Raw genomic sequence first — 135,890 nt, 5'->3', positions numbered from 1 at the left:
TACAGAAAAATCTGTGCCGCAGGGAACGTGTTAACGGTTTTAAGGACATATTTATGGGCTTTTTTTCCTATCACGCGGGCTTGTGACCGCGTGTGGATTTTGGATTTGGATTTTGTACCACTGGTATCCTATCGTTTCATAGATACTATTTCTGTCATGGGTACATGCATGCTGGTCACGAAGAGATTCCAATGTATTATTTCACGCATGCGGTTTAGACACGCATTCAGACATAAGCCCGCGTGACAAGAAAAAGCCCTAATATACTTACAAATACAATAAAAGCTACTCCTTATTGCTTGTACACAACAAGTTGGATACAATAAGTAAAATAAAACCGAGAAATGAGGCAAATAAATGGCAGCCTTACCGTTTAACTGATTTCTTCTATATCTTTCTTTAGCTCTAAGGAGTGACAATAAAATTTGTTTAATTTAATTGTACGCATAAGTAAATTTTGTAAATATTTTTTTTAATAGGTTAATACATAATGTTATTACATAATGTTATTAAATTCAGTTGTGATATTAGCAAATGTTTCGTGTTAATAAATAAGTATTATGTATTTTATTCTTATCATAACTGTAATGTAATGTAATTTTAGATATACTGTTGAATCTCTTGAAATATGTGATCTATAAATTGTGTATCGTTGAAAGTTATTTACAGTAATAAATGTAAGCAAGTCTAAGGCATTTCATTTACTTAATTATAAAGAAGGTACTAATGAACAAAAATGTAAGTAATAATAATGTTATTTTCTTTTTAAAAAAGGTTTTATTACAAAAATTATATTAGTTGTTAATCGGTTTTTCCAAATCCTCTTTACTGGAAGCTTACATCCAGTAAATTTCTTTGGCCCTTTATACACATAGAAAATAATAATAAATATACATATACATATACATATAATAATAAATATAGGTTTCTACACTCACAGACCCACACTAGGATTCCCTGTGTCGTGGGTGCCATGGATACACACTAAGGCGAATGCACAAACACCTAGACTCAGAAAAGATTTTTAAATGCATCATTCAGATATCTGTCTGACCGGGGATGGAACTCGGAACCCCCTTGCACGTCAGTCTGGTACGGTGACCGCTCCACAACGCAGGTCGTCATTAAGGCAATTATCTATATAAAATTCTAGTATCAAAACTATAGCAGCAGTTAAGGTCTAAAGCCTATATGATCACGTCGATTCTTGTCACCCGTCATCTCCGATAAAAAATCCCTACAGAAATCGTGAAATGGAAACAGACTTGCATCATGCATAAATCGGCATATTTATTTCCACATATATTACTTACCTTCTTTGTTTGGACTGCAGCAACAGTTTATGATCACATAAGTTGCAACAATGGAGATAATAACCAAAATATCGAAGAAAATAACCCACACTAAAATCCTACAGGACTCAAGTGGAACTTTGGAGACTTCGTTTTTTGAGTTGGTCTATAGATTAACTTATGTAGTAGGTAGGTAATAGATTAAATAAGTATTACGTTTGTATGTACATTCATAAAATTGAATAATATTCATGAAAATATGTCACTATATGGTTGAGAACTCACGGAGCTTTTTTTTCTGTCCACGCGCGTGGCCGCGTAATAACTGTATTTTATTTTGAATTTTATCTAAATTTTCATATTCTACTTGTGTACTTTTGCAAAACAAAAAGAAAACAGTTATTTGTATAAGAGCTTAAAGTATACCTTTAAGCTCTACGTATATTTACAATAAACGGGCAAAGTTAACAGATTTATTATAAAAGCACGTACGAGGAAGATAATTCTTGTATGTATAAAAGTCGTACTTATTAAAATAAAGGGTAATAAACGCCATTTAATAAACAACGTAATAAATACACCATTTTGATACATTGACAGTAAAACGACGGAAATTAGTGGAGTTGTGGCACAAAATGTGGAATGAGGAATGAGAGATTTATGGACCTATTACTCAGTTTGGCCACTTGCACTTAAAGGTCTGGTCGCGAATTTATGTCGTGACATTAACTTTGACCTTTGACTTGCTATATTTAATTGAATTTAACCAAATGGACCACTATTATTCTACAGATTTTATTTTATAAAATGGTAAAAAAACTGTATTTTAGCTAACCAACTTCGAAATAGATAACTATGATCAACTGATTTTGTGACGGTTTTTAAGCCTTCCTTTAATTGTTCTGTAATTATCTGTATAAAAATGTAAATTATCTGACTATGTAACTTCATGTTTTTGTATCATAACTGCATGAAAATAGAGCAGTAGTTTTACCGCGGACGAGTGCTATTAGCGTACCCGTGGTTCCTACAAAGGGCGTACAGAGGAACACCGTGGGGGTTTAAGCCGGTAGTACTCTGGCATATTCTCTCCTTTTTTGCGAGGCACCCATGAAGGGCCCCCCACGAAAAAAAGACAAACACAATTAAAAATAATAAATAAAACCTATATTTATTCTAAGTAGTAACGGACTCAACTACGCGTGGACGCGGAACGAAAGCCTTAAAAAGCCGCTGAAAACCGCGTTACTTCTTAACGCTATTGTTTTCGTGAACTTTTTATACGTAATTTACAAAGTGACAGAAAATCCGATTTATAAAATGGAACTGTAGTCAAACCTCTAAAGGTTTTAGGCAATTCAATGAAATTATGACAAAGGTATTACAGCGTCTTTTAATAAATAAATAAAGGTTCAGAAGATAGAAATAATTTTATTTGAACAAAGGAAACAATTTTCAATCAAAGACAATAGATATCCCCTATCCAACATCGGGTCCCCGCTTCGATTAGGTGGTACGTAGGTCGGATTTTAATAAAATCGATTATTTGGACTAAGAACATCGACTGTCAATTTATACTAATGAAGGCATCGATTCAGCGAATGGATCTCAAATGCTACAAATCGTTATTCGATTTTTTTGGCTAGAATTATATTAAAAATACTTTCTACACTGTGCCACATGAATAAATAAAATTTACTTACTTTAGTAAATAAAATATACTTAAAATAAAATTTGAGTAAATAAAATTTACTTACTTCAGTAAGTTTTATTTACTCATGTGACTGTGCGCTGTATTTGGACCAGTCCTGTATTGTATCTGTTTTGACCTAATATCAGAGTGATAAGAAAACGCCTGAGTGACCATTTTTTCACGGATGTTTTCCCAAAGCAGTAAATAAAATAAATCGCATATAATTATTTGAGAAATACATATGTTATACATATTTGTCGATATTATTGTGAATCGTTTATTCAGACTCCGATTCGAATCGATTCAAAAATCCTATTTGGAAAGAGTCACCATCCCTAGACCTGACTGCCGTACTTGTGTAACTTAATTAGAATATTTCAATATTCTATACATATTAGGAGTCTGTTCAATTCGAAACACGAATATCTATAGAAACATTAATGAAGGGTACATTTTAATTAAACGTGAATTCCTGTAGCCTAGAAATCTGTGCTAGTAATACATTTTCGACGAGGTCTGAGATTTTAGTCACAGAGGACCTATGATTTTTCAAAATATGTTCGTGTTGTTTTAACGACGGAAGATAATATGCGGAAATCTACTTACATGAGCTTCTCCCATAGGTAATGCTCAGTTTGTTCCTGTAGTCCCGGGACCAGAATAGGGCTACGGTGTCCCCTGACTGTCGTAAGAGGCGACTAAAAGAGGCTCCCGGGGTTGCGAACGGCAAGAGCTCAAACCGTCTAACAAGCGACCCCGGGAAGGACATCGGTTTGTGTGGTCGCATACCGTCGTGAAGACCAGATTGTGTGATGATATCTATTTCTGCGTCTGGGTGTTTGTGTATTTGTCTATGTATGTGTCAATGGCCCCCACGACACTTGGGTTGAAGGTTGTTTGTGTAGAAAACGTGTTTTTTTTCTGAAAAGAGACCCAAGCTCACGGATAGAACCGTAACAAGTTGCAGACTGGTGATAAAACAATGTAATTTTGTTTGGCTATTTTGGATAGTTAATTTGGGTAAAAAATCTTTTATAATTTGAGCACCGCTGTTCTCAATCCGCTGTATCCATGATCGCCAAATCAGCAAGGAGCTTTAAATATTTTATAGGTATATCGTAAGAAAGATATCAGGTTTGATTCCCAACTGTAACAAAAGACTTGAAGGTCCAATAGGCTAACAATTTTCTCTTTTTGATAACTTAATTGTTTTCTTCAAAACTCAAAAATTCTCGCTGTACCAGTAGCAGTAAAGAAAACAAAACACTGAGCTCAAATGCTTGATAAAATAATTGCAATAAATAACAATTAATCTTAAATGAACGCCAGTTTCTGACGGATTAATAGATAGTGGGTTTTAATTATTCTTAGAACAAAAACTACTTCTAAAAACAAACTGTCGTAAGCCCGATCTCAGCTGAGTCAACAAAGTTTTCAATGAGCTTAAACCAACTTCAGCTATTCGGAGCTTGGGCGTACAGGCGGATATTTTCTTATTTTTAGGGTTCCGTATCCAAAGGGTAAAAGCAAAACCCTACTAAGTCTCCGCTTTCTGTCCTTCTGTTCGCCTGTCACAACGCTTTATTGCCTGAACCGTAATAGATAAACGCTTGAATTCTTTACACAGTATGTATAGCGGTGGCTGCTATAACAACAAATACTAAAAATAAAAAAGTTTAAACTTTTAATATTAAATAATTTAAATAATAAAATAAATGGCGATCGCCATATAAGAAACCTCTATTTGCCGACTTTTTTCGCTTTATATGTTAAACGGTAATAGATAGTTCAAACTTTCACAGTGCACTTACTTCAATGGCAGCTATAATAACAAATACTAAAAATATAAAATATGAAAATGTTGGTGGTACGGAACCCTCCGTGTGCGAGTTCGACTTGCACTTGGCCGATTATTTTTAGCAACACAAAGCAGCTGAGACTCATTAAGTAGGCAGCTGCCGTTGCGATGCGTTTTTGTTTTGCTTGTAAGTTACACTGGTAATATACAATGTTACAATTTCGAGCACGGTACGAAACAATGAGTGAGTAACTAATTAACATTACTCATCGTCAATTATTGACCCATAGCTCAGCACGAGTCTCCTCTTAGCCCAGTACTATCGATCTGTGAACGTGTCTCCTCTCAGAGGAATTTTCACTATAGTTCACTATACTAAACTAAAACATGATATACGGGATATTATGTTTTAGCCTATGTAGTCTCTTCTGCTATTTTTTGAAGAAATTATAATAGAAAATAATAGAAAGAACATCACTATGTTTCCCCCCGTCAGATGGTAAAATAGGGGCTTAATGTTTATATACCCTTAGTTTTAAAATTACAAATGTAGTTTTTTAGAAAATATATTAAAGGCTGTGATAACAAAATAAAAAAATAAATGATTTCAACCTAATTGGATAAAATAGTCGTTGAAATTTTAAATTATTTTGTGTTATACGTATACGAAGTCGTAGGCAAAAGCAAAAATAAATTGGCTACTTACTAATGTAATATTCGACTGCCTGTTGATGCACGTTATATCAAAATTAATACTTCAAACAGACTTTTAATTTAGGGTAGATACTATGCAAACATTGTAAGAGACTACAAGATTAATAAAGCTACAGTACATAGATATAGTAACCCAAATCATTACTGTTATACATTAGGGATCCGCCCGAGGCAAGTTCGTAATACGTATGCCTTACGTGAAAGACAAAAGATTTCTGCGAAACTTACTCATACAATAATCATAATAAAAAGAAATAGAAGCTTCGCTTTTTGTGGGTAACGCACTGATGTGTTACGCTAATTATTTTTTTAGAATATAATTGTAATATCAGTCAGCCCGGGATCTCCAATTTTTAGGCGGGGCAAAAACTGAAACATGCCGCCCCCGATTATTGATATGTATTTAGTAGCTGACTCGGCAAACGTTGTGTTGCCATATAAATAAAAAAATGTTAAGGGTGAACAACCCATATCACTTAGGGGTATGAAAAATAGATAGTAGCCGATTCTCAGACCTACTGAATATGCATATAAAATTCGGTGAACATTGGTAAAGCCGTTTCGGAGGAGTACGGTAACTAACATTGTGACACGAGAATTTTATATATAAGATTTTTACCGAACTATGCCTTCGCCTCGCGAATAATAATGTCAAAGTTAAGTAAATTATGAGTAACTCCTATTGTCCATTCGGTTGTAAAGGTGAATTTGGCCGCCCTCTGAATTTGCCTGATATCAGTTGGTTTAGTTGTATAGCTCTACTCTATGATTCTATCCTGGGTGACATGGACACACACTAAGATAAATACACAAACACCTAGATCCAGAATAGAAATCTAACTTCGTCATCATCGTAGCTAGGATGCTTTGGATAAGTCATCCCCATCATCAACCCATTATTGCCCCACTGTTGGGTAAGGGTCTCCTCTCAGAATGAGAAGGATTAGGCCATAGTCCACCGCGCTGGCCAAGTGCGTATTGGTAGACTTCACATGAGTTCACATACCTTTGAGTTTTTTTATATAAATCTCTTAGGTAGGTATTCAGGTTTCCTCATGATGTTTTCCTTCACCGTTTTAAGCAAGTGATAATTAATTTCTAATACGCCCATAACTTTGAAAATTCAGAGGTGCCTAGGATTTGAACCTCGGACCCCTCGTACCCCCCCTAACCATTAGGCTATCACTGCTTTGTGACATGGGCACACACTAAGATAAATACACAAACACCCAGATCCAGACTAGAAATATAACTTCGTCATCTAGATATCTAACTGGCCAGAGATCGAACCCGGAGCCCACTATGACAGGCAGCTATTAGTACATTTTATCGTATCACAAAGTAAAGCAGGGTAGTATAAGAAGACTCAGTTGATAAGTAGATATAGATTTATAATTATAGAATCACAATTCACAATATAACAGTTATAAATATTTTAGGAACAGACTATGAGTTTAGAGAATAACAATTATAGCCACGTTAATCGTCAGCACTCGATGAAGTCCACGACCAGAATGCTCCTCCCTGTTCACTCGAGCGCCGCCATGATGTCATCCCCACTTTACGTACCCTCTCTCATTGCAGATCAAATTAAAGACTTATTATTTTAATGTTTTATAATAAAATGTGAACTATTGACGACAACAGTAGTATATCGTATTCTATCATATCTATAAATCGATATCATTTAAATACGAGTACTATTATCATAACGTAACCCTCCGACGTAACCGTTACAAAAACGTTTCACCAGTACTTTTTCCCTCTCATGGCGCGCCTATTAACTGTACCTACCTTTTACTTTTTCTTTTTGTTATCGAGGGGGAAACTTTCAAAAGGTACCCGACAACGTGGGAGCGACGCCGGGTTAGGTGAGCTTGACGCTTGGCAGGGGATACCGTAGCCCTATTCTGGTCCCGGAACTACAGGGACAAAAAAATGTTGTCAAGATTGTGCCCTTAACCATTTATGTGTTCCATCCTTGTCAAGGGGAGTGCTAACCGTCTCTCTTTAAATAGACACAAGTGTACCTAATTAACTTCAAAAATACTTTGTGAAACCTATTTACCTCCTTTACATTGTTATTAAAGGTATTTGGAGTACATTTTCCCAAAATTAGGCGTCTTGCTGACTTTGGTCTCAACCCGTGTCAGTCTGATGCAGATCCATGCATGTCAGAGAAACTATTTAGCTGTTTCTTTTTTTAAACAAATGAATGTTTCCTTTCAGTAAATTTTGCTATCTCCCGTATTAAGAGTACTTTCCGTCCGGGTTCCACCCTGTATATGCTCGAATAACATTACCCTCCGCTGTCATATAAAAATTCTAACAAAGAAAATTTGTAAGGTAAGTCTAATAATTTTGCGATTACTTCTCGAAAATAAATTTGTTAGTATAATTATGTACTTGAAACTAATTTATTACTAATGAAGTAAGGAATTAGCAATTAAATTGATGCTAAAACGCCTAACATCCCACCTAATGTCAACAATAACATATTCCACATTGCTTCATCTCTACCTACATAAGCTGTAAAAGTTCGTCGAAAATCTTAGGCTGCGACTTCGTTGAATTTAGAATATTATACTTATGTTTCAATTTAAATAAAGCTTACGAACCACACCGGTAAACAGAATTCCGCATTCCGTCAGGCAATTCTGACTAAAATGTAATAATTTTTAACAGAGCCGATCAATTCAACTAAACCCAACATAAAATTGAATTCAACTTTGTCATATTGGTTTGATGCCATTTCGGACACAGACAAACAGACCGACATTTTTTAACGAAATTGCTATTATAACTTGTTCTCAGTTCAAATATATTTCACGTACAGACACGCGATTATTATATGTATAAATATAGATGTGATGAAATCGAAATGCAGGTCATTACACTGCAAAAGGTAATAGGTAATTACAGTTTATTGCCTCGTTTATCTCATTAAGTACCTACAATTGTGGAAAGGTATGACTCGGGTTCCCTTTAAATGGCTCTAATTCACTTTTTCTACTGACATTCTACTATATATAGGTATAAGGTTAAGTGTTAATGGAGCAACATAAATTTTGATTTTATTTACGTTCAGATAGGACACGAGTCTATTATGTGAATTTCCTTTTTTATAGGGTTCCGTACCTAAGGGTGAAAACGGTATCCTTGTACTACGCTTTGCTTTATCCTTATTATTCTGTGGCTACGATCACAACTTCAATCAACCTTCAACTCTAATAGCAATTTATATTTTACACATTGTGTAGTACAACTGCAACACTAAAAAACTAAAAAAATTGGTGGCATGGTACCCTGTGTTTGAAGTCAACTCGCACTTGACCAACCACATGAACAACTGAAACAAAAACATTAATGCCGCTAATACTGTTGAAATATATTTCACTTTGACTTACTACCTAAGGAGTAATAAGTCGTTGATAAAACTTACTTCTCGTGTCCGATTTACTGCTACTAAAAAGTTGATTGTATTTGGCTTAAAATCAGCATTAAAGCTTCATTGTATAGGATAATGAAGGCCTCAGCTCTCTGTCAACAGTAAACCCGAATTTTACGTATCTTTATTGAGGTCTTAATAAGACTATTGTTCGCCCGCTACGAAATTGAGGTATAAAATGTTGTTATTATGCCTCCTGGATCTACATATTATAAAACAAGTTAAATAATTTTGCGCAGAATGTTTTCATAATATTTGGAGGCGAATTAAAACAGGATTTTGTGTTGATTGTTTAGATTTCTGAATATTTTAACGTTTGTAAATATTGCACGTATTTTAAAATGTAAATACGTTTCTATTTTAGAGAAAATACGCCTTACTTTTTCGCAGTCAAAACACTATCTTAATATATATTAAGTGAAGTAAAACAAGGATAAAAATGATTATACTCTATATTTCATGAATATATTTATATAGTTTTAAACCAGAAAGCAAAACAATTTTCATCGAGTTTGCTATTATAAAACTGACGGACTTTCATGCAAACGTTCAAACCCTATTTAACCCTCTTAACGGTGGAATATAAAAAAAACCGTTCTTAGTGCGCGTCTACGTCATAAAATGAACCTATTTTTTAAATTTCATGATTATAGCTTCAGTAGTTTAGGCTCCGCGATGATTAATCAATACGTGAGTATCATTTCGCTTGTATACCGGGTGTCCCGTAAGTACCACGACAAACTTGGGGAGGACATAGGTTAGGGTGTGACCTCTCTGAAAATTACCTTAGTAAAAGTGTCACCGTTTTTGCTAGTGCAAAAACGGTGACCGTTTTTGCTAGTGCAAAAACGGTGACAGTATCGCATTATACATATTATTTGCATTTGCACATTTTACAAGTAGTTTTTTTTTTTTTAAATACTATAACAAAAATAAGCAGCCGAGAAATTCCACATTTCACAGTAACTTTGATAATACTAATATTATGAAAAGCTAGTAGTTTTCTCGTTTAATAACTAGTAGATAAAATTAAAGACATTTTACCACACACCCTCTTCAACCCCTCGACCCCAAAGACCCGTCTGTGACCCCTATGGCCAATTTTGCACTAAGTGAAACGTTGGGTCGCTATGAATATATGCTATAGAAGGTACCGCAGGACCACTTTTCATTTTTTTTAGTGTTTGTATATAGAAGTAGAGTAGTAAAAAAATTAAATGTCTAACTATTATTGTTGAATAGAAAAACTACGGAAATTATTATACTTAGTTTATGAGTATGGGCGTTTATTTCTTATTTTTTTTTTACTATTTCTTGTTATAACGACCTTAGTAATACGCGATGTGAAAAAAACAAAAATGTGTCTATAAGTGAGAGACCCCTGTAATAGACAGCGGAGGCTTAATTCTCATTTTTAGTCAAATGGAACCCTTAAAAGAAGGATAGAAAATATATTGATAAATTGAAACAATATTAAACTCCAAGTTACACAAGAAATGGGCAAAGATTGAAATATATAAGCATGTAAATAGTAGTTGACCTCCAAAAAGTGTTGTATCCATCGATATTCAATCACGCCCTAAGTTTGACTTTGTAGGCATACCCGTTGCTCTTAGGTACGCAAATCGATAGTTGTACACAACGAACTCCTATGACAAGGGAGACAAAGGCCGAAGTTTCCCATTCCTCACCGCATTGTGAACTTCGCCTAAGTTCGCCTGTCGTCGTACCAGCATATTAAACTTGTACGGTAGAGAAACTTACTTTACTGTTAATTTGTTATGAATAAATTAAACATTTAATCACAAGCAGCGATAGCCTAGTGGTTAAGAAACGCGGCCTCTCCATCGAGAGGTCCGAGGTTCAATTCCCAGGCACGCACCTCTGATTTTCAAAATTATCGGTATTAGAAATTAATTATCACTTGCTTAAACGGTGAAGGAAAACATCGTGAGGAAACCTGCATACCTGGGATATTTATAAAAAAAAATCTCAAAGGTATGTGAAGTCTACCAATACGCACTTGACCAGCACGGTGGACTATGGCCTAATCCTTCTCATTCTGAGAGGAGAACCGTGCCCAGCAGTGGGACAGTAATGGGTTGATGATGATGAAATTTAACATTAAAGTTTTACAGGATAATTATTATTCTCGGTGTAATTAGCTAATATCATCTTAACTTAATTGCATTATTGAAACAATTAAGTTATAAATTATATGGTTCCGGCGGTGTTGCTTGCGAGTGGGCAAAATCTTCTAATTAAATTGTTTTACGTTTACTAAATATTTCAACGATGAAATTGGTAATTTCCAAATAAGTAGGTAATATTAAATTACAGAATCTTAAAATTCGCGACTTAAATAAATACGATAATGAAAAGCAGGTTCACAATTAATTCTAAAGTGTTGATTTCAAAAATTAAAATGTACTTAAACAAATAAACGAGATATTTATCACCGGGCAGTAACTCTTTCCTAATCATCAGACTTGAACATAACAGCTAGAAACCAACCCATTAGTAATTAAATATATTTAATAGAATTTGGGGCTGCAATGCCACAAACATAAACGTTAACCATTATTATAACATTATTTGTATCTTACATTCATAAATTCAAATGCACGTCCATTCCAAAACCGCCACAATGTGTTTTCATGCATAAATTAATATGAATATCGTAGCAACTTCGACGACAAAGAAAAAGTTTTACCGTGGCATACAACATCAGTGTTTGCTGTACCCTTACCATGAGTTTTTACGTTTTGACGAATATGACTGTTTTGGTATTTGTTTACGTATTATCCATACAATTTCCGATCAGCGCCCGTAGCGGATTGTATCAGAACTATAGTGTCAGAAACGTAACATTAAATGTCTAAATTGACAAAATGGCGCTTTATGTTTTGTCTCTCTGTTTTGCAAACATGTGAGGCAGACAAAAAGATTTGAGTACTTACTTATTGTTACGTTTACTCAGTGTACTAAAGCAAACGGAACAGAATAATGGATTGAGAAAACGTAACGTAAAATTGTGGGATGTTTTGAAAACTCATGGTAAGGGTACGGGTATGAACTAGTTGCGTTCAACTTAAACACTGCCTCCGACAGAACATAGCTACACCATTTGCTTTATCGCTAATTTAATTACTAAGAAATGGTTAAGATTAACTTTATCAGTATATGAGGCGTAAACTTTGGATCCCTTCTTAGCCAACTGCAGAGGATAATGTTGTCAAGTATGTATGTATGTAAGTATGTATGTTTCACTCTTTGGCCCTGTAGACCAAACGGCTTGACGGATAGCATAGGTTAAATGCTGGAGTAACACGTATTTTAAGGTTATGAGGTATTTGTTTTTATAATAATTATTTAGTTATTACGAATAATGTGCATGGAGGAGTGGAAAATTAAGCATAATTAAAGTTCGATCCCGGGACAGATAGAATTGTTACGCACCTATATATTTTGCAACGAGGAATTTTGTCAATTTCTCAGACACATTTTCTTAACTGGTTTTTAAGTATACTTTGACATAAGAAGTACATTTTAGGTACACCAAAAACGCTTACAAGTTAGCATGCAACAGCTTAGTACAGAACACTACTTTGTACTATTCATCGCGCTCTAAAGTTCTAAGTTTAAGCGTTGTGTAATGGTCCTCTCCACGTTCGTAATTGTCGTCTACTTATATGCACATTGCACAGGCACATGTACAACTATCAACCTCACGTGTGTCATTTGGTGTATTTTGCGCTTATTGTATGCCAAGTATGGGCCAACTAAACCGAGCGTTGTGTATAATTTCTAACACTTATCATTAATAATTAATCTATCCAATGTTTTGGCTACCAAAGATCCCTCTTCGGACAATTTTTGCGTGTCAATTGATAAGTGACAAAGGAAATGCGTCTCACTGTTTCGAAAATACATCAAAAATTAAAATGTACAAGAATAGGCGCAAAAGGAAAACGCGTCTTTATCTGCTCTCCGGTAATGAAAACTCGACAAGTAAAGTTTACTAGTACAAAATAAAATACGATAACAGTACAAACTGTAACTTGAATTAGTGGCATTAAAGTTTACCCGTGGCCCGATCTTACCTAGCCATTTGCTTTAATCAAGTCTGTCTTAACTTCCCCGCTAGATTACAGTTCTGCCTCTGACACGCCGCAGCGCAGAAATTAAAGTTTGCTGTCTAGATAATAGACCAAGTTTAAAGGAAAAATACTGATTCTCTTAACTGATTATTTGTTATGCTGAAATGAGAGTTCAATTCGTCGTTTAATGTTATTAACATTCAAATACAATACAGTGACCATTACTATTCCAGATATTCCAGATATATACAGAATGAGAAGGATTAGACCATAGTCCACCGCGCTGTTCAAGTGCGTATTGGTAGGCTTACCATAATCTTACCCACATACCTATAAGATACCTTTAAGAACTTTTTACCGTTAAAGCAAATGATAATTAATCAATACAATTAACGACATACTCACATATGAGGCGATGACCATAATTCTTACCACGTATCTGTCGGCTTTAAGTAGAAGACAGTTGAATCCCTACATGGTGTTGGTTATAGACGTTTATGGGACGGTATTTACTTACCATCAGGTGGTCTGAAAAAAGTCTAAGTCTATGGCTTCTTCATCATAAAAACACGGGTTAATAAAGTCAGATGTTTGAATTATATTATTAAACAGACACAAAAAATGTGAACAAACAACATTCAAGTACCTTACTTAAGTAAGTACTTAAGTAGGTAGATTTAAATATCTTCGCAGTACAGTAGTGTTTATATACTTGGTTGTTCACTGCCGATTTACTATAGTAAAGGACTTTTAATAGATGTAATTATGCTTATCTCGTCACAAAAAAGGCAGCAGTTTCTTATAGTAATTAGAAGACGCAATTATGGAAAAGATGGTCTATAAAGATTAAACGGCGCCGTAGCCAAGAACAAAGAAACAAGTAGTTCCTTTGAAGTAACTTTGACGCAGACATATAAAGGAACGATAAAAGTTAACGAGTTTGGGTCAAGATGGAATTAAAGTAGGAACGTTTGGTAAGTGGAAACTTTAAGTAAACTTAAGTTACTTAACTGTATTATAAGATCAATTTATAGTTTGTCTTTAACTAATTATATTATTTGTGATAGCCTAATTGTTTGGTGATCTTCTAATTTTTGAAAGTACCAAAAATATAATGCAAATTATTTATATGTAAAAATCCGCACTTTGCCAACGAAAATCATTTCCCAGCAGTGGGCGAATAACGGGATGGTGAATTTAACTGTATAATGTACTGAAACTAAATGTCAGTTTTTCTAATAGTAACTGTATGTAATAAACACAAAATTGAAACAAAAATATAGCTTATAAAAATATTTTTAAAATCTATATTTATTTTAGAAAATAAACTCAACAAAGAAACATCTGACCTGTGTTGAAGTTGAAGAATGGAAACCAATTACCCGTTAAAGCTGTTGAAACCTAACACGGGGCGTCAATTTATCACTTTTGTTGGGATGAATGGCTTTCCATGCTTTGACTGACAGTTGATTAAGGTGACCTGATAGATGAGTAATCTATATCGATAAATTTTGATTAGCTGTACCCTTACCATTAGTTTTTACGTTTTGACAAATATGACTGTTTTGGTATTTGTTTACGTATTTGCCCATACAATTTCCAATCAGCGCCCTAGCGGATTGTGTCAGAACTAGGAAACGACGTAAAAACTCATGGTAAGGGCACTGTATCCAACAAAGTTTTCGTTAAGGGGAAATTATTTCAAGGCTTCTGTATGAAGAAAGAGGAAGAATGTTTGATGGATATTGAATGATATCGAATTACTTTTACCTTAAGTTATTGAAACTGAAGTTGATAATTATCCAAATATTTTTGTCATTGGTCTATTTTTTGGTTTGAAGGCTGTGCTAAGGGAGATTCATATATTAGGCCTCCTAGTTTAGTCTTCAGTAATAGCATTGCATCTGTAGCCTAGCTTATGTAGGACTTTAAAGGTGGTAGAACCCTTTGTGGTTCGACTCCGGCGGCACCACCGCCACACCCATTTCTGCGTAATAACAGCAGTGCTAGCTGCTGTGTTCCGTTTTGAACGGTTTAGTAAGGGAGACATACTTTTCCGAGGCGTTCCAGCTTAGTCCTCAGGGGTAGCGGCGCATCTGTGGCCAACCTCAGGTAGGAATATCTAATCCTGCCCGGAGTTGATTACTGATGTTCATGGGCGGCAGTAGTCACTTACCATCAGGTGGACTGCGTGCTCGTCTGCTACTCTTATATTATATAAAAAAAAAAAAAACAAAAAGCCTTGGGAGAAATACCACTTCTATTTCCACTTACAAATCTGTAGAGTTTATAACCAATGCTTCTTTTGTAATATAAACTTCTTTTAAATATAATAATTTTTCTAGCGTTCCATATATTTCATAAAATATTTAACCACTTATTCCCGATTAATTCATATTAACTTCTTATTAATATATTCAAGATTTTTAAAAGTAATTACAGTCAATAAGCAAACAATTTTGTGAAGTAATAAATCTTTGAGAGGACCACTTCTGAGTAATATGACCACAGAGATTAACTTTAATTGCTCCCTAATTACTTTAACTGGAAGCAATAATATGAAAATAATTAAACGTTTCACATTACAATTATTATAGCATGTTTTCATGATACCGTTATTTATTTAAGAGTTATATTTTGAATTATAGTTGGGTTTTACGTAAGGCGAAAGAGTTATTCATTTCATTATTTGACCAATTTTGCACATGAAAAATTGTATGACTACACCTGCTCGCAACAACTTCAGAGCGGACTAGCAGCTCGGCGCGGACTTAGCCGTCCTTAGTAGTAACCGATTGGTAATAATTACATCGTGGATGGTACTTTGCATCCCCATATACGTACCATAGCTGATTGTTTTGCATCACCATAAATTAATTGATTTTTTTTATAAAAGTGCACTAAAGTGCTTTTTCTAAAACATTTATAATTATAATAAACAACAGGGTATTTATTCATATTGTAGGACAGTATTTCTCAAAGTGGGCGATAATGCCCTGTCGTGGGCACTAGAAGCCTATAGGCTCCATAGAAAGTGGGGACATTTACTTGGTTTAGGGGCAATAATTGATTTGTTATATGTTATATAGTTATAAACTTTTGTCATTACAGGAATTTTCCTTCGCCAGTCTACTAAGGGTGCTCGACAACACTGAGTCCAGACGTAGGCAATATACGAAATGAGTTTGAGAACTCGTGTTCTAAGGCTTGCAGGTTCTCTCCCGACGTGTTCTGTTGAAATACCTACACCATTTCTCAAAAACGCAACAGTTTTCCTTTTAGTTACTATTACTTCATTTTGTTCTTAAAACGCTTATGAAAACTAAGTTCGTATTAGTATACTTAAAACATTTACCTACAATGGAAACATGCTCTGACGAAGACTGATGTCTTAACGATGTACTTAACCTTTCATTGTAAATCACAAAAGGGTCATAAGACAGTCGATGAATCAAGACAATTAGTCATCAGTTTGGTCACAAAAGATGGGGTTACTCTTGCGTATATGGAACGGGCTTACCTATACCAGAGCCATAGAAAAATCTAGTGGCAAACTCGAAGTAATGTTCTTTGAAACATTGTTTAGAGTCACTTATTTAACAGGTACCTACTATTATCGGAAATTGTGTGCGTCAGAACTCTCTGTGTGTTAGTTCCGTACCACCAATTTTTAGTACCCGTACTAAAAGGTAAAACGGAACCCTATTATCATCCTATTATCCTTCGCTGTCTGTCTGTCCGTTTGTCTGTCTGCCCTTCTGTCACAAGGCTCTATCTCCTGAACCGTAATAGATAGACACATGAAATTTCTACAGGATATGTACAACGTATGTACCTACATTGTACAGTGATTCAGACGCTGTAAAACATTATAATGTCTATTTACCACGGTGCAAGTTTCGGTTCCATTCTTTTAACACGCCCTATAGCACAACAATTATTAGCATATGAGGTGTCATGTGGGAGTGACTTATTTTTTTAACAAATACTCGAAGTATTTGTTTTTATAATAACGTTTATTCATAACTAAGGGGTTTAACGTTTATTCATAGCCCCTACTTTAAAAAGATAGTCGATACACCCAATTAAGGTTTCGTTTTTTTTGTATAGACATTAAACGTGTCAGGCACAATATTTTGATGAATCGTTTGCGCTGCTATGTTATCTATACATATAAATAAAAAAGGGGTTTATATTTCTTTGCAGGATTCTCTACATCCGATCGGAATATACCTTACTTGATATATAGTAACACCTTGAAACTTCTCATCATTCTGCTAATCTTCTCTGAATTCTGGTGTGTCCTCAGTACGGAGTGGAGTATGGATGCAATTATTGATAGCGTTAATATTATTGTCATTCAGCTAAGCGCAATTTACAAGTATAGGAATTTGGTAAGGAAACTCTGAAAGATTTTTAAATCTCGATAAATGTATTACTGTCGCTGTCGACTGTCGCTGGCGACAGGCAGCGATATAAGGTTACCGTCAAAGCATGGCTTTAAAGTAACTTTATTCTTTGAATTGTATTCAATAAATTCCCTAGTATAGTCTTCATGGTAGGGGTTAACTGTACAAGCTCTTTTCCATAATATATGGCCATCACATATATTTTTACTAGTATATCGCAATATTGACATTTAATTTTAATTTATGAAACAATGATAATTACAAATTCCAACTAAAGCAGAATACAAATATTTAGAAATAAATTCCCAATTTTATGAACGAAAGTTGCTTAAAAAGGTCAAAAATCAAACGTACTGTAAAAACGTTATATTTTATTTTATTTAAGTTTACAGGCAATATCAGATAAACACGTATCACGGCAGTATCAAATAAAGCCTATCTGAAATTGGCTCTCAATGGGCGAATTTTAATCCGGCAACATTCATCAAAATGGTCGCTATTATGGAAATTAATTGGAACGTATATTGAAACTTCCAATCAATTTTATGCTGTGAATTTTCGTATTAATATTCGACGTCGACCTATGACTACTCCACTGCTGGGCACAGGTTTTCAGAGTCACGAAGAGGAATCTAGGCTATAGTTCATCACGCACGTCAAGTGTGGATTATTAGACCTTCGAGACCTTTAGTGCTTAGGTTTAAAATGATTAGGTTTTCTCACGATATTCGATCTAAAACAAGTGATAATTAATTTTTAAAACGCAGATAATTAAATGTTAGTGGTGACACTAGTTTGCTTTGCTACTTGAAGGCAGTGATAGCCTAGTGGTTAAGAAACTCGGCCTCTCGATCGAGGGATCCGAGGTTCAAATCCCAGGCAGGCACGATGTGCGTATTAGAAATTAAATTATCAAACATCGTAAGGAAACCTGCATACCTGAGAGATTTATAAAAAAAAATAATCTCAAAGGTATGTGAAGTCTACCAATACGCACTTGACCAGCGCGGTGGACTATGGCCTAATCCTTCTCATTCTGAGAGGAGACCCGTACCTAGCATTGGGACAGTAATGGGTTGATGATGATGATGATGTTGACACTAGTATGATTCTCTCACAAACCACTAACCTAACCATTAATACATGGCTTTTATGTTTATGTTTACTCTTTAGCTTAAATACAAGAACATTTTTAAGAACTTAGCATCGTCGATGGAGTCACCATACTTCGACTTATCGACAAGTGAGAGGAAGAAAATGGTTACTGTTTGGCAAAAGCGAAATGAGGCTTATCTGTGGTTACTTCTTGGTTTGGGAAGTGGTACTTTGGTAGCTTGGTAAGTGTTTAAAAACAATACTATCATATTTGAGAGGTGGTAGAATCAGTGTCGTTTGATTGGAGAGGTACTATTGCCAGGTATTTCTAGCGTGTGTTGTTCCGTTTCGATAATGCCGGCTGATTTACATTATGAGGCGGTCGTCGTAGTCCTCAATAATTGTAACGAATATGTGATCGACTACATGTAAAACCCTGATACAGATGTCCATAGATGGTAGAACCCACTTACGATCAAATGAACTGCATGCTCATTTGCTACTTTATTCTTTTAAAAAAATCGAAGTCATAACGAATTTGATCCAATGAAGTTTTATAAAGCATTTTTTTATAATATAGGCGTAGCAAACGAGCAAGTATGGCTACTGCCACCCATGGACATCTGTAATGAACCCAGATAGGATTAGATATCCCTACCTGAGGTCGGCCACAGATGCGCCGCTACTCCTGAGGACTAAGCTGGAACGCCTCGGAAAAGTATGTCTCCCTTACCGCCTTCAAAACGGAACACAGCAGCGCCTAACACTGCTATTCTTAGGCAGAAAGAGGTGTGGCGGTGGTGCCGCCGGAATCGAACCACAAAGGGTTGCATTTAACTAAAACGGTAGTTTCTTTTTCCACAAAATATATTTCAACGCATAACACGAATAATACGAATGTTAAAGTGAAAACGTGCGAATAAAGCTACAGTAGTTTTTACTGACAAAGAAAGATATCCCTTTTCTGTCATAAATCATTTCTCGTATAACTTCGGTCATAAATCGTGTTCAAATAACCGAATTGATCGCATTGAAGAGACCAAAACGATGAATGGAAATGGAACGAGTGCTGAGGGCACAATTTGTAATCAAGTAATAACAACGTGAACTACCAAATATTTTACTGTGAAGATATATAAAAATATGGGTGACAGTTCAGCGCAGTAAATGTAGATCTTGATGTTAAAGTTTATTGAATTAAAAATTATTTGACAATATTATAAAATAACTGGTGTGTATTTAAAGTCCGTTTATATTCATATACATCGCAATACTGTTCTATTAGATACGAGTAGGTACATAAATAAAATGACAGTAACCCTGCCTTTTTTCACGCATACGTAAAAGAAACATTTCAATATATTTTTAGTTCTAATGTTGAGACATTTGTTCTTTAAAAAAAATACATACATACACATAACACATACACGAATACACAATATTCACCCTTCAAGGGGGTTAACAGTTTGAAAATCTGGTAATTTTGACGCAAGCGCCATGAAAAACAGTATTTGGCTCTCTGTACCCTTACCATGAGTTTTTACGTTTTGACAAATATTTGTCGAAACGTAAAAACTCATGGTAAGGGTACTGGTTAGAAATAGTGAAGCGCGTGTTTTAAGGAAACACCTAAACTTATTCTTAAAGGTCGCAATGGATCTGTAGCTAACCTAGGATAGGACTATAATCCTATCTAGGGCTCATTACAGATTTCTACAGGTGGCAGTAGCCACTTAAACTCACTTGCATTGCATGCTTATTTACTACTTGTTAAGCTAGAACCGTAATAAATATTGGTTTATACATCATCATCATCATCAACCCATTACTGTCCCACTGCTGGGCACGGGTCTCCTCTCAGAATGAGAAGGACTAGGCCATAGTCCACCGCGCTGGCCAAGTGCGTATTGGTAGACTTCACATACCTTTAAGATTATTTTTATAAATCTCTCAGATATGCAGGTTTCCTCACGATGTTTTCCTTCACCGTTTAAGCAAGTGATAATTAATTTCTAATACGCACATAAATTTGAAAATCAAAGGTGCGCGCCTGGGATTTGAACCTCGGACCCCTCAATCGAGAGGCCGCGTTTCTTAACCACTAGGCTATCACTGCTCGCTAGGCTATCACTGCTCATTTGGTTTATGCAACTTAGTATAATATCTGATTAACATAAATTGACCAATTCACCGGAGTTGGTTAGTGATCAAAGTTATGCAATATGCGATAGACGACTCATAGAGCGGGTTCAGATGTTAATTAATTAAACTTAGGTCGTATTAATTTGTGTTTGTGTTTCAAGTGCCCACGCCAATCAGTACCTTAATGATGTACTTTAATAGCAGAATGGAACTTTGCGCAATGGTAATTAGTCACATAAGGTGAAAGGGATGGAACTTATTGTGGTTCCATACTAAAAGCACCACCGGTATACCTATTTCTGTCTTACAAAAGCAGTGTTAAGAGATTATAGGTCCTATTTTGAAAGAATGATAAGGAAGAGTCATTTATACGAAACATTCCAATGAGTAGTGTTTGGGCGGCAATTGCCTCTTACAATCAGTTGCACTACAAACTCTTTTTCTTTGAAGGTGGTAGAACCCTTTGTAGTTCGACTCCGGCGGCACCACCGCCACACCTATTTCTACCTAATAACAGCAGTGTTAGGCGCTGCTGTGTTCCGGTTAGAAGGGTGTGGTAAGGGAGACAGACTTTTCCGAGGCGTTCCAGCTTAGTCCTTAGGGGTAGCGGCGCATCTGTGGCCGACCTCAGGTAGGAATATCTAATCCTATCTGGGGTTGATGACGATGTCCTTGGGCGGCAGTAGCCACTTACCATCAGGTGGACTGCATGCTCGTTTGCTACTTTTATATTATAAAAAAAATCTGTCTTACAAAAGTAATGTTAAGTGATTATAGGTTCTATTTTTAAAAGGTACCTATGATAAGGAAAAGGCTTTTATACGAAACATTCCAATTAGTAGTCTTCGGGCGGCAGTTGCCACTTACAATCGGTTGCACTACAAGCTTTTTTCTACACCTACCTTTAAATAATATAGTGTAGAATAGTAGTATTTACTATGACTGGAATATTTTCTACCTACCGTAGGAATGGAGCCGTTGAAGTCAACCCACTTTTGTGGGTTGTTTTTTAACTACTTATTTAAAATTAATGACAATTTAATTTCCTTTTCAGGCACACTTACCCGTTGCTAGACGACCTAGACTACAACTTAATGGTGCCTATTCGTCTCCCGTTCGACTACTACACGCCACTTCGCTACATTCCGACTTACACAGTTGTTCTGATCGTATTCTCCTATGTGGCTTACTTCGTGATGGTCAACGACCTCACTATGCAAGCCCATGTGTTACATTTGCTTTGTCAATTTTCCGTACTGGACGATTGCTTCAGGAATATATTGCGCGATTGCTGTGAACAACAAGAAGGTATGTTAAGTAATGTTTGATATAGTATTAGTAGTTTTAAGATATTTGCTAAATCATAACAACTCTTTAGGGAGATTACATACGAGCGACAGCAAGCGCCGGCAACCACCGTGGATGACCGTCGGTTGTCGATCGCTGACGATAGACAGCGACAGTCGACGGCAGTCGCTGGCTTGTATGTCGTAACACTTGGTCCACATGGCGTTAAACCACAAGGTTTAAATAGGCATCTTTTATTAGTAGTAGTGGGATCATATCTGAATGCAGGACAAATCTTATTGATTTAACGTACTCTCTATACCGGTTCATCGAAAGCTCTCTGGACTTGAAAAGCAAATCGCATAAATGACGTATTCAAATACAGTTACTTATTTTTAACCGAACAAAAAACGTGCAGTGCTATACCATGTTTACTAAGCTTGAAGTAACTCTAGAATCAGTGTATCAGTTTTGATAAAGCCCTGATTTCCATAATTTTATGATCGCTTTACGTTTCTTATAAGTAATTTTACATCAGCGTTCAAAGCAAAAAGAGTATGGTAAATATTGCTAAAATAAAGCAGGTATAATTGTTGTGGTTCCACCAAATTGATTCTTGGAATAAAAGAGCTTCTTATACTAAAACGTTTCCTCCTTAAAAACCCCACTTATAATTGAATATTAAAGTATGAATGACGCATGTCTTACTTTAAGGTCCGTGCCAGACATAGCACAAACATTTGAACACAGTGAAGCACGGGTATTTGAGTATTTGTTCAAAGTTTGCTTCAAATATTTGCAATTGCCATTTGGTGTCGGTTTTTCGAGCATACATCAAACCAATAAAACTTCAAGTATGTGCGGAGCCTGCTACACATGCGCAAAGTCCACTTGCTAGAAGACCATGACATGAGTGACAGGTTAAAAAATCAACAAAAAAATATATACGCGACGAATAGATAACCTCTCTTCTTTTGGGAAGTCGGTTAATAAGTGTTCAAATGTGTGAGCAAAGTCTTTGTTCAAATATTTATTTATGTCTGGCACGGGCCTAAACTATTGAGTATAATCAGAGCAAATCAATTAATTATTTTTATTCAAAATAGGTTCTTTACGCAGCTCTTTTTGAATGTCATTATATCTACCGCCACTTCAAAGTGTTTCGTTATGGAGAAGAAGCTGCGAGAGAAACTCCATGACACACATCTTTATAGGACATTCGTGTTGGATCTTCTAACAAAATACTTAAATAAGTTAATACGAAGTACGGGAAACCACTTCGTAAATTGATGGCCAACCCACGCCATTCTAACCTACATTCAAGTTCTGATTGTGTTATCGGGCACAAAGTACTTTGTGATGGTCAACGATCTAATTATGCCGTCCTATGTCATGCATTGCTCTGCTAATTCACTGTAGTGCTAAATGTTCGTTTACTTTGATTAAAAATAACAGGACTAAACAGCTTTATAACATTCAGTAAAAGTGTGTTGTTTACTTACTGGAAAAAAATGGTATACTACTTAGACTATTAATCAGAGTCATTAAACAAATTATTTAGTATAGGTTTTTTAAATGATAATTATGAATTTTATCAAGTTAGTAGTTCAATATATTTTGTGATATTATTGTCTGAGCCCTTCGCTTTAAAACGGTTATTTTGCACCATTTGAGTTTGAATGACATATTTGTGATAAAATAATTAAAACCACCTTCGAGATATAACGATGCGCTTTAAAATTTATTTGTGACTGTTGGCTACAGATCTAATATCAGGCTGGGCTATAGATCTAATATCATGCTAGTGAGCTTCATTCACGCTTAAAGCCCGCTCCACATTCTCGCGAGAATCTTGCGAGAATCTCGCGAGAACGCGAGAAAAACCGGTCCCGTATAGGCCACATTCTCGTTTCTCGTGATTTTCTCGCATTCTCGTGAGATTCTCGCGAGAATGTGGAGCGGGCTTAACACCTTAATGGAGACTTCTCTAGTACTGGGGTCTCCTCATGATGTTTTTAGATTGTCGTAATTTTTTGTACAAGTAATAATTTTCCAATAGAGTAAGTAATAAATTTGAAAAATCAGAGATGACCGAATTACCAGCCCAACCTCGCAATGTACCTGTATATCACTGCACTACAATTGTATATAATTTGCATTTAATAATCCATGTATATGTAATTTCAGACTTAAATCATAACATGTATTTCATGACGGATGATTTTAAACAAAAGTATGTGAAAAAATTAGATTGTCTGATAAAACAACATCAGTTAATCTTGAAGTAAGTAATTAACATACTATAGCAGAATTTTGTTATTAGTTATACTTACCTATGTAATTTTCCCTTTCCGCTTTCGAAGTATTTGAGACCAACTTTACCTACATTATATCTTATATAAAATTCTCGTGTCACAATGTTAGTTGCCGTACTCCTCCGTAACGTCTTTACCGATTTTCACCAAATTTTATATGCATATTCAGTAGGTCTGAGAATCGGTTACTATCTATGTTTCATACCCCTAAGTGATAAGGGTCGTTTACCCTTAACATTTTTTTATTTATGGCAACACAACGTTTGCCGGGTCAGCTAGTATACATACTCGTATAATAAATAAGTCTTTACGCTCGTGACACACAAAATAGTCTCGTGGTTTTTATAAATAATAGTATTATAGTAGGGATATTTTAATTGACAATAATATTTATTTTCAGCAACGTATTAACACTGAAGGCAATATTGAGCGGACCCATGTTAGGGCAGCTAGCTGTCAGCACCACCCTTATTTGCTCTATCGGTTACCAGGTGGCAACGGTAAGGTTTTATCTAGAAATAACAAAATTTACAACTGAAAATATATTTTTGAAAAACTCAAATGTTCTTTTTATTTTCAGAATACGGAAAACTATACAAAATGTCTTATGGGTATTCTATACCTTGGTTATAACATGTCTGTGCTCTACATCATTTGTAGATGGTGCGAAGAAGTGAAAATTCAAGTACGTCTTAACGTTTTTTTATATAACACTTAAGTACCTAGTCCGGCTGATGGTAACTGGCTACTGCCGTCCATGGACATCTGTAATCAGCCCCAGATAAGATTAGTTTGCAACTTGAGGTCGGCCACAGATGCGTCGGTAACCATTATTACTAAGCTGGAATGCTTTGGATAAGTATGTCTCCCTTACCACAACCCTCAAACCAGAACACAGCAGCGCTTAACACTGCTGTTAGTAGGCAGAAATACGTATAGCGGTGGTGCCGCCGAAGTCGAACCACAGAGGGCTCTACCTTTAAAACTGATTTATTATTAAGGAAACATTACATTTACATTTCAGAGTGAGAACATAGGCGAGGCGGTCTACTGCTCTGGTTGGGAGCGTGGTATATCATCAGTGCAGGGCGTAAGGAAACATTACATTTACATTTCAGAGTGAGAACATAGGCGAGGCGGTCTACTGCTCTGGTTGGGAGCGTGGCATATCATCAGTGCAGGGCGTGAGAGCCCGTCTGCTGATAGTAATGGCGCGTGCCAACAAACCACTTGTCTTAACAGCAGGCGGGATGTATGATCTCTCACTCGCTTCGTACTCTAAGGTAAGATTTTTTTTATAACATAGGAGTAGCAGACGAGCATTCAGTCCACCTGATCAATCCCAGATAGGATTAGATAGTCCTACCTGAGATCGGCCACATATGTGCCGCTACCCCTGAGGACTAATCTGGAACGCCTCGAAAAAGTATGTCTTCCTTACCACACCCTTCAAAACGGAACACAGCAGCGCCTCACACTGCTGTTATTAGGCAGAAATAGATGTGGCGATGGTGCCGCCGGAGTCGAACCACAAAGGGTTCTACCACCTTTAAATATAAGCTTTAAGATATTCTGCTCCTCAAAGGTACTCGTAATAAGGGTTCGAAGGATTTATTTTTCCTTTACCCGTTGCTTTTGACATAAACCTAATCTATCCATGCTTACGCCATTTAATTTCATTAACACAAAAGTAGATATTTATAGATATATCTTTGCTTGGTACAAAAGTCTACAGTTGTGATAACACGCAGGACTTCCTGTCCAACTGTACATATTAATTGTAACATTAAATATTTGTTTTACTAATGTATTTCTGTACTATAAGTGTTTTAATAATTCTTATAATTTGCCATTTGATTAAATAATTATCTTACGTGGCACAATCTACTAGTACATTATTCAGACATACGTTAATATTGTAATATCTTTCCCCTTTTTAGTTATTTTTATAGTCAAGTTTTTATTTCTTTACTAAAGTCCAGTAAGTCTACAGTACTATAAAAGACGCTTTCTACACTAGTACTAGGATTCCCTGTGTTCTGGGTACCATGTAGAGGTGAGGCGTATATACTGAAAAAGGTTCAGGGACTAGGTATTTTACCGGACTAGGTAGGACCTAGTCCAACTTTTAATACGTACTTAGTCCAAGAATAAGTACCTAGTCCAAGACCAGATTGTACGCGTGTCGCGTACACGAACAGGCATACCTAGTCCCAAAATTTACCTAGTACAACCCATCTCTAGTACCATGGATACATACATAGACAACACAGTGTACAACTTCCCGTCGATCTTGTAATCTAAGCAAGCCGTTTGTTCCAGCTGATAAAGACATCGTACAGCGCGCTGACAGTGCTCCTGAGGCTGCGTCATGAACATGATTAGAGCTTATCAATCCCAACAGCTGGTGCTCCTCCTACAACTACTGCACAGTCACTTATGAATAGTTATGAATAGTTTAGTAGTTCACACTCGAATATAATTGAAGTAGTATTGTAGTAGTATTTAGTAAATAAAAACATCAAAATGCATAAACTGTTTATGTAATAAACTGAACTATTATTTCCCACCGTAGATGCTGGAATTTAATTACTCGTAATTCAGTGTATTCGTGAATTTAGATTTTGATGTCACATTTGTATTGTTTATTTTTATTTTTGACATTTACACACTTAAATGTTTTAACTAAAATAAATTAAAGTAATATAAAAAAATAGTGAAATAATATAACTTTCTTTTAAATTAAATATAAAAAGCTACATCTAAATTGCTGTCCCTGGGATGAGTTCCCAGAATGCTGGCAACATTCCCTCGTTGGATAGCGAGGCTAATTCGCTGTTCGAGATGTGTGCCAGCTCTCTGGTCATTCGTTGACTCTATCAACCGCTTGGACAGATGCTTAAAAAATAATCTAGCATTGGAACCCCACGGCCCCAATGTTTCAACATTGTCACAATGTCACATTTTCAATAATTTTTGAGAACTTTAGCTTCAACTGTGCTTATTGAGTAGAGTTCATTAAAAAAGTCTATTGTCACTTTACCTGTTTAATTTTACTCTCAAATTAAAGTGTCTTCTAACTTTGGTACGTAAAAATGGAGACAAATATGAAAAAAATATTTTGTTTTTGCTTCACTTAATACGTGAAGTAAAATTATGTCACTACATAACTTATTCAAAAAACGCGATCGGTAAAAACTTACATTAATTTTATTTATTTCAAAACAGAATACAAGTTGAGAGGGCAACGTAGAATTACTTATACAGGCATGAAGCCTCCCAAATTAATCCTTAAAGGCATCAAGGCATGCTTAATCGGATTCCGGCAGGACTTCCGTCCTATTCAGTATGGGATATATGGCGGCAGTAACCAACATTAGTGAGATTGCACCCATTGGTTCCCATATTATGTACACAAAAACAGTTTCATTTGATTTTGTTTTGCTGTATTGAATATATAATAAATTTAGTAAGCCTTATAATCGACTTCAAAAAAGGAGGTTATTTATTTATGTATTTTATGTACCGCTGTATATATGTATGTCCGCGAGTATCTCAGAAACGACTGATCCAATTTGGATAGAGTTTTGGTTATTCGTAAATAATTTGGATTATACACTGTATTCAAATTTAGATATTCATTCTCAACTTTATCACTGTGTACCTTTATAATCTTTGAAAAAAGTGTTTAGACCGTAGTTCACATTTGTGGTCTCTGTAGTCTCGAGACCAGAATAAAGCTACGGTATTCCTTGTCGGTTGTTACAGCCGACTAAAAGGGGCTTCCGGATTGTCGGGCGGATAGAGTGGGAGCTCGACCCCCGAGCATGTGGCGAGCGTAAATGTTCACCTGGGTGGGGTCCGACCGGGCAACGCGCTCAGAGGACTCCGGTTGCGTTTCTTCCTCGTTAACAATAAAAGGATAGGTCAGACATGCCGAGGATTCGATCCTCGGACTCCACTCGAGAGACTGAATTTAAAAACACTTATAATTTACGTATTAATGTGTCAGTCAAACTAATATGCGCTAATATGCTTTATGTTGTTACGATATGATTAGCAGACGAGTATTACATGTTAACATAACATTATAACAGAAATGATGGACGTAGCGAATGATAAACGAAAATACAAGCACAGATTTGAGATAACGTAAGCAAAGTTGACATTCACATTGATATGTTAAACGGCCATTGTCCAAACACATTAACATTCGGACAAAATATGCTCAGTGTATATACGCATGGCTTAGAATTAGCATTGTATATGTCAATACATAAATAGCGAGAAGGACTCTCGTTTTAAACATTGCATTTAAAAGTTTTAAGAAGTGAAGATTTAAACGAAATGAATAAAGTGGGATATTTGATCGTTATACTTCATGTTGTGTTTTGTCAGGTAATATAGAAAAGAAGGAAAGATAGTTTTTATCTGTAAAATATAAGTGTAAAAATATTTGTGCTTTTGAAGTTATACTTCTTTTTGAGATTTTTTTTTATAATATAAGAGTAGTAGAGGAGCATGCAGTCCACCTGATGGTAAGTGGCTACAGCCGGCCATGGACATCTGTAATCAACCCCAGATAGGATTAGATATTCTTACCTGAGGTCGGCCACATATGCGCCGCTACCCCTGAGGACTATGCTGGAACGCCTGGGAAAAGTCTGTCTCCCTTACCACACATAATAACAGCAGCGCCTAACACTGCTGTTATTAGGCAGAAATAGGTGTGGCGGTGGTGCCGCCGGTGTCGAACCACAAAGGGTTCTATCACCTTCAGATATTTTAAACTTGGGGCAAAGTTTCGGGCGTTGTAACACATACTTTTAAGAGTGTAACGATTGTATTGATTTTCGTCTATTAGACGTATTCTTTGTTAAAATTTGTTTGAAAGAAATATTTCACTAATGCCAAAGAAGTATGCATATACGCCATAGCTCGCTTTTTTATGTTGATTTCGCATATTTATACGAACATAAGTTCATTAGCAACCGGATTCGCGACTGTTTTGTGATTTTGTCGTTCTTTCAAGGTTCGCTAGAATCTGGTATCATTAGCATACGTGTCCTATCGTAATAAGTTGTTTCTTCGCAGTATTCATGTAAGTTTATTTAGAAAGATAGCTGATGTGACGTCATAGATTGCTCTGTATCTCTGTTCTGTTGCAAATGGCTGATGTTTAAATACAAGTCTGTATAATTAGTGATATGCCTCTTATTACGAACGTTTAGAAGTCTAAGAAACTAAGAATATAAAATATGAGAATAACTTAATTATCTTGAACTTGAAACTTAAAAGTTTTTTTTTATATTAGAATTAGCAAATAATTGTAGAGACCGCTGGTAAGTGACGATTTTCACCCATGAATATCTGTAATCAAGTCCAAATGGCATTAGAATTCTACCTGAGCCCTGAAGTTGGCCACAGGTGTGTTGACACTAAGAACTAAGTTGAAACGCTTTCAAGGTTTTTGACATCTTGTAATTCAGACACACTCAACAGCTTGAAATAGAAATAGCGGTGATTCTTCCGGAATCTAAATAGGAAATCTACCTTAGATACATTATTAAAACACGTTAAATAATTTTATATGGTAATAAAAACTACAAACACTGTAATACATACAGAATGTAAGTGGTAATAGCTACAAACAATGCAATAGGTACATATTATAGTAATTGCATAAAGATAATTCTGTAAAACATTTCACATAATAATTACATACAAAGAGATAAAAGCAAACTGAAATTACGCTCTATACAATATTACAGTTTTAATAGCACTATCCTTTTCCATTAACTTGAATAACAGACTTATCGATTGGATCCGGCCTTTGTGAGGGCCACGGAAACCTTTTAACGTTTATTAATTTTCAGAGTAATCCGGAGCATATATGGCACCTTACACAGAGTTCGGGTCCCGTCCAAAAATTAGCGGATGAAATACGAAATACACCGGAATATAAACTAGATGGATTTAAAACTGATGGTTTTTACAGAATAAATGATAAAGGGATATACCTATCACAGAACCTTTTGAACTATATGCGGTATGGAAACGTTGATCCGAGGGCACAAGGTGTTATTGTTACTGCATATTTTAGTCAATATATGCCACCTTTAGCTACAAAGGACAAAACCGTCGCCTACATCATTAATAGCGATCAATTAAGCGATGGGTTTAAGAAGGGCATCGTGGAATACGTGAGGCGCATACATAGAGATAGTAGAGAAAACATTAATTAGTATCTTATTTATTACAGAGTTAAGTTATTTTCTTTGTGTAATTCAGTAACCATGTGATTGTTGTCAAATATACAGAAGTTAGATTTTAACCAAATGTATTATTTTTTTTAGTACCCAATATTTTTTAAAAATGTATATTTCACATATCTAAGGTGCCTTGTAACGGCAGTGTTTGCGCTGTAGCTACTTATAAGTTTTGAAGGTATAATAAGACCAAGATCTTCGAATGATGCTCAGGGCGGAAATTATTCCGAATTAGGGCTAACACCCATACAATCCTTCTCAATGGTCTTTTTCTTAACACTAAATTGCAGATAACGCTGAATACATCATTTTTTAAACATGATTAATGGAAAACCCTTTGATAACAAATAACACATAATGATATCACGACATGATGTCGTGTTGCAATTTTTTATAATACACGTCATAGATTTCTACGAAACGACATCATTTTTCGACATGACTACGCAACGTGTCATCATGCCCTGACTTGCCCTGAACCAAGACATTCATGATTGACGTATAGTAATATAAAATTTATCACACTAACACATTCTTATACAAAAACATCGTAATTTTATTATTTTGCTGAAACCTTCCTCATAAAAAAAGCTTTTAAATTACGAAATCACTATCCAAATTTGATTAGTAGTTTTAGAGAAAACCGCACACATACAAACATAGGTACATAGCCGAATAAAGTATCTAATTTTTGTAATCGATTAGAAATACATACATATATTATTAATTGTATAGTCCGCGTAAAACTGCTAGTCCGCTCTGAATATAGAAATGAATCGCGTTGCCATAGCTAATTGTATGACTACACCTGCTCGCAATAACTTCAGAGCGGACTAGCAGTTTGGCGCGGACTAAACGTCAATAATATTCACATCAGTGAGTATCAATATCAATCACGTAAGACTCAACCGTGATCACAAATGAACTGCTCATTAAGGTACTTGACCTCACCCTTATTACGAAACATCTCACAAATTGCTATGGTGTTATAGGCAGATCAGATCAGCAGATCAGATCACCATCAGGTCAATTAGCTCGTTACACTGATGCAAGCGGTACATCGCGTGAGCTTAATTGATAGCTTAGATTTCTACGATACTATACAAAACTATACATCATCATGAGTATGATTGACTTATAGTACCTAATAATATAAAACACAATACAAAATAATATTATATATTCTATTTAATACAAAAAATCGTAATGTACGATTACGCTGAAACCTTCCTCGTAAAATATGCTTTCAAATAACAAAAACGCCATCCAAAACGGATAAGTAGTTTTCGATAAAATCGCACACATACAAACATACATAGCAGTCGAATAAAGAACCCAATTTTTGTAATCGATTAGAAATACATACATATATTATTAATTGTATAGTCCGCGTAAAACTGCTAGTCCGCTCTGAATATAGAAATGAATCGCGTCGCCATAGCTAATTGTATGACTACACCTGCTCGCAACAGCTTCAGAGCGGACTAGCAGTTTGGCGCGGACTATACCTCAATAATATTTACATCAGTGAATATCAATCACGTAAGACTCAACCGTGATCGCAAATGAACTGCTCATTAAGGTACTTGACCTCACCCTTATTACGAAACATCTCACAAATTGCTATGGTGTTATAGGCAGACCATCAGGTCAATTAGCTCGTTACGTTGATGCAAGCGGTACATCGCGTGAGCTAATTTATAGATAGTGAATAACCGAAGTTATTCTATCACTGATTGTAATTTATCATGAATTATTCCGTCTTTATTTATCTGATTAGTTGAATGGAACGAGTTGGAATATTTTAAATGTACATGGAACACAGGTAAAGAGAAAATGAGGTATTTAATTATAGAGCCGTTCATGTGAAGTTTTAGGGTTCTGTGACCAATGGGTTAAAATAATTGATATATCGATAAACTCTTTCTTTTGGGAAGTCGGTTAAAAACGGGATCCTCTTACTAATCTTCTGATGTCTGTAATAGAACTCTATCTCTTGCACCGTGAAGCTAAAGGGGATGCACTCCACCTGATGATAAGTGGCTACTGCCATTCTATCCCATCCCGTAAACATCTGTGATGAGAACCCAGATAAGAATAGATTCTTACCCGCCGCTACCTTTGAGGGATAAGCTGGAATGCTTCGGAAAAGTATGTCTTACTGATAAGGTAATAAGGTAAATAAAGTATAACACAAGGTGGACTGCAAGCTCGTTTACTATTCCTATAGTAAAAAAAATATATAGCTCCCACGCAATACAAATGAACGTATTACAATGTAAATTACTCGTTTAAAATAATCTGTAATACGATACCCTTACATTACGTATCCAACTTCTTTATTTCTGTGGCAATGCTCTCGTTTTATCGCAACTCCTTTGAATAAAAGAATCTCAATAAAAAATCCTACATACTCATCTAGACTCGGACCATATAAAGTAAGAGTATATGACTTGGAGTAATCTGTCGATCATTGTGTACTCCGCCGGCGTCCGAGGAACTGGTTCCTAGGGTTGGGGCATAACTAAAGAGGGCTACACATTAACCGACATACCTTATTGCAGTTTAAGAATATAAATTGCTTTAGATTTTACAGTCCAATAGCCCCGATTAGATATTTTTTTTGTTCTATTTTTTTAATAATATAGGAGTAGCAGAGCATGTAGTCCATCTGATAGTAAGTGCCTACTGGCATCCATGGACATTTGTAATCAATCCCAGATAAGTTAGGTTCCCTACCTGAGGTGAGACACGGATGTGCCGCTACCCCTGAGGACTAAGTTCGAACGCCTCAGAAAAGTATGTCTCCCTAACCACACACATCAATCTAGAACACAGCAACACGTAACACTGCTGTTATTAGGCAGAAATAGGTGTTGCGGTGATGCCGCTGGAGTCGAACCACAGAGGGTTTTATAATCGTCCAGTTCTTCCTAAACTTGACAGGTTCTACCTACTAGTTATCAAATTTTCGTCTTTGCTGGCCAAAAATTCAATGGATTGCTTCAGTTACGTCACTTGTTGACATGTTTTATTGCGATTTCTAAGAACTCTACGATTGAAAAAGTATAGTGTATTAACCACTTAAGGATACTAGCTCGAACATATGTAAACATCGTCTACGGAATATCGCTCGTTTCGAATATGCCATAAATTTTAACCATTGTCTGTTTGTTCAAATATTTGTTGATATTTAAGACCGCGAGTATTATACCTTACTTTTAAATTATACCTGTATTCCCAATTTACAATACCTACTACGTATATACGGCAAACTATTCGTCTTAAGATATTAAACAAAAAATACTTATAAAAAATTAAGATACTTATTTTGCCAAAATAATTGTTAATGTCCATTTTAAAAAGGAAGTAGCAATCGCCATAAACTCTGACTTTTTATACTTATTCACTGCTATAGTTAAGATTAATTCCGAAAGACTTGTATCTTTTGTACATAGATTAGTAAAGATTACTCACTCCTAACAAGAAAATGTACCCCGTTTTGAGAATTGAAATAGTTGCGTAAAAAAGTTTTGCCACGTCTCCGTGCTAAAATGGCCCTAAAATATTTGAAATTATTATTATAAATTGTTTATTTATCATGTAAATTACGCAGTATTAGTTATTTATTCGTAAATTATCTTTAAAAATGTTTTTATTTGTCAAGAATTCAAAAAAAAGAACTTACTATAATAAGCCACTTGCGGCTTCATTCAATTTCAAGGCGGCGAAGTATCTTTACTAATCTATGCTTTTGTAAGAATACCTTTCTTACCACACTCTTCAAACCAGGGGGGTTACTACCATACCTTAAAACAATATTATTTTAATCATACTTTTACTTTTTTTTTGCAGGAAATTTAACTTTTTAAGCAAAATATGACAATTTCAGTGATTTTATACAATGGATAAGTGAAAAATTAATAAGGGTTTAAGTTTGTTCAACTGTGTATGACGGAATATTTTATTGTTTTAAGGAGGAAATAAAACTTTTCTGAACTATGATGGTTTTTAAATGATGGTGGGAGGCCCCCTGGACACAGTAGTGCTTAACACGTCATAAGTACATTTTTTTTCCGAGCAAAGTATGAAGATTAGTTTCAATAATCTGACTTCGTCATACAAACAATGCTAACCATACTCCTAGTAGTAAAGTAAGTAAAGTTATAACCTACTTTACTAAGTACCTATAATACCCTATAAAAGTATACGTAAATAAAATGCCTTAAAGTAGTTATGACATTTTAATAGCACTACCCATGTCCACATGTACAAGATCGCAGCATGGACTTACATTTCAATTAGCGATCTGTTTGCGATCGTTACAATGCTCCGGTCAGTAACCTGTTAAACACCGCGCATGCATGCGAAATGTGATATGTGATATGATATCATTTTCAGTATCATATTTGATATCATTATATCATAATATTCCTAGATTATGTTCGACGATGTTGAATATATTGTCACTATAGGCATGTTATGAGATGTAAGGGTGAACAATTCATTTCGTGTGTCGTATTTTGGATGATAAAAAATATGTATACATATAAAACGAAAGAATAAGAAACTAATATCAGACATGTTTCTTGTGCCAAGAAATACGAGAAACACATTTTTTATCGAAATGCACTTAATTAACTTACTATTTACCATGTGTAACACTTTTACCGAGGTTTAATCAAAGCTCCAATTATCGTAAAATTAATAAACGTAAAATAATTAGGTAGTACTTCATAAAGTACATACAAACATTTATTGTTTCCTGAAGAACAAATTACAAGATTTTATTGCACTTTGAAAATTCTCTGCATAACTATCATTCGATAATAAACCTCTACAACCCATGATTACATTTATTTTAAACCATTCTCCAAAATATTTAAACGAATAGCACGGCACAATATTATTTACCCAGTAAGACGCTATCAACATACACACATACCTACATGTAATTCATCATACACGTAGAATTGACCGTATGGTACATGTCATAGACTCACTCAAACACAATTACTTAAATTCATCATAAGACAATTCTGTTTTATTACTTCAAAATCGTATTTCATCTTCTACATTATTCGTCTATTCACACTAAGAAAATAATCCTAACAAAAGACGGCAGGGAAGATATGAAAAAATATTTATATTACAGCATCCAAGTGGCCATATAATTATCTTATAGACGTATTAATATCAAGGGACGGTCAGCGTCGTATTCTGAGATAATAGAATGTCACAGCTGTTCGCCCTTTATGATTACGAATTCCTGCGGGCGTCCGTTTTGGCAAAAAAATCTGCGGAAAAAATACGGTGTTGGAAGAGGATAAATATGAAAATAATTTGTTGTAATACAGATTAGTTTTAACATTTTACGTGTAAACAGATTATTATTTTATATTATATTAATTATTTATTTAAAGTAACAAAGACTTATTTTTAATAATTAAAATTACAATTTTAAGTTACATTACATTATAATATTGATAGTATTACTCAACTCTATGGAATATAATTTACTTAATTACATTTATAATATTTGTTACAGTTAATTATTTAATTTAATTAAGGAAGTTTATGACAAGGAAATCATAATAATGGAAATAATTGGAAACATTTATAATTTTATGTAAATATAATTTAAATGAGTCTCTATTTAAATTAAATGAAACAATTAATTAAAAATAGAATTCATTTTGTATTAAAATATTTTCATTTTTAAACAATAGGTTTTTACTTACTACACTTATAAGCAAGTAATTAAAATCATAGTCTTGTTAACATAATCCCAGAGACCATATTTTTTGGATCGATGTCAATGTCCTAGAGATCTAGATAGTATCATAATTTAGACGTCAGACTACTGACGTCACGAATACTTACGTAGATATATAAATTATAAAGTTCACCAGCCTGACTTTGAGCAGAATGGAAGAGCTGCCTCCAGAATGGCTCCAGATTCCAACGCCTTGCAATTTGCAACTGCAAGGCGTTAAAAATATTGCAGATTAATCTTTATTATTCATAAATCATTTATACTATACTATACATATATACGAGTACTAGAAACCCGCTAGGTTTTAAGTAATTGAAAAAGGCATGGTCCCTACCATTGTATCAAATGAAATTACTGAACGTCCTTTAAGTATCGAAGGTCTGTGATATGGTTATCGTTCCTGGCTGCATATCTTTTGATTAATCCGCAAAAGCACGGAAATATTCACGATAATATATTGCAGTCATAAGTAGCAGTCATTCGTTCATACATGCACTTTACTATACATTTTTAGGTATGCAAATTCTAAATGTTGATTTTTAAGTATTATTTTCCTAATGTATATTCATTATTACTAAAATTATACATTATATAAATGTACTATTAAGTAAGTGGCAATTTATATTAAAATTACGTCAGTAATGCAAATTAGGGAGGTTTTAAATTCATAAACACATTGTTTGTACGTACTATAACACATGTATAGCACGCGCAATGATTATAAAACAAATAGCAGGCGCTCGCCCTTTGTTTACTATGACGCATGAAGCATGGAGCTCAATGCAATCTATAAACTGCGGAGTCGTTTACCTTCCTTCCGACGAGACGCTCGCCATGTGCGTAGATGCGTAAGCGCACCGCGGCAGTGCCGGGCAGAGAGGCGGTGCCCGCGGCGGCGCGCGGACGATGGCGCGCTGGCTGTGGGCGGCAATGCTCTTCGTAGCATCCACCGGTGCTTGGAGGCCACCTTCGCGAACTGTACGGATACCTGCTTTCACACATACGCGTACCCCACGACGTGCACCCGACACCATCCGACATCTACACCTCCTGGGCTGGCACTTGGAACTCAAAGAAAACCGCGCGATCCGTTCCCCGTTCTACAACGAGTGTCAGTTTTACAAGGGGCGCGTGCTCTATGAAGAGGACTCCACGGTCACAGTGACCGAGTGTGAAGGACAATTGTATGGTTTGCTGCAAGTAGGAGGAGAGGATTTCGTTTTGCAGCCGACGCGATCGGACGGCGGCCATGTGTTGCGGCGCCGCGACGTGCTGCTGTCCGAGCAGACGGCGACGTACAATCTCACCGGGGACGAGATCCCCGACCTTGACATTGACTTCGAGGATGAGCAGCCTGCGCTGACCCCACACGTGCGCCCGCGACACAGTGATCATTCGAACGTCGATTATTTTCGAGATGTGCTTCCCGTTACTAGACCGGTTTCAGGTGTGTAAAATCGTATGTGACATTCTGTGATCGTGTTTTGAGTACGAAGAATGTGCATTATGCTGTTGTTCCAGGTGTTAACGGCTTGTGGCTCGAAGTGGCAATCGTGGCCGATCATACGATGCTCAAGTTTCACGGCCGAGAGCGAGTGAGGCACTACATTCTGGCTATAATGAACATCGTAAGTATGCCTGCGTTGCGGTGAGATTGACAGGCTGTAATTAATTGCAAGTGCATGGTCGTAACTCAGATAATTTATGTAATGTTTTAAAGGTCAGTGCCATCTTCAACGACCCCTCGCTCGATTCAAACATGACGCTTGTTATCAATAAGTTGTTCCTATTCGAAGAAAAGGATTCCGTAATTAAATTTGGGAATGTGAGGAGATCTCTTGAAGCCGTTAATAAATGGAATTATAAGCACCTTATGAAATTGCCGGCAGGTATGTAATTCTCCTTATTTTACATAATATATTACATTAAAATGTACATAATATATTGTAGGTACATAATATGTGTGACATGTTATAATGCTTGAAGCTACCAATATTTACTATATTATTAATTATATTAATAATGTATTTATTAACGTATAAATTGTAAAGTTACAAATAACGTAATAATTTCTGACAATAGTTATTTGATACTTATAACACGTGGCTATTATTCATGAGTGATATAGAAAAGGCAATTAATTAATATTACATCCGAATTTGGTCAAATTAACACATATACGTACTTATATACAATTATTATGATCATTGTTTTCCTTCACACAATTCAATGTTAATGAAATTCATATTTACGAAAGTTGCTTTATTATTATAGGATTGTAGGAACAAACGAGCATGGAGTCTAATGCTAGTGTTAGTCTAGTGCCTAATGCTGAGTGCCTGCCGTGGACATATGTACCCAATTCCATACTGAACAGGGATTCTAATCGATCACACGTACGCTGCCACTCCTTGTTTTTTTTTCGAGGAGGAAACCTTCAAAAGGTACCCGACGACGTGGGAGCGACGCCGGGTTATGTGGGATTTTTACCGCACTAAAACCCCCCCGGTGGCCGTGCTCAACGCTTGTTGGAGAACTCCGGGATCTCCGACGGAACACAACCGGAACCCTCCAAGCGCGATGCCCCGATCGGGCTCTACCCTGGAGCAGTTTTCGCTCCTCCCACACCATGTCGTGTTTAGGACGGTATGCGACCACACATACCGCCGTCCTTCGCTTGCTGTCGGTTCGGGCTCCCATTCTTGCCGCCCGCAACCCCGGAAACCCCCTTTTAGTCGCCTCTTACGACAGGCAGGGGATACCGTAGCCCTATTCTAGTCCCGGAACTACAGGGACAACACTGCCACTCCTTTAAACTAATGATCGTCTCGTACATTAGCAATAAATGTTCGAATATTTAGTACCAAGTTGGATTCAACGTACTCTCCCCTTGATAAATTCAAATCGGTTTGTTAACATTAATTTAAAAGTAATTTCGCACACGTCCGTCGATTGTACTGCGCTTGGCAAGGTGAATTTATGTTATTTTGATTGTAAGTGAATTACCTCATGTTTACTCATGATGGGGTATCTTCAAAACATCAAAACCGAATTTAGAATGTGGTAGAACCCTTTGTTGTTCGACTCCGGCGGCACCACCACCACACCAATTTCTACCTAATAACAGCAGTGTTAGGCGCTGCTCTTATTAGGTGTGGTAAGGGAGACAGACTTTTCCGAGGCGTTCCAGCTTAATCCTCAGGGGTAGCGGCGCATCTGTGCCCGACCTCAGTTAGGAATATTTAATCCTATCTGGAGTTGATTACAGATGTCCATGGACGGCAATAGCCACTTACCATCAGGTGGACTGCATGCACGTCTGCTACTCTTATATTATAAAAAAAAAATCAAAACCTCTATATACTGCACACAACTTTATTGATCTTCTGACTTAGAGAATATCAAAATCAAATAACAAGACAGTAACGACTAAGTAACTAGAAACTTCTGTATCTTTCCTTTTGTTTATTTCGTGCCCAAGCTTCCATTCATAATTTTTAAATTTCATTTTAAAGTGTCTTTCATACGGCCATCATTGAAACTCGAATGCAAGGATTTTAATCCATTTTTAAAATCAACAATATTTTATATTATACTAGCTGACCCGGCGAACGTTGTGTTGCCATATAAATAAAAAAATGTTAAGGGTGAACAACCCTTATCACTTAGGGGTATGAAAAATAGGTAGTAGCCGATTCTCAGACCTACTAAATATGCTTATAAAATTTGGAGAAAATCGGTAAAGCCGTTTCGGAGGAGTACGGTAACTAATATTGTGACATGAGAATTTTATATATAAGATTTTATAACTCAATTTAATTGTAACCTTACACTTGAAATATTGCTGCTGCCTCACTTCCAGTTATTCAAAATCTTTAGGATCTTGCATAATTTGATAAAGAAGATTGAATTACAATACGTGACCTGGATACAAAATTGTTTGCACAAACAATAAACAAATGATTCTCCGAATATTCGTAAATCCGAACCGAGGTAAATTGCACGGTATTGTAAAATATTATCGTGTTACATTGAAAACTATACTAAGGACATCTATCATTTTTGGCATAAGTTAGCATTACCGATATCGCTATTAAAAATATGTGTCAAGTTTTGGCGCCAAACATGTCTTATGTGGTTACAATCAAAAATTATTTAGTGATAAAATATCATAATATTCATAATTAATATCTTTCTGAGATATTTCAGTTCCTGACATTCGTACCCCACTAGAGATAATAAAAAATATGTTCTACAAGTTCTACAAGTACAAACATCTCAAAAAGTATGACAAAACTTTTCATTATAAAATACTAAGTATTTTATTGTATTCAACAATACTATAAATTGACACGCATTTCATCACTTACCGCGTTACATTTTTTTTTCAAAAAGGCGGAGTAATATCAAATAAAATCTCTTTATTTGTAAATATAAGTTTTACAGGTGTTCATATGGTTATATAAAGTGCGCTATATTTGACCCTCTTTGGGTATACAAATTACGTAATTTATAAGTCCTATTGCAAATCATAAAAAATAAGTGTCATTATTTACATCATCATCATCAAGATCATTATTGACATTCATAAATATTAATATTATTAAATCATTGAATTATTGATAACAATATTTGTTTAAATTTATTAAATTATAATTAAATACAATAAAAGTCATATATCGGCGTCAGTAAGAAATTTATGAATTGTGTAAAACATTTATCGGTTAACATTTTTTTATTTCTATCTTGAATTCTGTCATATTTTTTAGGTTACGAAGCACTTCCGGGACTTTATTATAGATTTTAGATGCCATACTAAAGGAATGTATGAAAGGTAACTTATAAAAATGTTATGCCCATGTTAGGTCACTCACACGTACTTATGAGTAGGTGCAAAAGAATGTAAACAGCCACATAATGATGATAACAGCAAACGTAAACATTGTTAGGCTTATCAATTACGAGAATAAGGTAAAAATAAACTTATATTATTTATTTGACGAAACATCATTGCTGTTTATTTATACAGGGTGAATTTTTCAAACAGGCCTTCAGGGCCAACTCTGAAATGATAAGGATTAGCGGAAAATGCTTAAAGGAGTTACGAGGCCGATTTTGATAAAAACTAAAGCTGCATTATTACTTTTTTAAAATATCTCTTTCACTAGCCGGGAATCGAACAAGTTCATTTTGAAAAAAAAAAAACATTATATTATTCCACTTTCTGATAATATTGCTCCCTCGATTCCCGGCTAGGGAAAAATATATTTTAAAAAACAAAAATGCAGTTTTAGTTTTTATCAAAATCGGCCTCGTCGTAACTCCTTTCAGAATTTTTCGCTAATCATTATAGTTTTGGAGTTGAAAAATTCACCCTGTCTAATGAAATATAAGGAGAGCATTATGTGGAAATTAAAGGATTAATATGTGGTAATTATGGCTTTTAAGTTAAGGATCACCCACGATATGGTAACCTCTTCTCGAGGCGAAGTGGTTACCATACTGGTCTGACACCCAGCGGGCTACGGGTTAGATCCCTAGCAACACAGTTATGAAGAAATTAAATGAAGACTTTTGATTTCTGTTTTGGGTCTGGTTATGTATTTGTTTGTGTGTGTTCGTAGCACCCATAACGTATAAATTTCCTAACGTAGGGCTATAATTGCAAAAACGATATTTATTAATAGGTTATAAAAAGTATCATGATATCACAGGAAGGCGGCACTTAATACGTTTGACAAAAAGATTAGCATGAGAAGAATAGCATTATTATAATAGTTGAAAATTAGCATGCAGACCAGATCATATGCTAATATTTAGTTAACGTGTGTAACCAAAATTAGATAACGTTTGAAGGTCACCGACAATATCATTTCTATTTCTAAGTTCACAATGTTGTTTATGGAACATGTTTGCTAGTCATACAAAGAAAAGGTCAAAAGTTATATGGTTCTCACGGAAGATTAATTCGAGGTACATTCAATTAAATTGATTAATGAAGGAAATGTGAGCAAAGTCAACGACTTTGGGATTACATGATTATTCAATAAGGCCAATTTTATTTCTACAGACTTATAAAATGCCGTGAAAGACAACAGTATGTACAACGATAACTGAGTATGCATGCGAAAATTTTAAAATATCGATATTTATAACGCAACTCGATCGATTATATCGAAAATTTCACGCGATTTTGCCGATATATCGATAATTCATAAGCACGAAGACTTCCTCTGACAAAGTTCAAAGTTTATTTATTTTCGCGACATTTTTTTTGCCGACCTAGCTTATAATAAGTACGAGTATATAAAAAAAATATTTTCGATATCGGATATCGGATATTTCAATTCTTTTCGATATTTGGGATTCGATATTATAGAAGTTTCGATATATTTTAGTTATTATAATTTTAGCTTTTTTGGTAAGAATGTTAACCTTCCACGCTAATAATTCTTTGTGTCCACTAACATCTGACAGTTGGGGCTATGACCTAAACAAACACGTGCTCAAGAATGATTATGATGACTAACATTCAATACCTAACCAAATCTACCAACTAAAAAATATCTACGGCAATATGTATGGCAATCTTGGTTTATCTAGAACAGCATCACTTTTCCGATCGTTTAATCGCAATATTAAGTGTTTATTTGATATAGTGAGGCAGAGTCAACCATGAGCGGTTTCAATTACTCATTAGGAGTAAAATCTTTTGTGTGACTGGTTTCATATAAGAAGTGTCCTTTGGGGTCATGGTCCATCACTAGGCAAGTGCGATTTACTAAATTTCTTGAAACTCTTACTAAACTCTAACATATAACACACATATAACATATTTATAGGGACTTTTTGAGAATTCTGGTACATGAAGGTTATATGAACCCCGTGAGCACATACATACCACTGCGTTATTATACCAGGTTATCGATGCGTAAAATATTTTAAATAGTTTTTATAACTGCCTGTTCGTTACCAGATAGCACGGGTTGGGACGCTACTGTGTGGTTGACGCGGGCGCAGCTCGGGGGCCCTTCCGGCTTCGCGTCGGTTGGTGGCGTTTGCACTCGAACCCGCTCCGCCTCCATCGACCGCGACGAGGGCCTCACTAGCGCGTTTGTCATCGCACACGAGCTGGCACATCTGTGAGTATGTTTTTCTTTGTTGCCATCCAGGGCCGGATTTGGCGAGAAGGTGGAGCTATAGGGGCCTCCACAAAAAAGGGGCCCTCATAATAGCGACAAAATCGTCCAAATTTTCAGTCAGTCGATTTCCAGACTTTCATTTTTACGTACAATACTTTTTTATCGGCATTTCATTTTTGTTGAAATAATTTTATTTGATGGCTAGAAATTTGGTAGACAACGGAAAACAAAAATATTTTATTCGGAAAATAATTAGGGGGATTCGTTTTTTCGTTGTCCTAGAGCCAGACCTCCGAATCCGGCCCTGTTAACATCTGTATGTTTTTATAGGACGCCTTAAACGGTAGCCATGTGTTACTAATGTGGTCATGCCGGACTGCCTTTAGAAGCTTCCTGGTGTCTTAATGATGGATTTGGACCTTTTTCGGGCCACTTTACGATTGTGTTTTTACGTTTTAAAATATAGAGCTACGAGTGTAAATCTATGTACTACAGTCCCGCATTGACTATGTGTACTAATCCTTTTATTATGTACACCGTGAGTACACAAAATCGACCTCTCAAATACTTTTTGTGGAACATAAATCTAAACGCATCATTTAAGTCGTTTCGTGGCTAAAGTGAATTATTTGCGAAAATCCAGCAGTGTTGTTCACTATTGAATGCCGTGCTATATCGTTCGTCAACATACCATAATGTATAATTTATTTTAATAATATTATGCAATATTTACTGACTATTTCAGTAACTAACTTTTCTATCTTCTATATATTTATTTATTTACTATTTATTAATATAAAGAGGATTATAAAGAGGAAAACTTTGTTTTTTTCATTGTAATGAATAGGCTCAAAAACTACTGGACCGATTTTAAAAATTCTTTCACCATTCGAAAGCTACGTTATCCACGATTAACATAGGCTATATTTTATATGAAATATATTTGATAAATAGATTTTGAGGCGGTACAAAGTTTGCCGTGTCAGATAGTATAACATAAGTTTAAAATCCAAGGAGCTTACTCCGAAATAATCTCAAAAGATTACGAAGGCGCCCGCTACCGTTTTTTAAAATAACTCCCCCGCTATTCTATTTATACATTAGAGATTAAGTGTGGGAACCCGAGATGTGATTAAACCGAAACATGATGCTGTAGTTCCGTTGCCTTATTTTTGTCACATGGGAATAATATCTTACAAAACGTAGCATAAAGCTAATGAAACATCTTAATTAAACCTACACGACGTTTAAATGTAGGTATAATAAATTTAATAAGGACTTTGCCTTTTTAATTTTATGCACAAGTTATTATTATTATGTAGTTATTATTTTTTTTTTCCTAAAATCCTATTAGAATCCATTCAATTGTTATGAAGATAGAGATAGACAGAGAGGAAAATAATAAAAAAAACGTGTTTGTTTTTGTGTCTCGAAAATAAGTATCATCAACCCATTATTGTCCCACTGCTGGGCACGGGTCTCCTCTCAGAATGAGAAGGATTAGGCCATAGTCCTCCGCGCTGGCCAAAAGCGTATTGGTAGACTTCACATACCTTTGGAATTTTTTTTATGAGCCTCTCAGGTATGCAGGTTTCCTCACGATGTTTTCCTTCACCATTTTAGCAAGTGATAATTAATTTCTAATACAAACATAATTTCGAAAAATCAGAGGTGCGTGCCTGGGATTTGAACCTCGGACCCCTCGATCGAGAGGGCGAGTTTCTTAACCACTACGCTATCACTGCCTGAAAATAAGTATAAATTAATATAATTTACTAAACATTACCCACAGTTATTAAATTTCATTTTCCTGTATAAATTAAATTCAAGAGTCTCTTTGTGAACGGAATCTTTCGCAAAAAATAAACTATACTTTTTTATACGACTCCGTCTTTTCTACCCGATACTTTGCTTTGTAGATGAGTAACATTTCTTCCGTTGCATAAGATATACGGCCAGCGAGCCATTTATAAACAGACCAAAACCTTATTCATGAATACTATGGGTTGAAAAACTATTTGCGGTGCCCGCGCTCTTTTTTGCTTTTTCTCAAACGGCAAAGAGTGTGTGTTTTCTATTTATATTGCGACCGCGTTTTTTTTTTCATATATAATATTTGTATTACTTCAAAGTTTTAATTAAACGAAATTATTTTAACAAGGGCTACTTCTTTCATTTTTTGCACTTATTGATGCTAAAAATGTCATATTTTATTTCTATTATTATGTAGTTTTTTATTATTATGTATAGATATGTTTAGAAAAAAATAAAGTCATATTATTTTTCCCAACATCCTATTATAATTCATTCAATTGTTATGAATATAGAGATAGGCAGAGAGAAAAATAATAAAATAATCGTTTCAGCATCGTGAAAATAAATATTAGAGTATAAATAATATAATTTATTAAACTTTACCCACAGAGTTTCCAATTTTACTTCCTGTATAAATTAAATTCAAAAGTCTCTTTGTGAAAGGAATCTTTCGCAAAAAATAAACTATACTTTTTTATACGACTCCGTCTTTTCTACCCGATACTTTGCTTTGTAGATGAGTAACATTTCTTCCGTTGCATAAGATATACGACCAGCGAGCCATTTATAAACAGACCAAAACCTTATTCATGAAAACTACGGATTGCAAAACTATTTGCGCTGCCCGCGCTCTGTTTTACTTTTTCTCAAACGGCAAAGAGAATATATTTTCTATTTATATTGCAACCGCTTCAGCCTTTCATATTTAATATTGTATAGGTTCAGTTTTTTAATTAAACGAATTGAAGGGCATTATGCGGTAACATTAGGCGAGCAAGATCTGTAAAATAAAGGTTTTATTTAATAAAACTGGATTAGCAAACGAGATAGATACAAATCTATGGTGGTGAGGGGTATAGAGCATCTGGTGGTAATGGTCACTGTCACCTATGGGCATCTGTGAACATATCATTTAGAACCGTCTACCTCATGCGATTCAGAGATTAGTTGCTACTCCTCAGGAATAAGGTGGTAAGCTGGTAGAACCCTTTGTGGTTCGACTCCGGCGGCACCACAGCCACACCTATTTCTACCTAATAACAGCAGTGTTAGGCGCTGCTGTGTTCCGGTTTGAAGGGTGTGGTAAGGGAGACAGACTTTTCCGAGGCGTTCCAGCTTAGTCCTCAGGGGTAGCTGTGCATCTGTGCATCTGGGTTTGATTACAGATGTCCATGGGCGGCAGTAGCCACTTACCATCAGGTGGACTGCATGCTCGTCTGCTACTCTTATATTATAAAAAAAAAATATAGGGACACATATAAGCTATTCACACCCTTCCACAAACGTAGTTCTGCTTAACGCTTGAAATCTGCCGTGATGTGATACCTCCCCGATCAAATCATACAGTTCTCCTGCCTTTCAAAAAGTAATACTTAAGGTCAAAACAAACATAATTAATAAAACATCTAATTTCACAGTGTAAATGCCATCGTATATTTCAACCCGAAATCTTTGTGAAGCGAATAAACGTAAAGTTTATGGCTCTATGAAAGCAATTTAGATTTACTTTTTATTGTGTCGTAGATATATTTATAGAAGTAACCCGAACCCAACGTTGAAAGCAAGTCGTAAAAGAACAGTGAATGTAAACCGCATGGCGGTAGGGGTTATAAATATTTGATATTAGGGACTACCGTCCCTTAATGACGTCACTAGCGTTTGCACATGGCCGTCTGTTTCATTTCAAAGTTACTTTTGTCTTTAATGCTAAATTGCATGTATTATAGAACTTCTACCTTCGCTAAGTCGATTAGTAACTTAGCGATTAACCGTCGTAGAGTCAACTTACCCTGATGATGCTCCGTTTTGGAGCGAAACACGTGTTGGTGGTGGTATGTATGGTGGTGTATATTTTTAATTTTTGCATCTGCATGCATCCTTTGAGGGAGGGAGGGTGGTACATACTGCATGGTTTAAAATATATACCATCATACATATTTGTAGCGGATTGTTGCGAAGTAGTTTTAATCTTAACTTAATAGCATGGATTTCCGCAAAGTAACGCCTGATACAATTAACTATCTAACAAGCACTTTGTCAAAATTCCAAGCAGTCAAAAGCGGGACACTGTTATATAATCATTAGTAAATACAATATATTTTATTGGTTCGTGTGTTAATTAAAAGCGGAAAAACAAAGATACATATAAAACTAAAATATGTAAAACAGAAGCAGGCATGTTGCAAAACAAATGATAAACTAAGTACAAGCACTTTGTCTAAATTCCAAGCATTTAAGAGCGAAACAGTGTTTAATCTTTGATCAAACAGTGCTGCTCATAATTTATTCCATTTTCATTACTTTAAAATGAAGAGAACAAAAAATATGCAACTAAACTATGCAAAAAGCGAACACACCTTACAAAACAAAGGACAAACTAAACACAAGCACTTTGTCTAAATTCCAAGCAGTCAGGAGCGAGTCACTGTTTAATCTTTGGTCAAACACCGGTGCTCACAATTTAGAGAACAAGAATTATGAAACTATACTCTTACTATGCCAAACAAAATTAGACACATCTTACAAAACAAAGGACGAACTCAACACAAGCACTTTGTCTAAATTCCAAGCAGTCAGAGCGAGACACTGTTTAATCTTTGGTCAACCACCGGTGCTCATAATTTAGAGAACAAGAATTATGAAACTATACTCATACTATGCAAAACAAAATTAGACACATCTTACAAAACAAAGGACGAACTAAACACAAGCACTTTGTCTAAATTCCAAGCAGTCAGAGCGAGACACTGTTTAATCTTTGGTCAAACAGTGCTCATGTATTATTTCATTTTCATTAGGGAAACTCTTTGTTTTCATTCCATTACTGGCAGCGGTGTAAGGCCAGTACACATGGACGCGTTTATTCGTATTTCTATGAGTATTCATGTGTTTGTTTTGGATGCCTGTCTACTATTTTCTCCTCAAGGAAGTACTTGTATTATAATAACTGTCTCATGAGTTCATGACACATTGTGGTTGCTTATTCATATGATACTATTTAATGTGCGTATTTTGTGGTGAAATGATAGTGATGTAGTAAAGTAAATAAAATGAATGTTAAAAAATATTTCTAACTAAAAAAATCTAAATAAAAATTAAAGAGGCGTCTTAATCTTGGAGAGCTAATGCCTCACAACAATTATTATTTTTCTGGTTTTTTAGTTCACGGGCTGCAATAATTATTTAATAAACATAAGGCGGATGACTTACTATTCTTATTCAAGGCATCCCAGCTTAGTCTTCAGGGGTAGCAGCGCAACTGTTATCGTTCCGGGAAGGAATTTGATCTTATCTGGGGTTCGTCTGTTACTCTAATTAATTATATAAAAAGTACAGTAAGGTATACAACTCGTTTATACAGAACACAACTCTACCTACCATATGTACAAAATAGAGTTATAACGACATAGAGGTTGTAATTCCTTGTAAAGTTCCACTCACGATTCACAAACAAGATGCCTGAAGTTCGAGAATGTAGATTCGAAGTGCAGACCTCATAAATTATAAGTATGCTGTAATCGGTTTCGACGTGGCTCTCCGACTTTCGTCTATTTCCGTCCCAATTGGATCAATCTAACATGTCGACACGCAAGGTTATATAATGTGGTTTAAAAATGTATCTTTTTCGCTTGTGAAAATGTTATGATTAAACAAAAAATCGCGGTTGAGAATTAGAAATCCTACAAACAAATCTTGGAATAGTCTTTTCGTAGCGAGCTTTTGACATAATGGTACGATCTAGCCAGGTTTCGAGTCGAGGTGTTAAGATTTCCTTTGAGTTTTGGCCAAATAAATAAGATTTTTTATTTCAAACCTATTTTGCTTCTGAATTTTGATGTACTCATTATTGTGTACTTCCGTGGCATCCAGATAAGATCGTCTAATAGAATCCTAATGAAGTCGGTCATTGAAGAACTTATATTTTATTAAAAAGAGTAAATAAAATTATCCGAGTATACCGAGTATCTGCAATATTTTCTTAAAATAAACAGAAACTTTAAAGAGCTTTACTCCTTCCTTCGAACATAAAATATATATACATTTTTTTTCTCAAAATGGGGTTTATTCTGAGAATTCTTTAGAATTGATTCTTCACTCAAATAATGTTCAGTAACGCACAACATATATGACAAAGTTGAAGCAATTATACGTCAGGACACGTTTCGCGGAAGACGCAATTACTACTTTGTACCATCTAACCACACCTAAATATACACACATCCTATATATACACACTTCCGCGCACGTTCTGTAGCACTACCATGAGTTTACAAAAGTATTACTCGCTAGCGACTGCGTAAAATAAATGTATGAAAAATTGTACAGCGCCTCTGGTGGTTACTCGTAGAACTAAAATCCGTAGTGGCGTAACTCGATACGTAAAAAACCTATCGAAATCAAATCGCTAGCTAATGTCATTATGATCTATTGCCATACAAATTCGGTCCCATGAGTCATTAATTTGACAGACGTTGTCAAGAAATACCGTAACGATAGTAGTTATGTTATTCACTAGCAAAATGACAATAGTTTTCTATTTACAATTTCTATAGTGGCGTTTCTATGCCAACTCATGGTAGTGCTACTGTCCTTTGATGTGTGGTATTCATGAAAATTAATTTATTTCCGCTGTGGTCATCTGTTACTGCCTTAAATAAAGGCAGAGGACAACCAACTGGGCTTTAGACGGACTTATCCTTTGCGAAGTTTATTTTAAGACCCCCGCAAGGTCAGAATGGAAATTATGTTAATCACATTCAAAGTAATTCTCTAAGTATACGCACTTAATGTTTATTTTATTCGCCGTCCCTTCTGTCGTTGCCGATTAAAGCCTAAAGCTAGGCTCTTGAATAATAATAAATAGTAAAAAGTTTGTATTGATTCTCCAAAATACTATAGAAGAGAGCGAACGAATCATTCAGCCTTTATCGACTAGAGTTATTGGCCTTAAATAGTTAGGCAGGTATTATTTTTAATTTTAAATCTAATGGGTTTTTAATGTACCTATATCGAAAACTTATAAATTAAGATTACAACGTTCAAAAAGTTACGAAGTTAGGTATGTCCTAGAAGTTCATGCATCATTTAATGCAAAAAGTGTGCGCATATAGGATTTTTAAAACACAAAGTGAAACTTCAAAATTTCAATTTCAACCCCATTCTTGTGGCCACACCCTATTATTCTTAAATCTTTCTTAAATACAATTTTTGTAAATAAAATAAGCAGCCATTTAAAGATTTCTGAAAGCTTATAAATTGTAGAACCACAGTCTGCGCCTAGTAATAAACTCTTTGCTTAAATTATATCCACTTCTGCCTTAAGTGAGTGCTCTAAAATCACTCTTTGAAAATAGATAGTGTGACCTACTTCGCGGATGGAGAATCTGTATCGAGTAAGAATAGGCATAGTTGTGTATACTTGGACACAGATATTAATAACTACATATAAGAATAGTAAAAATCCAAGATAATAATTAACGATGACTTCCAGACCTTCGTAGTCCAGAATGACCCATTACTGTTTAATGTTAGATTTATTCCCTACTTCTGGGAATAAATCTACTCAAATCAGAGGATCGTTATAGTATGATACACTTTAACATTAACAACACTTTAACTTTGCATAAGTGCATGCATGCACGAGAGGCTTGTATAATAGTAGAGTATACTCCAAATCGTCTTGTTGTAGGGAGAAATCCATTCCCAATGATACGACTTAAACATTGTAGATTACATAATTACATACCTATGCAATTTTGAAAATTCTGAGATCCGTGCTAGAGACTTAAATCTCTGACCTTTATAACAATGACAAACATAACTTCTACAAATAAATATAAATAGTGAATATAACAGACAACTATCAATAACCACAGCATTATAGTAGAGCGTGTACCATAAATGGGTACCATAACTCCCCTTTGTAACTGAATACCCTTACAAGCACATTAGTGTTGGTGTCAAGCTGTCACTCACACACTGAATAGGTGCAGCGTGTAAGCATGAAATACCCTTAAGCCCTACTAGAGCGACGATATAAATACATGGAATTAAAACCTTGTTTGTAAAGCGGCTTAATCTTACGTTTAAGAGGTTTTGTAAGAAAGTTATTTAGCATTCATAAAACAATAAATATTCATTGGCTTATTTAAATACTACTGCTTGTGTAATTCTCGTAAATAAAATAAGCTACTGTATTTATTGTTCTGTTGTTTATGTTACTATCAATTCTACTAACATTAATTAAGACAGATACTTAATACTTATCTATATTACTACTGTAGTATGTGACAAGATAGGAAATAAAAAAGTCTATGATACTAATAGACGTTTTATCCACATGCATACAAATTGTATCATAAAATTTCATAGTAATAGTTATCTATATTACTACAGCAGTATGTGACAAGATAGGAAAAAAAGAAGTCTATAATACTAATAGAGGTTTTGATCCACATGCCTACCAATTAAATCATAAAATTTCATAGATACTTTCCTGTCACGCGTGAAACACGCACACAAGTCGCAAAGACAACAATGAACAATGAGTTAATTTACGTATGCGCTAAATCCGCGTGACAAGAAAAATCCCCCAACACTATTGGGTCGCCTAACAGACGGTAGTAATTATCATCCATAAATATTTTACCACCCCAAAAGCACCAATGGATGGCAGTGATCATCAACCAATTAATATTTTTACCACCCTGACAGTAGCAGTCGCTAGTGTTAAGCTCGCATGCAGTAGACATGTGTGACCAAGAAGAAGCCTAAGGCTGTTGGGTCACCTAACGGACGGTAGTGATCGTCACCCATAAATTTTTTTTGGCACCCTGGCAGTATCAGTCGCCACTGTTAAATTCGCATGCGGTAGTCCTGCGTGATAAGAAAGAGCCTAAGACTGTTGGGTCACCTGGCGTATGGTAGTAACCATCACCCATAAATATTTTTACCACCCTGGCAGTATCCGTCGTGACTGTTAAGTTTGCATGCGGTAGACCTGCGTGACAAGAAAGAGCCTAAGACTGTTGGGTAACCTGTCGGACGGTAGCGAACACCCATAAATTTTTTTCCCAGTAACAAAACAGTCTCCAATGTTGCGCTTAAAAAGGCTACATAGTATTTCTACCTTTTATGTGAAAATATTTTATAAAAATGTTTCCTAAGAGGCTTATATCGGTAGGAGCTGTCAGGCGCACTTGACGCATAATCATAAATAAACCTGCATTTAAACATAAAGTTCTTTAAAGCTTCTATTTATGTTAAGGAAAATATTGCAGATACTGGGAATAGTTATTTTTTTATTTTAAATATCATTTGTGCGGTTGACAGCGCATTGCCTACAATGGCTTGAGCGATAGTTTCGTAAGCTGCCTTTTTGTGACCCTTTGACTTGACTTTTATATGTGCTATATTGCATGCCTCGCTGGGTGGAATATAGTGACCAATTGTACTCTAGTAAGAACATTGTATTCATGCAAATAAATGATTGATTGATTGACCTACTAAACAGCCATCGTCAAATTAGTTGTTTGAGCGACAACATATGCGCAAGCAATATAATAGCTAAAGTTTAACTGAAGTTATTGATGTTACGGTAACCACTACTTAAAAATTAGAGCTTCCAGGTGCTTAAGCGATTGTATCTTAATCCATCTGTAAAAGATCAAAACAATTTAAGGCATATAATTAGACTACCTACATTAATACCATAACTACTACTACTACCTAATTACTACCGACTACCTAAATTATACGCAGTGATAGCCTAGTGGTTAAGAAACGCGGCCTCTCGTTCGAGGGGTCCGAGGTTCAAATCCCAGGCACGCACCTCTGATTTTCAAATTTATGTGCGTATTAGAAATTAATTATCACTTGCTTAAACTGTGAAGGAAAACATCGTGAGGAAACCTGCATACCTGAGAGATTTATAAAAAAAAAAAAAAAAAAAAAATCAACGGTATGTGAAGTCTACCAATACGCACTGGGCCAGCGCGGTGGACAATGGCCTAATCCTTCTCATTCTGAGAGGAGACCCGTGCCCAGCAGTGGGACAGTAATGGGTTGATGATGATGATGACCTACATTAAAATTGGCGTTTATATTTTGGTAATACGCGAATAATCGAGTTTAAAATACCAGTTATTTTGTAAAGTCGGTCGTATTCCCCATTTTACGGAATTAGGTGAATGTACTTAATTACGTTATGTACAATGTACGCATATTACCTATATACATCTGTCCATGAACTTTCTGACGAGTGACTAAACAATTGATAATTAATATCATCCCGCTTATATCACAAAATAAAAAAGTATTTACTTATTTTGTGCTTCTATCTTCCTATTTTTTTTTATATTTGAGCCTAACGATCAAGCAGACGTGCTACCTGATGGAAAGTAGTCAACGTCGACTATGGACATTTGCAACACCAGAAGAGTCGCTAATGCATCGCCGGCTTTGCAGGAGAACTCTTTTTGCACCTTTTTTGAAGAGCCCCATGTAGAGCTCCGGGAATACCTCAGGAGGAAGTTCATTCCACATCTTGCATGTTGCAAGAACGTCCGCGCAAACCGAACCGTGGAGGACCGCCACGAGTCCAGTTGGTGCGGATGGAAATTCATCCTTCGGCGAGTGGTGCAAATCTTCTTAAATACTTTAGTTTCTATCTTACAAAATATAGAATGTAAATTTTGCTAAACATATCAATAAATACAGCCTACTAGTACTAAACTCGCATTATACTGAAGACAAGGAATGCATGGTAATCAACGATTTAATTAAACGTTTCATTCACTTGATGATTAACTAAGCATTATCCTGCTGTTAATATGTAAAGGTTCCTTGTAGTGTAATGAAGACATACTATACAACAAATTAACGCTCATTTATATACTAACGAGAAGTGTTCTGCAGTTTCACTCGCGTTTCAAACTGTAAATGCTTTTGAGCTTTAGTTGTTTTTGCGCGGTACCCTTAACATTTTTTAAATTATTCCTTATAGCAATAGCTAAATACCAGTAAAAGTCCCACAAAATTCGGTCCAGCTGTTTCGGAGACTAGGCAGAACAAACAGACGGATAGACAGATAAACAGTCAGGCACACGGAAAGATAGACATAATAAAATAATTTGTATGGACATTCTAAAAGTGCTCTGCAAAGAATTATTACTAACGAGAAGTGCTCTGCGGTTTCACTCGCGTTTCAAAGTGTAAATGCTTTTGAGTTTAAGTTTTTGTTGCGCGGAACCGTAAAATTTATTTCTAAAATATATTTTTTTAAATTACTCTTTATAGTATCAGCTAACTCGCAGGGAAAGTCCCGTCAAAATAGCTCCAGTCGCTTCGGAGACTAGGCAGAACAAACAGACAGATAGACTGATAAACAGTCAGATATACAGACAGGCATATAAAGATATTTTTATTTATTTATTTTAGACAAAGTACATTAAATGTTAGTATGTTACAATATTTGTTAGTAACAACTAGCTAAATAAAATTTAATAATTATTGTCATAAAATATATTATTTTACAATACGCAATATAAAATATGCACCAAAAAGCAGTTTTTTTGATATACGGACAGACACTACTATTTTTATTTACTTAGATGTAGATGAATGTTAACTCTGACGTTCCCTAAGTGTTTCGTGGGACTTAATCGTTATTAGGTTTTAATTTATTTTTCACGTAAAGCAAATGTTGGATCTAATTTTATCAGCTGTAAAAGATAATCTGACTTCCATTACTCAGATAACAGATCTAAAAACTTACATTGAAAATGGCAGCGTAACTTTGCCAAGTAAAAAGTACATGGTTATTACTCTTTTGTTAAGATATTATGGAAAACATCTATCCTAATGATTTAGCAATTTCTAAACTTAGCACATATATTTTTAACTATTACTTGGAAAGTCTTGGGCTCTACCTCAAAATCAGAGATACGATAAATGTCGATTTTTTAAATAAATTCGTCTATTTACCAACTCATGTCGGTAAATCTTAGGATTTACTAGTAAACCTTAAGATTTACCGTAATTCAGGCTCTTACAGTAAAATATTACATACTTATTATAACGCTACTTCTATCTATCTATCTATCTATCTATCTGCTTATGAAAGTACATACGTTTCATACATCTCATTATATCTTATCTTACTACAATCAAGCGTGTGCTACATACCATCTGTTATGGCTATGTTTACAAGTAATTAATTTAAAAAATCAAAAACCCGACTGCACCAAAAAGGCTGAAGTAGAATTTCCAAAAGCAGTGAAATAGGCATTTAATTATTTTTATCCAGAAAGCCAAATACAAAGTTTTATAGTGGGTGTCTGCTTCAAAAACAAAAGATGTTCAAACAATATTATCCTATTTTATCCTCGTAGTGCTCATTTACGCTATATAAAGAACCTATGTGTAAAATTCCAGCACGCTTAAGTTCAGCGGTTTCCCTTTGCGTTGATCTCTGGCACAGCAACTCACTCATTTAGTCAGACAGTCATCTCGATGTGTATATACGAGTGTATATGTACTAGCTAACCCGGCAAACGTTGTGTTACCATATAAATAAAAAAATGTTAAGGGTGAACAACCCTTATCACTTAGGGGTAAAAAAAAATAGATAGTGACCGATTCTCAGACCTACTGAATATGTATATAAAATTTGATGAAAATCGGTGAAGCCGTTTCGGAGGAATACGGTAACTAACCCGAGAATTTTATATATAAGATATATTATATAATGTATGTGTAATCTCCTCTTAAATTCCTTTATTTTGACACCCTACTCGATAGGTTTGGTTAATTTTTTTAAAACGTGTTACTATTTCGCGAAAAAATCCACCATTTTCGGTCTATAAAATATATAACTTTAGTAAATCAAACTTTTGGTCATTATTTTACCTCGTTAGAGGTAGTATTTCATTATTTTTATCCAACAAGCCTAATACAAAATTTCATAGTGTTTGCTTCAAAATTGACGATTGTTCAAATGAACTTTTAACCCTTATTTTACCCTCTACGGGGTTGATTTTTCGAAGGGGGATAAATAAGTGCGTCCTTGTTCCTATCCAGAAAGCCAAATACAAAATTTTATAGTAGTTGCTTCAAAATTAAAGGATTTCAAAAAAACTGTTTTCCCCTATTTTACCCTCTTAAGGGTAGAATTTCCAAAAGGCCTTTCTTAGTACTTATTTGCGCTATATAGAGAACCTATGTGCAAAATTTCAGAACTGTAAGGTCCTTGGTTTAGGCTTTACGTTGATTTCTGAAAAATGAAAAAGTCATTTTGTTAGTCAGTCAGTCAGTCACCTTGCTGTTTTATATATATACAAATATGTTTTTATAATCTCCGTTTAATTTCCTTACATTTGATACCCTACTCGATAGGTTCGGTTAACTTTTTTTTTTAAATGTGTTACTATTTCGCGCCAAAAATCCGCCATTTTGACTTTTTTTAATTAACACCTATCTAAGGACACTCGGGTCATAGAGACAAATATAATGACACCTTAATTGTTGAAATTCATTCAGCCGTTTGTTAGATCGGATCAAATAAAGAAAGACAAACATACAAGATACGCGCGAAAAACATAACCCTTCCTTGGCAGTCGGGTAAAAATACCTATGAACAAATTTATCTACAATGTACGAACCGGTATAAATCACGTTAGTTTTAGGAAAAGTATATCTAACTAACCTACATGTAGAGCAAAGTTCACAATGTGTGAATTTACAAACACGTAAAGATATGGATGTATTTGCTATAACGTAAGTTCTCAAAATATACGTTAGTATTATTCTAAAAACAATGATATGTATTAAATTTTAAGAGTTCATATTCTACAGGAAACCTATAATGACAATTCTATTTTAAAAACTAAACATTTCGACTGTTTAAAAATAATTAATTAAAAATAGAAATAATGTAGCTTACATCATTCCTACAATTTCGATGAATCTAACGAAACCTCATTATTATGTTAAAATCAAGCTATTTGAGCCGTAGCATGAGCCAAAGAATAAGACAAAGATACATCTAAACATAATCTCTGCAGTCTGGTAAAAATCTATTTTATAGATAACACGTGGATTCTTGAAGAAACATAAGTTCCCGGACAAAATTATAATTCCTGGTATTACAGTAACTATGGATTGTTTAAGAAATAGATAAATTCGCGAATAAAATTATAATTCCTGGTATTACATCAGTCAAATAAATCTAATACTACATGATTGCATGTATATGATTAATCTCTCATTACGATGCGCGGTTGCTCTAGCCAAGAAGCCCGCGCTCTGAATTATGATGGAGCAGTCCTTTGCTACCGCATTCCGGCGATTCCACAGATTTATCACTATAAAATCGATTACGGAACGCATACTTATCTAAATACTAGATGGTTGGATAGTCTAAACGCCTATTAAGGATTCGACGGGACCTCTTTTGCTATACTACTACAATTTTTGCGCATAATGAATGACTCCTTTTTGATACAAAATACGACTGACATCTTTAATGTTACAAAGTAAAAAATGTTTCAAATGAATATTTGATTTATAACTATGCATACTGTACAGTGTAGTTTTAATGTCCACACTTGCTAACCATTATTTTCTCAACACATTGTCACATAGTTATCTGGATCACATCATCAACAGTATAACACAAGCGAACAAAGTCGAACACAACTTCCTTCTGCTCCATAATTGTTTATTTTCAACTTTATTTTTATTTTTAGTGTTGTTATAACGGCCATCCTTATACATACTCTGTAAACATATTAAGTGTCTATCTATTACGATTTAGGACATAGAGGCCTGTGACATCGACAGCAGAGGCTTAGTAATAGGGCTCTGTTTTTACTCTTTACCTCTCTCTCTCACCTCTTACTGCTACGGGGTAAAAGGGTACGCCCTTTTGGCAAGGAACCCTAAAAAGAAAATAGCAATACAATTAATTCTCATTCAAATATACGGCTAAACACATTTTTTTATAATATAGGAGTAGCAGACGAACATGCAGTCCACCTGATGGTAAGTGGCTACTGCCGCCTATGGACATTTGTAATCAACCTCAGATAGGATTAGATATTCCTACCTGAGGTCGGCCACAGATGCGCCGCTACTCCTGAGAAGTAAGCTAGAACGCCTCGGAAAAGTATGTCTTCCTTACCACACCCTTCAAACCAGAACACAGCAGCGCTTAACACTGCTGTTATAAGGCAGAAATGGGTGTGTCGGTGGTGCCGCCGGAGTCGAACCACAAAGGGTTCTACCACCTTCAACATCTTTGTATTCTCACTCAATTAATTCACATTCACGCCTGAACTTAATAAGTTCATTGATAGCTCCAATACTTATAGCACTCGTATTAATATTGCCCACTCGAATACGTTTCATTCTCGATATTTTCCTTTCATTCGTAATCGACTTCTAAAAGGTTCTTTGATTACTTGGTGATACGTCATCGATAATAATAAACTAATAAACAACATTAAAATGAATTTGGGAGTTACAACATTTATAATTTTACATTAGTTACAAAGTATTTTATATGTTAAAGCGTATAATGAACATTTAAGAAATAATATAAAGGGATAAAGGATGGTAGCACCCTCTGTGGTTCAACTCCGACGGCACCACCGTCACACTTATTTAACTGCAGTGTTAAGCGTTGTGTTTTGGTTTGAAGAGTGTGGTAAGGCAGACATACGAGTAAGTTTAAGAGGCATTCTGGCCATAATGAGTCATGGGATGGGTTGCCCATGAGAGGCAGTAGCTACTTGTCATCAGCATGCTCGTCTGCTAAAATGACCACGAGATTAATATATTAAAATAGGATTCCACAGATTAAGGACCCTCGTTGTATAGATTACTTATAGCTAAAATCTCTCCACAACATACTCCCAAGACTAGTAGAAGATCTTATTTTACTCAACACAATATAGCAATCTAGATAATGGATACAAAGCGATTGGGCATTTATAGATTAAGCACTTAAAGGGATTCGTCGTTAAATGGATAGGGTTTGTCATAAACCTAAATTAAGGTCATTGTTTCACGGGCTAGCAACGCTTCTGAAGCGTTCTAAGGGCGCACACACACTGGCGTTTCTACAGCGTACGTTACGTGTTTGCTAAATATGAAAACGAGATGATTATTAATGAAATTGATTTTGACAACGAAGTTAACGACTGTTAACGTTGTTTATGAACAGAAAATTATAATAAAAATGAAAATAAAAGGTTTATAACATACTGCAATTAATTGCAAGTGCAATAAAATAACTGTAAATTTTTCAACTATCGCTTTCGGATGCTAAAATTGCCGTCAATAATATTAAGTAATTAATTTACCGAGTGCACGTGGCAATTGTAGCGAGGAGAGATCGGTTTTTGATAAAATTGTACACGACACTGCGCCAGCGTCTTTAAACGTATACCCTCTACAAACGCTAGTGTGAATGAACCCTAAACTCGGAGAAAATTTCATTTGAGTCGGCTTTAAGATCACTTAGAATTTATCCATTGAGTAAGGCCGGTAAAAGCTCTGGATAGAAACAATAAGACGCTGATTTTCAACGAACATTTTAAAAATAATTTCATAAGCCAACCCACATCACTGTGACATTAATGGAAATTAATTAAGCTTTTCAACTTAACTGTACGCATCGTTTTTCGAGTAAAAACGGGACCCTATTACTAAGCTTGTCTGTCCGTCTGTTAAAAGGTTCTATCATTAAACGTAATATATAGAGAATTGATGATTTTACAGTGTGTATTTGACCGCCATAACAATAAATACTGAAAAACAGGATTTTCTAAGAAGAACATAAAAAAAGATGTTACTAAAAAAACTATTTTATTTTAATGTATTTAAAACTCTCCATTTTTCATTTACTAAGTCTCCTTAAGTTAAAGCCATATGTTGTCAATAAACAAGTGTAAAATATAATTATGTTAATCAAAATAATCAAATAAATTTCAAGATTTTATTTCCAGATTTGCCTCTTGAGATTAACAAAAATCTCAACTTAGAAACATGTCTAAAAACCCAACCTTACTACTATTTAATACAACGGCTTTAATGCAAAAATTGTGCAAATAGTACATAAAGGAACATGAAACGTTCAAATAAGTCAATAAAACCAGGAGACTAATTGCCGTAGCCTATAACGAATTGATAAAGCATCTTCAAAGGAACCGCTTCTCAACCAGGACTCGCACGCCATATTTATTACGAAGATAATGGTGTCACATGTGAGGAGTAACGACCTAGTGTAGATTTAGATAACTAACTCAGTGAGTCACTGTTATGGAATAATCCATGGTGACAAGACAGAATGGGTAAATGGCACGAACTTACTCACGTTAGTTATAAACCATAATAAAGTCTTGGCTTACTAAAGATCAAGTTTTGACAATTTGTATTAAGTAGAAATTGTAAAATGTCTATCTTCGGTAGGCTAAAATAAGACAGAATGATTATTAATCACAAGCGTTAGTTGTTGATTATGTCTAACCCATTCCTCCATGCGCAAAGTCATTCCGCTCCCAAAATGTAAAATTATGAAAAATAATGAAATTAATTATGTTGGGACTCTTGTATATAAAAGCACATTAATTTTATAAAACACATTACATTTAACATAAGAAACCTAAATTAAAAAAAAAGAATCCAACTCAGGAGATGCAGATGATCTTCAAACAGATACACAAATCAATCAATTCAAAATCAATTTATCCGTTTTAGGAACTACGATTCCACAGAGAGACATATCGCTCGTTGAAAATATAAAATTTTTGCGTCAGGGGTTAAAAAATACGAAAAGCACGAGTCACTCTGTTTAAAAGTTTGAACATCCACTTTCAAAGTTTTCCAATTTCACTAAAATGTCTTACTCTATAGCCAAAGCGTTTAGCGCAAAACCTTTGTGGACTAAGTTGGAACGCCTAGTGTTAGTGTAACTCCTTTACCACATCCTTCAAACCAAAACACAGTAGCGATATACTCTGTTATAAGTAGAAGTTTCAGTAGAGAGGAGAGAGAGTAGGAGATTCTCAGTATTGGTCGCGTTCCGATCTGGTAGTAGTTTAAGAAAAATATTGTAACTGACAATTTGTAAGTGCCGCAGTTGGCCTATACAAAATAAATATGTTTCATTTGATTTCATTTCATCTCATCTCATCTCATCTCATTCTGTTGCTGGTACGTTGGTCGAACAAGAAAGGGTAGAACCCACCAGCATCAGCAGTTTTGTTGGGTTTAAAATATCTTTATTTCTCATAAGACATACATGGTCACTTAAAATGAGAAACCTTAAAACATTTAACATAATAAATATGCGCCCGGGAGTCGTAAGTATTATATAATCTAAATGTATTGTATGTGTGTGTGTGCGTGTTATAATTAGATACACACACACGTATCTAATAATTTGTATGTGCATTTAATATAATGTTATCTACACTAATATTATAAAGAAGAAAACTTTGTTTGTTTGGTTGTAATGAATAGGCTCAAAAACTACTGGACCGATTTCAAAAATTCTTTCACCATTCGATAGCTACATTATCCACGAGTAGGCTATATTTTATATGAAATATATTTGATAAATAGATTTTGAGGCGGTACAAAATTTGTCGGGTCAGTTAGTGTTAAATATGTGTCATCGTTAAATCATAAAACAGTCTTCTAGAATTGAATAGAGATATGTTCAGATACATATGTGATTCTGTTGACTTGTGAACTCGCCATATTATTAATCGATGCGGCTTGTAGTTGATTAACTGCTAAACCTAATTGAATTGCGAGATTAGCACACAAAGACACGGCATAAGGTCATGTTGATTAAATGATAATGTAATACATTATGGTATAATCCGATCTCGGGGACAATACACGTAAATAATTAGACTGTTATTTTTAATACTGCATTACATCATAACTTTTTGTATTTTGCAATAAAAATGGTGTTGATAAAAAAAAAAAACATGTTTTTTTTCTTAAATTTTGCTTTTAAATGTTGGTAGGTGATGATTCAACATTGGTGATACCACCGCCACATCTACTTGTATGTCTAGCGAGTAGATAGCAATTCCTGGGTATTGGTTAAGATGTTGATACTGGCTGACATACGAGTACATAGAGGCGACCATCTCAAGAATGGCAATGTTTTAGCTATTATCTCTGATTGGCTTCAGAAAGAACTCGTGTCCTTTATGAAGTTAGTTACAGATGTCCATTGGCGGTAGTGACCAGTTAACATCAAGTGGACTACATTCTTATTTGTTACTACAACCTTATAAAAGTACTTTTCACTATAGAAACATTGCAATACAGCAGAGTAAAATACCTTAATTATATAAAGAGACATAGATACAATCTTACATAAACCTTTTCTGAAGTCGGATAAAACAAAATCACATCTGCAACATCTGCTGTTTTTTTTAAGCTTGGGTGCATAATTATGTACTAATATCTGGTATTTATGGAACATGTTTATTCCCATTTCTAGCTACCTATTATTGAAATTTCTGAAGCAACACCCACGTTTCATCATTTCAATGTGAAAATAACTGATAAAGATCTATTTTCATCTCTCATCCCCACGTGTTAATGAATATTTATATTGAATTCAGTTTGTTTGAAGTGCACTTATTCTCTGAAGTTTGTTTTCGATCTTCTTAGAGATGTTCAGCAGATCGGAGTGAGAAGTTTATGTAAAACTAGTTTAATGTTAGTATTAAGTTGATATAAGAATCTATTTGTGTTTGACATAAGACTGTTGATACTAAATATGTTAGAAATAAGCTAATTTTGTATGTTAGTAAACGAAATACCTTATTCACGAATAAGTAAAGATAGGTTAGGTTAGGTGATATTGTTACTGTTCAAAGGAGTTCCATTTTGGAATATTTGTTTCTCTCAAGCGGGGTGTTGAAATTATATTCACTGTATAAAACTATTATACTTGCTATATTCCTACATATAACAACTTATGACTACTAAATCAATTCCGACCCATTAAATTCCATTCCATTTCATCCCACCTTACCCATTCCTACCCATTACATCTCCTCGCATCTCATCTCATGACATCCCATCCCATCCCGTCTCATCCTTTTCCATACCGTCATCATCCTTTTCGTATTATCCTATCATAATCAATTTCGTACTAAGGAATCCTAAGAAAGAACCTATAGAAGTAGGGTAAATACAGCTTACATTGAACATATTTATTTTCTGCAGAATGGGCCTCACTCACGACGGCGAGGCTCAGTGCCAAACGTCAGCGCAAAAAGGCTCTGTAATGGCGCCAACAGTGCTCGCTACTTTACATAATTTCGCCTGGTCTTCTTGTTCCAAAGAACAATTCCACGAGAAATCAAAGTGAGTATTACTTTTTTCGTAGTCAGCGATTCGATGGAATCGCTTGCCACACGTGTAGTTTATACGCACATGTACTTAACATAACTCATAGCTACATACCTACCAATAGTAGTAACATTGACGACTATTTCTTTGTTACCATTATAAACTTTGTGCTTCTATGAGGCGTTACTTTAGTATATAGGAACTTGGCTTCATGTTTTAATGAGCATTTCAGACTTATGTACGTATAATTGTACATAAATCAGCATGAACCATTCACATAAATATTACGTTTTCTTGTACTCGTAGTTAATAGTAGTAGTTATCACATATTATAAATGAACAGAAGCCTACATCCTACATCGCCTACATTTTCAACAGAAGAGTCGCAAATTTTAGGGTATATTATATCCCTCCACAAACCCATGTATATTATATATTTAGAGAATATTTATGTAGAGAATATTTCAGAATAAACAGCTCGTAATTTCATTTCCAAAAGTAGACGAACTGATTTAGATTTCCAAAATACCAAATCTCCAAAACGTAAGTACATACCTACATTTTTTAAATTAAAAAAAAGTGCCATGTAAAAAAAGAAGACATGGATAAATCGGCATAATAATTTTGAAAGTCATTTTCATATTTTGACGTCTCTTAAAATTAGTTTTTTGATTACTAGTGATCCGGTATAAGCGTAAATCTGTCGTCTACATTTGAATCTCATTTAATTCAACGATTTTTAATATCTATCTGGGGGATTTTAGAGACAGCCATTAGGTTTTACGAGCTGTGAGTATTGTGAAACCCTTCTCTATAAAAATAAATTACGAAAATATATTTGATTTCTTACTTCTTGAACATTTTTATGGTATTCACAATAATTGAAGGGAATCCGATTTCGTATGCATATTACTTCTTACTTAAAGTCACACGTTTTGCAGAATACACTACCATTACAATTACAATATCATCTATCATTAAAATGACATACTCTATAACATCTCTATGTATCTATATTTATGCTTCTGTGTATATCATATTACAATTTTAATCGTTAAGAAATTGTTAAAGAAGTTTATTCTTGACTAAAATCTTCCTAAAGGACGGTATTTCAGTTAGGATCAGCGGAGTTTCATAGAGCTGAATAGAGCTGAATAGTATCTGATTTTCAGAAGCTTTTAAACTTCCTAAATTGACCTCCATTATTGTTTTATATATTAGTCAATCTCAAAAAATATATAAGTTTTTATTGTACTCCCCAAAATACAGTTATTCAGTAATTATTATTCACAAATCTAAAAGCTTCAGTTTATCGTCACACGACTACAAAAATTCAGTTGAATTATTATTTCCATGTTTTTTTCTATTTTGTTTGTATATATTTTTGATTATTTAGGAAATGGTGGTGTCTCCACGAACGCAGCAGGGATGAAGGGGTGGTGTTAGGGGGTGCCAAAGAATTATCAAGCTACGTCTTTACCCTCGACGAGCAATGTCGGACGGAGTTTGGTGAAGGGTAAGTAGTTATTTAACTTAAACACGCCAAATGATTAGTACAGACGAAACGATTTTTGTAACGGGGCGTTACGTTATGATAATAATAATGTATTCACAACTTTCTCATATTAATGGTTCATTACTTCATTAGATTGCTCTCACAAAACTTTTATCATTAGTAAACCTTTTTTTTTGTTTACGAGGGGGAAACCTTCAAAAGGTACCTTGTGCCGTGGGAGCGGCACGGGGTTATGTGGGATTCTCACCGCACTAATACCCCCCCGGTGGCCGTCCTCGGCGCTGCGTAGAGGACTCCGGGATCTCCAGAGGAACGCAACCGGAGTCCTCTTAGCGCGTTGCTCGCCACACCGTCTGGTGTGCACAACGGTATGCGACCACACATACCGCCGTCCTTCCCGGGGTCGCTGTCCGGGCGAGTCGAGCTCCCACTCTCACCACCCGCAACCCCGGAAGCCCCTTTTAGTCGCCTTTACGACAGGCAGGAGATACCGTAGCCCTATTCTGGTCCCGGAACTACAGGGACCATCATTAGTAAATCTAGTACTGAGGTAGAGAATTAAAACATTATTTTAATATGTGACTGTCATAACATGGTCCCATTTTTCTTTTAGCAATTAATTGCTCATTTACAGTCCAGAACTGTTACGATCTTACAATGTTAGCATTAAAACATTTCACTGAACGTAATTATAACCAGTATGCTATTAATATTTTAAATTGTTTAACTAATGCAAATGTAAAATATATCAAAATATTTATAAACCTCTTCCGGAGCATCGAACGTGTGTTAACGTTATTTAGTATATCTAAATTTGGATCACGAATGTGCTAACGTAGAATAAATTTATGGAAAGTGTCTGAAAATAAACATATAGAACTAGAAAGGTCAACAAACAAATTGGCCAATAATTAAGTTTTTTTTTTGGTATCAAAGGATATTTATGTGTTAAGCGCTACTGGTTTGAAGGGTGTGGTAAGAGAGACATACTTTTATGAGGCATTCCAGCTGAGGCCTCAGGGGTAGCGGCGCATCTGTGGTCGACCTCAGGTAGGAATATCTAATCCTATCTGTGATTCATTACAGGTGTCCATGGGCGGCAGTAGCCACTTGTCATCAGGTGGAGTGCATGCTCGTCTGCTACTCCCATATTATAAAAATAACATTGACATTGGGCACAAGGTGGCACCGATGGATCGAAAAGACACCCTTTCCTGTTTTTTGAAGAGTATATATATATAACCCTTACGTTATCAAAGTTGTTCCTAATTATATTAATGTTTGGATAGGACCAATACTCATTATTTTGCTTTTAAAGTAAAATTCTACTGTATATTTTCATAAAATAAATAAAAGCACTGAACAAAAATGAAATGAGCAACGTGTTATACGAATTATCGTTTATTCATGTTTCGAAATTAATTCTGTTGTACTTTTTGTCACATTATAATAAATGCACAATATTCCGTACTTTAATGTCAAAATATAAAACTGGGGTAATGTTATAAATGACTGTATTTACCTTAATTTGGCAAGACGCCAATGTCGGTAAGACTCCGTTTGTATATACATATGCAGCCTCTTTACGAGTATAATGGTAAAAGCATACGTAAGGAAGATCTTTACCTCCATAATTTTTATTCATGCGAGCATATGCTCGACTTTCATATGCACCTTGAAGTATTTATAATATTTATTCACGCTTCCTTAACATGCAAATTCGTTGGCATTTCAGCCAGAATAGACTGGAGTAGACATTTTGGTAAATTACACGTATACTGTTTAAACTAGAAGCTTCGTGGAATAATAAACACAATACACATCCTTTGTAACAAACTTGTCCAACTAAGTCTCAATGCGCAATTTTGACAAAATTTTGGTTAATCATATATCTTTTTCGAAACTTAGTGTTAGTATTCTTTGATCGATCTTCGATCAGGACCTCTGAATTTTAGGACATCTCCGTATCGCAAAAATTGCCTTAAATCGACAATATGAGGTATGTATTTTGATGCCCAAGTTGACCAAGTTGCATATTATATGTGTAACAGTTTTCATTTCATACGTGAACTTTATAACCCCCTAAAAATAAATTATAGTTTCAACATTAACATTTCACGCTTTTTTCCAGCTAACTTCAAGAGTTTGTGATATAATAACTACGATTCACAAACATGTCATGAGACTAAATAAAGTGCGCCGTCGTGACGCGCGTCACTTTTATTGACCAATCCATGAAGTATTCACATTTCCACAGCACGCACTTCCTGTCGTAAAATTAGATACGTGTGAAAAATCCGCAATTTCCTTCAACATTTGTCACTTTACAGCAGGAGTTCCCAACCAGTGGCCATGGACCACCAGTAGTCTCATCAACAACCCATTACTGTCCCACTGCTGGGCACGGGTCTCCTCTCATAATGAGAAAGATTAGGCCATAGTCCACTGCGCTGGCCAAGTGCGTATTGGTAGACTTCACATACCTTTGAGATTTTTTTTTTATAAATCTCTCAGGTATGCAGGTTTCCTCACGATGTTTTGCTTCACCGTTTAGCAAGTGATAATTTATTTCTAATACGCACATAACTTTGAAAAATCAGAGGTGCCTGGGATTTGAACCTCGCACCCCTCGATCGAGAGGCCGAGTTTCTTAACCACTAGGCTATCACTGCCACCAGTAGTCTGCAGAAGCCAAATTATGGTCCGCGAACGATTTTAAATTTAGCGGGCCGTTTATTAAATTTAGTCGTTTTAAAGTAAGAGATGATTTGCGTGTAACTTTGAGTATTAAAGCCCTAGGATAGCTGAACTTGTAAAGATGATGCAAGTACCTACCTACAGAAATTACATTAATACAAAACTACAAAAATCTATAATATATATTATTATTTCTTTTTATGTGTGTTCCTATTTTATTCCTATATTATTAGAGTTAAAGTTTCAGTTTGATTATTACAGTTTATTTTTATTGTACCTATATTGTGGTACCTGCTAACAAAAATGACATAAAAGTGGTCCAAGACCAAGAAAAGGTTGGGAACCTCTGCTTTACTGTAATTAATTATACGCATTCTCATAAACCTCAAAGCTTCGTGAAATAATAAACGCCACACATTTCATAAGACGCTATTTGAGTAACGCATACGACGCGTGACGTTTTAGTGTTCATTCGCCCCAGTATTTATTAATACTTCTTTAGTTTATAAACACTTCTTGTTATAACATATAATAATAATATGGGAAGCGATTTCGTTTTGTATTGCGACAGCCGCTAATTATTTATATTTCGCTGTTAACCTTATGTTTTAATCGTATAAAATAGATACATCACTATTCGTGATAACAGTAAAAATATTATTTATAAATTATATTCGTATAAAAGCAGTATGCAAATGATTTGCATACGAATGTTTCTGTGCACAGAGCATGACTAGACAGTAATGAGCAGGCGCCAAGAAATATGCAATCTTTTATAATAAACGCTTCCTATCATGTAGGAATATTTCATATGAGTAATCCTGTTTCCATATACATCAAGAACGAGAAATGTTTCTATACATATACATATTTTTAATTACATTGAAAACTTTATGCCGTGGCAAGTACAATAGATACGAATATATCTTCTAGGTTTCAAATTATTCCGTTTCCAATGAGATTTTGCATTTTTCGCAAATCTGTGCTTCGTGTTTGGTGTAAATTTAGTTACAATAACAATGTGAGTAAGTACATAAATTAGCAAATTGACGTAAATGAGCGACTCAACTCTTTTCCTTGCCTAGATATAGGTTTCGTATCAGAATGAGTGGGTAGAGATTATACCGTATTCATTAACTAATTACCAGCTGTGGATAGATATAGCACTGTCTAAAATACTGGCCATTTTCGTCTAAGTTTCCTCTCGTTTCTTACTAGCTAAAAATGATTTTTTTGACATATAACGATTTCAAACAATCCCAGGAGATGCGAACTTAAGAGTTATTGCTGGTTACGGGTCTCTACCCATAACTCACACGTACCTGGAGTACCTCTGATTCAGTAGAAGATAAATAGCCTTCGACAAGATTTAATGGCTACTTTCAATCATAAACAAGACTGATACGCACACCCAAATGACTTAAGAGCCATGGAAGAATTCGACGAGCAAGACGTGGAATGGACTACTTTAGGACGTCCTCCTGACTCTTAGAACAGAATGACATGGCTTTTTTAAAAAAGTGGAAAAAGAGCTCTCAACCAAAGCCGATGCAATTGCTCCTTTGGTTTTGCCGTATTATCCGTAATATCCATAGCCGTGTCGCTATATTTAAAGGTAAAAAACCAAATAGTAAACATACCAAGTTAACTTCCAAACGCCGTCATTGCTTTATACATAGTTACAAACCGAGGGGCTGAGCGAGCTTCGCAAACAGTAATTGAACTCAACTGACAAAGTGGTCGATGCCAGCGACAGCCAAATGACAGCTGTACCGCCGTTCTGCGGTAGTGCTTGTAATTTAAGGCTTATGGTCTATGTAACTTTTATATTAATCATTGTTTGCACAAATAAGTATGTAATAAAAGGTTATGGCTCAGCCTATAGGTTATTATTCATAAGGCTGTAGGTTACTTCTGCCTCATAACAGTAGCGTTAAGCGCTGCTGTGTTCTGGTTTGAAGGGTGTGGTAAGGGAGACATACTTTACCGAGGCGTTCCAACTTAGTCCGCAGGGGTAGCGGCGCATCTGTGGCCCATCTCAGGAAGGAATTTCTAATCCTATCTGGGGTTAACTACGGACATCCATGGGCGGCAGTAGCCACTTACCATCAGGTGGATTGCATGCTCGTCTGCTACTCCTACATTATAAAAAAAAAGTTCCGTCACGCGGGTCTTCAATATCCCTAATAATAATATTAGCGTGGTCATTAGTTTAAGGATCCCTAAAATTCCCATCAGAAAAACTCTGACCAAACTCGTTGCGAAATATGTCTCTGCCAATAAAATTCCGAATATCGCAACCACTGACATTCGGGACAGTTGGGAATTTTTCCGATAACTCGCTTACGTTAATCCAATTCTAGCGAAATGCGCAACGCGACAGATGTGGGTATAATTACAGTTCCCACATATAGAAGCTATCATTATGTATGTAAATACACTACACATGCCGTGTATGTATCTTAACTTAGTCGAATTCAAGTAAGGGCCAAGTCAAAGTACAGCCTCAAAAGATGAATATGTGTATTTTGTACAAAGGAAGTTGACTCATCATTAACCTATTAGTGTCTTAGATTGGACAGACTCCTCTCAGACTGAGAAATACGAATTGGTAGACCTGACATACCTTTAAAAACTTTTTTGACCAATTTTTAACCGACTTCAAAAAAGGAGAACGTTTTTAAATTCGACCGCATATATGCTTTTTTATCGTCGTTTATGAACCGCTTTTGATGATGTTTTTCGAAAGATATGTCGAAGGTGGTCCCATTATAAGGAAATCAGGTTCTGATGATGGCAGACCAGAGAAATCAAGGGGAACTTTCAAAAATCGTTGGGGTGCTCATATTGGACACGCTGTTTACGCCGTTATCCAACGAAATATGTTGAGCGCCGACTTCAGAAATATGTACTAAACCAACATTTATTTAAATTATTTTATACTTTGTAATATCATAGAAGTCGGTTTTATTATTTTGTTGAAAATTTTCTGATGTGAAAATCACGAGGTTTCATCACCAGTAAACTGATGATACTATTCAACATTGAAAACTCGGATGTATCTGGGATTTGAACACCGACCTCAAGATTGAATTCCAATCCATATCTATCATTATCATAGGCTATCACTGCTACTAAAACCTTAAAGTTTACCTTTACTCAATTTAACATTAAAATCATTACACTAAAGTAACACCTGTAAACATTTATTAAATCGGACCCATTTTATTTTATAAGAGCTTTTAACTATCATTGCTTTTAAACATTTATTTAGCGTGCCCGCCCATTAGAACACAATTAAGTGTCCGCTGCGAAAGCTCTGACACCTTCCAACCTTTGAAAAGACACTTTTAATGGGGCAATTTCGTCGACTTCGCATTTATACCTTTTACCGAGTTTCTTTATCTCTGTTCAATCGGTCTGCGAACATTATGACCAAGCTATCTTTGTTTTAAGATTGAAGTAGTGAATGAGTATGCAGTCCATCTGATATTTTCATCAGTGGTCACTGCCGAATCATCATCATCAACCCATTTTGTTCCTTTGCTGGGCACGGGTCTCCTCTCTGAATAAGAAGGATTAGGCCATAGTCCACCGCGCTGGTTAAATGCGTATTGGTAGACTTCACATACCTTTGAAATTTTTTTTGATCAAGAGGCCGAGTTTCTTAACCACTAGTCTATTACTGCACTACCAAACACGGATGTTAAACCTGAAGCCGATCTCAGTTTCGTTTTCACTTCTGGCAACTAAGATATTCGCTTCCGGCTTTACTGAGGAACTTTTCGATCAGGCGCCTACATCACCCTTTCTTCGTCGCACCACTCGCCGAAGCATAAGGTTCCTTTCACATCAACTGGACCCGTGGCGGTCCTCCACGGTTCGTTTTGCACGCTCATTTTTGCCGCGTACGTGCAAAATGTAGAATGAACTTCCTCCTGATGTATTCCCTCAGGACTATAACATGGAGTTCTTCAAGAGAAGTGTAAAAAGAGCTTTCCTTCAAAGCCGGCTATGCATTGCGACTCCTCTGGTGTTGCAAATGTCCATAAGCGACGGTGACTGGTGACTTTCCACCAGATAGCCCGTCTGCCTTATCGTCAGGTTAAATATAAAAAAAAAAACTTATGTAAATTATAAAACGTAAAATGTTCAAATCACATTAGATTGTAACAATAGACATTGATATACTAATAAATATTGCTTCATAAACTCTAAATAGATTATGAACCATTCAACGTTTTTCACGGTATTGGTTTTTCAACGAATATTGATTACATTTTCTAGTAAAAGCTACGAGGCACTTTAAATAAATTTATTATTGACTGGTACAAAATAAAACTGATATAATCGTAAACAAACATTCTACGCGATTCCTTGGCGCCAGTTAAGTATGTAAAATAATATTTACACATTCCTACTATGAAATTTTTGCAGTCGGGATTATTTTGTGGTTTATAAGTTTATTTTACGCAAGTTTTGAATGGCGGATTTGCCTTTACTTATATAACACTATATTTATGAGCTGCTTGAAAAAGCCTCACCAGCTTTTCAAGTTTCATAGTAGCCTAACTAATATTATCAACAAAATATAGATATTGTATGTATATGTAGCTACCTTTGTAAGTAATGTAGGTATCGATAAACGATGATCTCTTTCGTGTTTCACTTTATACTTATGTGAAATTTTTTAAAGCTACATTTCGTTGTGACCGCAATTGATGTAACTCTTGTGCATGTGTTCCTTTAGTTTAGTATTCATTCACTTTAAAGATATTAGATCCAAATATAACACGTGTAACGATATGCCTCAGACTTTAAGTAATTACAAACATTATTCCACCTAAAATTCAACGTAATCGCCCATGCCCAAACCTCTCGGCCTTATTGAGTTGTTACACCAATTACACAACCATTACAATGTAACTATGAGGTAATCTCTATTAGTGTCATAGAATAATGGCTGTCGATAGACCATATTTAAGCAGCACACCTATATTCGGAAGACAGTTGATTGTTTCGTAACAACGTGAGTCACGGGATTTGGGTCGAGTTTCATCAACTACATGTCCCTAATTATCGAGAACAAAGGATGTAATTTATTGTCTTACTAGTGGTGCCCGCGGCTTCGCCCGCATTTTAAAGAAATAATATGACATACATAAAACGGAAAAATCTACCTGCATTGGAATGACAGTGGTGTCATCTGTCGAAAATTGGTCTACAAACTCCCAAACCCTCGTGGGCTCTTGGACTACAACTTTGCTAAAGATCATCACTTGATCAAATGCATAGTTTCCGATTCAATAACTACTTACGAATTAAAAATCAATTTAAAAAACCTTTTCCCACGGACTAAATTGTGAATCTAAACCATTCTCAAGTCCCCTTGAAGAGGCAACAAATTTCATCAAAATCAGTCCAGTCGTTTAGGAGGAGTTCAGTGACATACACACGCACATAAGAAATATATATGTAAAGATAAAGATCGCTCGAGAATTTTACTTGGCGGTTTTATTAAGTAATAAATATAGCTTTAATAGCGTTTATTGGCGCCTTTTGTACACATTTAAGGACAAATGGGCCAGCATTCCTAATTGATTAATGGGTTGCTCTTCGATAAATCACTAAGCGTTTGAACAACGTCTTTAAATCACGATGCAGATTATTTTTCGGTTAGCCGCAATTTTTTTTTGCAAAATGTATATGTACTTAGTATTTATTGATTCTCGTAAATATATTTAAGACACTTTTGAGATAAAGGTAATATTTCCACGACAAATCGATCTTATTAAAAATAGTCGTGACGATGTTGACAAAAAGTACCAGCAGATTCGAATCAATAGATTCATTATCGAGTCCATTGCAATCCATTAGACATGATGAGATGTATCGACCAACGACTGATCTCATTTCTGTTTCTAGCGATGATACTCGTATACGATAGCGTTGATACGTTTGTAGTAGTTAATCTCGATCTCTACCATAATCCAATACAATACAACATACACCATACGTGATTTGTCGGTATAAAACTACACCGTTTTTTATTAAAAATGTTAACTTATGATTTTTTTAATATCTGTTTGATATCTCTAATATGTAATGTGTTTTCTTTAGAATCTCTTTGCTATTTAATTTAGCATTAATACCGTTTTGTGCATCATATTTTATGATGGTAATTAAAGAGTAAATAAGTAAAATAAACAATTCCGTTCTTCAATGTAAAAGTGTTAAATCCACATACTTGGTAATAACGTCAACTTGAGATTTGGAAAAAATCAATATCTTGCTTCTTGAGTCTCATCCAAACCTATAAAGATTATGCTATAAACACTTGCATATAAGTAATTTTAATATAAGCTACGTAATAAACAGAGCATTTTCTCACACAGGTTTTCAGTGTGCAAGTCTGTGAAGGTGAAGTCTGCATGCTCGCGTCTGTGGTGTGCACACAAGAGCATGCCGCACGTTTGCCGATCGAAGCGCGCACCGCCCCTTGAGGGCACTCCTTGTGGAGTAAATCACGTAAGTACTCTTATAGACCATCTAGAAATTCAATGGGTAAAACTAATAGTATTATAGTATAAATCCGATTGTTCAAAATTACCAAAAAACTATGTAGTTAAGTAGACTATGCCAGTTCCCATAGTTTAGGCGATTCGAAGTTTCGAACGAATTCGACAATGTCACTTCCGCAATTTAGGCGAATCCAACAACGCCTTATGTGTTAACATTCGTCAAGCCGTTTGAGCTGTAAAGTGCCAAAGTGTAAAACATACGCCCGAAAAACATTACTCTCCCCAATCGGTCAAAAACTTGTAAGAAGTAATACATCTTGATCATCTCAAACAAAAATCAATACAGAAAATTTCTTCTCGCGTACCAGTATTTTATGGTCGTAAGAAATATCGAGTTAAATGAATAACTGCTAGTAGGAACGTCATCAATCTACATCATATAGCCGAGTTGATACAGATTTATGGTGTCGATTTTAGATGTCGGTGCGCGCGCGCATTGTATATTATTTATCCACTTTCATATATTTGTCCAAACGCGCGTAAAGAAGTATTCTTCAAAATTAAGTAGCAATTATGAAGAGGCAAAGGGACAAAGTGTAAAGGAATTACGAACAGTATTTAAGCCAATAATAATGAAGGAAATTAACATTCCTTTCCTAGTTTCATTAATTTAGTTTTCGTACAAATATTATATATTTTTATTTTGTTTATTAGGTAGCTTATAAACCATTATAAAATGTGTAATGCCTTCAAAAGTACCTATTCATTACAATTTAACATACAAAAGTAAAGAACTTAAGAATAGAGCAAGAGTTACCAACAGAATATCCATTATCGTGAAATTCAATAGAAAATGAATGAAAAAATACAATTTTTCAAAAATATTTCGACTGTAGGTACAACCATTTAGTATAATAGTGAACGAAATACTATCTGCGAAGTTCCGGACCGTTAATTAAACGACAACTTTTCCGCAATATTTTTTGCATAAAACATCGTTTATAAATGTTTCATTCAATCCTACAAAACCCTTTCACAAGCTTTATTCCTGTTGATTTACGAGAGAATCGTCGCTAATAAATCTGCCACTTAGGCGCCATCACACAACCACACAAAATAGGGATGGCAATTCTTTCTAAAAAATCTATTCTGGAATCTATTCGGATCGAAGTGTGATAAATCGATTTACAAAAAAATCGATTCCTAAAGAATCGATTCTCCAAAAATCGTTCTTCGATATTTTTCAATCTATTTGGGCGAAACTAACAAAAAAATCGTTAAGACCAAACAATCACTAAAATACGTATCCGTCAGCAAAAAATGTCCATAACATATTTGTTAATGTTAAATCAACATCCAAAACATCGAATTTCGATATTCTAGGATGAAAAATCGATTCACTAAATTAATCTATTACTGATCGATTAAAATAATCGTTTTTTGGCCCAAAAGATCAATTCTTCGATTAATTGATTTAAGATCGCCATCCCTAAAAACGAACCGTAAAACTTATTTTTCACGGCTACACGGACTTTGCACCAGTTTTATATGTTTACTGCGTATTTGACACACAACCTTGACTCCATACCGTGTCCCTGTTTCTTGACCTTCCAGGACCATATGCTACAATTAGGTCATTTACCAAGACCTGTTTAACCGCGTTAAGATTTCAACACGATGTTACCTACATTTGTCATAATAACATCCATATGTTTATTATCTTAACACATATAAATCCCGTGTCACTGTCATGTAAACGAATCTGAAACCGTTCAACCGATTTTAATATAATTTTGTGAGCGTATTTTTGATTTTGACCCAATAGGTGGTGCTGTTATCGAGATGATATTTTTTTGTCACAAGACAATATTGCTCAAATAAATATCAATAGATCACTATATTGCCTATCAAGGCCATGTAGCGGACTTTCCAAAGTATTCTTGTCCTTTTTAGGAGACAGCTTTACTACATGCTGGTATATTACTTCCATTCCATCCTTCCCTTCCATCCCTTCCAGTCGCAAACGAGCATGCAGTCCACCTCATGACAAATGGTGGACATTTGTAATCAACTTTAAAGAAAGCTAATAACAGTTGCATTACCATTTCTTAGAATTAAGATGTTCACGTTTTTGCAAGTCAGCCGTAAGTGGCCTCATATTAATACTATGAGGTCACGAATATAGTAACAATATGAATCTATTTTTAACTATTTACCAAAGTTTATTTCTATTGTTTCTAATATATTCTCGGTAAGTGTGTCATCAGCCCACGTGCAATTTATAATAACAAAAGATGTTATAACAACATCGTCTGTATTTTGGGGAATAGTTTATTTATGAAGCCGAACCAGAAACATCCTCTTGTTTGTTCTGTACTCCACATTTGAAGTTACACGCGTTTGCATTTTATTTTGATTGATGTTCTGCCCAGCGTTGAGTAGGAATAGATTTTGGGATACAATTCATATTGTTCTCTTCACTGGTATCATGCATAGTTACAAAATTTATCCAACATATTGTAAGTATATTGTTGTTGGAGAATAGTACATTTCACGAATAAAGGTTTTTATATCTTAATGATGTCCGATAATAATGAAATAAATTGAATAAATAAGGCTGTATAGTTAAAAATCTCTAGTTATAATCAACCTATTTTGCGTACTTAAGTTGGAAATTTGATAATTTTTGTCTACTGGCCTTTTAGCTTATTTACCATTTTGATTTGTACCTACTGGGCAAAAAATGGATAAAATTGATTATTTACAAAAGAAATTAATTTAAATATAATCAAATTATGTATCAACATTTAACTGCACTTGAAGCAGTATTTTTGCTTACAACAATAAATCTTTCATTTCACAAAAAGGTAATTAAATAAACATTATCGCATCGTAAAGTATTTAGAAGCTCTAAAATAGTTTTCTTTTATACCACAAGGGCTGCAAATCAGTTGTTTTAAAAAGTGTTTTAAATTTCTTAACGTTTATATTCGTAAAGGTGTTTAGAAGCTCTAAAATAGTTTTGTTTTATACAAGAAGGGCTGCAAGTCAGTTGTTTTAAAAAGTGTTTTAAATTTCTTAACGTTTATAGTCATAAGGCAAACGAGAAGCATAAGAAAGTAATTCCTAAGGCAAAGGTTTAACGTCCAATTAACAACCTATTTTACTTAGCTCCTTCAAACGGGGATTTACTTCTAAAAATAGTGTCTTATTTACCTCCTTCAAGCGAACCTTAGTACCGGCTAAAGGGACTTAAGGGTTTATTCAAACTACTTATATAATGTTCAGAAATGTGGTTTCCAAACTGATTTAATGTTCCATGTGATTATGTAAATTCCTAATGAATAGGTTGTTGGTTGAAACCAGATGCCTGATTTAACGTTTTGACGATGTATTTCGATACCCATATTATTAGGGAATCAAATGATATGTTATGTTGTTATGTATCAAGCGTTGCAGTGTAACGATGTAATGACAGGTGTTGCTTCACCTGCCAATAGGGTAATGTTTTTTGTTTTACACGCAAACATATCGTCAAGTAATTACAGTCTGAGTAACTGAGAAGAAAGGATACAGCCCATCTTTTTTGACAAGTGACCAAACATACCTCATTTCTTTTAATTACAGAGGATTCTGGGGTTTGTGTGTTCGTGTGCTCGTGTTTGTGTGTGCTATTCACGACATCATAAGTCCTGGTGTATGATTATGAGATTTATTTACGTATAGCTAACGGGTATACAGTGCACTTGACGGTAAATAGCCAGTGCCGCCCATAGACATCCAGATACATAACAGTGTTATGAGACATATATGTATATAACAGTGTTATAAGACATAAACATAACAGTGTTATAAGATTTATAAGGTCCGGAGTCCAACCACGAAAGATTCTACGTATAATTTGAAGATTTACTCGTTTGGAAAGAATTCCTGTATCAACCCAATGTGTAATTCGAACCTATAAATTCAATACGTCTCCTGCATGATAAAGCCATAGATAAGTATAGATATCTCATGCCTTGAAATTAAAGGAAGCCATTAAATGGCTTAAACGGCTGACAATGTGTCATGCATTTAATGGCTGTCATGGTGTAATTAACGCGGAACAATGCCGACATGTGCAGTTATGAGGTGCAAAAACACGAAATCGAATAAAAAGTGCGGAGAAATATCGTTTCATTCGTAAATGATCTAAAAACTACATTTTTTAAATTATTTTCAAAAAAAAAATAAATGACAGTGACAATTTCAATTCTCAAAACTGGTTACATTTTCTTGTTAGGAGTGAGTAATCTTACTAATATATGGTTAAAACGATGTATCTCTCGTATGTTAGAGCCATGCATCAAAGTGAATCAATCAGTATTAGTACTTCGTGCGCATGTGACGGTGTAGCCACTTCAGTTTCCATCAGCGTTCCATCTCACGTCCAACATGGCAGGGCGTGTGTATGCATAAATTCAATAAAATCCCTTTTGAATACATTCCGAGCAGTGTTTGTAACGAGAACTGATGGTTAAACAATGATATTGCAAATGCACGCGAAATTAAAATTCACTTCAATTTGATCAATTTCGATTCACCAAATTAATAATACAATTAATTTCTGAAGTCATGTTCGTAATAGGGTTCGTAAAGAATAAGGTGTAAGTTTAAGGAAACTTTAGAGTTAAAAAATACATTTGGAGTTTGGAATAAAAAACTTCCCAGAAGTCATACTAAAGGGGCAACGTACTGCATAAATTGGTTTGAGTCTCAAAATAACAATTTCTTTGACGTGTTTATATAATTCAATAGGTATACAATAATTTATTTTAAATTTAAGAAATCAAAGATAATTTATATAATTCAGATCTAATTTCTAATATTAACTAGCTTCCTTTGCCTTTACTGACATTCAAAAAGTGCTCTGTAAAGAACCTATTTTTAATTAAAAAAAAGATTTGATTTGATTTAAAGCTACGTCTCTATGAAAAAACCCCCATACCTCCATACAGTCTTGATAAACACAATGTCGACAATAATGTGTAAAATACAAGAAAAAATAATTGATGACTTTATAATTGAAGCAGCATTATTATTGAATTATTATCCGCTTCCTGGGCGGTTAAATTTGTGTGTGCTCAATGCTCATGTCATCGATTGAAAATGAGTTTCAGTCCTTATTTGTTTATTTTTGCACAACGATGAATAATGAAGACATTAGGACCAACATGAGAAGACATGTTAAATGATCATGCGTAATTTATCATATTTGTTTTGTTTAAATTTTATTTTTGGTCGTTTTGCTGGTAATCGATATGTGGTAAAATCGCTTTATAATTTGAGTTTTGTTTTTGTACCATGTTTTATATTTGTCAAATAAAAATACAACTCTTATATGTAACTCAAATAAAAATATCTGCTCATACGATGAAATCTAAACTCTTTTATCAGCTTTATCAATAATAACATTAAATTCGCTTCATTATATTAATTACATAATCGATTATAACATACAATATATTCAATTAAACGATAAAGATCACATTTTCGAACGCTTCGTTCAGTAAATTGGAACAAGATTGGCCCAATATCGTGGCCGCTTTGGCGTTCAACAACGGCCAACTTTAAGCTCATACGTTGCGGCCAACTTGTCGTCCAACAATGGACAATGTATGGCCAACTTGCTCAGCTGGTCTGTAACAAAGGAACGATATCCCCTCGTTCCGTCGGGCGCCGGTAATTGATAGTCGTCACGTCCTGGGAGGAATTACAGTTCACAAAGCACATTAGGGTTCTGAGATACTTATCGTTTATATTGCAACGGTAAGGAATTAATTACTGTTCTACTGCCAGGCATGGATTCTGTTTTAGAAAAGGTTTAGGGCATAGTCCACGCAATCCAGGTACGTATAGAGTTCACAAATGATGGATTACGTTTTTTAGAAAACATAGGCATAGGGGCTTTTTCTTATAGCCTCGTCCTAGGTTTTTTACGTTGTCATTGTTTCTATGAACACACACACAAAAGTCGAACAGACAAACAGCCAGAACAAAAATTAAATTCATCATTTAGATATATGTCATACCGGGGATAGAACTCGAACCCACTGCGTAAGACCGGTATCGTTTTCACACTTGTTTTTCTTTCACGAAGGCATATGATACTTACCAACATTCTAATTTCAAAAAATCACAAGAGCCTGGGGTTCAAGCCATCCAAGCATCAGCGGCACAAAATTTAACTGATTTTTTTAGTTTGTTTTCAATTTCATTTCATAGTTACTTAGTTAGCTCGTTTCAACAATTTGCTCAAATATAATTTCAAATGTTTAACATTACGTAGTTTCCTTACAATGTGACACTATCAAATTGAATAGTACGACCCCCCGTTCTACATCACTACTATACGCGAATTACTGTGTTCAACCAACTGATTGTACCAGCGACTCTATAAGGATTTATGCTCCAATGAACAAATCCGATACTAATGATCAATGGATGAGTAACGAATAAGTTCTACTGATAATAATTGTATGTACAATGTTATGATACTCTTATATTGTTATTATATGAGGAGAGATTTAGCTAATAACATGCTTTTCACGTATTAGAGCTTTTTTGTCGTTATTCGTTCTTTTAGGCGCGGGAGACCCTCTAGTTCTGAGACTCCTCTTAAAATAAGAGCAGGAGAAGTGACTTAGACATAATGCGAAATGGTATAGTTAACATACATTCGAAATCTTTTCTACACTTATTTCGGAATGTATATTAATAACACGGTAAAATTTATATAATATGTTAGTCCAGGATAAAATCATCATCCAAATCCAATCAGTAGATTTTGCATAAAAGAGCAACACATGCATGTTCACAAAATGGCGTTCAAAATATTAGCTAAAAATAAGAAATACATAAAAGAAACACACCCACGATGTCACGAAAATTACGAAAAATCTTTTTAAGTAAAGGAAGTTTCAATCACAATGCGATCACAGTGTTGATACAAGAACGGAATATATCAGGAACGCAACGATATCCGCGCTTCCTGTTGACTGAGCGCCGGTAATTGTGATGATATCCTGACTTATGAGGATTCTTTGCTAGGTCAAGTAAATTTAAAAGACTTTGACATGTAAATTTTCTTGTGTAGTTTTCTTTAACTATTTCTGAATTATAACTCTAGTGCAATATCACAGTAAAAATGTTTCTTATGTGTTAGTCCAAACCATAAACTTTCTGTAAAAATATTTCAATGAAATTGAGACAGTAGATTTTGTGTGGAAGAGTAACACATCCATCGACTCACAATGCTTACAATCACATGCTCACAAGGTTAGGTGTTCAAAATATTAGTAAAATATATCTTACGAAAAACCAACTTAAAGTAAAGGAAGTCTCAATTACAGTGTTGATACAACGGAATATATCAGGAACGCAATGATATCCACACTTCCTGTTGATACGCTTCCTGAGCGCCGGTATTTTAAATGATGATATCCTGACTTGTGAGGGATTCCCTTCTAGGCCAAGTAAATGTACGTGATACGTAAACATTTGTAGACTTCGCAACTTGTCGGGATTCATTTACATAGTGGAGGAAGTTATATTGGTACGAGTACATTACCGTCACTTCTATATTGCCTAATGTAATTGAATCCTAACAAGTTGTTAAGTCTAACATGAAGGAGTTCTTGCATTTTGATGTAAGGATCTGGATGGTTGATTTACATATGAAACGAACATCCATCGGCATCGTAACTGTGATCAGTGATACCTATTAAAGATGGTAGAACCCCTCTATGGTTCGACTCCGGCGACACCACCGCCATACCATTTTTTCTGATAACAGCAGTGTTCAATGCTGCTGAGTTTTGGTTTAAACGATGTGGTAAGGAAGACATACTTTTCCGAGGCATTCCAACTTAGTCCTCAGGGGTAGCAGCGCATCTGCGGCCAACCTCATGTAGATCACAGATCCAGTAGCCTTTTATCATCAGGTGGAGTGCATGCTCGTCTGCTACTCCTGTATTATAAAAAGGTTCTACTGTTGTATACGGAATTGGTTAAAATGTCCATTTACCATCAGGCTGGCTGCTCCTTTTCTGCTTCAATAATAAAAATAAATTAAAATATATTTCTCTTGCAGTGGTGCGTGGACCGAGTATGCGAGCCGATGCCGGGACATAAAGTAGAGAATGACAAGGTAGAAGAGAGGGTTAAAGCTGAATGGGGCGAGTGGGGCGCTTGGAGTGCCTGTAGTGCTGATTGCGGGTACGGACTACGAACGAGAGTACGACGGTGCCAGTTTAAAGGGTGAGTCTCAGTGCAATTGAATAGAATGTTTTCTTTTTAGCCACGGCTTTTTTCAAATCACATCAATAACTAAATAAAAACAAAATTTAGCAATTTCAAGGGTTTACCACATGTCTAAATGTAAAGGTACTGAGAGAACCCAATAAAATTTTAAAAAAATCTTCTGTAAGCGCACTTTAATAGAGTACATTAGGCAAAGACACACGTGACGTTTATCTATGGGACGAAACACAAGAGCGACTCGCTGGCGACGGCTTGCAGCAGTAACTCGACCACCGTATCTGGTCATCCGTTGCTGGCAACTGTCGCCGCCTATCTTCCGCGACTGGCGCCAACAGTTGGTAACGGTGACCTACGCAGGTTGTATGTCGTATATTACCTCCCTCAGGCCTCAAGCTTATCAACGCATCTAGCCGATCTCGGGAGGGGTTTCTATTTTAAATGGATTACTGAAATCAGTTTCAATAATGCGTTATACGGCATATCTGTTTACTACTTGACTTTAATAAAATACATAAAACGCAGGATCTATCAACGTCAAAGGGTTCTACATCCAGTTCTGTTTTTTTTTTTATAATATAAGAGTAGCAGACGAGCATGCAGTCCACCTGATGGTAAGTGGCTACTGCCGCCCATGGACATCTGTAATCAACCCCAGATTAGATATTCCTACCTGAGGTTCGGCCACAGATGCGCCGCTACCCCTGAGGACTACGCTGGAACGCTTCGGAAAAGTCTGTCTCCCTTACCACACCCTTCAAACCGGAACACAGCAGTGCCTAACACTGCTGTTATTAGGTAGAAATAGGTGTGGCGGTGGTGCCGCCGAAGTCGAACCACAAAGGGTTCTACCATCTTCAAAACTTTCCAGGTCACGGTCAGACGCAGCATGCGAGGGCGCAGGGTCCCAGGTGGCGACGTGCTGGGCGGGCTCCGCGTGCGCAGCCACACGGGATATACGCTCAGACCTGTGCGCGCGGCAGGCTACGTATCTCATACCGCATTTACATAGTGAAGGTAAACTTATCAACACAAAAAATCAGCAGCTTCTAAACAACATACCATAGTTCGATGTTTCTACATCTGACTATACAGCTCGTTAGTCAATATTGTTGAAAAATTCATTGGGATGTCAAGTTAATATTAGTCGAATAAGGGGTAAAGTTATAAATTCAAATAAGTCACAACCAAAGGTACTTAATGCCAGTCTTGTATACATTCTGAATGAAAAAGTCCAGCTGCAATGCATTGAAGATGCGTTGAACTTTCTGAAAACTATTTTCACATTATTACTCCATAACGTGGATATTTTTTTTTTTTTTTTTTATAATATGAGAGTAGCAGACGAGCATGCAGTCCACCTGATGGTAAGTGACTACTGCCGCCCATGGACATCTGAAATCAACCCCAGATAGGATTAGATATTCCTACCTGAGGTCGGCCACAGATGCGCCGCTACCCCTGAGGACTAAGCTGGAACGCCTCGGAAAAGTCTATCTCCCTTACCACACCCTTCAAACCGGAACACAGCTGCGCCTAACACTGCTGTTATTAGGTAGAAATAGGTGTGGCGGTGGTGCCGCCGGAGTCGAACCACAAAGGGTTCTACCACCTTCAAATAATATTTTTCGGGACACTTGTATCAAACAGGATTTATTTATGACCGTAACAATTATGACTTTATCTTAATTTTAGAGGTGTCATAGACCAGAAGAACTCTACAAGAAACTTCAACTTACTAAACATAAAAACATGTAGAGACATGTGATAGATCTTTACTTTCAGTTTTTTTCATAATTTATTTACATACGTATTTTGCATTTTCGTTTTTTCTATTGAAGATCGTTACTAAATGTTTAACAGAATCAAAACACTGTGAAATATGGTGTGTGGACTACGCTGGTGGAGAGCCCTCGGGCTTCGGCGCGTTGCCCGACGCCACGCCCTGCAGCTATCAGCGGCCCTTCGACTTGTGCTTTCAGGTACCAAGCCTTTTCTTTTTGAAACAAAGTTAACAACAACAAAATAACAAACGACAGAGTGATCTGACATATTGATCGATACTAACGACATGAGTTGCGATCGGCTTAAACGAAAAAACTATTATCCCTTAGTCTTACATTCATTGTTATTAGTAACCTACATGTATTATTTATTAATCAGTATTAGATAAAATGCTTTTTACGTTTTTCATAAATTAATGCTTTTTCTTGAAAAAGTTGTTACACAAATAATTATTCTAAATAATACTTTCTTTTGGAATTAACGAATACAAGTAACTAATAGGTTTTATCAAAGCATTTTAAATGTAGTCTTTTCAACCTACACTTTTAACAAAATATAACATAAACTAATGTATCGTATATGTAAGCTGTTCCTAATAACAATGTTGAGTTATTGAAATCTGTTTTTAAATGCTAGTATTCGTATCTAATACCACTGACTCATATGTAACTGTACATTCGCAATTAATTGGTGATGTCCGAAATATATTTTATATCGATATATCTGTTAACCGTATCGAACGCGCTTATATTTATTATAACATATATTTGTGTAAACAATAACATCGATATTATATCTCATGCGATTCTATCGATATGCCATTTAATGTGTGTATTCATTTAATGAAATATCTTTACATTAAAATAACAGTTGTAATCAACATTAAAATTACTAAAACGTAAGTTAAGCAACGTTGGTCGAGGTCGGATGTTGGATGGGTGACCGCTAGTGACAAAACCATTAAAATAACAGTTGTAATCAACATTCATATTACTAAAACGTAAGTTAAGCAACGTTGGTCGAAGTCGGATGTTGGATGGGTGACCGCTAGTGACAAAAACATTAAAATAACAGTTGTAATCAACATTCAAATTACTAAAACGTAAATTAAGCAATGGAGGGCACGGCCGACAGTAGGATGGGTGACCGCTAGTGACAAAAACATATTAAAATAGCAATTGTAATCAACATTTAAATTACTAAGACGTAACTTAAGCAACGTTTGTCGAGGTCGGATGTTAGATGGGTGACCGCTAGTGGCATAAACATATTAAACATCAGTCTTAATCAACATTGTTGTTAAAAAATAAAATTAAAAAAAATGTGTATTACTGCCATCTGTTTTAAAGTTGACGAATTAAGGTGTTAGGAATTTTCGTTACGGAATTTCTCGATTCGGTCGCCGCGCTCAAAGCCCGCGATAAAAGCTTTGCAATAGCTTAATAAGTAAAATATTACTGTATATATAAAAAATAGTAGATTTTATACGAACAATTAATGTGATATTTTTATAAAAAGACGATAAATCGAAGCGTATGTATAGAAAACATATCGATACATGTTGTATCGATATTACGAGATATCTGAATATAACGGGCATCCCTACAATTATTTAATATCATACGAGCAGACCATATGGCCGCAAGGTCAATGCAATGGCACCGACCTCTGAATTCCCCACTACAATGACTAATACTTTTAATATACACCAACCGTTCTTATTCAATTAGAACTAATGTCTCATAACTCTTCATATGCAGTTAATGATGTATGCTTTACATTCCTCTTAAAACACGTGTGTGAGTGCATTGGCCTGAGATTCTTCTGATTGAACGCATTTATTCAACGCTTTGGTTATTTCTAAGTTTTGTTTTTTAAAAGGATTTTTTTATAATATAGGATTAGCAGACATCTGTAATCAACCCCAGATAGGATTAGATATTCATACTGAAGGTCGATTACAGATACGCCGATTCTGAGGATTAAGCTGGAACGCCTTGGAAAAGTATTTCTCCCTAAACACTTTAAACCACACCCCGCCGGGGCCGAACCCTTTGTGATTCGATTCCTGCGGCACCACCTCCATACCTATTTCTAACAACAACAGTGTTAAGCGCAGTTGTGTTCTGGTTTAAAGGGTGTGGTAAGGGAGACATACTTTTCCGAGGCGTTACAGATTAGTCCTCAGGGGTAGCGGCGCATCTGTGGCCGACCTCAGGTACGAATATCTAATCCTATCTGGGGTTGATAACAGATGTCCATGGGCGGCAGTAGCTACTTACCATCAGGTGGACTGCATGCTCATCTGCTACTCCTATATTATAAAAAAAAAATCAAGTCTTTTATCACAACGCAAGTAGATACTGCTGCACTCTAGAAATAGGTATGCTTACCTCCCCGATCAAACCATAATGATACTATTCTACCGTTAAAATGTTTGAAATTTCAATTTTATTTTGACTAATAAAAACTCATCCGCAGGGCACATGTGTAAAGGGTCAATGCAACAGCACCGACCCCGCCTGCAACTGGTGCCCAGATGGCTACTGCAACAACAATACACATATTTATACCAGGGATCTCGGGAAAGGTATTTTTAGTTTTAAAAAACGAGCTTTGTTTATACAAGTTCGTTGTTTCTAAATGTTTATAATTGGTTTATTTTAAACTCTACTAGAAATTTTATTAGTCAATTGCATTTTGCAGTTAGTGTCGTGTATATCTATAGTAGTTTTATTCACATTTATATTCAATCTATTGGATCTAGACAAGTATAATTCGTCTAATTCGTAAAATGTTTGGCGAAAATTTATAGACAAAATTACTAGTCCAATATAAATTATATTAATTTGATTATTTCATCCAATAAAATTTATAGGCATTAAGTTCTACATTAGAGAATTATCGGTTTACAACATGTGTTATCAATGCCACTAATACGATTGTGTACAATCACAAAATATTTTGTTTTTGTAACAATTACAAGTACGCTTAAGTATATATAAGAAGGCGAACACTGTCTAACTAGATGGAAAATATACAATCCGTAGTAGGAGTAAACCCGAAAAGTACTTAATCAAACTTTTCCGAGGCGCTCCAGCTTAGTCCTTAGGGGTAGCGGCGCATCTGTGGCCGACCTCAGGTAGGAATATCTAATCCTATCTAGGGTTGAATAATAGATGTCCATGGGCGGCAGTATCCACTTACCATCAGGTGGACTGCATGCTCGTCTGCTACTCTTATATTATAAAAAAAAAAAAAATGTTGTGTGCTGGCTAACAGTTAGGTATTTATTAAAGAAGTCTTAAATGGTAACCAACAACATAATTTCCATGACTTTCTAACACTGATTTGCACGCCTCGGATTAATATTTCTATGCGAGGGACAAGCTTCAAACCAGTTCCGGCAGCGTTTAATACTGCTGTTACGGGCAGACACAGATGTGGCGGTGGTGCCTCTAGAATTAAAGCACGAAAGGTTTTACCACTTTTAGAGATTTCATAAATGTTAAATAAAAAATCACAATTTATTTTTTAGGTTGGACCCGTCTCACAGTGATCCCACACGAGGCTCACCAGCTCTCCGTCCACATAGTGACACCGGTGGCGCTCAACATCGCAATACGCGAGCGCCGTCGAGACCGGCCGCTACTCGAGCTCGCCAAACACTCCAAACGCTTCGAGATCGACCACAAACAAGACAACTATCTCAAATACGATCCAAATGTACCACAGAACCTACAGATCATAGAAGTTGATAGTAACGTAATCGATATCAAGGAAGGAGACCATTATGGATACGAAGGTGAGGCGATCGCCGCAGGGAGCCTTATTCACTGGAAGCAAACTGATACGGATATACAGATATCGTCGTCTTCGAGGCTACAGACCGATCTGATGATACTGGTAAGTTAAATTTTAAACGGTTAAAAGTGACAAATGAATATATAAAAAATAAAAGGGACAAAAGGTATTTAAAATATCTTTTATTAATAAAGTTTTTAATAATAATATTTTTAGTCACGTTTTTTGAATTTCGTATTCTTGTTAGAAAACTCTTTTATTTCCATTTGATACCCTAGTAGACTAGGTAAGTTGAATAATAATTTATGAAGACATGAATAAATGTATACTTTCAAACAAAATAATAAAATGAAAAGTACAATAAGATATACTTTCAAATGTATAAATTATATTAATTACAAATTACAATTTAATATCAAATACAGCAGATAAAATAGATAAATGCAAACAGCAAAATTACCCAAAAACCCGTTAACATCTCCAACCCTTAAAAGGATCATCCTTTCATTCTGAAGTAACATTGAAAGCTATAGAATTCATATAAACCTCGTCACATGTAGGGATAAAATGGACACAAGGGGCTTCCAACGAAAGCTATTTCCCGTGTGTATTTTACTGAGAGAGAAATAAATCCAGCCTCAATACTTTGATATTCCTCGTAACTTGAATATTATAGTTCTTCATATTCTTTACGATGGGAACAAGTGTCTGGTATTAAAGGTAACGACATCGTAAATATATCTTTTGAAAAGTTTCTATTGCACTCTACATTATTTATCCAAGGAAATTCTTCTACGACACTATGGAAATAATACAGTTTTGTAGAAATTTTAAATCCCTGGGAAGTAAACAGTTAGTACTTTTAAGGTGGTACACTTCCGTTTTGATTTGAAGAGCATGGTAACAAAAAGACACTTATAACAAGCTTTCACTCTTTGTAGTTTATAAAAAATAAAGTTTTTAAAAACAATATTTTAGTCACGTGTTTTAGATTTTGTATTCTTGTTAGAAAACTCTTTTATTTCCATTTCTTCCTCAATACTTTGATATTCCTCGTAACTTGAATATTGTAGTTCTTCATATTCTTTACGATGGGAACAAGTGTCTGGTATTAAATGTTACGACGTCGTAAATATATCTTTTGAAAAGTTTCTATTGCACTCTACATTATTTATCCAAGGAAATTCTTCTACGACACTATGGAAATAATAGACAGTTTTGTAGAAATTTTAAATCCCTGGGAAGTAAACAGTTAGTACTTTTAAGGTGGTACACTTCTGTTTTGATTTGAAGAGCATGGTAACAAAGAGATACTTATAACAAGCTTTCACTCTTTGTAGTTTATAAAAAATAAAGTTTTTAAAAACAATATTTTAGTCACGTGTTTTAGATTTTGTATTCTTGTTAGAAAACTCTTTTATTTCCATTTCTTCCTCAATACTTTGATATTCCTCGTAACTTGAATATTGTAGTTCTTCATATTCTTTACGATGGGAACAAGTGTCTGGTATTAAATGTTACGACGTCGTAAATATATCATTTTAAAAATTTCTATTGCACTCTACATTATTTATCCAAGGAAATTCTTCTACGACACTTGGTGGAAATAACAGCAAGTTTTCTAGAAATCTCTAGTTTTTAGAAATAAACTAAAATTACATATGAATAGTACTTTAAAAGTGGTAGAACCCTTCGTAGTTCGATTCCGGAGGCGCAACTACTACACCTATTTAAGACAAAAAACAACAGTGTTAAGCACTGCTATGTTCTGGTTTGAGGAGCATGGTAACAAAAATATACTTATGCTTAACCAAAATCAAATCAAATCAATTTTTTTTATTCAAAATAGGTTATTTACAGAGCACTTTTTGAATGTCAAACTACCACCACTTCACAAGGTGTTTCGTTATGGAGAAGAAGCGGCGAAAGAAACTCCATAACACACATCTTTTTAAAAAAAATGGATTTTACAATGTTAAACTTAACCTAATGGTACATGTGGAGCTGGAACTACTTCAGACCACACCGTTTTGTCAGTCAAATAATCACTTAGTTTATAGTACGCTTTTTTACATAGCGTTTGTTTAATGACATGTTTGAACTTTTTTTCTGTGAGATTCAAAATGTGGTCAGGTATTTTATTGTAGTAGCATAAAGTTACCCATGAAAGATCTTAGGTTTACCTTTTGCAGAAATAATATCCATGAATACACTGATACGAGATGGTCACAATTTGCATCAATAATACGTCTGTGGCCCACCTCAGGACAGATATTTATCATAATTATCTATTCGCAATTGCTACTTACCATCAAGTGGACTGCACGCTCGTAAGCTATTTAAAAAAATGATATTGTATAATCTAAAAAACCACGTTCCACGCCTCTGACCGGGAACAGTATTCCCAGAAATCTTAATCCCGTGGGAAATAAATAATATGACATCTTAAGAAAGCGTAGATAATACAATCCGTATAACAAACGAGACTAAACTATTACGCGAAACATTTGATGACAAGGGTCGAGAACCGGAGCTTTAATTATTCAGCAGAGCTTTCAACCTTTCATGAAGTTAATTGAGAACTCTGTACTAACTTTGTCACGATACTGATGTTTAATTTCCTTTGTTGTTTATTTTTTTATAATTTGAGCAAACGAGCATGCAGGCCATCTGATGGTATTTAGTCACTTTCTCCATGGACTTGTGTATCTTTAAAATAAAAATCCTACCTGAAATCGATCGCAAGCGTTCCTACGTCTGAGGACTAAGATGCTCAAATCCTACATAAGTCAGCCGGAGTCCATACCAAAAAGCAAAAACTACGAAAAACTCCTATCGAAGTAAAATCGTTCTACCACCTTCCTAAATACAAAAGTAGATTTAATTTAGTTAAGTATTTTTTTATCGAAACACATCTCGCCTAATGAGCAAATATAAATTTTTGAAGGTGGTAGAACCCTTTGTGGTTTGACTCCGGCGGCACCACCGCCACACCTATTTTTGCCACATAACAGCAGTGTTAGGCGCTGCTGTGTGCCGTTTTGAACGGTGTGGTAAGGGAGACATACTTTTCCGAGGCGTTCCAGCTAATACCCCTAATAGCGGCGCATCTGTGGCGGGAGGTGGGAATATCTAATCCTATCTGGGGTTGATTAGAGATGTCCATGGGCGGCAGTAGTCACTTACCATCGGGTGGACTGGATGCTCGTCTGCTACTCCTATATTATAAAAAAACCTACTTTACCATAGAAATAGATGTGGTGTCGAACTATTTATTTATTTATTTAGTCAATAGTCATGCTGCCATCTTCCAAAATGTAGAAATAGGTTAATTTAATAAAGTATATTTTGTCGGAACACATTATCTCCCCTAATGTTTGGGTTGGGTCGTTAGAGGAGTTAAATGTACAGAACGAAATTAATTGGTTGGAAATATTCTTAACACGCGAAACAATTTACTCTTTTATACAAGTCTCTTGTTCAAAGAGCTACTGAAACCATTTTCATACCTGTAGCTTTTATATAACGAAAAACAGAACAAGTCGTTGATGTTTGAAAATTATTTTAATATCATTATAATTAATATCATTATAAACATAAACATAAATATCATTATAATGATATTTATGTTTTTTAAATTACATATCATTATAATTAAATTAATTATAATGATATGTAATTTTTATGTTTTCATTTTAATAGTACACATACTATATTTCTCTTGCCTTGCTCTTTAGAGATAGCCGCTTGAATAGAGTATAACGCTTTTTTCTTACGTGACGATTCAACTCCTCCCGTAAGCTGCCTTTAAGAAATTGTTTTCAAAACATGTTACACGTCGCTTCCAATTTCCTTTGATCCAAAAAAGCCGTGATTACGCTAAGAGAAACAAATATACCTCCTATGAAGACTTTGTAAAATTGGCGTTTTCAGTATCATTATACTTGCTTACAACTTTCTCGAGATTTTATCCGAAACTTTTCAATAAAATTATAACAGTGTGCGAGGAAAGTGAGGACACCTGCTTATACTTAACTTTTAATAAGATCACTTGGTACAGAAAAGGTCGTTTGTTACTTGTCCTTCGCAAAACCTTATGCCTACCTGGCTAAAATTTATTTAATCTCTATCGAAGGATCAAAGGTCACTGTACTGGTTATATACATCAAATTGAAGGTTTTATACAGATTATTATGACTAAAATAAACAACAAATCTTTTTCGAATTATTCAATGAGAAAATAATGTTATAATTAGAGCTAAAAAGATTGGACATGACTTTCAAGCAAAAATAAACAGTAAAAAAAATGAGATCATATTTTTCTGTCCCGAAAATCTTTCGCAGAAATTAAAAAGCTAGATACTATTGTGCATAGCAAGGAGTTTGTTTTACAATATATTTCATCATTGGCTATAATTTCTTACAGGCAGTTCCAGAAAATCGTTTTCCGACAGAAGAAGTTATAACAGTGGAAGTGTCAGTCAACTACAGCACGCCGGCAGGTCGGACCAGACCTATGGAATACAGGTAAATGAGTACCATTTTTTTTATAATATAGGAGTGGCAGGCGAGCATTGGACTGCATGCAGGTGGACCTGATTGTAAGTGTCTACTGCCGCCCATGTACCAATCTCATCATACCATAATATCATATCATAATGTAACTAATCTCAGATAGCATTAGATATTCCTACCTGAGGTACGCCACAGATGCGCTGCTATCCCTGAGGATTAATCTGGAACGCCTGGGAAAAAAATGTCTCCCTTACCACACCCTTCAAACCACTTAGCGCTTAACACTGCTGTTATGAGGCAGAAATAGGTGTAGCGGTGATGTCCTTGGAGTCTAACCACAAATGGTTCTACCACCTTCAAGTTCAAATATAACAGGAAATCTTAGTGCGTCCTTAAGTATGCTAGGTACCTAAGCATTTCCGGGACTAGAATAGGGCTACGGTATCCCCTGCCTGTCGTAAGAGGCGACTAAAAGGGGGCTTCCGGGGTTGCGGGCGGAAAGAGTGGGAGCTCAAACCGTCCAGTATGCTACCCCGGGAAGGACGGCGGTATGTGTGGTCGCATACCGTCGTAATCACCAGATGTTCACGGGAGGAGCGAACGCTCCCCTAGGGCAGAGCCCGATTCGGGCATCGCGCTTGGAGGACTCCGGTTGTGTTCCGTTGGAGATCCCGGAGTTCTCCAACAAGCGCCGAGGACGGCCACCGGGGGGGTTTTAGTGTGGTAAAAATCCCACATAACCCGACGTCGCTCCCACGTCGTCGGGTACCTTTTGAAGGTTTCCCCCTCGAAAAGGAAAAAAAAACAAAAAAGGTACCTAAGCATGCTTTTCCCAGGGACGAAGTTTGCCCCATTTATTAGGTAAATCCGCTTTGAAACTTTCAAGTAACCAGAACATAGCATCACACTGATAGTATAAGGCAATAATAGACAAACCAATGAGAATCGCAAAATAATTTTATCGCTTCTTTTTCTCCATTTATTTATTTTTAATGAAAGCGATTTACCTTTTTCTTAAGTTGACAAAAATACTGTCACCAGTTGCCTTCTAAATCCATAATAATATGTGTTTCAATATTCTAAAGAACCTACTGTAGGTAGGTACTCTCTTATTTGGAAATATTTCAGTAGGTCAAGGGATCGAAACCGACCTGTAACTGTTCCTAAGACATACTTGGCATTCTACCAAATTCCCGTATTTCCAATAATGCCTTTGGGTATAAATGTTTCTCCCAGGCTTGTTGCGTAACAAACAACGTTTCGCTGAATCTTAATATTTACCAATAATGAAAGTATTTCATAATCTAAGGTATTTTGTTTAACGAAACTTTATCGTTAAAATTAATTGAACTTTCACCACCGATATTCTTACTACTGTAGTTAGAAGGAGGTGTTTTAATTAGTCCTCGGGGATATATGTGGTTAGCTTCAAGTAAGCGAGTTTTTACTACATCTATTACATAATATAATCATCATTTAAAATACTCAGTTTTCTGTTACTAAAATTCAAATAGTAGGTACAGAGTTGTTACTCCGAAACTATGAAATATTGCGTGTTAAAATAATGTTTATTATTTATTTATCAGATTGTGGCATTGCACGAAAGGATAGAAAACGATTTTGAAAACAGTTGGTAATTGTATTAATAAATGTAATCAGTAAACTTCACTACAATACCTAATGGAGTTTGCTAATATAAATGTAAGTAGCAGTGATAGCCTAGTGGTTAAGAAATGCGGCCTCTTGATCGAGAGGTCCGAGGTTCAAATCCCAGGCATAAATTTTCAAAGTTTTGTGCGTATTAGAAGTTCATTATCACTTGCTTGAACAGTGAAGGAAAACATGGTGAGGAAACCTGCATACCTGAGAAATCTTAAAAAAAAGTTTTCAAAGGTATGGGACGTCTACCAATTCGCACTTGGCCAGCGCGGTGGACACCTAATCCTTCTCATTCTGAGAGGAGACCCGTACCCCGCAGTGGGACAATAATGGGTTGATGACGAATTTCAATTCATATATCAAATTACCAAAATAATTACAAACGTAGCGTACACGAGCGTAATTAACTCATTAGATACATATTTCGAAATGCCACTCACAAAACTATAAAAATCAAAAAGAAATCCATAAAACAGTAAACATCAAACAAACGAAGAGAAAAGAACAATAGACAAATGGGAGCTTAGCATTCATTAAGCACATTTTGCGACGCCACGACTTGTCTGTCTGAATAATGCGAACTTAGATGAGTAAAATACATAGATAGATCACTCCTTTTTTCTGTTTATGGGAGGGAGACCTTCAAAAGTTACCCTATGCCGTGGGAGCGACACCGGGTTATATGAGATTATTAACGCACTAAAACCCACCGATGGCCGTCCTCAGCGCTTGATGACTTTATGCGACCACACATACCGCCGTTCTTCCCAGGGTCGCTGACCAGGCGGACCGAGCTTCCACTCTTAACCCCGGAAGCCCCTTTTAATCGCCTCTTACGACAGGCAGGAGATATCGTTGTATTCTTGTCCCGGGGCTACAGGGACATGATAGATCACTCCTAACATGAAAGTGTAACCAGTTTTGAGAAGTGAAATTGTTTCGTAAATAAAGTTTTGCCACGTCTCCGTGCTAAAATCTCCCTAAAATGTTCGAAATACTTATTTATTTATTTCATAAATAACGTAGTATTAGTTATTTATACGTACATTTTCTCTAAAAATGTTTTTTATTTGTCAAGAATTCAAAATATAACTGACAAATCCTTTTGTGGCCTTTTGTGGCATCATCCAATTTCAAGGCGGTGAAGTATCTTTCGATTTTACGTATCTAAGAATGCGAAATGTACATTCTTGAAACATTAATACAAGGCCTAGAATCTAGAATACTTAGAGCTAAGAACACGTTTCACATTTTAGCTATTTGGGTGTAGAAGTCTTTCTTTCATGTTACTACCATCATCTTATGTAATAAATCCACCTTTTGTGCTGTTTATTGTATGGTGTTAATCATTTATGTAACTTCTTTGTGGTGTGCGGGAAGAAATATATTTTTTATCTGTATAAGTCACAGTTTATGCTAAAAAAGATCTGGTAAACTACATCTACTCGTATTTACATCTTCAACAATATCAGAGAAAACTTTGAGGCAAGCAGTATTCTTAATCGGGCAATAAACAATCTTTTATTAAATAACCCTCGTCAACAAAAAAAAAAAAAAGATACAAACTATCTAGGTGGGTGGATCCATCTTCAATAAACTCAAGAATTTATAAGTTAGACTTCGTTGAGTCGACAAAGGAACACGGCAGATTTTTCAAGAGCTCTGTGTCAAGAAATTTTAAGAATGCACTGTTTAATAGGAATGTTTTAAGTTTCCTCTTGTATTTAAGAAAACTGTTTATTTGTAATACCGTTGTTTCGTGTTCGCAATATTTCAGTATAAGCAAAACAAAAGGTATTTGTAGCTCGAAACCTCTTCCGCTTCGAAGAAAACTACACGCTCTTTGTAAAATTTCTTTTAAATTTTTCAATTTATGTACGCTTTCCTTGAAACTGCAATACCGTTTGACTTCGAAATAACGATCTAGTTGTAATACAAGAACCGTGCAAAGAGAAAATGCATCGCTCGAATAACCCCCTTTATAGATGAACATATTGTTTTACCTTTGCCTAAGCAAAAAGACGTAAAGAAGGTAAAACCGGTAAAGAAAGGAAAACAGCTGTTACGCGCTGCTATATTTTGGTTTGAAGAGTGTGGTAAGGGAGACATTCTTTTCTGAAACGTTATAACTTAGTCTTCAAGGGTAGAAAAGCAGCTCTGATCGATGTCAGGCAGTAATCTAAACCTATCTAGGTTTGATTACAGATGTCCATGGAAGGTAGTAACCTCTTACCACCAGGTGGAGTGTATGCTCGTTTCTTGCTAACTTATTTAAAAAATATCCCTCCTAAAGGGTTTAACCCATAGTTCACCATTTGTAAATAATAAGCAACTAGACAAATACTTTGAAAATAGTATCTACTTGCATTCGGTTTTTTTTTGTAATGTTCAATAACAAAATAAACCGAATCCGTCCGTCCGAACCGTCTTATATTTTTAATTTATAAGGGCATATTTCTCAGTAATGTTCTACTTTAATAGCATTCAATGTCTACAAAATGTCCCAGTCCCTAAAATTCTCATCTTATCATGATTTCTTGGGCTATTATCTTCACAAACAATAGAATATTGATATAAATGCCAATAGGCTTTTCGTACGGTATAATAAAGTAGCCCCAATAAAATTCCTTTTATTATTGATACTGAAATATTTATTAGATTTAACTTGCCGACTCGTAAATGTTTTGCATTACTGAAATTCCCTCTTAATATTAAATTAATAAAGCTTCGTAATTAATTTTTAATTACCACAGTTTATGCCCTTCGACGCGTAACAAGCTCTTTGTTAGCTTATTTCAAACAAATCTGCTTTTCCCAACTTTGCGCTTTCAACCATATTACACGGGTTGGATTTCTAAACATTGAAAACGTTCGTTTTATGGAACATTTTAAGCTAACTACTATTACAAGCTAAAACTAAGTATTAGTGGTAAGAATGCTTTGGATTTGTTTTGCACATATTGCAAGCTAATGAAATACAATACGGTTTAATAAAATGAAATACGCTTTACGTAATATTTTCTCGTGAACTATAATAGAGGAATTTAAAGGGTGGAATGAAACGTATGTTTTTGTAAATATAAAGCAGCAGACGAGCATGCAGTCAACCTGACGGTGAATAGCCACTGCCGCTCATCTGTATCCAATTTGTATTGAACAGGGTGTGTGATTGTCTGTGACGTACACATGTAGTGACCCATCTTACGAGTAGGTCTCAGCAATTATAATGCATCTAATGCAACACGTAAAATGTCGTCCTTTCTACGTCCTTTTCTATAAGGTGCTGGTTATAGATGTCCAATGACCACTTACCAACGGATGGAAAAGCATGTACTTGTTAGCTATACAATCTATTATAATAAGCTTTCAAAAATCAAAAACCATATCCAAATTAGATCAGTAGTTCTTGAGAATTTTTTGTACCTACAAGCTTACATACATAGCCGTCGAATACAGAACCTCCTTTTTTTAAGTCGGTTAAAAACGAAGTTTAAACGTGTGTTAACGTATAGAAAACTTATAGAATAATATGTCGCAGGTGGTCAACAGAGCGCGGGCCATGTTCAGCGTCGTGCGGCGGCGGCGTGCGGTCCGTGCGGCCGCGGTGCGCTCGCGGAGTGCGGTGCGCGCCACCACGCCTCGAGCCGTGTAACACACACAGGTGAGATCAATGTTGCCAGCTTGGAGTATCTCCCCATAATTTGGGAGATTAGTGGAGGAGTTATGTTTAAGTATTTAATATATTTTCTTATCTATCGTCTTTTGAGGAAATGAAATGAAAGTGCGTCCAATTTTTGAATTGATTTTAGATTATAAAGACAATGTAAAATATAAACGTTCACATCTGCATAAAACAGACTTTTATGTGTTTAAGAGGTGCATCCCCCTTCAGAATTTAAGTGTTTTTTGCTTGTACAACCTGTTAATGTACCTTTATTAACGGTTGTATTGTTTTATGGTTTTACATTTCGGATTTCAATTATGAACATATCAAAAAAGTGAGGAACACTCAATGCCGTGTTTTAAACTAATTCATAAGAATTATATAGTCCAGGAGAAAATTCATTATGTACCTAAGTATAACAGAAGATAAGATATTACGGATAACTAAGTAGTTAAGAGTTGAAAAACTCATAACATTATACGCAAATAACTCCGCAAAAGTCTGTATGGCTGATTTGTGTCTTCCATTTGCTTGATTTCCCACATGGCACACTTTCTGTAACTTGATACCCCAGAATTGATTGATTACATTTCAAATTTTGTAATACACTCATAACGTAATACTTCGTACAAATACTGCTACCCAATACTTTTGTTTTTTAACTTAGTATACAGTATGATATTTTCAAACGAAATTCAAAACTAAAATGGTTATCGAAAAATACTGAAATCATTAATGATGCCGGTATGGATGGAAATTAAAACATCATTGTAACATAAAAATCAATATACAAATAGTTTGTTATTTATGACTGCTTCTAGAATTCGATTGATATAAGTGACACTATCTGATTGTGGAATAATAGATATGGTGTGTTTTGTTTACTTGAAAATGGACTAGATTCATTCCCGGCTACGAAACTATGTAGTTTTTTTTTAACCTAATGAGGTAGTTTTAACTTTTATCTAAGTCGGCCTCGTTACTTCTTTCAGCATTTTTGCTAATTCTCATGGTAAAAAATGCCCTAATACATACCATACGCTTAAAATTGACCCTGATTTTGCCTTTGCCTTTTTTCTTATAAAGGAAAATCTTAACTTCATCTTTTTCTTGATATTTTTTAAATAAGCAAGAATTTGCGAATATTTCACCGAATCATTCATATTCAAGAATATCAATCAGTTTTTACAACTCTTGACTCAAGATCCGTTTCCTATCAATAACAGCGCAGATTTACAAATTTTAATATGCCCGAATCAGCCCGAATCAAACGACCCTCTCATTTGGAGAGGTTTCGAGTACTTTCATTCATAATATCGAACTACTTAAAACCTAGATGCTTAAATATGAAAAGCAATACTCAGAATTCAGACTGATTTAAACGAAGTAAATTATAAACTATTTTTCATTTTAGAACATCATGTATTCGTTGTAAAATTGTATAAAGCGGAATGTATGGGTACATGAATAACTTGCAATAGCAATAATAAACTCTAAAGTCCTATATTTGAATTGGACTGTTAAGGCAAAATTAAATAAATATCGATTTAATTGACTCTAAACAACACATTTTAATTCAAAGTCTATGGCAATTGGCATTCTGTAATAGTTAACAATTAAAGAAATTATACACAATAAAAATAAGGTCTGTAATAGAAAATTAAGCTGCGTAACTTCTCGGTTATTATAAATTCTTGAATGTTAAACACGTGTTTTGTCTAAAATCTCATTCATCGATACCAAAGTATCGACATAAATATCGAATGAAGAGCAAACAAGGAAAACAATCGGTCCTAAACCAATATTTGTTTTCCAACCAAATGTTTGTCTCAAAGAGAATCGATACGCGATTTATTACGTGCCTTGTAGACCGTGTATTGTTTTATCCAACATTCATGTTATATCCCATATTTGAATGGGTAAAAACCAAATGACAAAAAACAATAGTCACTTAACAATTCTGATAAATTACGTTCTAAATTGTAATTCACGAAATCGAGTCGTTCTTAATAGACTAAATTATGTTCTACGTTCTTAATATTTATTTGACAGCTTATTATATTGTGCCCAAGCATTACTAAAGAACATTGTATAATAACTTGAGAATAACTATAAAAATAAACAAAACCTAGCTGCTTAAAAATATAGCCTAGAGGTATGAGGACACTCAACTTATACGAATCCAACAAGTATATTTGTATAGACAGCCAGAATCCAATGTCGATTTACGACAATAAAAGAGAGAAAACAAAAACCGTGTTTGAATGTAGTAGTCATTGTTTTCAAATAGAAATTCTTTCATTTTCGATTTCACTTCGCCCGTCGGCGTTTAATCCATTTCAGTACAGCGTTTGTATTGTTACATGGTTCTTTCTCTTCCTACAACTAGTGTAAGCAAACTACGTGATAGCTTAGTGATTGAAACTTGTACTCTTTTGTTTTGTGCGTGTTAGATTTTTTTTTATAATATAGAAGTAGCAGACGAGCATGCAGACCACCTAATGGTAAGTGGCTACTGCCGCCCGTCTGTAATCAACCCCAGATAGGATCAGATATTCCTACCTGAGATTGGCCACAGATGCGCCGCGGAAAAATCTGTCTCCCTTACCACACCCTTCAAAACGGAACACAGCAGCGCCTAACACTGCTGTTATTAGGTAGAAATAGGTGTGGCGGTGGTGCCGCCGGAGTCGAACCACAAAGGGTTCTACCACCTAAATTAATTATCATTTGATATAACGGTGACAGAAATTATCGTGATGAACACGCCTGAGGCTTCTTGAAAACATCTTAAAAGTTGAAGAACTAATTCACACTTAGCCAAGACGGTGGACTCTGGCCTAAACTCTTTCCACTCTTAGGTCCGGTCCATGTCCAGAGGTGAGACAGTAATTTATTGATAACGACACTAAGTGAATCTTCTTCTTATGTCAACAATGTTAGAGTTAGTTATTTTTGCGCTGTAAAAGTATATTCAATAATATCGTACATCATTTCAAATTAGGTTTTTGTTGGAAACACTGACTTTTTGCCGTTTAATAATAAAATTTCTGTTCAAATTGAAGTATGTCATTTGATCGGGATTACTTAACTATAAACTTTGTAAAGTAATGGTACTTTACAAAGTTTATAGTATAGTAGTAATCTATGGAGATCAACATAACATAGGTCTATATATTGTTGTAAAGTAATTATCCAAATGGAATTATACCCATCACTTTGTGCGTAAATGTCAAAATGATGTGTTATGTTAACGTGAAATGTGAATCCTGCAATAATGAGTGTCCATTCATTATGCTAGAACTATATTAATTATCGGCTGTATAGTCAATATGTTGCAATTGGAGCATCAAACCAATCTGTCAGTGTAGTGAATGGAGCAGGTACATGTTTTGATAATGAACCTCAAATTGCGATATCCATCCAAATAAATAAAGCTAAAGTTTCAATCATGTAATTGAGGATGAGGGAGACATTACAACTGAGGTAGTGATTGAACAGCAGGTACATGTTTAGATAATGAACCACAAATTGCGATCTCTAACCAAATAAATAAAGCTAAAGTTTCAATCATGTAATTGAGGATGAGGGAGACATTACAACTGAGGTAGTGATTGAACAGCAGGTACATGTTTAGATAATGAACCACAAATTGCGATCTCTAACCAAATAAATAAAGCTAAAGTTTCAATCATATAATTGAGGATGAGGGAGACACTACAACTGAGGTAGTGATGGGACAGCAGATACATGTTTAGATAATGAACCACAAATTGCGATCTCTAACCAAATAAATAAAGCTAAAGTTTCAATCATATAATTGAGGATGAGGGAGAAACTACAACTGAGGTAGTGATGGGACAGCAGATACATGTTTAGATAATGAACCACAAATTGCGATCTCTAACCAAATAAATAAAGCTAAAGTTTCAATCATGTAATTGAGGATGAGAGAGACATTACAACTAAGTATCCGTAAATATAAATAAATTATGTGACAATGTGGTAAGGGAGACATACTTATCTGAGGCGTTACAATTTAGTCCTCAAGGGTAGCAAAACATTTTTTTTGTTTTTTTTTTATAATATAGGAGTAGCAGACGAGCATGCAGTCCACCTGATGGTAAGTGGCTACTGCCACCCATGGACATCTGTAACCAACCCCAGACAGCATTAGATATACACCTACCTGAGGTCGGCCACAGATGCGCTGTTACCCCTGAGGACTAAGCTGGAATGCCTCGGAAAAGTATGTCTCCCTTACCACACCCTTCAAAACGGAACACAGCAGCGCTTAACACTGCTGTTATTAGGCAGAAATAGGTGTGGCGGCACCATCTATGACCGGCACCATGTAGCAAGCCTGGATGACTGATTACCCTGGGGCTTACTTCTCCACGCAGTTGGTACGGGATGTAAATAAAGTTGTAGGCAAGGGATTGCTGTGGTAAGAGCGACATACTTTTCCGAGGCATTCCAGCTTAGTACTCAGGAGCAAAGACGCATTTGTGGCCGACCTCAGTTAAAAATCTAATCTTATCTGGGAAAGATCCTGTAATCTTCCCCAGATAAGATTAGATTCTTAGAAGACATCTATATGTCCATGGGCGGCAGTAGCCACTTACAATCAGGTGGACTGCATGCTCGTCTGCTAATCTTACATTACAAAAAATGCAGGCGGAGTATTCTATGATTTAAATACCCCGATATATGTAGTTGTGCCTAAAGATCCTTTCTCAACAATGGGATGGTAACAGATTGATGATAACGAGTAACCATATTAAAAATTAACTTTGGGATTTTTTATAATTTCTAACTTCAAAATTGTAAACTACTTTTTCTACGAAGTCTAGCATTTACATTATCAACAGATGGTGTTTCCAGTTGACAAAAAAAATAACACGTCTGGAATCCCCAACCGCCTGTGAAACAAAGCCAGGATTGGCATGAAAATGCAATTTTGACGACATGCAAATTTCCTGACCGCTCTTTGTGGTTATAAATCATTGTATAACGCATATGTTTGACTATAATACAAACACCCACACACTCGTACATAGAGCGAGTAATGGTTATTTACTGTTCTATAAACCTTTTCTTCAAACTGGAGCCTAATATAGAGCGGTATTCCTTAGTTAGTTTTTCACATATGTGAATGTAAATGTGAATTAGTGAGGTAGTAATTCATATAGATCTTACTTAAATCTCACTTCAGGAACTTCAGGAAGGACCTTTTACCTATTTGAATTTCGAGAAAAAAATACTTAGACGATACGGATCACATAAAATAATTGAATGAATTTGAAATTAAAACAATTATATTGAAAATCCAATTTTGAATCCTTATTAGCTTTCTCTATATATCTAAGCTAAAAGAAATAAAGTTTGATATGATCAAGAATTTAATTACCAAGTTTTCATCCTTTATTCTCGAATGAAGCTGGCACTGATCATCGAAGAACAATATTAAATTCCATAGTAAGAATATTCACTTATGTTTAGGGATGTGTATTCTTTTATATGAATATCGACTTTGAAATCGAATTGAATTTAAAATCGAAATTCCAAGCATCGACCCACAAAGATATCGAAGACTAGAGGAAGGCCTTCTTATAAATTGATTTATGACTTATTTTACTACTTCTTATATTGTATTTTAGTGAAAAAAAACTCTACCGATGCAAGAAAATGTAACGAGACGAAAAAAGTTAAAACGGGGTATTCGGGTTTCTAACGTATAACCAGTCGAATTCATTCCTTTATACCGATTAAAAAGATCGATATCTTTGATCCAAAAAATCGATTCTCTGTCAATGGATTTGTGTCTGGCATCCCTATCCACGCTGAGAATAAGACATAGACTACGTCAATATGAAATAATGTGCTGCCTGTAGAAAGGTTTTATTAGAATCGGCGATGACATTGTAGGTAAAAAGATAAAAATCGGTTCGGACATATCAAATATATTTTCCACGAAATAAATAAAGTCTCTGTATATTATGAAAATGATATTTACTTTTATATCTCATTTTGGACCATTTTATTATCATTTGTGAAATACGGTGAACATAGACATATGTTAATAACCATTGATTGTCCCTGTAGTTCCGGGACTAGAATAGGGCCACGGTATCCCCTGCCTGTCGTAGGAGGCGACTAAAAGGGGGCTTCCGGGGTTGCGGGCGGCAAGAGTGGGAGCTCGAACCGTCCAGCAAGCGACCCCGGGAAGGACGGCGGTATGTGTGGTCGCATACCGTCGTAAACATTACATGGTGTGGGAGGAGCGAAAACTGCTCCCCCAGGGTAGAGCCCGATCGGGGCATCGCGCTTGGAGGGCTCCGGTTGTGTTCCGTCGGAGATCCCGGAGTTCTCCAACAAGCGTTGAGGACGGCCACCGGGGGGGGTTTTAGTGCGGTAAAAATCCCACATAACCCGGCGTCGCTCCCACGTCGTCGGGTACCTTTTGAAGGTTTCCCCCTCGAGAAAAAAAAAAAGGTTAATAACCATTGATAGTTATATTATTAAAGCCCGTTATAAGAGAAATCAAGGGAAACCATGCGTCTTTTCTATGTAATAAACCCATTAATGTCCCATTACTGGACATGTGTCCATGCAGCATGAGAAGGGTTAAGACCACCTGGGTAGGTGCGAACTAGGAGATTTCACACACGTTTGAGTCCTTATTAAGCCCCAGGGATTGCTTACGATGTTTACTTACATCGTTATAGCAAATGATAATTTTAAGAGGGGGTTAAGCCGTATTATACTGCGCTGGCTAAGTGCGAATTCGCCTTAACACATCGCTGAGATCTTTTTATTAAAAGAACCTTAAGGTGTAAGCGTGTGTTATAGTATTAATACATGAAAACATTAAAAAATCAGACCTGTGTGCTGGGATTCGAACCTCGGACAGTCGATAGAGACCGAGCTTTTTATTAATATTTAAGGTAGAATTAACCCATAAATTAAAACAAAATTTAAAAAATCAAGGGCAATTTGCCTTTCGATAACAAAAGGAGCCGACCACAAAAAGATCGCTAATGAATAGGGTAAAAGAATAATAAAGTCAATGACCTGTACAAAGCAGTATCTTATCGCTGAGTTTTTTCGGGCGTGCCCCCTTTCCACCGGACCGTCACAATCCATCACGCCTCGTTAACCTATTCCCTTTAAATGCCTTGTTTAAGCCTTTTACCGGACTATATTTTGCAAGTCATACGAACCGTCGCTTATTTTTGATTGGTATTTCTCTATTTCCAAATATCGAATAGGTTGAGTTAGTTAGATGTTCAAAGTATACTGAAAGCTTAGCGGATTTGATATACGTAGTCGATGGTAGAACTCTTATGTCGACCATCTAAGGTGATTATATTGCGGTAATACCATAATTAATAAAATATTATTATTTATTGCCTTTCTTATTCAAATGAAATAGTAAACGAGTCTATAGTCGACGAACAGATCCCAATTTAAAAAATACCATAAACCCAAGCATTCATAAGTAAGGGGACACAAATAGATTAATTCTATCACCGGATTCGTATCACAAAGCTTTACCACGTATTGTAGCATTGTTCTAATTCAAAGTCTGTAGTAAGGGACCTTTACCTATAGAGACGAGCTGACATGAAGTCTATGACCAACTATAATATTATCTCCTCAATTTGTGGACGATTGTCAATGTTGAACAGCAGTGATCATTGCAACGTCAACGCCATAAGTATACAAAATAACATTCTTAACGAGAGAATTCTAACAAGGAAAATCTGAAAAAAGTAAATAACTCGGGCTTATTCTGTCTCCGTAGTTCCGACGTAGTAATAATAGGTTGTTTGTGAAGGCATCTCCGGCATACTTTATAACGGAATTCGTAACACTGTTACCTAGCTTACAAGCGAAGTTTAAAACTTATGTTCAGTGTTAAATAGAAAGAGGAGCATATTTCGAAGTAAACTAAGATGGAAATACATTATAAACTTATGGAAAATGGCAATGAAAATATTTTACCAACTTCGGAATGCATGGATAGAATGAAAATGAAAATGATGGATGGAAATGAAGCCAATCACAGTTACCCCTCCTCATCCACACTCTTACCGAAAAGTTAATCTACTCCACACTTGGAATAGGTACCTCCTCTGCTAAGATTTTATTGCTGCTGGATTAGAGCCATTTTCATGCATATACGTTTGAGAAAGTTGTTCGAACTCTTTGATGTTAATCAAACAGTAGTTTTGTGTTCTGATTTGATTAAGAGAGAAAAACTTTTTCGACACTTTCTGTATCAGTGCTTATTATTCACAACCCATAACACATAAGTACAATGTTTTTCATAACCATTTTAGTAAGTGATCATTATTTCCTTACGTTCATGATTTCGAAAAATAACACAGTGAAAATATATAGGTACCACATACAAGCATACTTGAACGAAACATACATACTTGAACGAAAAATGTTGATGTTATTGAAAGAAATAAATCATTATTGATATAATGATAATCATTATTCGATCTACAGTACATTTATGTCAATAATGAGTAGTTTTCCTGTTAAATGAGTCGCTGGGTTTTGTTTCAAAAAGATTTTGCAATAATATGTGACCTAAACAAACAGTGTTGTCTTAGAATGAGACGATTGAGTACCATGATTGAGACTATATAGTATATGCGTAGAATTGCTATTTCTCATAAATCATACACTTTTCAAAATATCATTGTGATTTCGTTACAATAGTTAGTTGCCGTTAAAGCAAGGTTACTATGTATACGAATATACATACGAATAGAAATCTCGAAGTCGAAAACTGCGCTAAGCATGACCAATGTAAATCTGAAAATGGGAGTCGGCTTTGAGAGAAGCCAGTTGCAAGGTTGGTCTATTTTGGTATTCGTCGAGCCGCTGACCCCTTAAGCTGACCTAATGGCTTTGATACCTCTAATCCAATATTCAAATTAATATATTATCGATGACTAATATCTGAGGCTTGCGTGTAAGTACATCCAATAATCGTGCAAAGAGTTGCAGAGTCAATCCTAAATAAATTAAAAGTCAATTCAAATGCTCTTTTAAAAACATGAAAAAATAATGATTTAAGATTTTTAATTACAAGTAAATTGTCAAGTATTATCTAATGGTAAAGTGTAATAACCTGGTACCCCGTTCAATATCCTCAATACACATTTTCCATCTCTCACAACAGTAGAAAATGTGTCGCTAAATACATAACTCCTTCATATTCTGTCCACAGTTGTGAGTTCTCGTGGGCGGGCGGCGAATGGGAAGAATGCAGCGCGACGTGCGGCGACGCGGGCTTACAAGAGAGACAGTTATTCTGCGTCCCCTCCAATATCAGGTTCGTAAATTGAACGATTTTTCACTGTCACTCAAGTGTTCGATCACTTTCCTGGGAACGCTTTTTATAAAATATTTTATAAATATACTTTTTATAATATAAAAATAGCAGACGAGCATGCTGTCCATCTGACGGTAAGTGACTACTGCTGTTCATGGATATCTGTAATCAACACGATAGAATTAGATATTCCTATCTGAGGTCAGCCACAGATCCGCCGCTACCGCCGAGGACTAAGCTCGAATGCCTCGGAAAAGTAAGTCTCTCTTACACCCTTCAAACCAAAACACAGCAGCGCTTAACACTGCTGTTATGAGGCAGAAATACGTGTGGCGGTGTTGACACCGGAGTCCAACCACAAAAGGGTTATGTCACCTTCAAACAGGTTTTCTGCATGTTTTCCCCCTATCATAACTTCGTTATCGTTACCCTTTAAGACACAAGATAATATTTACAGGAGAAAATTAGTTCCGTATTTCCGAAATATTTCCATAGTCATGAATGATAATGAATTAGGTAGGCTTCGTATATGTGTTATTTTAGTTCCCTACATCAAAGCCCGTCAAATACCTCGACCGTGTAAATATGGCCCGGATTTTCCACAAAGCTCTATCGGGAAGCGATCCAATATGATGTTTGACTTTATGTAAACTCGCAGATAGTGAGTACTATGTAAACTACTTTAGCCCTTTAGATACATAACTTAAACTATTATTTAGCTTATCAAACCTGACCCAGATAAAATCAGGGTATATGGTTTGATAGTGTTAGAACCTGCTATGGTTCCAGCGGCGCCACCGCCACACCTATTACTACCTAATAACAACAGTCTTAAGCGCTGCTTTTTTCTGGTTAGGGTGTGGTAAGGGCAATATACATTTCTGAGGCATTTCAGCTTAGTCCTCATGGTAGGTAGGGGCAAATCTGTGGCAGACTTTAGTTAGGATCTGACGGTTACACGATTGCCAAACTGTCACAAATTCAAACATGTGGATAGAGCATTTTTCTTGATTTGTGTAGGTTTGCAAGAGCTCGCAACATAGCTTGTGATCAAGCCAAACGTTATTACACATAAACTATGAAGAATGCCGTGAAACGCTATATTGACGTAAAGACGACGCGAGCAATTCAGCCAAGCCAAGAAGGCTCTGGAAATTTTAATTACAGTACCTACCTTCACATTAAATTAACATTAAAAATAAATAAGAGAACAGTATTATAGAGTATAGTTATGATACCTATGAGAAAATCTCTAACCTTTAGACCGTTATAACGCAGTGTCGAAGGTATATAACAGGAGAAACGTCTTAGTAGTAACGTAATAATGTATTTACTCGGCATCGAAGACATCAAAGCGTAGCTATGCACATATGTTAAAAGGGATGCAAGTTTGTGACATTATCGATACAAATATCGCTATTTATATCGCAGATCTGAAATATCGAAATACCGATAATATCGATAATTTCAACACGATATTTCGATATATCGTTGATTCAATTATATAAATAGGAGGACTTTTTATTCCGGACAAATGTCTAAAGTTATTAATTTGACAACCTTTTATTTTCGCCAACATAGTCATTATGAGTCATAGTACTAAATAAAATATAAAAAAATCGATATCGATATTTCAATATTTTATATGAAAATATCTAGACAGTTTTAATATCGACAAAACTATCGATTTATTGGGTTCGTTTTTTGATATGATAATCGTATCGACAGTGATTTCAATTTCGATAGAACTATCGATATTTTATATTCGATATACCGATATATTGTGCATCCCTAATGTAAACCTTCAGGGAGAAAACTTACGGAGAACCTACAGCAGTGACTAAACCGCAATCGACTGGAAAAATATCTGCTCGCTGCCAGCGCAGTGACCCATATTGTACAAATAAATGAAATTTAAAATGACGGTCGATTAACTCAAAATAAATGGTATGGGACAATAATGTGTGGTAAGAGAGACACTTCTACGAGGCGTTCACAACTTAGGAATACGTCTGTGGCCGATTTCTTGTAGTATTCGAACCCTACCTGGGATTGATTATGGATGTCCACGGGTGGCAGTCGCCACTTACCGTCAGGTGGGCTACGCGCTGTTAAAAAAATGTTAATATGATTACATACTTGAAGATACCAAAACATAAAGACAATTTTAAAGAGAAGAAACTTCAAAGTATTTGAACAAGAATCAATCAGAATAAAATCATCAATCATTTAATGTAACTATTAAAATGTAAACATTAAAGTAAAAAATGTATTAACTATTAAGGGAGTGTTATTTTTTGATATTCATCGTTATATTTACAGTATATCATCAAGAAGAGATTTAATCAGACGCAGCGTGTCTCCGGGGCTGTGTCCTTCGAAAAAGCCAGAAAAAATGCAGCCTTGCAACCGGCTGCCTTGTCCGGTATACTGGCAGGAGTTGCCTTGGACTGCGGTAAGACTTTTTGCATCTGTAAGGCTTCTTGTGAAACTGAGCGGAATAAAACATGAGTTTTCTCAGCAGTCGTAAGATACAGGTTGTAGAGTATTAAATAAGTATTTTGTTAAAGTGGGACATTGTATTTTATAAAATAAACTAGCTTTTATTTGCACTAAAAATATTTTTTGCAATAAATAAATAGATAAGGAACGCTTAAAACCGAAACCAGAAAATCTGCCTCCTATCCTAACCCTCCACCTTCCTCATCCCTCGACACCTACTCCAACCCTCCTCCCTATCACAGTATATCACAGTTTAAAAGAACCAAGGGATATCTATATACACTTCGTAATAATAAAACTGAAAGGCTGAAAACAAATTCACCCAATCAAAAATAACGGTCGGGATCAGTAACAAAAAAGGAACAGCCCAAAACCTTCGTAAAACATCCGAACGTAGAACAAGAAATGTGGCGTGAAATAGAAGGCGACATAAATCTTCAATGTAGGTCTAACATGGACTAGTGATTATATACGTTTAGAACAACGAATCTTGTCATCTGGAAAATAAGGAGAGTAATGTTGAGAAACTGCATAAGAAACCGATAGTTAAATGTCACTATAAGAATATAAAATTCTGAAGTCTGAAATGTTTCCCATCTCTTTAAAACCATATTAAAAATACAAAGATATTTTTTAAAAAGCTTTTTGCTACTTGTTTGAATTGGAAATGTATCATAAAACCGACTCTAGGGACGTTTTCTTGTCACGCGGGTTTTTACCGGGATCTAATCCACATGTGTGCAATTCGCACCCAATCGTTTCATATATACTTCTTTTATCATCTATCCATGAAACGATTGGAGGCCAGTGGTACGTATGAGGACCAGACCCACATGCGAGTACAAAGCCGCGTGACAGGAAAGAAGTCCTACCTTTAGTTACTTTGTTTTAATTTTTTAATAGCTAGTTACTGGCAGTAGTTTTGCGAAATATGTATTTACATTAAAACCCATCTAAAAGCAGTAAGTAGTAATATTAAAATGAATTTTATTACATTTTTCCAGTGTTCAGCAACATGCGGCCGGGGACTCTCCTACCGTCCTCTAGTGTGTCCTGCATCCAACGAATACCTCTGCGGTCCGAAACCTCGAGAAAGACGCCGGCGTTGCCGTCTTCGGAAATGTCCTCCCAAGGCCCCAACGTGTCCGGCCACCGACACCACGCAGTACTGCGAGCTCTTCACGCGGGACCAGCTCGAAAGGAACTGCATCTTACCACCGTTTAGGAAGTACTGCTGTAACGCCTGTAGAAGTGTAACCACACATACAGTCGGTGTTCCATAGTTCAAAACCAGTCAATGTTTGGTTCATTCATTCGTCTTATATGTTTATATTATAAACGTTGTTATGTTTATTACTAGCTATTAGACAACGTGTTTTCATTGAAATGTACGTTTATAACTATTAATAAAAAAACATGTTTTGATAGAACTATCGATGGGAACTTTAAACATTTAAGGTACCCGATTGTAATACTCGTATCATTCAGTCTGATTAACATTTCAATCAAGAAATTCCAAAAAGTTTTCAAACAAATGGTAAGCGTTGTCAATGATAAACAGTTAAAAGTTTTTTTTATAAATAAATCACTGTGACGTCGTTTTGAAATAGTTTTTCGAAAAGCACGTTCGTACTAAATCACCATGAAGCATTGTAGCACGAATACTAGGAAATTGCATATATCTAGGGATGCAACAATATATCGAAATTGTGATATTATCGAACCCAAAATATCGATATTCAAACCATAGCTGATATCCATAAAATATTGTCATATCGAAAAAAATATCGACATAAATAGAAGTGTGAAATATTTTGTATCGATAGGAATTAAGCAAAATAGGCAATAAAAACACCTACTTTTGAATTATAAATATAAAAAATATCACAGTAATTCCGATGACATTAATATAATATGTCGATATGTTATACTTAGACGTTCAATCTAAGTATCGATAATTTGACTAACTTGCGTCCCTACATTTACCTGAGCTGCGTTCCCAGTGAAGCATTTAACTATTCATTATGATCTACAATCAGGGAAATAAAACAGCTTATTCTATGTGCGATAAAATACGTAATTATTTTAGAAATGTTTTAACAAAGTAGGTTTGGTATATACGAGTAGTATAACTATTAATTATGAGTTAGAACAATGCAATGTATTATTAATGTTTTCGTACAATTTATTTAATTTACTAATAATACCAATAATTATAGGTACATGCTGTCTGATTTACATATTACCATTTTAGTCCTCAGGAGTGGCAAGGCTTTAGGTAGAACCTGTGTTCTATATGGAATTAGTTACATATCTTCATATACGGTAGTGACTACTAAGCATTGGAATATAAAAACATAGAATACACAGTTAAAAGTAACTGTAACAATTTGTATTATACAAAGCCTTTTAAATACCATTTTTATACAAAATGAACAATAAGTACATTCGTAAAATTCTAACAATAGTATTAATAAAATACTCACAGAATTGAACCCGAGGGGTCTCATTGTAACCAGTATTTCGTTATAACTGTTGTCTTTAGATATTTATGTAAGTAGGTATAAGAATAGAATTATTCCACCAGTAACAATAGGGAACGAAGTGCCATAGTATTGTACACGACTTCCACTACTAAAATAAACATGATATTCTTGTAAATGTATTTTGTTTCAATGCTTACCTTCCCTCGTATCGAGATACATAGCACCTATTCGTATTGTTTGCTTACCTAGTGTATATATTACCTATCGTACAACTATTTGCTGAAGAATATATTTTATTTACCAACCTCTTTACAGACGGACAAGTATGATTAGATATTAACAACCTTTTTAAAGTTAAGGACTTGAAAGGGTGTAAACAAAGTCGCGGGCCATGAAAAGGTCGTCGCATAGTAGGTAGTCGCAACAATACCACTTACCATCAGGTGGACTGTGGCATGCTCGTCTGCTACTTATATATTATAGAAAAAAAATGTGAGCCGTCACGGGACGCCTGGCAGATGTGAAACATCGACATTATTTTGTAAAAGTAATACGCAGAAAAGAACATATTGTGATAGGAACTAAATATGTCATAATGATAAAATAAAATATTACGATTTTGAGATTTTTGAGATTTTGGGAGAGAATCGCACAGTCGATTGCGCATGGCGACGCGTCGCCACACCGTACACACTACTGCATATAGACTGTATATATATACCATCGTATAGCGTGGCGACGGCCACGTGGCGACGGCCACGCCAGAAATCGGTTTTACGTGCGGCTATAGATGTTTCACATCAAAAAAACATTAAGGGGTTACACTCCGGGAGTGCCGGCGGAAGTGAAAACTTTCAAATCCTGACCTGAATGAAACTGACACCCATTGGCATTTTTTTTTTTCTATACTGACACCGGATGACATCTTGACTTTTGCAGTTTGCTTTGCCGTCTTACGAACTTTCGATCAGACCACGTGTCCTGACGCGAGTTTAACATTTTTCTTACCCATTATAAAAAGTGCACAACGCAGCTAAAAAAGTTTTCACTTCAAAAAACAAAAAGTAGCCTGGGTTCCAGCGGTCCTCTGAAAAGGTTGCCAACCCCTAAAATGGACCGCCCCAGGCGTGAGAATAGACAGGCTGTTATGGAGCGTAAGTCCATGTCCAGTATTACTCCTATCAACTTTTGATACCGTTCAAATACAGTGACCACTTAATATAACATGGTGTACTTACTTATAACTATGAAATATATTACTTTCTTAAGAACATTTCTCTACCCTACTCCAATTTTTCCTGCTGTATACATTTTTAAAACTTAAAACCCAATATCTCATCCCAAACAACATGAGGCAAAACCGAGATAAATTGTAAGTCTACCACAAGACGAACATACCTAGTTTATGAGTCGGAAAATGGAAGCGAAACGCCTTTCCACCCACCCTCAGTTACGTCATCAGAATCACACTATTCCTGGACATAAACTTTCCTTACAGAGTCTTGCCGAAGTCACCTACTTGGCTGAGTGTGGATACTAGTCCAGGCTATAACAACAGAGATCAATATTAAATCTATCACGTTTATATACCCTTCAATGGCTAAAGAGACCTCTTTACATCAGGTGTAAAAGTATCATGTAGTCACATGATTATTAGATAACTGTTCATTAGTACATATCTTACTGTCCCTGTAGTTCCGGGACCAGAATAGGGCTACGGTATCCCCTGCCTGTCGTAAGAGGCGACTAAAAGGGGCTCCCGGGGTTGCGGGCGGCAAGAGTGGGAGCTCAAACCGCCCGGCCAGCAACCCCGGGAAGGACGACGGTATGTATGGTCGCATACCGCCGTGTACAACAGACGGTGTGGCGAGCGGCATGCTCACCTGGACGGAGCCCGAGGGGGCAACGTGCTAAGAGGACTCCGGTTGTGTTCCTCTGGAGATCCCGGAGCTCTTTATGCAGCGCCGAGGACGGCCACGGAGGGGTTTTAGTGCGGTAACAATCCCACATAACTCTGTGTCGCTCCCACAGCACCGGGTACCTTTCGAAGGTTTCCCCCTCGAAAACAAAAAAAAAAGTACATATTGTACTGTTTCAAAAACGGTACTCAACGTTGTTTCAGAAAATTAAAAACACCCTGTTGCAGATTCTACTGTGTAAAATTAAAAAAATAGGTATTTAAATTTAAAATATTTTTTTTTAACATTTAGGAATCTATCCAATATGAAAACCGAGATCAAATTGTATGTACCACGAGACGAACATATGTCAAGTTTATGACTCGGAAAATGGAGGCAAGGCACCTTCCCGCCCGCCCGTTACGTCATCGGAATCACAAATATTATCACGGAGGCCTTATTCAATTTCGTAGGCCATTTTTCTATTGTCGTCGTTGGTTGTACCTTTTCCCTTTACACCTTTGAATTAAGTCGTAATGATTGAGGACTTGTGGATGGAAATGGGTCACAGAGAATCTGCGATGAAATTTGATTACACTTTAAGAATTTAGTTTGTGTAATTTTTTAACAGACTTAGTTCGTAAGTCGTAGTTGATATAAGTTCATTTAACGTAATTTAATTGTAACAATGACATAATAAAAAAAATCCGTTTCACATCTTGATTCTCTATTTAAATTACCAATTTTGTATTTAATAGAAATTATTTAGTAATTACTAATAAATTATTAACTTATTACGAATACTTACAAACATTCATATGAAACCTCAATAAAACTTCGTGTTACGCAAAACGAATATGTTCATACTCAACATGAGCAGAGTGAGATGACCCAACCCGAGATGAAATAGTACGCCGAGCTCTAGAACTTATTATTATGCCAAGTTTACGAGTCACATAATGCTCTACCTGAGACGATTTCCACACCACCCTCTGACATCTCTAGGACTTAATTTAAAATAGTTTCTAGCTATGTTGTGGAAGATTTGTACTCTCATCAGCATATCAAGGTTCCCTGTGCCTTGAATTTAAATTTATTATTTAAATTTCAGCATTCAAAGTCTAAGTCGAAACGCTTAACCTGTCAGACCCATATGATGACTGCAGCTCTCCGCGAGCCGTCAGTATTTGTCCAAAAATATTATTTAAGTATTATTCATGAAAAGCACTTGTGCACTTATAAAAGGTAACATATAACTAAATAAACGACAAATATGTGAAGTAAAGCAGATTCTTTGTATAAATTATGTAACACATCTCGTCGCGCGCAACTACGTCTCATGCTTAAAAGTATGTGTTACATCGGCGCATGCAACTTCTCAACATAGTAATACATTGATCTGTTTTGATTTGAGTTTAACTTCAAAAAATGTATTCAAATTCACATTTTAATTAAAAAAAAAGTTCATAATTATTATGCTCGGCTCAAGCGATACATTTATATATTTTAAATTATGTCATTATTCTAAAACAGACATATTATATGGACTGTAAAGTTAGCATAGTTTAAGATGACATGCCCTAGAGATCTCAGCTTAGATGAAACGTTAAACATATGTCATAAAGTCTACGTGAGACTGAGACCCGCAATTCTCTAGAGATTCTCGGTAACGTCATCTTAAGATATACTTTGTAGGTATTCAGTATGTCTTCATTTAGAATGAATGGAATATTTTGTCTTAATAACTTGGTAGATACCTTATTACTTACAATTTTAATGGGACTACAGAAATTAACTTGTAATTTTTAAGCCCTATTTTATGAAGTACGTTGTTATACAATTTAGCAGACTGCGCCAGATAGTTTTTCGAGCGTATATGTATTATATTCTATTATTGTATGTCTATTTCTTTTACTCTCAACGTCCCAATCGGATTGACAGGTTTTAACACATTAAATATTTATTAGAGTCCTATTGGTATAGTCCTCGCCAAACTGCTAGTCCGCTCTGAAGTTGTTGCGAGCAGGTATAGTCACACAATATGCTATGGCGACACGATTCATTTGTATATTCAGAGCGGACTAGCAGTTTTACGCGGACTATAACACTAGCGATAGGTTGCACTAGTACTGCACTTCAAAATTTAAAATAGCGTTTTTAATTTCCTTTTTCTGGCGCGACATATGACTGATCTAAGCAGTCGCGTTTTTCGTTTTTGAAAACATGTCTCTTATATTCATAGAAAAGTATAGATATCTCACTGCCTTGTAATTGAAGGACGCCATTAAATGGCTTAAATGGCTTAAACGGCTGACAAGTGTGTCAGCTATTTAAGTGCTGTCATGGTGTAATTTACGCGAAAAATACCGACATGTGCAGTTGAGTGGTGCAAAAACAACACGAAATCGAAGAAAAAGGGCGGAGAAATAAAATTTCATTCGTAAATGATCTTAAAATTACACTTTTTAAATATTTTTCAAACACGAAAATAGATAGACAGTGACAATTTCACTTGTCAAAACTGGCTACATTTCTTGTTAGGAGTGAGTAATCTTTACTATTATTTTAATATTATTTCTGCGGCATAAGATAAAATGCGATGTAAACGTTTGTGTATATATTTACTGCTCTTATGGCGCAATAATCATGCCAATCTGCTGCACACAAGGTCGAAATTCGATTTCCGGCGATGCGGAAGTCTAAATAATGAATTTACATATTTAGACTTTCGCATCCGCATGTTGTTCTTGACATGTCTTTGTGATCCATTAAACCGGCACTCCTCGGGTTCTGTATATGAAAATATATGTTTTTATTTATGAACTATTTTTTTACCAGACTACGCTGGGTAATGTTTTATAACTGATATTAAATTTTAATGGTAATGTATGAAGATCTTATTCTTAGGTATGCCTGCAGCCCAAATGATTGAACAGATTGTAACATATGAGGGGCCGTTAGGTTCGTCTAAATTGTGAGAGTGACAAGCTTATTAAGCAGTCGTGTTTCTTACCCATAAATGTATAAATAATAATTCAACGAAATACATTATTATTAGACGTCATATATTATCTGAAAAAATACCGAAACCACGTAAGTCAAGAACTTTAGAAAGTCTTTGCTCAAGTTAGGTACAAGCTCGTCCGATACGAGTATGTTTGGTCGAATCGAAAACATTTCCACTGAAATCTATATGCATTGCTGTGTGGTCTCTCCCCCAAGAGAGCTCTCATCCCATTGATGTAGTGTGAGGCGTCAAGTTCCTATTCACACATACCACAACTATACCACACGGCAACGACAAAATAATGTCGGCAGGCAATAATTAGGTACTTGTGCATAGTCTCGTTATGACTTTTAGCTTTATTTGTAACTTAGTAAGGTATCCACTGGATTTGTGCGAGGTTCAAGTAGCTACGCAGTATGCTAGGTCGAAGCTAAACTAAGCGATTACGGTGAGTTTTGAAAATATTTAGGAACACCGGGCGCGATCCCTAGCTCGGATCCGTAGCTCCAATGCTTAACTCACATTCCCCCATATAAAAAAACGTAGCTAACCTACTAGGGTTTGCAATGAACATCAAAAACTCCTGTTGGTGGAACTGATACACATCCACTTGCCTACCTCGAATATCTCTGGCGCAAAGGATGCTTAGAGTAACTGGAAAAACGTATCAAACGTATCATTGACAGAAAAGCCGGCCTATTTTATACGCGGTGTTGATTGTAGTTGTGTTTTACTGCGATATGGTCGGTAGCATCCAGTGTGGATGTTTGATTCCGACTAAATGTGGCCCGTAAATCGATGACTTTTTGTACAAAATTTGCACCCACCTACGATGTTGTCATCGTAGTATGCTCCCGCCTACGTTATCATTGTATAGTTGTGATACGTGTGAAAAGACACTAGGGATTAAATCCAGGGAACGGGCTGCAGCGTTTCCCCGAAGTTATCCGTTTGCTGCGGCTTACAACACGTACAACCAAGTGCGGTAGCAATGGCAAAATCCCTTACTAAGCAAAATTAGCTTTAGTAGTGAAGTAGATACATTTTATACATCATTTAAATTTTATTTATTCTCCTATTAATTAGGTTTAGTAGCGCAGTGGAATAAATTATACAAGTAATATAACATACTTATCGCAAATAATTTTATCTTGTATATGTATTTACATTTCTTAATCCTTGCAATGTCTAAGAGCATATTATTTGCAATTTGAAATTGAATTTGAACGCGAACGATGCTCGAATCTATTCGATACTCGCACGCACGGACTTAATTGTATGTAATAAAAAAGAGAAAAAGCAAGTTAGTCGTACGGAGAAAGGATAACGCTTTTTTCTTACGTGACGCTTTTTAACATGCAAGCGGCTTATAGTGACAAAGACAGAGAGAGAAAAGGAGAAAGCCGTACGGAAAGAATATAATGCTATATCCTTACATGACGATTTATATCATTAATCTTATATCGCAAGCGGAAATAAATAACATCATTTCAAAAAAATACTATTCAAAATGAATGTAGCTACATGTTATAACAACTGACCGTAAATGTATCTTAATTAGAATGGCTCAGAAACCGCGTATCCAAAGGACTTTCAAAGACCCTTAGCGAAGTTAGGGTAGGGCTTGTCTCTCGAGAGAACCTTACATAAGTTATTATCCTGTAATGCGGTCACAATGTTCGATAAAATAAGTATGATATTTTTTTCTTTTGTGTAACACCTCATGTACTCGTATATATATAATCTGCGGCACTACGCCCTTCAATTTGTAAAGAGAAGCGCTATATTGATGTAAGACGGTATTCAATATATATACGATACGTTATATGAGTAGACTGCTAGACACGGAAAGCATACTTATTTCGTGCTCTGCATATTTAAAAAAAAATATGTAAATTTAATTTTTTGCCGCTTTTCAAATCAATGAAGCAATTCGCGTCTGTTGTATATAATAAATATGTATGGAGATTAATTTCAAAATTTTGAGACCTTATGGTAGTATGTAATTTTTGTGTGTTTGTTAAGCCATGCCGTCCATAAACTTTCAGCAATGAGACTAAAAAGGTCTTGCACGATCAACTATAACATTTTGTATTATGCTACATTAACTTCTAATAACAACATAACTTACTTTACTTTGTAAATTACTTAGAGTTCAGCAACAGCATTCATCATACTCTTATTGAACATAGTTTAACGTACATTTCTAAAGTTTCCAACTATTTGCCACCAGTGAGATGTTTTGCTAATGCACAAGTTTCCAGGAAACCTTAATCCCAGAGAAACCATCCATTTAGTTCGCCTGAACCTATCTACGTGCAAAGCTCTCGAACTATTTCAGTGAAACTTCCTATCGAAGTAGTGGTAAATCCTTTTGTAACTAAAAATAATCTTAAAATAATTGAAGGTAGTAGAACCGTTTGTGGTTCGACTCCGGCGGCACCACCGCCACACCTATTTCTGCCTCATAACAGCAGTGTTAGGCGCAGCTGTGTTCCGTTTTGAAGGGTGTGGTAAAGGAGACATACTTTTCCGAGGCGTTCCAGCTTAGTCCTCAGGGGTAGCAGCGCATCTGTGGACGACCTCAGGTGGAAATATCTAATCCTATGGGGTTGATTACAGAAGTCCATGGGCGGCAGTAGCCTCTTACCATCAGGTGGACTGCATGCTCGTCTGCTACTCCTATATTATAAAAGAAAAAAAAAACTAGCGTATTTTTTTAATAAACCGGAACCCCGCTATTAAAAAATAAATCTTATGTCACTCCTACGATTTCCCACTTCCGTCGAACAAGATGCCTGCGAAAAAATGGCACCAGAAAAAATTAAAAAGATTCCTCAGCCACCACCCATTATAGTGGATGGTATAATAAACTATCAAAATTTTTATGATTTTCTTACTCAACATGTTATTGGGAATACCTTCAGTGTTAAAATGATGAGTAAGGATAAAGTCAAAATTAACACCGTTAACGAAGACAGCTACAGAACACTCACAAAAAGTCTGTCTGAGAAACAATTAATATGGCACTCTTATGAAAATAAACGTGAGAGGCCAATACGGGTTGTTGCAAAAAAATTACACCATACATGTGATCCGAGAAGAATCGTGGAAGATTTACAAGAAAAAGGGTTTAAAATTTTGGAAGCTATAAACAAGCTAAGATGGAAGAATAAAGAGCCACTTGACATGTTTATGCTTACGTTTAATAATGAAGAAGATATTAACAAGGTTTATAATATAAAATCGATTTTAGGTTGTAAAGTGGAAATTCATCCACTGAAAACTTCGAAATTAATTCCTCAATGTAAAAGGTGCCAAAACTATGGTCACACACAGAAATATTGCGGAAGAGAACCAAGATGCGTCAAATGTACTGGCAAACATCTTACTACGGAATGTCAGAAACCAGCAGACGCTAAAGCTAAATGCATTCACTGTGGCGAAGCTCATCCCGCGAACTATAGAGGATGCATCGTGGCAAAAGAGATGCAAAAAATTAAAAACAAAAATCATAAGAAGCCAAGAAAAAGTGAAAACCTGCAGACAATTCCAGAACAGCGGTATCTAAAAACTACTGACAAAAATGTCACTTTTGATATAAAAAATCAGGAACCAAACAGAAAAGTCACAATGAAATCTTATGCTCAAGTAGCAGCATCCAACAAAAAGTTACAACAACAGTCAAATCCGATTACAAACAAAGAAACTGAAGATAAATTAACTCAAATTCTTAAGTTCATGACAACATTCAATGAACGGCTCAATAAAATAGAGAAAGATATTATCACACGTACTAATAAATTATAATGGGTCGTATACTAAAAATTATGACATGGAACGCAAACGGGCTACATCAACATCAGTACGAACTTCAAGTAGTCCTAGATACCAAAAATATAGATATCTGCTTGATTTCAGAAACACACTTCACCTCACAGACACACATAAAATTTAAAGGGTATGCTGTATACCACGCGATCCATCCAGATAATTGCGCTAGAGGTGGAAGTGCTGTTATCGTTAAAGAAAGTTTGTGTCACTACGAACAATTTAAGCACCAAGAACATGATATTCAATCTGTGGCTATTGGTGTCGAAACTAAAGACTACCGTATAACTATTGCAGCAATCTATTGCCCACCTAGATATTCCATAAAGAAAGAACAGTATGTAAGATTTTTAAATAATTTAACCGAAAAATAGGTGGTGATTTTAATGCCAAAAATACCTACTGGGGCTCGAGATTAACAACTCCCAAAGGCAAAGAACTATTCAATGCCTTAAAAGAGGCTCATTGTGAAGTTATATCAACAGGACAACCCACATATTGGCCCACTGATCGTAACAAAGTTCCTGATCTAATAGATTTTTTTATATACAAAAATATATCAGGAGGTATCATGAGCATTGAGGGCTCGTACGATATGAACTCGGATCATTCACCAATTATTCTGACACTAAATCAAAGCTTTGTGCATAAAAATAGTCAGATAGGCCTAGTAACTAAGCAAACTGATTGGGAAAGTTTCAAGATAGATCTTTCTCGTAATATAAATTTGGATGTTCCCCTTAAAACTCCGGAACAAATAGATAAAGAAGTCGATGGATTCGTCAAAATTATCCAAAATACAGCCTGGGAAAATACACCACAAACTAGGTTGAGAATTACTCGTCCTACATATCCAAGAGAAATTATCTATCTTATAAGCGAAAAGCGGAGACAAAGGAACAGATGGCACCAAACTAGGTCTCCTGAAGATAAGAAACATCTGAACAACCTAACAAAAACACTTAGGAGAAAAATTAAACAATTCAATAACGATACCCTGAAAACCTATTTAAAAGGCCTAACAAATGATCGCAGCACAGACTACTCATTGTGGAAAGCAACTAAAGGATTAAAACGTCCAATCAAGCAGATTCCCCCGATTAAAGATAAGGATGGAAAATGGGTAATTGATGATACGCAAAAAGCTTCACAGTTTGCCTTTCACCTAGAAAAAATCTTCCAACACAATGATGGAGACTATAGTGATCACAATAGACTTTGTATAGAGCAGACAGAGCAAGACATTAAACTTGTGACGCCAAAAGAAGTACTAACAGAGATACAGCGCAGCATTAATCCAAAAAAAGCTCCTGGATTTGACTTGATCACAGGGGAAGTTATGAAGAACCTTCCGAGGAAAGCTGTAGTAAAATTAACTACCATAATTAATGCTTCATTTAGAATCCAATATGTTCCAGACTTATGGAAAGTTGCTGAAGTAATCATGATACCAAAACCGGGGAAACCGCCACATGACGTTGCATCATACAGACCTATCTCCCTATTACCTATAATGTCGAAGGTCTTTGAAAAGCTATTGTTAAAGCGACTCAAGCCCATATTAAAACATAAAAAAATAATACCAGACCATCAGTTTGGTTTTAGAGAAAAACACTCCACAATTGATCAGATTCATAGAATTACCAATACAATAGAGAAATCATTAGAAGAGAAGAAAGTCTGCTCCGCAGTATTCTTAGATGTAGCGCAAGCCTTCGATAAAGTCTGGCATGAAGGTTTGATATTAAAGTTAAGAGAAATGCTACCAAAACAATTCTCAGAAATTTTAATATCCTATATTTCAAATAGAGCTTTCCGAGTGAGACAAGGAGAAGCATACTCCGATCTCAAGCAAATAAAAGCTGGAGTACCACAAGGCAGTGTATTGGGGCCGGTCCTGTACCTCTTATACACCTGTGACATTCCAGAAACAGAAAACAACATCTTTGCAACTTTTGCGGATGATACTGCAATCTTAGCTGTTGGGAATGATCACGCTGAAGCAGCGGAGAAATGCCAATTAGCTATTAACAGAGTAGTTAACTGGACGAAAAAGTGGCGAATGAAGCTCAATGAAAGCAAATCAGTGCACGTCGACTTTACAAATAGGCATAATAACTATCAACCTATATATATAAATACTACACCTATACCATACGCAAATACAGCCAAATATCTTGGCATGACTCTTGATGCGAAGCTGCGCTGGAAAGCTCACGTCAAGAAAAAACGGGATGAGCTAGAGCTGAAATATAGAGCTATGCATTGGCTGCTTGGGAAACATTCCTCGCTGTCTACATACAATAAGTTATTATTATACAAACAAGTCCTAATGCCAGTATGGACATATGGTATTCAACTCTGGGGCTGTACCAAAAAAAGTAATGCAGAAATTATTCAAAGATTTCAAAATAAAGTACTTAGGAGTATTGCAAATGCACCTTGGTATGTAAGAAATGAAGATCTACATCGGGACCTTAAAGTAGACCTTGTCAAAAAAGTAATTAATACGTATGCCGAAGGTCATCAAAAAAGACTTCATCATCACGTTAATATCGAGGCTATCCAGCTCCTCGATACAACGGACCTAGTGAGAAGACTCAAACGGACTAAACCCTTTGAGCTTGTGACATGACACAGTGTAGTGTTAGTGAAATAGTGATAAGTGAACATTATAGAACACAAGAACAATGTGTCTACTCCCTTATGTGTTAAATCAAAGAAGTGCAGTGTCAGAGGACGCCACCTTCATTATATGATTATTTAGCAGTTTAAGTTAGCGTAGAATTACTCATTAGTCATAAATTAGGCTAGATCGTAATTAATATAAAGTACCTATTAGTCACTTGGTACTTTATACAAACAAAAAAAAAAAAAAAAAAAAAACTCCTACGATTTAGACGAATCTTGTCTCTGTTCAAATGATATGATTATTTTATTCTACAACGGGCCTTTGTGATGGCTTAATAAGTACACTTTATTTTACGACATGATGTAATTTTTTAGGCAATAATAACAACATATAAACACCACATTGATACTCAGTAATGGAATAATAATAGATTGAACTCTTTGTACCCAAATTTTGTATATATATTAACACATACGAATAAATAAAAATGATTTAACTATCATTACGCAGAATATCAGAAGTATATATAAAAACTTAGACGACCTGCAAATTACGTTATCTAATTTTAAATATGGTATTGATATATTAATATTAACAGAATGTAGACTTGACTCCAAAAAAACTAATACCTACAATAAATAATTACAAATCAATTCATACTACAAGTCACATTAATCAAAACGATGGGGTTACAATATTCTTCAAAAATAATCTTAAGCCTAAAATAAAAGAAGTCGTTTTACAAGACGCCTCATGCCTGCAAATAGAAATATTTAACTACGTTATATTAGGTATTTATAGATCACCTTCAAATATAAATACTCAAAAATTTACTGAGTCTCTCTGTTCACACTTAGATAACCTGAAAAACTTTAAAAACATCATAATAACCGGTGATATAAATATAAATCTTATCTCCAAAATAAACGAAACCAACGTTGAATATTCTAATAGAATACATTACCTTAATATGTTATCTACATTTGGCTTATTACCAGGTCATACATTAACTACGAGGGAAAATAGTTGTTTAGACCATGTCATCTTAAAGTTGCATAGAAAAAGAGTCCACGCTAATATAGCTGTTCTGAATACAACTATAACTGACCACAATATGGTGTTATTATGTTTGGCTAAAATAAAAGAGATAAACGTATGTTCGAAAACAAAAGTCTACACTAATTTTGAAACAGCGCTTAAAAGCTTAGCTAACAAAAATTTAACCAGTTTACTACACTGTGAAGATCCTAATGATCTCGTTGAAAAATTAATTAATAAAATATCCGCAGCCCTACTGGAGAATACTACCACTACAATTCTTCCTAAAAGCCAACGAATTTTAAAGCCTTGGATAACTCCAGGAATTTTGCGATGTATCCGAAACAGAAATAACATACAAAAACAGCTCAAAAAGAACCCATGTGATGACATATTAAAAATTACATATAAAAGGTATAGAAACTATTGCAATAATCTAATTAAAAAATTGAAACGTGTTTATGAAAGAAAATTGTTATTAACCAAAAACCCTAAAATACTTTGGAACAATATTAAACATATTACTAATACAAAACATGCTAAAACTTCTTGCGATGAGTTGCTACAAACAGAAACTTGTCCAATTAAATCTATCAATAATGTGAATAACTTTTTTTGCTAATATAGGTCGTAAACTTGCCGAAGACATAATTAATAATAATCTTACAGTATATAACTCCTTGTTAAACATTACACCACATAAGTCATCGTTTGTATTACTAGATACTGATCCTGAAGAAATTAACACAATAATAACAAACTTAAAAATAGACTCTGCTGCAGGATGGGATAATATACCCAGTAAATTTCTTAAACTCTCCAAAAACTTAATCGTTCCTATCATCTGCTACATGGCGAACCTTTGTTTCTCTAAGGGTGTTTTCCCCATGTTATTAAAAAAATCAATAATTACCCCTGTACACAAGAGTGGAAATAAAAATGAGGTTACTAATTATAGACCAATATCAATCCTACCTAGTATATCCAAAATTTTAGAAAAATTAATAAATAACAGGTTGATACAGTATCTTAATAAATACAATATTCTATCGGATCGGCAATACGGTTTCAGACGAGGAAAATCTACACAAGACGCCATTTTAGACTTAACTACATATATAACTGACCAACTAGATCGTAAAAACATATGTCTGACTGTCTTTTTAGACCTCAAAAAGGCATTTGATACTGTGTCTATTTCCAAACTTGCCGGAAAATTAGATAGGATCGGTGTCAGAGGAAGCCAACTTAAATTGATAACGAATTACTTAAGCGATCGTACACAAAGAGTTAAAATTGGGAACTATATCAGTAATGACCTTCAAGTGACATATGGTGCTCCGCAAGGTAGTGTGCTCGGACCAACTTTATTTCTCATCTACATCAATGATTTGTGTAACCTAAAACTAACTAATGGACATATTTATGCATATGCAGATGATACTGCTATTGTGTTTACAGGGAAAACGTGGGAAGAAGTTTACAGCACCGCAGAAGCGGGATTATCCAAAGTTAATTTTTGGCTTAAGCAAAATTTACTGTCACTTAATCCTACCAAGACTAATTTTATTTGTTTTTCTATCAACAAACGTACTCAACCTACAATACCTACTCTTAAGATTCACACTTGTGAGCTACAGCAAAACAGTTGCACTTGTCCTGTAATCGGAAAAGTAGCTTCTATCAAGTATTTGGGTATAATGATCGATCAAAGGCTTTCCTGGCACACTCATCTGGAAGTAACAACTGGTAGAATTCGTAAAATGATTTGGATGTTCAAAAACCTTAGATACGTAGCATCAAATAAAATTTTAGAGCAAGTCTATACTGCTCTTGAGCAGTCAATATTGATATACTGCATCCCAGTATGGGGTGGAGCCTCTAAAATGAAGTTTCTTGAACTTGAACGAGCCCAACGATCGTTAATAAAAGTCATGTATAGTAAACCCTACAGATTTCCGACACAAGAATTATACCAAATTAGCCAACTACTGAGTGTGAGAAAACTATACATACTACACATAATATTAGAAAAACACAAAAACGCAATATTTGAAACAAATAAGAATATAAGAAGATTAAAAATCCATTCAGCTGGTGTTAAAACTTATTTCGCTAGTCATCAATTTATGAAACAATCTGTACTGGTATATAATAAAGTGAACAAATTTTTAAACATTATTACTATGAGTAAACGGACCATTAAGAAAACTGTGATTGATTGGCTAACTAAACTTGACTATAGTGAAACTGAAGCCCTGTTAAATGTAATCTCATGATTAGTCAAGTACATGCAAACTAAATAACACGCGCACGCATACACACACATGCACACACGCACACATACCCACACACACTCACATATTCACACACGTACAAACACACACACACACACACACACACTCGCAAATATACGTAATATTAGATATGTTAAATTTATTATAATAACTATACAAGTAATATAATGTTACAAAAGCAAATTGTATTAATATTAGTATGTAAGATACGGAAGAGCGGGGCATCCTGGCACAGGTATTATATTTACTTAAAAGGATGCTCCAACACCAACTCATATGTATGTACACAATTTGTTAACGTAATAAAGTATTTTGATTTGAAGTATTTGATATAAATATTTTAATGTATCATAATTTTCATCTCACTTAATGAGTTATTTACTCAGTGTTTCTACCGTTCTATTATATCTGGTAATAAATATATTACTAGTGCATTATTCTATACGTGAAAACTCGTAATCGGCATTCCTTTACTATAATAGTGTATAATTATGTCTGTTTAAGTAAGCTGTAAGTTTTCCAAATAAATAAATATAATAATATAATATAATATTCAGTAACTGCAAATAACACAAACCTATACACAAAAATGTTCATTGTATTTGATATTATTTTGAAACAACTCTTTATCGATCGTGATAAACTTAAAACAAAACCAACAGGAAACAGCGAAGCCTCGGTAGCTGTAACGAAATAAATAATATGAGGCTTCCTTGTTTTCGCCGCCAGCAATTTGGGATAACCTTTTGTGTTTGGGCCGCAGTTTATCTTTCTGAAACATTCGCCACGTGAACTTTGATAATAATTGGCAGATACAACGCTCAAAATTATTTGTGCTTTCCTAATTTATGCTTTCCATTAAATAACAAACAACAATTTCTTATCTGTTTTTGGTAATATAGCAAGCGGACCTTTTTCTTTCTTTTTTTTTTTGTTTACGAGGGAGGAACCTTCAAAAGGTACCCAGTGTCGTAGGAGCGACACGGGGTTATGTGGGATTCTTACCGCACTAAAACCCCCCCGGTGGCCGTCCTCAGCGTTGCCAAGAGGACTCCGGGATCTCCTACGGAACGCAACCGGAGTCCTCTAAACGCGTTGCCCCTTCGGGCTCCTCCTAGGTGAGCGTCAGGTCTCACCACACCGTCTGGTGTTTACGACGGTATGCGACCACTCATACCGCCGTCCTTCCCGGAGTTGCTTGCTGGACGGCTCGACCTCCCAATCTTGCCGCCCGCAACCCCGGAAGCCCCCTTTTAGTCGCCTCTTACGACAAGCAGGGGATACCGTAGCCCTATTCTAGTCCCGGGACTACAGGGGCGGACCTATCCGTACCTCAAAATATACTTTCTAAAGTATTTTACAAGATATTTCTATCATGGAGTGTATTGGAAGCATGCATGAAAGATATATAGTTTTATAAAAAAACAGACGAAAATGTAGCTGCTCTATTATGTAGCCACATACCTAATATTTCCTATTTGGTAATAAATACCGCTGGGGGTAAGTTCGCATGGCATTTTTCCTACCACGCGGGTCTGTGCCTGTATGCGGTTCTGGTCTGCATGCGTGCCACTCGCGTCCTATCGTTTCATATATATTTTGTTCTGTCACGTGATACACACGCACGCGGATTATATCACGCGTATGGGTCCGACACGCATACGGGCAATGAGCGCGTGATAAGAACAATGACGTTACGTTATTTTACGACTTAAAATAAATGTGCAATAAGTCCATTTCAGAAGTTATGTAAACAAAATAAATATTTAATTACTAATAGATACTCAACCGTATGATCAGCGTAACCAATTTGTAATAAACTTTTGTAACGACAGCTGTTATAGTCCACAATGTGTCGGGAACATTCGCCACGTGGTCGTATAATATTAATTGACAGCTCAAACCGCGTAATGAATGTGCTAGTGTTTCTGTCTGACTTTAATTATGTTATTTAAACGATAAGTACTGTTTGAAATTAATGTAATACAACGCTTTAATTATATTATTACTATATACTACGTACGTACTTTATAATAAAGATATAGTTTTTGTTACATTATACAAATGTATAACTTTCCTTTTTTTGTCACAAGCAGACTATGCTTATATCTTTTAGGTTTGGCTATCAACAACCAACTGAAAGAAACTTTTTTATTAAAACCATGGACAAGGCAGGTATGAGCTACCTGATGGAAAATAATCAACGTCAACATTTGCAACATCAGAAAAATCACTAATGCTTCACTGACTTAACCACTGTGTAAAAATTAAATTTACATCCTAATAGAAATACCCTAAGGATAACCATGGACAAGGCAGGTATGGGCTACCTGATGGAAAATAATCAACGTCAACATTTGAAACATCAGAGAAATCACTGACTTAACCACTGTGTAACAATTTAATTTACATCCTAATAGAAATACCCTAAGGATTAACGTCACATATTCGTTATTCCTTATCCGTAATAAAAATAAAATATAGGGAGCGTGTACCCGGAAAGTCGTTTGGGATAATTGTACTCGGGGCGCACTTTATCTCACTGAACACTCCCTGATCGGACGTAGGACATACTAAATTAGATTAAGCTGTTGATAAAAAATATAAATGGGTTCCTTAATTTGTCGTTATATAGGTAAAATCAGAATTAAAATAAAAAGGACTGAATGAATGAGAATTAAAAATGGACTAACTTTTATTCCAATTAACCTGTTAATTGGAATAATAGTTAAGTCCATTCTTTTTAATGTGTAAATTTCATGTTACAGGCTGGTACCATAAACAACCATTGAGATGGCTAAAGAAGAAGAAGAAATCATGAATAGAAGAAATTAAAATATTAAAAAAAATATGTAAATAACTTGTGATAAATGAAATGGTATTTAAAATATAATGACATCATCCATTATATCAAAAAAATGACATCGTTGTCAATAAAACCTAGACCATAATTATAAAAAGGGCTTCTTATAACATTTTCCTTGGATACCTACTGATGTATCTCATGCCCGTTAAGTGATATCTGGTAACGATGATACACAAGATCTCTCATCAATCACTACTGGTTACTCAGCATTTTATCTTGTACAAATAGATACAAATATTTATCCTTGCCATGTAGTTTCGTAGGAATTTAGTAATATTACTTAATTGAAAAATGACTAAGCAAAGCAAATGACAGCGGCAATTGGCCGCTAAAGTGTAGATACTAGTAGTAATCAATATATAACAGAGCCTTATAACAATATACAGAGAGCCTTATATCAGGGAAATTGCTGCATAGTTATTACTAATACATAGTGCAACGAAGTAAGAGTGAATTATATGGCTATCGTTTAATGAATACTTTTTCCGTCACATAAGCCACACGCGATTGGGGAAACTATAACGGATTAATTCACGCATGCAAGTGGGATACGCACGCAAGGGAAAACCCGCGTGACAATAAAAGTAACCTAAGTTTGTACCTACTTGAGTCTGCCATAACATAGTTGAACATCAATAAATAGCAAAATACAAACAGAACATACTTACTACATAAAAAAATGTATGAACACAAAAATCATATGACAGATATTTGAATGTAAATTACAAATTGAGTTTTAGCTGTCAGCTCCACTAAACAAAGCATTTTACGAGCACAATAATTTTCAAAACAGCGAGAGCGCTTTGTGATCGAAGCGTTTGTGTCGCTGAATAAATATTTTCAAAGCGACATTTGGCTTATCTGCGCTCTAGCCTACAGCGCTCTAGCCTACAGTTTATTGATTAAATGCAAAATACCACACGAATGCAATCGTACGTTTATTACGGATGACGTGATATATTTTAAAGGGGGTAAAACGATTCGTAATTAAGTTAAGGGCATCATTGCGATTTATTTCTGCCTTATAACAGCAGTGTTAATGGCTGCTGCTACGATTTAAAGGGTGTGGTAAGATCGATACACTTACACTAAGTGTTCCGGGTTACTTATTACAAGTAAAAATGATTCTATGACTAACTTTATAAAGGATTCTAATATATCTGACATTGATTGCATATGTCCAGCGACAGTTATGAGTATTATTGTAAAGAATATGAATAAACGAAGCTGTTATAGCAAAGTTGCTCAGAAATGCTTGGCAGTTTCAGTAAACGAAAACTTTTCAGGCACATATTGTTCAAAATTTATTAAAGAGCTCTTTGTGTTGCTAAATAAAATGTGTCCCCGTATTGCAAGGATGTTATTTCGCTATGTACTGGGGTCTTATTCATGTTCTACTCTACTTTTCTTTATCTTTTATCTTTACTTATAAAATAATAATAAATACTTATGATGAATATAATATTTTGACAGTGTTCAGACAAGTACATCTGCATAACCGCTCTACCGCTTTTCAATGAAATGTTTTGAAAGAGAATGGTTCGTAGGAATTCTTACGTTTCGATAAAACGGTGATGTCGAATGAATTACATATGAAGTTATCATCTTACGATCGTACATAGATTATAGTCTGATTCATAATTAGGTGTCCAAAATGTAAACAAAGGTGTTGTTGACCTATCAAGAAAATACGTTTCAAATGGTAGTTTCTTATTTTTGTCGATTTTACTCGTAAGTTACACAACAATAATAAAATAATAATCTAAATAAATTAAGATAAATTCACATTTTCTAATATTTATATCATCTCAATTTCGTTCAATACAGCAATAATAATAAAAAACAAAGCTTATGGTAGAAAATTAAAATGTGATAATGGTAACACAATCGAAATCCAAAAAAAATCTTGTGCCGTTATTTTTAAGTTTCGTAGCTGATATTATTCATTTTCGTGATTGTGATCGAACTCGTTTACATAACGCGTTTGTTAAATTGTGTATATTTGTTAAAGTTTTAGTTTTTTATTGAGTTTGTTTTGGTTTTCGTTTCTTGTTAATTTTGACAGTGACATTTCTTTGTTTACATTTTGGACACCTAATTATGAATCAGACTATAGTAAAGATACTTCGCCGCCTTGAAATTGAATGAAGCCACAAACGGCTTATTTTAGTAAGTTCTTTTTTTGAATTCTTGACAAATAAAAACATTTTTGGAGAAAATTTACGAATAAATAACTAATACTGCGTAATTTACATACTAAATAAATTATTATTTCAAATAGTTTAGGGACACGGAGACGTGGCAAAACTTTTTTACGCAACTATTTCAATTCTCAAAACTGGGTACATTTTCTTGTTAGGAGTGAATAATCTTTACTAAACTATGCGCTCGTATTAACTTATCAATTTGTCTAATCCAATCCTTTGCCTCAAGAGTGGTAACGTAATTGTGATCGGCTTCAAATAGAATCCCTTTTCTATAAAGATCTACAGATGTCTCGAGGCGGCAGTGACAACTTACCATCAGAAAGACAACAAAAATGTATCCTACATAATCTTATGCTACTTAAATCCTAAAACCAACTCTCAAAGCATATAAAGCGCTTTATTCTAATGAAAAGGATCTCAGCGGAAATAAATTGTATCTCGACGCCGCGAGACGCCTGACGTCGTGCGGCTTATCTGCTCGTCCAGTACAATACCACGTCTAGTTTGTCAGCACAACGCCGCAATCTGATTAGATACTGTATAGCATTTACGCTGAATAAACTTTTATAAGGGATTTATTTTTAACTGATTTTAAACAAGGTACATAATTAATATTTATGTTTTAACCTTAATTTATGTAGTCGTAATTTAAACTATCTAAAGTCGATGTTCTGACAAAGGGTTTGTGGTGGTTATGAGTAGTATGTCTGTATGTATATATGTACGTATGTATGAACTTCGCATGATGGGAATTCACGTACAAATGTAAGGTAGACACGACTCATTGTGTCCAATACATATCTGTAATAAATGCATTAAACATGGAAATTATAATAAATTAATTTGACGACCACCGTGGCTGAGTTAAAAAAATCTATAACCGGCAGGAACCCCTTACCATCAGATGGACAAACTCTTTTGCTACATAAATCCTAAAACAAACTCTCAAAGCATATAAAGCGCTTTACTAATGAACAGGATCTCAGCGGAAATAAATTGTATCTCGACGCCGCGAGACGCCTGACGTCGTGCGGCTTATCTGCTCGTCCGGTACAATACCACGTCTAGTTTGTCGGCACAACGCCGCAATCTGATTAGATACTGTATAGCATTTACGCTGAATAAACTTTTATAAGGGATTTATTTTTAACTGATTTTAAACGAGGTACATAATTAATATTTATGTTTTAACCTTAATTTATGTAGTCGTAATTTAAACTATCTAAAGTCGATGTTCTGACAAAGGGTTTGTAGTGGTTATGAGTAGTATGTCTGTATGTATATATGTACGTATGTATGAACTTCGCATGATGGGAATTCACGTTCAAATGTAATAGACACGACTCATTGTGTCCAATACATATCTGTAATAAATGCATTATCTGCAGTAAACATGGAAATTATAATAAATTAATTTGACGACCACCGTGGCTGAGTTAAAAAAAATCTATAACCGGCAGGAACCCCTTACCATCAGATGGACAAACTCTTTTGCTACATAAATCCTAAAACAAACTCTCAAAGCATATAAAGCGCTTTACTAATGAACAGAATCTCAGTGGAAATAAATTGTATCTCGACGCCGCGAGACGCCTGACGTCGTGCGGCTTATCTGCTCGTCCAGTACAATACCACGTCTAGTTTGTCGGCACAACGCCGCAATCTGATTAGATACTGTAAAACATTTACGCTGAATAAACTTTTATAAGGGATTTTATTTTGTACTGATTTTAAACTAGGTACTTAGTTAATATTTATGCAATTCTACCAAGCGTAGTTCATTAAGTTGTAATTTAAACTGTCTGAACTAGATTCAAACATAGAGTTTGTAGTGGATATGAATAGTATGTATGTATGAATTTCGTTTAGATATGATTAGAATTCACCTTCAAATGTAAGGAATGCACGACTCATTATTTCCAAGACATGTAAGCATTATTTACGGTAAAAATGAAACGTCAATTAAATAATTAATTTGATGACTCCTGTATGTTGTTGTCACTGATTTTTTTCTACTGCCCAAAGGTTGAATAGCAGAAAATTCTTATAGCATTAAGTCCGCCTTTGTATTATATTTTTTATGTAAATGTTATAAAAGATTAAATAAATATTCAAAGTTCGTATGTCAACCACAAAATACAAAAACACATCTAAATTTAATACAAGGTGTTTGAATGCATGACCCCGTTCTATTATGGATGAGACACTTTTGTCCCTTCACTTGTTGCCGTCCTTATTGCCTCATCTGAATTTCAATGTACGGACAGTTCACTCCAGTACCCTTACCATGAGTTTTCAAAACTTCCGACAATTTTACGTTACGTTTACTCAATCCATTATTCTGTTTGCTTAGTAGACTGAGTAAACGTAACAATAAGTAAGTGTTCAAGTCTTTTTGTCTGCCTCACATATTCGCAAAAAGAGAGACAAAACATAAAGCGCCTTTTGGTCAAGACATTTAATGTTACGTTACAGACATTATAGTTCTGACACAATCCGCTAGGGGCGCTGATTGGAATTTGTATGGGCAAATACGTAAAGAAATGCCAAAACAGTAATATTTGTCAAAACGTAAAATCTCATGGTAAGGGTACTATTCACTCCAGTTAACAAAGATGTAACGTATGCTAATGTTGCGGATATTCCACATATTATGTTGTAGGGAATGTTAAATGTTATTGCGCTGTTGACGATATTATTTAAATAAAATCATATTTTTTGTGAAAATTTAGTTACAGATGAGCATGCAGTTTAGCTTATAGTAAGCGACCGTGAAAGTAGCTACCGCCTAATAGCATAGGGGTACTATCCTAGTTCGAAACTGCTTATGTCGTAGGTATATGTCCACCTCCTACAAATCAGAATACTGTAGTCCTGAACACCTTTGAGTACTTTCTATAACTAAAGAATTAAACAGAACCGTTTGAGCTGCCGATCGTGCCAAATTGATATATTAATATCATGAATATTTTAATATCAGAATGCACGATTTGAAAATCATCAAAACAAAAAATATCATATATTTTGCACACTTAAACACTTCACACATTTTAATACTCAGTTCCAACTTTCCAAACACAGGCATTGAAAATCGAATAGATTTTGTGATACAGGGGAGTGTTACATACATTTTAATGACCAAACTTTGATACCGAAACGTTCCATACCCGCCTGGAAGTCTGTTCGGATAGTATCGAAAATTTCAGCTTCATTGCGAATTTCTGAACCGAATGGTTTATTGGGAAATGTATTTTAGATCTAGAGCTATGTCTGGCGTTTCACGTTCAATTGCCTAGGTGTTTCGTATTATTCGTTTCACATATTCTGTTATTTGTAGAACAAACTAAATTCGGGGAAAAATGTTTTATTTGTATTTCATACTAAGAAACGAGTATGAGTAGTAGGGATTCACTT

The 135,890-nt window shown here is 35.4% G+C and overlaps 2 protein-coding genes and 1 non-coding gene across 3 annotated transcripts; 2 read left to right on the top strand and 1 right to left on the bottom strand.

The window, feature by feature from the left end:
* Positions 1–7,429: 7,429 nt before the first annotated feature.
* On the bottom strand, positions 7,430–7,519 carry LOC140750502 (U6atac minor spliceosomal RNA). Its single transcript, XR_012103218.1, has one exon. It is a non-coding gene; the product is annotated as a U6atac minor spliceosomal RNA (small nuclear RNA).
* A 9,011-nt stretch (positions 7,520–16,530) lies between these two features.
* Or-64 (olfactory receptor 64) lies at positions 16,531–26,687 on the top strand. Its single transcript, XM_073083436.1, has 9 exons — positions 16,531–16,648; positions 17,252–17,439; positions 18,628–18,791; positions 21,746–21,999; positions 24,166–24,262; positions 24,694–24,793; positions 24,874–24,978; positions 25,412–25,576; positions 26,616–26,687. The coding sequence occupies exons 1-9, from the start codon at positions 16,531–16,533 to the stop codon at positions 26,676–26,678; spliced, it is 1,254 nt and encodes a 417-aa protein (XP_072939537.1). The 3' UTR covers positions 26,679–26,687.
* A 10,450-nt stretch (positions 26,688–37,137) lies between these two features.
* Adamts-1 (A disintegrin and metalloproteinase with thrombospondin motifs 1) lies at positions 37,138–112,875 on the top strand. Its single transcript, XM_073083291.1, has 17 exons — positions 37,138–37,785; positions 37,860–37,966; positions 38,059–38,227; positions 43,315–43,480; positions 63,773–63,913; positions 65,295–65,414; positions 74,507–74,639; positions 82,764–82,930; positions 83,802–83,947; positions 84,794–84,912; positions 87,197–87,305; positions 88,254–88,621; positions 92,946–93,046; positions 98,232–98,354; positions 107,608–107,712; positions 110,035–110,167; positions 111,219–112,875. The coding sequence occupies exons 1-17, from the start codon at positions 37,245–37,247 to the stop codon at positions 111,495–111,497; spliced, it is 3,027 nt and encodes a 1,008-aa protein (XP_072939392.1). The 5' UTR covers positions 37,138–37,244; the 3' UTR covers positions 111,498–112,875.
* Positions 112,876–135,890: the final 23,015 nt, after the last annotated feature.

The sequence above is a fragment of the Epargyreus clarus genome, unplaced genomic scaffold, assembly GCF_041222505.1.
Source record: "Epargyreus clarus isolate Ecla_fem2 unplaced genomic scaffold, WU_Ecla_fem_2.2 ptg000019l, whole genome shotgun sequence".
Classification (NCBI taxonomy): domain Eukaryota; kingdom Metazoa; phylum Arthropoda; class Insecta; order Lepidoptera; family Hesperiidae; genus Epargyreus; species Epargyreus clarus.
Note: the sequence above shows the minus strand (reverse complement) of the source record. Positions and strands in the feature narration are given on the sequence as shown.

Bases quoted from the DNA above. Each gene is read 5' to 3' on its own strand.
- Or-64 (XM_073083436.1), top strand. From the start codon at position 16,531: ATGGGGTTACTCTTGCGTATATGGAACGGGCTTACCTATACCAGAGCC. The intron at 18,792-21,745 runs GTAAGTGTTTAA...TTTCCTTTTCAG, and splicing joins AGTGGTACTTTGGTAGCTTG to GCACACTTACCCGTTGCTAG. The intron at 24,263-24,693 runs GTAAGTAATTAA...ATTTATTTTCAG, and splicing joins CAACATCAGTTAATCTTGAA to CAACGTATTAACACTGAAGG.
- Adamts-1 (XM_073083291.1), top strand. From the start codon at position 37,245: ATGGCGCGCTGGCTGTGGGCGGCAATGCTCTTCGTAGCATCCACCGGT. The intron at 37,967-38,058 runs GTAAGTATGCCT...AATGTTTTAAAG, and splicing joins TTCTGGCTATAATGAACATC to GTCAGTGCCATCTTCAACGA. The intron at 83,948-84,793 runs GTAAACTTATCA...AATGTTTAACAG, and splicing joins ACCGCATTTACATAGTGAAG to AATCAAAACACTGTGAAATA.